This window comes from Humulus lupulus, chromosome 1 (genome assembly GCF_963169125.1).
Source record: "Humulus lupulus chromosome 1, drHumLupu1.1, whole genome shotgun sequence".
Classification (NCBI taxonomy): Eukaryota; Viridiplantae; Streptophyta; class Magnoliopsida; order Rosales; family Cannabaceae; genus Humulus; species Humulus lupulus.
The window spans coordinates 22402019-22546197 of NC_084793.1; the positions used below are offsets into that span (position 1 = coordinate 22402019).

The 144179-nt window shown below is 39.6% G+C and overlaps 3 protein-coding genes and 1 long non-coding RNA gene across 4 annotated transcripts; 2 read left to right on the top strand and 2 right to left on the bottom strand.

Annotated features, from left to right (window-relative positions):
- The first annotated feature begins 47379 nt into the window (after positions 1-47379).
- LOC133797152 (uncharacterized mitochondrial protein AtMg00810-like) lies at positions 47380-48249 on the top strand. Its single transcript, XM_062235007.1, has 2 exons — positions 47380-47533; positions 47627-48249. The coding sequence occupies exons 1-2, from the start codon at positions 47380-47382 to the stop codon at positions 48247-48249; spliced, it is 777 nt and encodes a 258-aa protein (XP_062090991.1).
- Positions 48250-51636: 3387 nt separating this feature from the next.
- Positions 51637-52563, top strand: LOC133817607 (basic form of pathogenesis-related protein 1-like). Its single transcript, XM_062250210.1, has one exon. It carries the CDS (start codon positions 51789-51791, stop codon positions 52305-52307), a length of 519 nt encoding a protein of 172 aa, XP_062106194.1. The 5' UTR covers positions 51637-51788; the 3' UTR covers positions 52308-52563.
- A 16935-nt stretch (positions 52564-69498) lies between these two features.
- Positions 69499-100080, bottom strand: LOC133797320 (uncharacterized). The gene is made up of 4 exons (XM_062235230.1): positions 99989-100080; positions 71235-71247; positions 69875-71180; positions 69499-69812 (listed from the first exon to the last, which is right to left on the bottom strand). Exons 1-4 carry the CDS (start codon positions 100078-100080, stop codon positions 69499-69501), a joined length of 1725 nt encoding a protein of 574 aa, XP_062091214.1.
- Positions 100081-139232: 39152 nt separating this feature from the next.
- On the bottom strand, positions 139233-141553 carry LOC133789011 (uncharacterized). Its single transcript, XR_009873436.1, has 3 exons — positions 141397-141553; positions 139695-139760; positions 139233-139622 (listed from the first exon to the last, which is right to left on the bottom strand). It is a non-coding gene; the product is annotated as an uncharacterized LOC133789011 (long non-coding RNA).
- Positions 141554-144179: the final 2626 nt, after the last annotated feature.

The window sequence follows — 144179 nt, forward strand, 5'->3', positions numbered from 1 at the left end:
TAAAAATTTATTCTTTTTGTGCTCGAGTTTTGTTTAAGCTCGTGCTTAGTCATAATATGTTCATTTTTCCAGCCAACTACCGTCGTCCCACTCCCACCAAGGAGATGAAAGAGCACAACGAGGCTTTGCTCCAACTTCCTTACGGTAGGAGGTCCCTCTCCTATCTCCTTCACGAAGACAAACTTCGAGCCTGTGGCCTCCTGGAGAAGGATCAGTCCATGTTCGACTGGTCCAACAAAAAATATACCAAGTGGGAGTTTGTGCCTCTCCCGACTAGCAGCCTTCCTTCGAGGCAAAATGCTAAGCCTCCATCCCCAGTTCAACGTCGCAGGAACCTACAATCAGGGGAACGAGGCCAATGATGAAGCCTCGAGCTCGAGCTCGAGTGACAGAGGTACGGTCATCCTTAGCTTGGATTTGTGGTCTCCCTCACTAATTAAGCATAAGCCTGATAGATTAGTGTTGTGTATGGATGATAAGGACCATTTTTATGTATGGTCTTGGGTAGATGAGAGGGTTCATAGGTTCGATAGTTGGCTCGGGAAGTATGACACTATGTATAGTTTGAACGAGGTATGGAACGGAATAGCCATTCAATATGGGAAAAATGACTATAGAGACCTTTCGAGGTTGACTTCCACTTATAGGGAAGGTACTCCCCCCGCCTCCTCTGAAGATGGGGGAATTACGTGGTCACCGAGAACGAGCTCGGGGGAGAGTTCCAGTTAGGTTTCTCTCCACTTGTCTTTTTATTCTTTATCTGTCTACATCATGCTAACTTTTTTGTCTTGGAATAACTCATAATGTGGTGTAACTGTGCAGGTGATATGGATTTCGACCTCGACATTGTGCTTGCTAGTGGTGAGGGAGCCCAGAGGATTAAGCGCCCGAGGGGCTCGCGGAAGTCTGACCGACCTGCCAAGGTCCTTAAGATGACTGAGAAGACTGCTCCTCCACCAGCTCCAGCTGTTACGAGCCCAGCTATGGATCCAACTCCTCAGGTCGAAGCGTCCACTACGGTCGAGCTCCAACCTCCTCCGATCATGGTTCATTCAACTCTCGGCCCACCTCCAAAAAAACCCTCAGCTTCCACTACACGAATGTTGTCGATTTTTACTCACGTTGATGAGTATGTAATCGACAATGCTGTCGGACCCCATGGGGCTACACTTGGGTTGGACATTCTCTCTCGAGTGGGCCAGAGCTTTGGTGGCTTTGACGCCCCTCATTGGTAGTTTTTGAACAATGCTCGAGACTACAACACACTTTATGAGAAGAGTATCGAGCTCACTGCTACGGTAACTTCCCTCATCTCGTTATTAGTTGTACTTATACTTAGTTCATGTTCTAATTTGATTTCTTTGTGTGTCAGACTCTTGCTGACTCTGCTCAGCTTAATTATAAGTTGAATAATGAGGTCCATTCGAGGATGTCTTATGCTCAGGAGTCGAAGGATCTCCAACTCAAGCTTAGTGACGAGCTCAAGGCCACAAAGGAAAAGATGGATGTTGAAGCTGAACAACTAAAGGCCAAGACAGTCGAGCTCGAGAAGGTGAATGCCTGGCTCGCAAAGCTTGAGAAGATTAATGCCAAGCTTGAGAAGGAGAAGGAGACCACTTTCAAGGTTATGGAGGGTGAAAAGGCTCGTCTCCTTGCAGAGTTTAAGGAGAAGAAGGATCGGGCGGTCAACCTAGCCATATATAGGATCTGGGCTAGTAATGCTGATCTCAATGCCAACTTCTTAGGCTCTTTCAAGGTAGAACTTGTAGCTAAGTGGCAAGCTCAGCTCGACGAGGAGGATGCTGCTCGAGAGGAGGCCGAGAGAACCAAGGAGGATGCTGAGAAGGCTGAGGAGGATGCTCCTCCCTCCTAAGTCTCTACCTAGGGCTGCGTCCCTTTAAATCTTTTGTACTAGTTTTTATACTCTGTTTTTTATGCCCCTGGGGCCAAGACAATTTATAGCTTGTTTAAGAGCTATTTTTTCATTTGTTTATGATATTCGCGTTTGACTTTACTTTAATATTTTTGCTTTTTATTTCTTAGGTCAAAATATTTCAAGCAATTCATATTAAGTGTCCTTATGTCTGTTTATTCATACAAACATGTGGTGGATTTTAAGCTCAAGCTTCAATGCATTCATGCATAGTATACTCGACGTATCCGTGTCTGATCTCGTTATTTGTCAAGGTCAAAAGTTACTTTTACCATGCACCCGAAGGTACTTTTATGGCATGTAACGTAGGTGGTTTAGTTATACCTTGCTTTTTTAGTCACTTTTTCTCGTCCTTGGTAACTCCCCAAGGTTATGAGGTCGAAACTATCTTTTTACAGGATATTCCAGCCTCGATCTCGACTTAGCTTGAAGTAGGTTATGTTCCAACTTACTGTCGATTAGTTTTAGCTAGTTCATTCCAAACCTATTCAGGTTGTGTTTGGTTTGTAATCCATACACTTATATTCTTGATCTAGCTTTATCTAGATTGCGTATTTGGTTATATCCAACTTATCTTGGTTCGCGCATTTGGTTACATCCAAAACATATTAGCTCGCATATTTGGTTATATCCAAACACTTTTATTTTTTAATAATTTGGTTATGTTAAAACTATCTTAGCTTGCGTATTTGATTATATCCAAACACTTTTATGCTTTTAATAATTTGGTTATGTCCAAACCATCTTAGCTCGGGTATTTGGTTATATCCAACTTATCTTGGTTCGCGCATTTGGTTACATCCAAAACATCTTAGCTCGCGTATTTGGTTATATCCAAACACTTTTAATTTTTAATAATTTTGTTATGTCTGTACTATCTTAGCTCACGTATTTGGTTATATCCAAACACTTTTATGCTTTTAATAATTTGGTTATGTCCAAACCATCTTAGCTCACGTATTTGGTTATATCCAAACACTTTTATGCCGTTCGTATATGCTATTTTATTTTTTCAAGTCAACGGTATATATATACCACTAATGCCGCCTTAATATCCTATGAGTTTGACCATAAGTTATTAAATCAAGAGAGTTTGCAAAAAATGCAACATAATCAAACGAAAATGAGGTTTATTCAAAATTGAACAATTTATTAACAAAAACATAGGAAAGATAAACAAACATGGTTACAAGTGTCACTGTTCCATTACTATTGATAGTAAGGTCGCAAATGTTCGCTATTCCATGCTTGTGGTACCAAATTCCCATTCAATCTTGCCAACTTGTAGACGCCAGGTCGGATAACTGATTCGATCTGATAAGGTCCTTCCCAATTAGGCCCAAGCACGCCAGCAGCTGGATCCCGTGTTTCCAAGAACACACGCCTAAGAACCAAATCTCCCACCCCAAATTTTCTATCTCGAACCATTTTATTGAAATATCGAGTAGCTCGTTGTTGGTATGCATCATTTTTTAGCTGTGCCTCATCCCTTCTTTTTTCAATCAGGTCCAGACTTACTTCGAGCTGGGATTGGTTCGAGGCTTGATCATAAGCGTGGGTTCGAATGGTGGGTATTTCGACTTCAATTGGCAGCATAGTCTCGCATCCATATGCCAGCGAGAAAGGGGTATGTCCTGTTGAAGTACGGGCTGTGGTTTGATATGCCCACAAAACTTGGGGCAATTCTTTGGGCCACTTCCCTTTAGCTTCTTCCAACTTCTTCTTCAGAGAACTCTTCAGGGTTTTTCTTACCACCTCGACCTAGCCATTCGCTTGGGGATGGGCCATGGAGGAGAAACTTTTTATTATCCCATTTTTCTCGCAAAAGTTGGTAAACAAGTCGCTATCGAATTGAGTACCATTATCAGACACTATCTTCCTTGGCATTCCATTTCGGCAAATGATATTTTTTACCATGAAGTCCGAGACTTTTTTCAAGATAATTGTTGCTAGAGGCTCAGCCTCGGTCCACTTTGTAAAGTAATCTACTGCGACTATTGCGTATTTGACTCTGCCTTTGCCAGTTGGCAACGAGCCTATGAGGTCGATTCCCCAGACCGCGAATGGCCATGGGGAGGTCATCATAGTTAGCTCAGAAGGTGGAGCTCGAGGGATTGTGGCAAATCGTTAACACTTGTCGCATTTCTTGACGTAATCAAACGAATCTGCTTTGATGGTAGGCCAGAAGTATCCTTGGCGTATGATTTTCTTGGATATGTTATGCCCCCCAGTGTGGTCTCCACAGAATCCTTCATGAATTTCTTTAATGATCTTCTTAGCCTCGAGTGGAGTCACACTTCGGAGTAATGGCATAGAGTATCCTCTTCTATATAGTCTTCCATCCGCAACGATTTACCTGGGGATATGATACATCAATTTTCGAGCCTTGGCCCGTTCTCCAGGGAGAATGCCAGTTTCAAGGTCCCTAATTATCAGGGTCATCCAGGTTGGCTCAGAGTTTATCATGCATACATCTTCCTGTTCAGGCTTGGTTATACTGGGTTTCGATAGATGTTCGATTGGCACAACATTCAGTTCGTCGACCTCGGTGGACGTGGCTAGTCTGGCTAAGGCATCTGCATTTGAATTTTGCTCTCAGGGAGCCTGTTCTATCGTGTAAAATTCGAAATGCTCGAGTGCTGCCTTTGCTTTTTATAAATATGCAGCCATTCTCGTCTCGCAAGCATGGTATTCCCCTAAGATTTGGTTGACCACCAATTGGGAGTCACTGTAGCAATGTATTGCCTTAGCCTTGAGTTCATTGGCTATTCGAAGTCCTGCTAGTAGAGCTTCGTATTCAGCCTTGTTATTTGACACTTCGAAGTCAAATCTCAAAGCGGAGTAAAATCGACTTCCTACTGGGGTGATCAGTATTATTCCTTCCCCCGACCCATTTTCATTGGAAGACCCATCAACATAAAGTTTCCACAGCTCGCGGACTGGGGTTATAACTTCATAGTTAGTCACTCTAGTGCATTCCACTATGAAGTCTACTAGGGCCTGTCCTCTTATGGTTGTCCTCGGATGGTAGGTGATCTCGAATTGTCTGAGTTTAATGGCCCATTTTAGTAATCGACTTGAGGCTTCTGGCTTGGATAAGACTTGTCTTAGTGGTTGATCGGTCAGCACATGGATGGGGTGCACCTGGAAATAGGGTCGAAGCTTTCGAGATAAGTGAATTAGGCTGAGAGCCAACTTCTCCATTAAGGGGTATCTCGATTCTTCCCCCAGTAACCTTTTGCTGACATAGTATACCAGCTTTTGCACCTTTTGTTCTTCTCGGATGAGCACAACGCTAATGGCGTGCTGGGTTGTAGCAAGATATAGGTACAAAACTTCCCCCGTGATAGGTTTCGACAAGATGGGAGGTTTTGCGAGGTGCTTCTTGAGCTCCTGAAAAGCTAGCTCGCATTCTTCTCTCCACTTGAATTTTTTGCCTCCCCTCAAAAGGTTGAAAAATGGAAGACAGCGGTCTGTAGATTTCGAGATAAACCTACTTTGTGCTGCCATCCGCCCAGTCAAAATTTGGACATCATTATTCTTTCGAGGTGAGGGCATATCAATTAAAGCCTGGATCTTGTCTGGATTAGCTTCTATTCCCCGGGCGTTTACAATGAAGCCTAGGAACTTTCCTGACGATACTCCAAAAGAGCACTTCTGGGGGTTGAGCTTCATGTCATACCTTTGTAACACGGAAAAGCACTCTTCAAGGTCATCCACATGGTTACTGTTATGTTTATATTTAACTAACATATCATCAACATAAACTTCCATGTTATTACCTATTTGTTCGGAGAACATCATGTTTACGAGCCGTTGGTAAGTGGCTTCAGCATTCTTTAGTCCGAACGGCATGACATTGTAACAATACAGTCCTTTGTCTGTCACAAAACTCGTATGCTCTTGGTCTGGGGCATGAATGGCAATCTGGTTACATCCAGAATAAGCATCGATGAATGACATAAGTCCATGCCCGGCTGTGGCATATACGAGCTGGTCGATTCGAGGTAGGGGAAGCAGTCCTTAGGACAGGCCTTATTGAGGTCTGAATAATCAATATAGGTCTGCCATGTCCCATTAGGTTTCGGGACTAGCACCGGGTTGGCGACCCAATCGGGGTAGAAGGCATCTCGTATGAATCTGTTTGCCTTCAACCTATCGACCTCTTCCTTTAGGGCCATCTTCCTGTCGTCATACATGAGTCTTCGCTTTTGCTGCTTCGGGGGAAAGCTTTTGTCAATATTTAGAGCGTGGCTTACCACATTCGGATTTATATCATATCCTAATGTGACCATGCAAAAACATCCTGGTTCTTTTTCAAAAAGCAAATTAATTGCTATTTCGTTTCTTCTGGAAGGTTTTTCCCTACCTTCACTGTCTTCGAGGGGTCTACTTCTTTGAGATCTTCTAATGGCTCGAGGTCAGCTCTTTCCTTTATTCTTGGATAAATTTCTTCGTCTATCTCGAAGACTATTCCGTCCTTATTCTGAATAATGACAAGTGTTTGTGCTCTTGTCTGTTTCTTTCCTCTAATGGAAATGCTATAGCATTCCCTCCCTGCGAGCTGGTCTCCTTTCAGTGTCTCGATGCCACTAGAAGTCAGGAACGTGATGGCCAAGTGCCTTACAGACGAAACCGCCCCTAGCCCTACTAGGGCGGATCTCCCGAGTAGTATGTTGTAGGCCGATGGTAGATCCACTACAACGAATTCCATCATCTTGGTTGTCGAGATCGGGTAGTCTCCCAAGGTTACAGGGAGTTCGATGGATCCCATACAGGCAATCCCTTCTCTTGAAAAGCCATATAATGTCGTTGCACATGCCTTTAGGTCACGAAGCGTGAGTCCCATCTTTTCTAAGGTGGCCTTATAGATGATATTCACTGAGCTCCCGTTATCAACCAGGACTCGGTGAACCCTCTTATTCGGGAGCTGAAGGGTGATGACCAGCGGGTCATTGTGAGGAAACTGCACATGAGATGTGTCGTCCTCAGTAAAAGTTATAGGTTGAGATTCAATCCTCTGGTGTTTCGGAGCCCTGGGTTTGGGTTCGTAAGGGGACCCATCACCAATTTTCAGCTCATTCACGTATCGTTTTTGGGCGCTCCTGCCCAATCCTGCAATATAAGGTCCCCCCGAGATGGTTACAACATCTTCTCCATCAATTGGAGGGGTTCGCTCGTCCTCCCTTACACGGGAGTTATTGTTTTGGGCAGGCAGTGCTGCTGCTGCCCTCTAGCTGGTAGAAGCCTGATAGGGGTTTTGGTTCCATACATATTGACTAAAATATCCTCTCGAGATCAGGCCTTCAATCTCATCTTTTAGTTGTATGTCCGATATCTCTTTGGAATCTGTAGTATTTGCTGGAGTCTCTCTTTTTCGTTTTGGTTCCTCATGGGGTCTGGACGCCTGATAAGGACCTGGTTGTCATTAGCCAGGTAGATATTCTCCAGAGACTCATTTAGCTCAGTGTACACTTTGTACACGGAGGAATATCGTTCCCCTTTCTTCTTCTTCCCCCCTTCCACCTCTGGATTATTCCCTTCATTCTTCTTTCTTTTAGAAGGGTTATCCATAGGGGGTTTCGAGGTCGTAGGATCCGCCAAGGTCGAAGCAGAGTTTATGTTTGTTGTTGTAGTTACGGGCTGAGAGACCATATTCAACGCTGACCTCGCCTCTTCTACATTAACAAACCTCTGAGCTCGTCGATTGAACTCGGTTAAGGACACAGCCATCAGATGACCGTTGTAAGGTAACTTTTCAATGTTTCATTCGGCTACTGTCGAACATTGGTCAAGGCAGATGCCTCGGGCCTTATTCCAATCATGGCTCTGAATTACTTCTTGAAATCTCTAGATAATTGATCCCAAGAAGCAATTGAATGCCTCTTATATTTTTCAAACCAGTTTTTTGCTGGTCCTGTGAGCGAGGCTAGAAACAGCATGCATCTGAGCTCGTAGCCCACGTTACTTGCTCTCATAATTGTATTGAACGTACTCAAGTGACTGTATGGATCGAAATTCCCATCAAATGGTGAGACATGAGGAATTCGGAATCCCTGAGGAAACGGGGTGTTAGAAATATGGGGGGCGAAGGGCTCGAGTTCCTAGTCGAACTCTTCGTTCCGATCCTGACCTCGTTCATTTTGTAGGAGCCTGGACGCTCTTTCCAGTTGTTCGATCCTTTCTTGGACTGGATCCATGGGGGGTCTGACTTGAAATTGGTTATCGTTGATCACAATTCCATCTTCACGTCTCCGCATAGGATTCTTGCGTCCATTGAGGTGATCCCTCAGGTCTGGGTTCGAAGGGTTATCATTACCCCGATTTTGGTTCAGGTACTCTTGCAAATCTGGGTGATCCCTTCAATTCCCAGTATTTCTACGTCCCTGGTCATACATACTGACCGATCTAGTCTCTCCTAAGCCTTCACTGATATGGCTCATCGCGCGGTTGTTTCGAGATGGGTTCCTTTCTGGCTATCTCGTCTCAATAGTGTGAGACTGAGACATTTGGCTTCTTGTGGGTTGGGTACCTCTATGCTCTCTAGTAGTCTCCCCATTCCCATGTTTTTGCCCAGCTTGCCTTTCCCTATCACCCTAAGTCAGTTGCGTGTTTCTCTGAGTTGGTGAGGGATACCTTATCGGCGACGGTGGGTGCCTTATGGGTGATGGTGGCTGCCATCCATTACAGGGCCTAGAAGGTCTCGAGTTTGCCTGTGCTGGTTCATGAGCATTCTGTGTGTTACCAGGATTTTGGGTCCGAGCCTCCGTGGGGGCTCGGTTATTCCCAATCTCGGTCGATACCTCAGAAGTTGAGTTGGCAGGAGCTCTAGCCAGGGTACTTCTCCGGGGCCTTGAGGGAGCAGGCTGTTCTACAGACGGCGGAGGTTTCTCCGTTCTTCGCGTGGCAGCGTTTTCGCGAGGTCACCCACGAGGCCTGCGTGGTGGAACATGAACATCTCGTGGAGGTGGAGCTTGGGCCTCAGGCGGAGGCGGGGGCTGAGCCGCCTGCGCCTCGATAGCCAATCTGGCCAGCTCCTCGTTACGTTTCCTGGCCTCCGCCAACTGCTTTCGTAGCTGACGGTTTTCAAGCTCCACAATAGGGACATATCATTCAGGGTTGCAGTACATGTCCTCGTCGTCCCTGGGGGCCGGTGGTGCCGGTGGTCCTCGAGAGTTAGAGGAACCACTTCTCTCATCAGGGTCCGAATTCATCATAGGCTGCGTTCTAGGGCACCGGGGGTAATTAGCTTCCTCTAAGATTTCCTCCTCATGAACATTGGGATCATTCACGTCCATAGTGTATTCAGGGAGGCTTCTTTGACTGAATAGACTCACGTACGTACTGCTTAATGCTCTCAATGAAAGCACCAAACTGTGGACACCGTTTTTCGTCAACTTAAATCGTAGAGCATTAAACAACGTAAACTATGAAGCGAATGAATAATGAAAAAAGACAAGATGGTTTTTACGTGGTTCAGCAGTTAATTCTGCCTAGTCTACGAGTCTATGTTATTAAGACTTAGAGATTTCTGTATATCAATTTAAATAATGACATTAACTGTAATATCTCCTATATACACGGAAACGTCCCATAAGAATCGGGAACGGATAACAGACTAAATGATATCCCTTAAATATTGGGATTTTACAACAATAAATATGTTCATACGTAACGGGCTATCCCAGGTGACCCATCGGGTCTTCGAGATCAGCAATCGGCCTTGTGGCTGTCAAGACTTATGGTACTGTTATGAGCTTGCCATCCTACTTCAGGACATGCTTGGAGTGAATAGACATTGTCAAAGCTATCACACTCGAGCTTGCACTTCCCAAGCTCAAACTGTTTAATCCAAAGACAATCGATAACTGATGTATCCTAACGTCGTGCTATTTTGAACTCAGAAAGTATCCCGAGGTTACACATCTTCGAGGTCATTGTTTTACTTCAGATATTTTACAGCTGGACCATACAATGTTTTCATACATTTCGAGCTCACACTTGACGAGCCCAGTCTTCGGGGTCATATCCTCTTGTCTCGAAATCTGGGTGTAACAAATATTTTTTGATATTTTTTTTTTTGTTTCTGTGGAGTCTCCCAGAGCTGCTGCCAACCCCGAGCCGCTGCCGACCTCGAGCTACTACCGACCCACTGTAAAATATATTTTTTATTTGCTATTTTTATGTTATTTTTATAATATATATTTTTAGTATTTATTAAAAAATAAAGAAACTGATTTGAGTATGTATTTTTTTTAATTATAATGCTTTATATGTATATTAAAAAAATAGATTAGATTATTATATTATATTGTATATTTGTATTATACTTTATTTTTTTTATATTAAAGATTATTTGTTTACAGATATTTACTAAATAAATTGTTTTGATGTTACTGATATAAAAAGATTTTATATATGTTATTAATCTTGCTTTATGTTGTGCATGCTCTGGGAATATTCTGTATATTGCCCTAGAAATATTATGTATATTTTTGTGCGTAGTTTGCAGGATTTATAAAATTTTGGGATAGTTTAAAATATAGCCGTTATGCTGCCCAAATTTTGTTAGTCTTAGGAAAATTAACATTAATTACAAAAAATATAGCTGTTAACATTAATTTTTATTTTAATGCTTTATATGTATTTATTTCTCTTAATAACAACAATTTTTAAGTTATTTTTAGAATATATGTTTTTTGTATTTATTAATGTAAAATCCTTTTTTGGCTACACTTTAATTTAGACAAAATATTTAAAAATGTTTAAAGAAAATTAATAACATATCTCCATATTGATTTTCGGATTAATTAGTAATATTTTCGGCTGATTTTGTAATGTGAAATATCTTTAAGTGTGAATATATTTTTTGCCTTATTTATCACAAATAATCAATTTTTGGTAAAAATATATTGTGAAACTTGAGATTATTTTCAGGGATTATGTGGGATTATGTCTATTCTGGAATTAAGTTGGTGTCGAAAATGAACATGGTCAAAAGAAATGACCATGTTCGTTCTGTCAGATGAGACTGACTACGTTGCTGACTCATCAGTTTCCTTTTCTGTCGACAAAGAATGCATATGGCTGGCTGATTTCCTAAATCAAAGGAATTCGCAAATTGATTTCAAAGAAACCAGAAAATAATGGCCTTGGACGATTTCCCTGCCTATAAATATTTTTCCAAGGCCTTTGGAATTTTCATCTCTTCCATTTTGAATATTTATAAACATTATGTTATTTTGAAGAGTGTCTTTATTTGTAGAGATTAAGTTTGTTCACCTTAATCTTTGTGAGAGTGCGAAGTGTACTTGTGGATATCTATCTAGTCCATTATAAACAGATAATGTCTATTGTGAACGTGTTCATAAAGATCTTCGGGAGAGGATTCTATCTAAGTCTCACTTTGGGAGGAAGTGTGCACTTGCTATTCTTTGAAGGGAGTTCAAGAGAATCAACGTTTCATCAAATCTGATTCGTAGAGAAAAGTACAACAAGATTGCGACAATAGTTTAAGAGGGAGTCTTACATTGTTTAAGTCAATGCTTTTGTACACATTGTTTCTTTACTAATTGGTTTATTCTCTGGGCGTGACCCCAAGGATTATGTTATTCGAAAGGGTTTCTAAACCTTGTAAAAATTCGGTGTGTTCTTTATTTTTTGCACTGTCTATTTGTTGTGTTCAGTTCTGTTGTGACAAGTTCGGATTCTGTCCGACAGAATTGCTATCTGTGTAAACAGTTATTTACCATTCCGCATTTTAATTAATTCACATGATTTAATTAATTTGGTAATTACTAAGAACGGAATTTCAATTAATTTTTTTGTAAAATTAAAAAAACATATTTGAATATGTATTCTTTTTTATTTTAATGTTTTATATGTATTTGTTTATTTTTTCTTGTTAATATTAATTATATTGTATTTTGTGATATATGTATTTTAGTTAAAGTATGAACTTAAAAAATATCACATTAATAATGTATGTTTATATTTTTAAATTGTTTTATATTAAATGTGATATGTTTGTAAATATGTATTTAATAATTTTTTTGTATTAATAAAAAAATCAGTTTTGGTATATGTTTTGTTATGGTTAAATATTTGTATATATGTAAATTGATGTATTTGTTAATGTATATATTTGTTTTGTATGATCTAGGAATATTCTGGTTATATATGTGTTTAATTTGTATGTTTTAAATTTTTTGGGATAGTTTGAAATATAGTCGTTATGCTGTCAAAATCCTGTTAGGGTTAGTAAAATTAATAAAAATTTGATAATTAATTAAATAAAAGTTTAAGTATAATTAAAAAATACATCTAAAAATTAATTTTTAACTATAATTTAAATAAAATAAAATTACCAATCATAATAATTAACAATTAATTTTAACATTAGTATTAGATGTTTTGTAATTGAAAAAAGTTAAAAATATAAATGATTTAATAAAATATAATTAAGTAAAATATAAATATCATAAAATTATTATTAATTGAGTAAATAATCAAATAAAAATTGAAGAATTTAATACAAAATTACAAAATGAAATTAATGTATAATTAAATTAATTTTAAAATAAAAGTAATAAATAAGTAAATGATTTAAAAAATTGAAATAATTAATAATTAGTTTCATTTTCTTTGGTAAATATAAATAATTATTTTTGCCAGAGATATGATATTATTATCACTTAGTGATAATTAGGGAGACAAACAATCATGAATATTTTGACTATCATTTCCTTTATTTTAAGACAATTATTAATATTTTTTGAATTATTTCTCTTGAAGATGGTGAGCGACAGAAGCTGGATGAGTGCGAGGAATCGTTGGTCTCTAGAGTATAGAAATGGTGTTAAGAAGTTCTTCGAGATTGCTAAAAATCAGGTGAATGATCGAGGTTTGGTTCGTTGTCCGTGCAAGAAATGTGGGAATGTTAAGTTCCAGCCTATAAATGTAATTTCGATGCATTTATTCAACAATGGCATCATACAGTCCTACAAAAGTGTGGCATTACCATGGAGAGGCGCTGCCACCGCCACCAGATGTGGTACGAGATCAGGATAGAGATGAGATAGCAGATATCCTGAAGGATGTTTACACTGAAGATGACGCTCCCGCTGGAAACTATAATGATCCTCCCCAAGATGATGTTCAACATTGCGACAATTTATTTAAGGAGATGTCAAGTGAACTGTACCTGGGTTGCAGAAAGTATTCCGCGTTGAACTTCTTGGTGAAGCTGATACATCCGAAAGTTATTAACAACTGCAGCAATCATTACTTTGATGGTTTGCTGGAATTGTTAGTCGACGCTATGCCTGACGGAACAATTTTACCTAAGTCTAACTATGAGGCGAATGCAAAGTTGCGGAGTATTGGATTGGGATATGAGTCCATCAATGCTTGCAAGCATGACTATGCACTATTTTGGAAGGAGAATGCGAATTTGGAATTCTGTCCGGTTTGTGGTGAGTGTCACTGGCAAGATAATCGTGGGAACAGGAAGAAAGTGGCTCATAAGTGTCCATAATGATGTTGTAGTTAGTGATGATGAGGACAGTGATATGTAATTTAAACAAATATATATATAACTTTTTATTTAATTCAATGAAAACTTTATTTATTATGATTAATTAATGATAGTATCAGATATAGGTACACATGCACCTAGTGGATGCCTTGGGGATAATCAATGTATTCATGTACTGGTTCTCATTTTTCAAGATATTTGATGAAATATCTTGAAAAAATGAGAACTTACTATTTCCACGGGATCTACTAGGCCATAATAGGGTAGGTTGGGAAAGATAATAAGTAATAAAATGCTAATTTTATATATATATATATAAAGTAATATACATGCACCAAGTGGATGCCTTAGGGATAGACAATGTATTCATGTACTGCTCCTCATTTTTTTCAAGATGTTTGAGATACATTTAGAAAAATGAGGAGAAGTACATGATTGCTTACTATCTCCAAGGGATCCACTAGGTCGGAATAGGGTAGGTTGGGAAAGACCATAAGAAATAAAATGTTAATTTTATAACAAAAAACAATAGACATGCACCTAGTGGATGTCTTGGGGATAGCCAATGTATTCATGTACTGCTCTCCATTTTTTCAAGATGTTTGAGAAACATTTTGAAAAAATGTGGAGAACTACATGACTGCTTACTATCTCCAAGGGATCCACTAGGTCGGAATAGGGTAGGTTTGGAAAGACCATAAGTAATAAAATGTTAATTTTATAACAAAAAACAATAGACATACATAATTTGAATTAGTTAATTAATTAATATTTTAATGTAGAATGACCGAACCAAGTAATGACACTGGTGGTGGCTCCAAGAGGGGCATGGGAGCTTATTACGGTGCCAATATCGAGAAGGATCTGGCCACCAAAAAAGTTAGCCATCAGAAAGTAGAGTTTGATGCACAAACTGGAAAAGCTATTCAAACGTACGACAAGTGGTTCAACAATTCCATGGCTCGTTATATGCGTGACACCGTACCCCCAACTACACTAGCTTGGGAACCAGTAACGTCAGCTGATATCCAAGTTATTCGGCATAGGTTATCTGTAAGCATTTTTGAAATCTTCAATAACTCACTATTAAAGATTTTTTTCGATCTTCATAATATTTTAACAAATTCCAAATTTAATTGTGCTTTTATGACAAATTCATTTATCCACAAGACAATCCAATAATCAACGATGCCATGGTAAGACAAATGCAAAAGCATTTGACTAATTGGCGCCACACGATGAAGAAACACTGGGTGGAGGTTGGAGGAGAGGTGGACAACGAGAGCGAAGTCAAAACCTTTTGGGTCGATTACTTCTTCTGATTTGGAAATTCTATGCGATTTTTGGGCTTCTGATTCTCAGCAGGTATGCCTTAGTTTTTACATTAATGTTTAATTATAAAATTACAATCTAGATTAATGAGTATTATTTTCTGTTTGAAGCGTATATCGAAGAGAAATAAAGAAGCTCGACCAAAAAAGACCATACCAGGAGGACACGATTCCAAATCCATCGTTGCCCATGTTTATAATCACGTAAATTATAATAACCTATATATTTACATTTACGAAAATATCATAAAGGTAAAAATGTTTAAATAGTTTGTTTTTTTAGATGGACCCGTCTACTGGCCAGCTTCCAAGCATGATCGACACATTCGAGCACCTCCACAAGAAGAAGGATAAATGGAGTAGCAATGAAGTGACGAAAAAACATGTAAGTTGCCTAACCTTAACTAATTTATGATCATTTAATTTAAAGAAAGTTTAGTAAATAATTAATAAATATTAATTATTAATTGGTTGGTGTCAATTAGTAATTATTTATTAATTATTAATTACATTTTTGTTGAAGCCATTTTTCGTCAACTTAAATCGTAGAGCTATTAAACAATATAAACTATGAAGCGAATGACTGATGAAGAGAAATAAGAAGACTTTTACGTGGTTCAGCAGTTAATTCTGCCTAGTCTACGAGTCTATGTTATTAAGACTTAGAGTTTTCTTGAAATTCTTCATAGATGAATTACCCAGATCTTTCTCTCCAGAAATTAGAAATCGATCCTTTACAAGTGATCATTCCTCCTCTATTTATAGGGAGGTTACAGAGTTCATTCCCAAATATTTCGGGAAGATATTCTGTACATCAATTCAAATAATGACATTAAATGCAATATCTCCTATATACATGGAAACGTCCCATAAAAATCAGAAACAGATAACAAACTAAATGGTATCCCATAAATATTGGGATTACACAACAATAAATATGTTCACACGTAATGGGCTATCCCAGGTGACTCATCAGGTCTTCATGATCAGCAATTGGCATTGTGACTATCAAGACTTATGGAACTGTTAAGAACTTGTCACCCAACTTCAGGCCATGCTCGGGATAGGTAGGTACTGTCGAAGCTGTCGCACCCGAGCTTGCACTTCCTAAGTTCGGACTGTCTTATCTGAAGACAATCGACAAAAGATATATCCCATTGTCGTGCCATTTCGAACTCAGAAAATATCCCGAGTTTACACATCTTTGAGGTCGTTGTTTTACTTAAAGTTTTTACGACTGGACCATATGATGTTTTCATACATTTCGAGCTCACACCTGACGAGCCCAGTTTTCAGGGTCATAACCTCCTGTCTCAAAATCTGGGTGTAACAATTTTTAACAAATAAATCTTTATAATCTATGTGCCAATATTTTTATGATTAATGATTGTGGACTAAGATAAAAATAAAAAGAAGGAAACTAATGTTGTCCCTGTATCAGGGAGCTTGTGGGCTAAGTTAGTTTGTTCATGAAAATCCATATCTAAATCACAAACATGCAAATATAGTTGATGTATATGTTTAGAGACGTAAATTCCCTATTAATGGAATTAATTGCTCTTACTGTATATGTCAACAATATCATCATGATTGTGATTTAGATATAGATTTTCATGAACAAATTAACTTTAGCTCACTTGCTCCCTGATATAGGAACAAAATTAATTACATTCTTTTTCAATCACTGGTCTGCAGTCATTAATGATAGAATGTTGACAGATAGATAATAAAGTTATATTTTATATGTAGTTATATTAAGAATTTCTAAGTTAGGTTTTCAAATAATGTTATATTGGAATTCGAGATATGTGCTTTTTATTGTGCAGACTGAGATGACTGAGCGTCGAGCATCGCAGAGTACGACCCCTGTATCATCTGTTGCTTCTTGTGTCGGTGATAATGTCAACGGTCAGTTCCTACCTGATATGGATATTGTCACGGATGTCCTTGGGCCCTTCTCACGTTATAAGAAAGGGTTTGGGGGGTTGCCTAGGTTGAGGGCAAGTGGTGCAAAGAGGGCAGCATCTTCATCAACTTCTCAAATGTCCAGGCAATTGCCACCTGAAGTGGACACCATTTTGCAGCAAACTCAAGACATTATGCCGGAAAATCAGAACCTAAAGAAGTATACGACTAAACTTGAGAGTCGTCAACGGTGTCAAGATGTACTGGTCAGTGCTTTGTTGAAGTAGGTTGGTGTACTGGCTCCTGGTTTTATTGTCGACTTACCAGAACATGATCCGGACGAGGGCGATGATGCTTGCGGGGGCGGGGATGATGAGGAGGGCAATACACATTTGTAGAAATTTTTATTTATTTATTTAAAGTTTAATTGATTAGAGATTTAATTTACTAAACTACTTTTATATTTTCATGTTTGGTGGAGACAATAAACATTAATAGTTATGAATTTTTTTTATTTATTTATAAAATCTTAACTTTTATTTTATTTCTAATTAAATAATATTACTAAAAATTAAATAATTATTAATATATTAAAATCAAAATTTATTAAGTAATATTAATATATTGAAAATAAAATTAGTAATATTATCAAAAAAATTTATTTAAAAAATACTTTTACCGACGCAAAATTACGTTGGTAAAAGTCTCAACCTTTACCGGTGCAAAAATGAGTCACTACAGATATCTACATTTGCCTGCGCAAAAACGCGCCACTAAAAGCAACATCTTTTGCCGATGCAATATTGCGCCACTAAAAGAAACATCATTGCCGGCACAATTTTGCGCCGCTAAAAGTGTTATCCACAATCCCGCAACAAATTTTTTCGTCGACACATCCTTCTTTTTCCCGGCGCATTTTTTTGTCACCAAAAGATACAATTATCGGCGCAGTGCGTTTTGCATTGACAAAAGTTTCATTATCGACGAATGTAAGTTGTCATTTTATTCCGGCGCAAGAGCGCATCGGTAAAGACCAGATGGCTTTTTCCGGCGCAAAATTGCACTGGAAAAAGTCACGTTTTATGTAGTGAATTATGTCAAGAAATCCAATTCATCAAATCTAAATGAAGTAAACAGTCCCTATGCATAAAAAAACTTAATAATAGGAAACAAAAAACCCTTAAAACTTGACTTTATAGAATTAAGTTACTCAAGTTCTATTTATTCCTAAGCTCAAATAATCTACAATAATGTGATAAGCCAATTGAATCAAATTTATTTGGAAAAAACATAAATACCTATAAAATCCGTCGTCATATATATATATATTTTAAATGACAGTGTCAAAATTGGAAAATGTCACACGACTTTTCTTTTTAAAATAAAAGGAGAACTCAAGTCAAAATCTCTAATATATTTTTAATTTTTCTACATTTTTATTCTATTTTCTTTAATTTATGGTTATTAAATAATTAAAAAAAAATCTAAAATCATCAATAACGACAATACCTCATCCATAATTTTTAAAAAATATTTATTAATAATTAATTTTCTAATAATTATTATAACAAATCAATCATATATAAATTCACATTTATCTTGAAGATTTTCCAATTCATGATGATCTTTTTATTATTTCATATTTCAAATTCAAAATTTAAAATATCTTAATTTATTTAGAAATAACTAATTTTTTTAATAATTGTTGACCCTCAATTTGGTCAACTAACTTGGAGTCAAATGCTTGATGTGAATGGATGTGTTGAAATAGATTTAACAGCAAAAACAGTAAAGGACACAACAGATTATAGTGTTTCGGCCCCACGAAAATGGTAATGACCTACGTCCACTTAAGCTATTATTGATATGAGTTCTCAAAGGAGTGATCAAAGAACTAGGGTTCTCTGAGTTTCACAGGCCTGAGAGAGATGAACAATACAATCGCAAGATAATAGCTCTAATTCTCTTGTAAAGCGTAAACTTAAATTAGCCAAAAAGTCCCTCCCTTGAGCTATTTCTCTCTATTTATAGGCTCAAGGAGGATTACATGAATCAGTTACATATATTTTTTCCTAAATAATTGGATCATCATGGATCATGGGAGATAATCTCGGATATGATTACAGTTGTACAAAATTATCTCTAAATATATGGAGTATACGACCAGGCTGGTCGTATATAAGCTTCAAATGTTTTGTCAGGGGAACCTCACTGGTCGATGGTCGAACAGGCCTTCTGCCAGGTGTCAGCCATGTGTTAAAGACGTTTGCCACATCACCCGTGCCTGTTTTTTTGGATAAAATTTGCCCCCCAAGTTTATTGATTACGACCAACAATAAATAAACTTTAAGGAAAACGACTCTTCGATTACCCCACCAAATCTGTCAGAGAAGTTCGTGCATTCTCGGAAAAAGTGACCTACCCCTATCTAATCATGGTTTTTCGGTTCCCAAGCAATCCATTGGTGGCTATCACTTTTCCCCATGCTTCGAAAAGAGGAAATTGATGATTACTTCTTTTTTCATGGCACAGACAAAATATATAGCCTCCCCAGAGCTTCCTTTTTTTTTTACGCAAGCTATTTCTCTATCAAGAAACCCTAAATCAGAATCTTCATTTTCTCTGAAGATCACCTTTTGACGTTCCAAGAACCAGCCGCCGTTCGCTCGCCTACGCTCGGAATTTCTTCCAACCTTCATAATCTTTGCTTCGATAAGCTTCAGAACTTTTCCACTCTTTATTTTTCTTGTGCATGTCGCTGCAAGTTAGCTTTTAGGTTCTGATATTGCTTGTGTTCTTGAGTAGAAATGCATGAAAATAGGGGATTTATCGAGTGATGCTAGATAGGACGATGTTTCTTTGCCATTTAGGAGTTACGAATCAGTTTGATAGTCGAGATCTTAAATTTACTTCGATTTTTATGCTAGCTGAAAAATTGAGTTTTTCCCGCCCTTACAGGAGTTGAAAAAGTTTTTTAGAAAAACTTTTTACTTTCACTTTTTGATCTATTTTTCAAACTGTTTGTGTGAAAAAATTAGTTTTTTGTTAGAAAGCTATTATATAAAAGTTTGGCTTTTATACACGACCAGCGTTATCCTAACCATCTTTCTATATTCTCCATCCTTACCTCCCCATTTTTCTGTCCGCAGATTTTAATGCCAGATTTGTGGGGAGGTGAGCGGCCTATCGAAGAAGATCTTCTTGTGCAACTGCTTGAAGGTGAAGAACAGCTTGCTCAGCGCGTTCACGAGATTCCATTCTCAAGACTCTCTTCTTCCAGGCCTCAACCATTACTATCCAAAATGGCCCGTTCCAAGTCCGCTGGCCAAAAGAAACAAAATCCTGACCATACTTCAAATTCTCCAGCTCAGCCTGATTCACAGGCTGGGGTTCCCTCGACCAGCGGTCGAGAAAACATTGTCCCAGACTCTCGCATTCAGGTTAGAGCTCACCCTCGACATTCAACCCTTCCTGATGTCGAGTGGTACCTCTCTCCATTAAGCCAAGTAACCCCCAGGATGCTTGCCAATTATCTCAGGAAGTATCCCTTCACTGGCGTAAATCTTAAGATCCCTACTTCGGACCAGAGGGCTAACTTTCCTGAAGGCGTTTACAGCGCCTGGTCGAGGTATCATATAGAGGCGGGGGCTACCCTTCCTCTTCATCCATTCTATCAGGGAGTGGCGAACTACTTCGGTGTCGCCCCTTTCCAAATTACTCCCAACAGATATAGAATGTTTGCTACACTCTATATCCTTTACAAACTTAAAAAATGGCCAAAGCCTACTCCTCATGAGGTCAATTACCTTTTTGACCTTAAGTCCAACCCCCAACAGTCCGGGACGGGGTTTTTTCATTTTTTTCCACCAGGAGACGAACCGCACATTCCTGAGTGACACCACCCATATCTCCAACATGGGGAAATACAGTCAGCAGTATTTCCTCATGCCTGATATGACTGCAAATAACCTGGCCTTCGCTCGAGGAGGTAAATGCCCTTTTCCTACTGGTCGCTGTTTTTACTTAGCGAGTCTCCTTGTACTTCTCTAAAATATCTTGTGCTTTTCAGGACCATGGTTACGCCCAGACCCAACACCAGACATGGTGTTGAGGTCCAACACTCTGGCCAGAGTGACTGATGCTGAGAAGAGTGTCAAGTCTCTGGTCACCGAAGAGAACTTGAGGCTATCTGGCCTCCTGACCCCTCATCAGGATATGAGGTAACCCGCGGCAGTTAGTGCCACTGCCGAGGGGACTCCCGAGCAGCAACCTCCAGTGTCTCCTCCTCGATGGAGATCGACTGGGGTTACGATCAGGGAACCCACTGGCACTCCCTCTGCAGAAAGGCCTTCTGCCTCTCAAGGGAAGGGAAAACAAAAGGCAGTCGAGACTGTTGTAGACTTAGACGAGTCTTAAGACGTAAACGGTATTGTTATTTCACTCTTAGATAACTTGCCAATTTCCTGTCATTTATTTGACGGGGACGACAATTTTACATATACTCCAAATCTAGGGCCAGACTTCTTCGTGCCAGAGAGTGAGTGTATGACTAGTAGAGTCAATAGTGTAGCGACAAGTAGTAATAACTCGGGTATTGGTCTTTGTAATTTTCTTTATCTTTTTTCTAATGTGCCATAACTTGTCATCTATTTTTAGCTTACTGGTTGCATTTTTGTCTTTTTATGCAGAAATGGCCTCCGCAAACGTTTTCGACTTGTATAACACTCAGGAGGAGGAGGAGGTTCCGCTAGTCCGAAGGAGGAAATCGGCCAGAAAACACGACGGGGAATCCAGCCAAGTACCCCCGGCCAAGAAGAGTCGAGCAGCCGATCCTCCTAAAGATGGGCCCTCTGGCCAACCGTCTGCCCAACCTTCCGCTCCTGCTGAGAAGGAGATCCCTCCTGCTGCCACGAATCCTTCTCCCGTGGCTCCAAACGAACAGACCCAGCAAGCCGAACTTCCTGGGGCCAAACTCTCGAGTTGCTCCTTGCGATCAGCTAAGGATCACCTCGCCCACATCCTTAAGCATGACCATTGCAGGGAGGCAATTGCTGAGGCTGAAAACATGGGGGTCGACCAGATCCTTAACAGGGCTCTTAATGAAGTGGCCAGTGTAAGAACTCCTTTCCCTCTTTTGTGATTATAGTCTTGATTTTTCCTTCTTTTCAGTTTGCCTGACCCTTATTCTTTGTTTGCAGGCCATGCTGACAATGACCGCTGCTCGTGCCCGCGCTGGTGCTAGCATCGAGCAGTCTCGGACGAATCTTATTGAGGAGCTTCAAGCCGCGGAGGCTAGGCACGCTGGGGAGCTGGAGGTGATCTCCCAGCAGAAGGATTCCTTGGTTGCGGAGCTGGTTGAAAAGCAAGCTTCTCTAGAAAATACCAGTTTGCATAGGGATGACTACCAGGATGCTAGCCGAACCCAATGGCGTGAAGTCAAAAAACTTCAGGAGGAGCATCTTGCTAAGGACATGACCATTGTTGTCCTTAAGAGCCAGGTGGAATAGTTCAAGCTTACAAATTCCAAGGACCTGGAAAGGTATAAGAACGTGACACTTTGGTGTTTCTATGATTTTTGGAAACACAACCAAAGTGCCAATTTCAACTACCTTCCAGAGGATGCCAGGAAAGCTGAGATAGCCCGTTGCACTGCTCGGTTGGCTGCTGAAGAGAGAGCCAGGATTCTTGCTTCCCCAGACGTTTTGTCAGCCGCCAGAGTGGAGGGAGGAGAAGCTGCAGGAGGCGTGGTTGATCAGAATGCTCCACAAGATCCTCCTGCTCCTCAAGCTCCATAAAATTTTTCTTTTATATTTCTTTAATCAAACGACCTACAGGTCGTGATGTAAAGACTATGATTATTTTTTCTTTAATTGTGTTGCACGGGCAGCTTATTTTACTTTTACTTTGAGACAATTACATCCAAGCAGTACTGCTTGCTGTGTAAAAGGATTCCCTTTGATATTATAATATTTCTGCTTTAGTATAACATCTGTTCGCATGACCGAACTTGGCATTGTAGCATGCTTTCACTTATTTTGTTCATGTGTTTACATACCTCTTGGTAAGCTTTGCTATCGATGTACCTTATATGCCCCCCAAGTGACTAAGGAGTTTAGGTCCTTGGTCACTTGCCTTGACCACGACCTGTACGAACATTGCTGCTCGATATAAAATGTAAAACTTATAATACAGCAAAACAACACACGTAATAAACAAATACTTGTAAAAATTTACAAAATTTGGCAAGAATGACTGGCTGCGCACAGTCCCTTATAATTCTCGTATTAAAATGGACTAAACATATCTTTACGAGTGATCTTTAATAGATCTTACACTTATAAGCGATTAGTCATACAACATGACAAACCCTTTTTCAAAACTTGTAAAAAGTAAAAATTAATACAAGCCAGTCCTTTAAGAAGGACTGTTTACTGATAATAGTTGCGCAGGTGTTCTCTGTTCCAATAGCGCGGAACGAGATCTCCATTTAAGCGTGCAAGTTTGTATGTGCCTGGGTGAAGGACTTCTTCAATCTGGTAAGGTCCTTCCCAGTTTGGTCCGAGTACTCCAGCAGCCGGGTCGCGGGTGTTTAAGAAAACTCTTCGAAGTACTAAGTCTCCGACGTTAAACTTTCTTTCTTTTACTTTAAAGTTAAAATACCGGGTGACTTTTTCCTGGTACGTAGCTACTCGGGGTTGGGCTTTCTCTCGCTTCTCCTTAACTGAGTCTAGAGACTCCATCAATAATTGGCTATTTTGGTCTTGGTCGTATGTGATTCTTCGATGCGAGGGCGGATCTAACTCAACTAGCAGCATAGCTTCATACCTGTTTGCTAAGGAAAATGGGGTATGACCTGTTGTTGTTTTATGAGAAGTTCTATACGACCAGAGTACTTCAGGCAGTTGTTCTGGCCATGCTCCTTTAGCTTCCTCGAGCCTTTTCTTCAGGGTATCCTTTAGTGTCTTATTTACCACTTCGACTTGCCCATTTGCTTGCGGATGCGCAACTGAAGAAAAGCTCTTGATGATTCCACGCCTCTCGCAGAAGTCTGTGAATAGGTCGCTGTCGAACTGGGTGCCGTTGTCTGAGACAATCTTCCGAGGCAATCCATATCGGCAAACAATGTTCTTGATGACAAAGTCAAGCACTTTCTTTGTTGTTATGGTAGCGAGTGGTTCAGCTTCGGCCCATTTGGTGAAGTAGTCGACTGCTACAACTGCGTATTTTACTCCACATTTTCCTGTTGGCAAGGACCTGATTAAATCTATACCCCATACTGCGAAGGGCCACGGACTTTGCATCTGCTTTAACTCATTAGGATTTGCGCGTGGGATCTTGGAAAACCTCTGACACTTATCAGACTTTCGCACAAACTCCATCGAGTCTTCGTTCATAGTCGGCCAGAAATAACCCTACCTCAGAATCTTTTTCGATAAGCTCTGCCACCCAGCGTTTTCTCCACAGAAGCCTTCGTGTACCTCCTTCATCAGCTTTTTAGCCTTTTCTGGTGTAATACATCTGAGCAGTGGCATCGAGTATCCTCTTCGGTACACAACACCATCGACAAGTATGTACCTAGCAGCCTGTCTTTAAAGAGTCTTGGCTTTGTTTCTATCTACGTGTAGTACACCACTCGTGAGATACTCCAAGTACGGTGCCATCCATGTATCTTCTAACCGTACCTCCATACTTGCTTCATTTACTCGTATGCTCGGCTCACGTAGCCGCTCCACTGGCACTATATTTAAAGTGTCAGCATCTTTCGCACTTGCGAGTTTGGCTAAGGCATCTGCGTTTGAATTCTGATCTCGGGGTATATGCTGGAGGGTATATTTTTCAAATTATGCCAACAAATCTTTGGTTTTGTTCAGATAGGCCACCATTTTCAGACCTCGTGCTTGATACTCCCCCAAGACTTGATTCACTACCAGCTGTGAATCACTGTAAATATCCAGCACCTTTATGCTCATGTCTTTGGCCAACCTTAACCCAGCGAGTAGGGCTTCATACTCGGCTTCATTGTTTGAAGTGGTGAAATCGAACCTAATAGCGCAGTGAAATCAATGCCCTTCTGGAGTTATCAATATCACTCCTGCTCTGTCCGTGAATAACTTCCACGAAGGAGCTTCAACTTGGGGCTTAGGCGCACTAGGTTTTTTGCACTGCTCGTTGTCTGGGAGTTCAGTAAATTCAGCGATGAAGTCAGCCAAGACTTGTCCTTTCACTGCTGCTCGCGGTGAATATGTTATATCGAACTGCCCGAGTTCGACTGCCCATTTCAACAAATGTCCAGTAGCCTCTGGTTTTTGTAGAACTTGCCGAAGGGGCTGGTCAGTTAAGACTGTGATGGGATGGGCTTGGAAGTAAGGACGTAACTTCCTTGAGGCCACAATTAAGCAATAGGCTAATCTTTCGATGGGAGGATATCTCAATTCGGCCCCGATTAACCTCTTGCTCACATAATAAACTGCCTTTTGTAGGCCTTCTTCTTCTCTTACTAGCACTGCACTAGCAACATATTCGGTGATCGCCAGGTAAATGAACAAAGTTTCTTCATCTATAGGTTTTGATAAGATAGGAGGTTGTGCCATGTGGGCTTTTAAGGCTTGGAAAGTCTGTTCGCAGTCTCCAGTCCATTCAAACTTCTTGTTGCCTCTAAGTAGATTAAAGAATGGGACGCATTTATCCGTCGATTTTGAAATGAATCTACTGAGTGCGGCAATCGTTCCAGTCAAACTTTGCACATCTTTGATTCTCACCGGCGATTTCATATCGATCAGGGATTTGATCTTTTCGAGGTTTGCTTTGATTCCTCTCGAATTGACAATGAACCCCAAAAATTTCCCTGATCCTACTCCGAAGGAACACTTTAGAGGATTTAGCTTCATTTGATACTTATTCAAAACATTGAAACACTCCTATAAATCCTTCACATGTCATTCTGCCTTTTTTGACTTTACCAACATTTCTTCCACTTATACCTCCATGTTTACTCCGATCAACTCCTTAAACATGTGGTTGACTAATCGCTGGTAAGTCGCACCAGCGTTTTTCAGTCCGAAGGGCATTACTTTATAATAGTATAACCCTGTATCGGTCCGAAAGCTAGTGTGATCCTTGTCAGGGGGATGCATACTGATCTGATTGTACCCTGAGTATGCATCCATGAAAGAGAGGATCTCATGTCCTGCAGTTGCATCGACCAGCTGGTCGATCCTTGGGAGTGGGAAGCAATCCTTTGGGCAGGCTTTATTAAGGTCTGTGAAATCCACACAGGTTCGCCATTTGTCGTTAGGCTTAGGAACCAGTACTAGATTAGAGACCCACGATGGATAAAACGCCACCCTGATGAACCCATTCTCCTTCAGTTTTTCAACTTCTTCTTTTAAGGCTTTCGATCTGTCTTTATCGAGCAGCCTTCTTTTCTGTTGCACGGGTGGAAAGCTTTTGTCAACGTCCAGGACATGGCTGATGACTGCAGGATCTATCCCAGCCATGTCTTTATGTGACCAGGCAAAAAATTCCTGGTTCTTCCTTAAAAATTCCACCAGTGCGTGCTTCGTTGTCGCTTCCAAATTTTTACCGACCTTTACTACTCTGGTCGGAAATTCTTCATTAAGCTGGACCTCCTCAAGGTCCTCAACAGGTCCAACATCTTCCTCAAAATCCCCAAAGCGAGGATCTAAGTCTCTATCCTCACTTTGGGCAACACCCTATTTGGTGACTTCATCACCTGATTGGACTTGTGTATCAATAGCCATCTGCAACCTCTCTGGGGGAGTGCTCCTCGACGTTCCCTTCTTGGGCTTAGTAACTGAGGCATTATAACACTCCCTGCTTCCCTCTAATTTCCCAACACGCGTCGTACCCCTGCGTCTGTTGGGAATTTCAGGGCCAGGTGCCATATTGAGGTGACGGCCCGAAGGTCAACTAGTATGGGCCTTCCGATTACAGCATTGTACGCCGAAGGACAATCGACTACTATGAAAGTAGCGAGTAATGTCCTTGTTGCGGGCGTTGTACATGCTATTACCGAAAGTCTGATTGACCCTGTTGGAGCAAGTCCCTCACCAAAGAAGTCGTTAATTGTTTGGTTGCAGGGCTCCAAGTCCTTGACGGACAACTTCATTCATTCCAGCGAAGATTTATACATGATGTTAATTGAACTTCCTGTATCGACCATCACTCTCTTTACCATCATATTAGCAATTTGAACATCCACGACCAGCGGATAATTCTTGGGTAGTCTTAGCCCCATGCTTTCTGAGGCTACTCCACAAAGGCGTACGACGCCTAACTCCTGCAGTTAGGGCCATCATCTTGCCCTCATCTCCCATTGTTTTAGCTCCAGCAGCTGCTCGCATAAAACGCTGGATGTAATCTTTCAGTGGTTCTCCTTCTTGCTGGAGTATCTCAACCAGCTGGTTTGCCTCAATTGGGTGCACACGACCCGCATAGAATTGTCTGTAAAACTCCTTTACGAACATCTCCCAAGATACAATACTTGCAGGAGGGAATTTGAAAAACCACTCCTGTGCAGCATCAAAAAGTGTTGCAGGGAAGATCCTGCACCGAGCGTCTTCAAACACTTTTTGAATGTCCATCTGTATCTCAAACTTGTTGACATGAGATACCAAATCACCATACCCATCAAAGTTTGGAAGTGTGGGCATTTTAAACTTGATGGGAGTCTCTGCCATAGCTATCCTCTGAACGAAAGGAGTGCCTCTTCTCCTGTCGTACTCGATATGAGACGTTCTTCCCCCGACCAGCTGTTGTACTGCTTGGTTCAGGGCATCTATTTGGGCTTGCACGGCGTCAGGAATCGCCGGTGCCTCTGCAGCTGGGGGAATGTACTCATTGTGCCGTTCCCGGTGGTCGTTGAGTACATCCCTTAAGTCTTCGTCTCTTCGCCGTTGCTCGCTTGCTCCGAGCTGGTTAAAGACGTTGTTTTGTCTGGGCTGCCCCCCAGCGTTATGTCTCTCTTGTTGGTCTTCCCTAGGGGGTGGGCTACTGCCTCAACCTCTCTCTTCATTTCTCCGACCGGAATTACCTCTGCCTAAGTCGACCTCATTGTAACCATGGCCATCTCTGTACCTAGATTGGCTATGGTGGGACCGACTGTCCCCTCGATTGCCTCCTCTGGCTGGAACTTCCCTAGCGTTAGGGGGAGGTCTGCGCTGGTCGGTAGGTCCCCGTGCATTATTATGCCGTGGGGGGGGGGGGGGGGCTGATCGCAGAGCTTATCTCTGAGTTCCTTCTGTTTCCAGAAGGACGTTGTCCCCTGCTCGGTGGGTTCGGCTCTTCACCCTCATGGCATCTAGGACTACGGGATTGCTGCCCGGCCCTATTCTGCCTTGGCTGTGGGGGATTGCCACGACCAGCCTGGGATGGAGGCTGCATCTCAGGATCCCTTGGTGAGACATCATCCTGAGGCATTGGTGGATGCTCGGGCCTTTGAGGGCTCGTCGGCTAAATCGGAGGGCTAGGATTGAGACCCCTTTGGGGTGGCCCATTTGAGGGTTGATCAGGCTGTGAGGCAGGTGCAGCCTGATTCCTAGCCAACTGCAGGGCTGCTTCAAGGGCTGCCATGGCCTCCCTCTGACGACAATCCATATTCGCCTGTCTTTCACTTAGCTCCTGGCGCTGTCGCTCTATCTCTTGCTGCTGCCGCGCCATAATCTCCGCAGCACTTTCATGACTGGCCCTCAAATTGGCCAGTTCATCTTGCAATACGCCCAGTGTATTTCTCAGCGTTTCGGAGTCCAGTTCCTCCTCATCAAATTCCAAGCGTGGCTCATTTTCATCCATGTTTGGAGGAGGAGGGGGCTGAGATGGTGCAGCGCCAGTCACCTGCCCAGTCTTCTTTGTTGTTTTCGCCATTAATGCTTCAACAATCTCGTATCAAGCTCTCAATGAAAGCACCAGAATGTTGACCCTCGATTTGGTCAACTGACACGGAGTCAAATGCTTGATGTGAATGGATGTGTTGAAATAGATTTAATAGCAAAAACAGTAAAGGACACAACAGATTATAGTGGTTCGGCCCCACGAAAATGGTAATGACCTACGTCCACTTAAGCTATTATTGATATGAGTTCTCAAAGGAGTGATCAAAGAACTAGGGTTCTCTGAGTTTCACAGGCCTTAGAGAGATGAACAATACAATCGCAAGATAATAACTCTAATTCTCTTGTAAAGCATAAACTTAAATTAGCTAAAAAGTCCCTCCCTTGAGCTATTTCTCTCTATTTATAGGCTCAAGGAGGATTACATGAATCAGTTACAGATATTCTTTCCTAAATAATCGGATCATCATGGATCATGGGAGATAATCTCGAATATGATTACAGTTGTACAAAATTATCTCTAAATATATGGAGTATACGACCAGGCTGGTCGTATATAAGCTTCAAATGTTTCGTCATGGGAATCTCACTGGTCGATGGTCGAACAGGCCTTCTGTCAGGTGTCAGTCACGTGTTAAAAACGTCTGCCACGTCACCCGTGCCTGTTCTTTGGATAACATTAATCATATATTATTGACATTTATTTCAAAATTTTCCATCTATATTTATCTTTTTATTGTTATGATATTTCAAATTTAAAATAAAAATAAAAATATTGTTATTTATATTTAAATAAAATATTTAGGAATAACTAATCTTTAATAATTACAATAATAAATTAATCATATATAAATTGACATTTATCTTCAAGATTTATTGTTTTGATATTTCAAATTCCAAACCAAAATATCTTAACAATTAAAAATATCAACATGTATACACTTAATATTAATTTGATTAAGAACATTGTTGACGTCGTTTTTCGTCAACTTAAAACGTAGAGCAATTAAACAATAGGAACTATGGTGCAGATGAATAATACAATAAAACAACAAGAATTTTACATGGTTCAGCAGTTAACTCTGCCTAGTCCACGAGTCAATTTTATTAAGACTTTGGAAATTTCAAGAAATCCTTCAGGGATGTATTCTCTAGAAATTCTCTCAAGATATCAAAAATTCGTCCATTACAAATGTTCATGACCTCTCTATTTATAGAGGGATCTCAGAGTTCGTTCCCACATATTTCGGGAAGATACTCCTATTTATTAATGGAAATAATGATATTAAATTCTGTAACTCCTATATACAAGGAAACGTCCCCTGAAGACCAGGGGGCATATAACAGACTAGTTAATATCCCTTTAATGTTGGGAAGTTACAACAATAAACATCTTTTAAATGCGTGGACTGCGTCTCATCAGATGACCCACTAAGTTGTTCGAGGTCGGCAATCAGCATCATGCCGGTCCAGGTCTATAGATAAGTTATGAGCTAGGTACCTTTCCCCAAGACCAGCTTGGAGCGGGTAAATACCACCGAAGCTGTCACACTCCGAGATTATACTCATGCCAAGCTCAAACTACTTGATCCGCATACACCCGACATCGGGCACATCCGCAGACACCTGACATCGGGCATATCTCGAGCTCCATAAGAACTTTGAGGTTAAAAATGTCTTCGAGGTTGCCATCTTGATTCTAGGGTTCAACATCTGGGTCATGCACGTGCATTTCAAATATTTTGAGCTCGAAATTGACGAGTCCAGCTTTCGAGGTCACAATCTCGAGTCTCGAAATCTGGGTGTAACATTTTGCCCCCTCAAAAGTATTAGTTCGAATCCTATGAGAAGGAAACTTTTGAGCTACTTCCTCCGGGAACCGTTCTGTCACACACTCGAGTATGGACATGCGTCAGCTGGATATTGCTTACTCAAGGTACTTGAGTACCTTGAAACTCTGCCCATGATCGTTCGCCTGCCAACTTTATGGTACCATCATGTCATTTATCCCTGGCCGTCGGATCTGATACAGAATCTGGCCAATGGCTCAGATTAATTTAACTTTTACAATCCCTGAGGGTCTATAAGTATATCCACTCTCGTCTTCTCCATTTTTCTTCACGTTCAACTTCTCAGAGAGAAAAAACCAGACGTTTTGTTCTTGCATGTTCTCCAAGCAGAGAAGACAAAGCACAGTCGAACTTTTTGACTCAGTGAGGTCGTACTTGCAATCGTTCGTTTGCTCATCCATTTATTTGTTTCCTTCGATTGCATTGTGTAAGTTTTCAGTTTATGGTTTTTTTACGTTATACATGTACATTTGTTTTTCTATGCTTTTGCCTCTGTTACATCGTGAGTGCTAGGATTTATACTAGTTTAGTGCACTAGGATTAGGGTGCTTCAACTGATAGTCATTAGAATCAAACCTAGTTTTTGCAAAAGAAGGTCCAAAAATGGTTCCTTTTCTGGGTTTTCAAATTTTAGAAACCATATCTTGCACTCCAAGATATTGGGTACAAATTCAAGGTTATTTTAAGGAATGCACGATTCCCAAAAATATCACCTTTTAGACAACCGCCACCTTTTTTCCCTAATATTTCAGGACTTTTCATAACTGATCCACCTTCCTTCCTTTTGGTGGATTACATGCTCCGAGACTGGTCTCACATTTTGGATCGAGCTTGCCTTGCAGTCTCGATCATTCGAGGCTTAATCTGGGAATATGAACTGAGACGTGAGAAAGAGGACACTCGAGACCACTTCTGACGTCAGATAGACGAAGTCGAAGAAGGGAAGAGGACAAGACTAAGGGTCTCCCCTCATCCAGATCTGGACATCGAGCCTAGATCGATCCCTCTCGATCCTACGCTCAAAGTGACAATCACTTTCAAACCCGGTGAGCTTCAGTTTTCACTGATGGGGGAACCTTCTACCTCGCAGCTAAGGAAAGAATTTTTTGAGGCCCAGTATTACTGGAGCTCGGTCACGTCACTAGGCCAGATAACCAATATTTTGGCCTTTCATAGAATAGGACTATCAGGTTTGCTAAGGTGTCGAACCCCAACCTCGCACGAGCAGAGCTGCCACACTCCAGGAGATGGAAATGCTGACAGCAAGCTGAGATATGCAGCTTGGAGCCAGGAGCATATGAAAGCAGGGGCGATACTGCCCTTGTAGTCTTTTTCAAGGACTTCACAGACTTCGTTGGGTTGGCCCCCTTCCAGCTCAACACCAATTCTTACAGGGTCCTGTCTGCCCTGAGGTCGCTGTACCACGAGCTGAAATGGAAGGGACCTTTGCCAGAAGAGATTTTATATCTCTTTTGCTTGAAGAGCAATCCCTCCCAAGCTCGGGGAGGAGACAGATTCTACTACCTTTCGAGCTATCCAAAGGATAAGAACATGTTCGAGGATCTTCCCAATCATCCTCCTGATTTCAAGAAGGCCTTCTTCTGGACAGATGGCCTAGCCCCGTCTCGATTTTATTCGTTCAGACAGATTCGTAAGTATCTCAACCTCCTTCTTTTTTGTGTTCAAACTTTGTTCTTAGGCCCGTACTTAGTTGAAATGCGTTTGATTTTCCAGCAAACTACCATTTCCCTACCCCTACCAAGGAGATGAAGGAGCACAGAGAGGCTCTGCTCCAACTTCCTTATGGCAGGAGATCCCTTTCCTATCTCCTGCATGAAGACAAGCTCCGGGCGTGTGGGCTCTTAGAGAAAGATCAGTCTACATCAGATTGATCTAATAAAAAATATGAACGGTGGGAGCTCGTGCCTCTGCCAACCAGCAATCTCCCCCCAAGGAGAGATGCGAGGCCTCCGTCTCCAGCTCGCCATAGGAGTCTACAATCGGGGAATGAGGCCAACGACGAGGCCTCAAACTCGGGCTCGGATGAACAAGGTACAGTCATCCTTAGCTCGAATATGTTGTCCCCCTCACTACTAAAGTATAAACCTGATTGATTAATATTGTGTGAGGACGATAAAAACCATTTTTATGTATGGTCTTGGGTAGATGAGCGGGTACATAGGTTCGATAGCTGGCTCGGGAAATATGACACCATGTAAATCGCCTAAACGGGCACAAAGATCCACTGCGAATACGCGAGCCTGGAATTGTCATTAATGATAGCCAATTTCAGGCAAGAGCCCCAGTTCAGGATAGAATTGATCAACTAGAAAGGGCGTTTAGACTTTTGAAGTCGAGACGAGGATTCTGATGAGGAGCTCGAACCATTTTCTCCCCATATTTCCAATACTCCATTTCCTCAAGGGTTTCAGATTCCTCATGTCCCACCTTTTGAAGGGAAATCCGACCCGTACAGTCATTTAAGTACATTTAACATCATAATGAGAGCAAGCAATGTGGGTTATGAGCTCAGATGCATGTTATTTCCAGCATCGCTTACAGGACCAGCAAAAAATTGGTTCGAAAAATATAAGAGACATTCAATCACTTCTTGGGATAAGCTATCAAAAGATTTCAAGAAGCAGTTTAGAGCCATGATCGGGGTAAGACCCGAGGCATCGACCTTGACCAACGTACGACAACAGCCAAGTGAAACGATGAAGAGCTACCTTACAAGGTTTAATCTAGATGTCGCCCGAGCTCGAGCTATAGACGACAGCGGTCATATAATGGTCGTCCAAGCTGGGGTAGTGCCGGGAAGTCCCCTTTGGGATGATATGCAGAGAAAGCCTGTGAGGACCTTAACCGAGTTTAATCGACGAGCTCAGAGGTTTGTCAATGTAGAAGAGGCGAGGTCAACGCTGAATATGACCTCCCAGCCCATAACTACAATGATAAACATAAACTCTGCCTCGACCTCGACAGACCCATTAGCCTCGAAACCCCCTGCAGAAAACCCTTCCAAAAGGAAGAAGAATGAAGGAAGTAACCCCGAGGCGGAAGGGGGAAAGAAGAAGAAAGGGGAAAGGTATTTCTCCGTGTACAAAGTGTACACCAAGCTCAACGAGTCTCGGGAGAATATATACCTGGCTAATGAAAACCAGGTCCCTTTCAGGAGTCCAGACCCCATGAGAAATTAGAAGTCCAAGAGAGACTCCAGCAAGTACTGTCGATTTCACATAGATACTGGGCACACTACTGATGAATGCAGGTAGTTGAAGGACGAGATCGAAGGACTGATCTCGAGAGGATACTTCAGACAGTATTTCAAGAACCATAATAATAATCAGGCTTCTACTAGCCAGAGGGAAGCTACGCTGCCGCCTGCTCAAAACATTAATTCCCGAGCTAGAGAAGAAGATAGGCCCCCTCCGATTGATGGAGAAGATGTGATAACCATCTCGGGCGGACCTTATCTCGCAGGATCGGGCAAGAATGCCCAAAAGCGATACGTGAACGAGCTAAAAACTGGGGACGAGTCTCCTTACGAACCCGAACCTAGAGCTCCAAAATACCAAAAGATTGAGTCTCAGCCAATAACTTTTACTGAGGACGATGCGTCCCATGTTCAGTTTCCTCATAATGACCCACTGGTCATCACTCTCCAGCTCACGAATAAGAGAGTTCACCGAGTTCTCATTGATAATGGGAGTTCAGTGAATATTCTCTATAAAGCCACCTTAGAAAAAATGGGACTCGCGCTTTGAGACCTAAAAGCTTGTGCAACGACATTGTATAGTTTTTCAGGAGAGGGGATTGCCTGTGTCGGGTCCATTGAACTCCCTGTAACCTTGGGAGACTATCCAGTCTCAACAACCAAGATGATAGAGTTTGTAGTAGTGGACCTGCCATCAGCCTACAACGTGCTGCTCGGGAGACCTGCCCTAGTAGGGCTGGGTCAGTCTCGTCTGTAAGGCATTTGGCCATCAAGTTCCCGACTTCTAGTGGCATCGGGACGTTGAAGGGAGACCAGTTAGTCAGGAGGGAATGCTATAGCATTTCCATAAGGGGAAAGAAGCAGGCGAGCGCACAAGCGTTCGTCGTTGTTCAGACTAAGGACGGGACAATCTTGGAGATAGATGAAGAAACCGATCCAAGAGTGGAGGAAAAAGCTGATCTCAAACCATTGGAAGAACTCGAAGAAATCATGCTCGAAGAATCAGACCCCCCGAAAACGCTAAAGGTCGGGAAAAACCTCCACGAAGAAACCAAATAGCAATTAATTTGCTTTTTGAAGAAGAACCAGGATGTCTTCACATGGTCACATTCGGACATGATAGGAATAAGTCCAAATGTAGTAAGCAACACACTAAATATTGATAAAAGCTTCTCGCCGAAGCAACAAAAGCGAAGACAACTTGATGATGATAGGAAAAAGGCCCTTAAAGAGGAAGTCGACAGATTAAAAGCAAACCTATTCATCAGGGATGCTTTTTACCCCGATTGGGTAGCCAATTCGGTCATGGTCCCGAAGCCTAATGGGACGTGGTGAACCTGCATTGATTACTCGGACCTCAATAAGGCCTGTCCTAAGGACTGTTTTCCTTTACCGCGGATTGACCAGCTCGTGGATGCCACGACAGGGCATGGACTAATGTCATTCATGGATGCCTATTCCGGGTATAACCAGATTGCCATGCATGCCCCTGACCAGGAGCATACGAGCTTCATAACAGATAAAGGGTTATACTGTTATAATGTCATGCCATTCAGACTTAAAAATGTTGGAGCCACTTACCAGCGGCTTGTGAACATGATGTTCTCCGAGAAAATAGGGAACAACATGGAAGTTTATGTTGACGATATGTTAGTCAAATCAAAACTTAACAATAACCATGTTGATGACCTCGAAGACATTTTTAACCTCGAAGTTCTTTCTGAGCTTGGGATATGCCTGATGTCAGGTGTCTGCGAATATGCCCGATGTCAGGTGTCTGCGGATCAAGTAGTCCGAGCTTGGCATGAGTATAAGCTTGGAGTGTGACAGCCTCGGTGGTATTTACCCGCTCCAAGCTGGTCTTGGGGAAAGGTACCTAGCTCATGACTTATCTATAGACCTGGACCGACATGATGCTGATTGCCAACCTCGAACAACTTAGTGGGTCATCTGATGAGACGCAGTCCACACATTTAAAAGATGTTTATTGTTGTAACTCTTCAACATTAAAGAGATATTAACTAGTCTGTTATATGCCCCTGGTCTTCAGGGGACGTTTTCTTGTATATAGGAGTTACATAATTTAATATCATTATTTCCATTAATAAATAAGAGTATCTTCCCGAAATATGTGGGAATGAACTCTGAGAACCCTCTATAAATAGAGAGGTCATGAACATTTGTAATGGACAGATTTTTGATATCTTTAGAGAATTTTTGGAGAATTCATCCCTGAAGGATTTCCTAAAATTTCCAAAGTCTTAATAAATTTGACTCGTGGACTAGGCAGAGTTAACTGCTGAACCACGTAAAATTCTTGCTGTTTTACTGTATTATTCATCTGCGCTATAGTACCTATTATTTAATTACTCTACGTTTTAAGTTGACGAAAAACGGCGTCAACAAATTAAATAAATAATAAATTATTTTAATTTGTTTATTAAATATTATTATCTAATATTAACTAGTATTAAATTATTTGAATATAGAAATTGAAAATTTTATTTAATAAAAGTTTTTACAATTAATAATGATTAATTAAAAATTACTACATGTCTTATAATAATTTATTTTTTAATTAATTAAATAATAAAAGTTTGATTCAACATTATTTAATTAAATAATTTAATTTAATTTTTTATTAAATAACATTATCTAATTGAATAATTTAATTTAATTTAGTAAAAGTGTTAAAAATTAATAATGATTAATTAAATAAATAATAAAATATTTTAAGAAATTATTTTCATTTGTTTATTAAATATTATTATCTAATATTAACTACTATTAAATTATTTGAATATAGAAATTGAAAATTTTATTTAATAAAAGTTTTTACAATTAATAATGATTAATTAAAAATAACTAAATATCTTATAATAATAATTTATTTTTTAATTTTTTAATTAATTAAATAACAAAATTCAACATCATTTAATTAAATAATTTAATTAAATTTTTTATTAAATAACATTATCTAATTGAATAATTTAATTTAATTTAATAAGAGTGTTAAAAATTAATAATGATTAATTAAATAAATAATAAATTATTTTAAGAAGTTATTTTAGTTTGTTTATTAAATATTATTATCTAATATTAACTAGTATTAAATTATTTGAATATAGAAATTGAAATTTTTATTCAATAAAAGTTTTTACAATCAATAATGATTAATTAAAAATGACTACATATCATATAATAATTTATTTTTTTTGTCCCGGTATGCTTGTGATTGATGGTTGTTGACTACAACCATCAATTACAGGGATATAGGCACAGAAATTATAAGTTTAAAATATTAATAATAAAATAATGAATGCTTTTTTTTTTAATTTGAATAACATTATCTAATAAAACATCATAAAATAACATAAGATATTAATATATTGCATAAGATTTCAAAAATGATAACAATTTTTTTTTTGTTATCCATTCCTATCCACATTACTAAAACTCAGAGACTCTTTTAACACTTTAGATGACAATTGACAAGACTTGGACAACAATGAGAAATCGTGCTTGTCAAGAATATTGGAATGGTCTACAATCGTGCTTGTCAAGGATTCTGATGGAAGAATTAGGTGTCTGTGTGTCAAATGCATAAATAATAGGCTTGAAATTTTACCTGTTGTCGAAGCACATGTATTTGATAGGGGATTTTATCAAGGTTATGAGAGGTGGATTTATCATGTGGAAGCGGAACTAGATGTTGTTGATGAGGTAGTTGATGATGATGAAGTTGACGAGATGATTCCCATAGTGGAGGACTTCCTCTTACCGACAACTGAGCAAGTAGACAATAATTACAGCGCAAGTCAGTATTACGACGAGTTATTTGAGGAGATTGAAGCTGAGTTTTATCCTGGATGTGATTGGATTTCTTCCCTTAACTTCTTAGCTAAGCTATTACATTTGAAAGTTAGAGGGAAGATTCCTAACCACATATTCGATGAATTATTGAAGTTGTTAAAGCTTTCCTTTCCGAAGGAAAATAAAATTCCATCAACGTACTACGAGGCTAAAAAGAGATTGAAGAAATTAGGGTTGGGATACGAGTCGATTCATGTGTGCCAATATAATTGCTGTTTATTTTACAAAGAGCATGCAAACAAAGAGGAATGTCCAGTTTGCGGAACTAATCGATGGGTTACTTTTGAAAAAACTAAAGGAAAAAAGGTGCCGCATAAGGTGATGCGTTACTTTCCATTGACACCCCGGTTGAAAAGACTATACAGCTCAAGGCTTACAGCAAAGGACGTGCTATGGCACCACACTGGGAAATCGAAAGATGATGGAGTGATGTGACACCCGGTGAATGGGACGGCGTGGAAGAACTTTGACGTCAATCATCCTGCTTTTGCAAGTGATCCTAGGAATGTTCGTTTAGGCTTAGCTGCTGATGGATTTAATCCATTTGGCAACATGAACCTAGCATACAACATGTGGCCTGTGGTGTTGGCGTAATCTTCCACCTTGGTTATGTATGAAAGACAATAATTTGATGCTTTATTCCTGGTCCAAAATCACCTGGTAAGGACATAGATGTATTTCTAAGACCATTGGTGGATGAGTTGAAGGAGTTGTGGGCTAACAGAGTTGTTACGAGAGATAGTACGACCAACACTATGTTCAAGCTGCGCGTAGCCCTTTTATGGACAGTCAATGATTTTCCAGCTCGAAGTAGTTTATCTGGATATAGTGGTCAGGGATACAAATCTTATCCCAGATGTAATGAAGACACATCTTCCATTCGAGTGATCGGTAAGACATCTTATGTTGGTCACAGAAGATTCTTGCCCAGTACACATCGAATGAGAAGGGACACTGATTTCGACGACCAAATTGAGAGAAGACGTCCTCCGAAACGATTTACTTGCGAGGAAATATTAGAACAAGTGAACAACCTTCCACCCCAAGTTCCTGGAAAACACTTGCAGTTTGGAGGTGTGAAACGTAGAAGAGTTGTGGAAGATAGAAATTGGAGGAAAAAAAGCATCTTCTACGAGCTTGATTATTGGTGTACAAACATTTTAAAACATAACATTGATGTCATGCATGTCAAAAAAAAATGTGTGTGATAGTCTCCTCGGCACAATCTTGGAAAATGACAAGTCTAAGGACACCACTAATGCAAGATATGATTTGAAGAAGATGGGAGTAAGGGAATCATTGTGGATTTATGAAGATGAGAATGGAAAGTTGATGAAGTCGCATGCTTCTTACGTGTTAACTCCTACTCAGAGACAACAATTTTGTCAATTTATTAAAGAAGTGAAATTTCCAGATGGCTTTTGTTCAAATTTGAAGAAAAAAGTAATCGAGAATGAAACAAATATCATTGGGTTGAAATCCCACGACTGTCATGTTATAATGCAACGATTACTGTTAGTGGGTGTTCACAAGTTTCTCCCAAAAGATATATCGACCACCATTTCTGAACTGTGTAATTTTTTCAGGCAAGTATGTTCGAGGACTATAAATGTTACAGATATGGAGGAAGCACAAAAAGACCTTGTTCTGATATTGTGAAAGATGGAGTTGATTTTTCCTCCAGCTTTTTCTGATATAATGATTCACTTGGTCTTACATTTGCCCGAAGAAGCGATTTTGGGTAGACCGGTATTTATGAGGTGGATGTATCCTTTTGAAAGGTACATGAAAAAATTGAAGAACTATGTGGGAAATAAAGCTCTTCCTGAAGGGTCGATAGCTGAAGGCTATGTTGTTGATGAGACTTTGACATTTTGTTCAATGTATTTCAAAGGGGTTGAAACAAAATTTAACCGTCTTGATCGCAATGAAGATGAGGTGTATGTCCCACGACACCTTACTGTGTTTCAATCTCAATGTCGTCCCTTGACAAAGGGAACTCTCAAGCCTCTCGACCTTGCGACTCGTGAAATGGTTGAATGGTTCATACTTGACAATTCTCCCAAAATTCAGGATTACTTAGAGTAAGTTTATTCCCTTTAAAGTGAAATTTATGTTCATTCCAAATTGTTTTATCTAATATAGTCAAAGCATTCAAATTTACAGTGAACACCTAGTAGAGATCAAATTGAAATACCCAGAAGGTGATCGTAATTTTTTACACAAGAAAAATTTTCGCCACTGGTTTCATAAGAAGGTAAAATTGAGATTATTTTTAAACCTTTATTGTTGTAATGCTATTTTTATCATTCTAATATAGGTTTATTAATTTATTTAGATATATGACTTGCACGAACTTGGATCTTTAGAGAATGGTGATGAGTTGCTAGCTTTAGCATCTGGGTCAGATCACTTGGCAACCTACTACGAAGGTTGTATAGTTAACGGTGCTCGATTTATCACTTACGACCAAGATCAAAAGCGCACCACACAGAATAGTGGAGTGTCTGTTGCGGGAACTGAAGGTTTTAACTATTATGGCACGCTTCAAGAAGTACTGGTGTTATCTTTCACTGGTGCATATTCAGTTGCATTGTTTAGGTGCAAATGGTTTAACACTGATCCAAGCAAGAAGAAAACAATCACTGAAAATAATATCACCAGTAGAAACGTCAGTAGCGAATGGTACAAAGATGAGCCTTATATACTTGCTAGCCAAGCTAAGAAAGTATTCTATCTCGATGATCTACTTAGAGGCCGACACTGGAAAATTGTTGAGGATGTCAATCATCGTCAAATTTGGGACATCGAGGACGATGAAGCTGATGCAGATGTTGATGTTGTACATGACAGAAGCTCATCAAATTTTGTGTTGACCGTGGATCTCGGTCAGTTGGTTATGGAATCTCATGAACCTGCAACATATATTGGCACTATACAAAATTCACCTGCTGATCAATTGGATGATAATTTCATAAATGACAACTTAGGCAAAGAAGAATTCGATGAAGAAGATGAATTGCTAGTTGATATTTGTGAAGATGATGTTAATCATGTGTCTTCGATTGATGTTAATTTAATTAATGATGAAGGTGATAGTGATTATTCTACATAGTTTTTATATTTTTGTAATAAAGACAATTGTTTAAAATATAATATATGGGACTTGTAATCATTTTGTTCATTTCCATTTATGATATTTGATACTAACTAATAATTTAATACTAACTAATAATTTTGTTCCTAAGTACAATGTCAGCAGATATAGCCACCTCTAACGGCGGAGATGGTGGAGGTCTAGACCTGCCAGATCCTAGTAGAGTGCCCTCTTCCTGCGAGTTAGGTTAATAATAATTTTCAAAATTTTCTCATAGCTTGAAAGTCAAGCTCAACGAATGTTTAATATATATTAATATTTCAAATTTTGGTTATTGTTGAAAATGTGGATAGCTGAAGTGCCGAGAAGAAAGGGTCGTGGCCTGGCTAATAACATACCACTTGAAATTCGAAGGTGGAATGCCGGGAACCACTAGATCTTTAGCTTGATCCTAGGATGGACAAAGTGGTTGGCTTGGAGGGCCAAGATTTTGTCCACGAGATAGGCCTCCAAGTCACCTTGTTGTTGCCAGGACATTACTTGGATTTTGCTGATGTACCTCAACAATTTAAGGAACAAGTCGTACAAAAGATGAATGTCTAAATTTAGAGCAAGTCTTGTGGTATAATTTTTTTATTAAAATCATTTACAAACTAAACTAACGTGTTATTTTTTAATGTAGCATTTTTATAATGTTGATGGTCATCCAGAACCCGAGAGAGTTATGAAAACTATCTACACAGAGATGCGCAGAAGATATTTTGAGAGAAAGAACATCAGACATACTCACTTCAAAAAATATTACTCTAAGCCGGAAGATTTGGAGAGTGTTCTCATTGCCCCACCTGACCATTGCACCAAGGAGAGTTGGAAAGATATTGTTCAGTTGTTTTTGAGCCCAAAATTGATTGTGCGATCCAACCAAAACAAGAAAAACAGAAAAGAAATGAAGTATACATCGACGCAAGGAACAAAATCGATGGAAGCTAAGCGTCACCAATTTGTAAGTAAAAATATTAATTTAATTTAACAAAATTTTACATTCTAACTTCCTATCTCTACATTTGTATAGGGGAACCCTGATGAACATGTTATTGATACTTGGAAAGATAGCCATTTGAGAAAATCAACAAAAGTTTTTGTCAACGACACAGCTCGAGAAACTTTTGTAAGTTTAAAATCTTGTGTTATTATTTTCATTAAACTATGTTACTGTTGTGTTTCTAACACTTTTTATGAACAGGAAAAATTGACGGAAGAGCTTGAGAGGGCATGACTTCAAAGCCAGTCTCAAGGACCGACGAAGGGATCTGAAACTGGATCTGCTGCTGATTCCTCGTCGATCGATCAGTACGAGATTATGAGTAAAGTACTTGGGGAGTGGTATGACTTTCAAAGAGGAGTAGGTTACAGCAAGGGCAAAGGGAAAAAATCAGCTTCCAGCTCCATAAGTCAAAGTCATTCACAGGCCCAACCTGCTCATACACCACATGAAGACATGGCTACTATGGCGGAAATGATGAAGTCAATGCGTGAAGAGATCCGAATGTTGAAATCTCAACAAGGTCCATCTGGTAATCCTTAGGATACCAATACAGAAACTGAGTCGCGGTTTGAAAGCCTTCTACAACGATATTTACCATCACAACCTAAAGGTGGTATATCTTCTCAAAGTCCACCTCCTTGGTCGATGCCACAACAACAACAACATTTTTATCCACCTCAACAAAATTATCCAAACATGTATGGACACTCCTCCCAGTCCCCTCCTTTTTATTACCACGGCATCCCTGCAGGATCTCAGACGTCACATCCAAGGCGTCGTGACTTCGGGGATTCATTGCAGCAGCAGTATCCACAGCAGATGTATGGTCAATTTGTGAGTATGGTCAGTTTGAGAGTTTATTGCATCACTCTCCCTCGACGCGACCACATACTCGACAATTTGGATCATCTTTGTAGCAGCACTCTCCACAAGCACCACAGTTTGCTTCACCACCATTGCCGCGCCCTAATACTGGTGATCAAGATATTGACCTTAATGAATATTTTACACCTAGTTGGCCTGATCAAAATAATAATAATTAGATTACGTTTTTTTAATTATATTAAGAAAATTGAAATTTTATTATGTTTATTTTATAATTAGTTCATATGTAATTAAAATGAGACAATTGATATTTTTATTATGTTAATTTTATGATTAATTATAATGCTATTTTTGTTTGATGAATATTAATTGTGTTATTAATTTTAATTTATGTTAAATAATATTATTTTTAAATAAGTATTATATGTATATTTATTATGAAATAAAATAAAATCAATTATTATATTTTAATATTAGTATTTTATTACCGGCAGATTAATAGAGGCGGAACCCGCTGGTATTAAATGAGTCAAACGAGGTTGATAGTGTTATTTTATACTGGCGGACTCCCGCCTCTATTAATCCGCCAGTATTAGTCTAATATCGGCGGGTGTGTTAGTCGGTCGGTAATTCTGGTAATTACCGACCGATTATTACAGGCGGACTGCCGCCAGTAATACTACATTTTTTTGTAGTGATATATCTATTCTGTACAGTTTTATTATTTATCAATAGAAAGAATTCTTCAATTCATTTTTACTTAGAAATTAGCTTTGTTAACATGGTATTAGAGAATCCCACCGACCCTACTATACTTCCTTCTTCAACCTCACCTCACTCATCTCCAATGGTGTCTTCGTCTACCACAGCTGCCTCTTCGTCCACTTCCAAAACTCCGATTGCCTTCAAACACTCTTTATCTTTTAAATTGAATGAAAATAACTTTCTTCCATAGAAGCATCAAGTTCTTGCAACTATTAGAGGTTATCGTTTGGAGAAATACCTAGATCTGTAATCAGCACCTCCAAAATACACCGATGTTGAAGATCTGCGCCAAAATCGTTTGTCCACATAATATCTTGACTGGCTCCAACAAGATCAGATTCTTCTCTCATGGATACTGTCCTCCATGGATGCAAGCATTCTCACTCGGATGGTCAACAATGATACCTCTGCTCAGAATTGGCAAGCTCTACAAGAGTACTACACTGCCCAGGCTTCAGCCAAGATAAGTCAATTCAAAACATAACTTCCTAACACCAAGAAAAATTCTCTTCCTATAAACACCTATCTTCTTTGTATCAAGAATCTTGTTGATTTACTAAACTCAATTGGTCATAAACTCTCCACTTTCTGATCACATTGAAGCCATTTTTAACGGTATCAGTCGAGACTATGATTCTTTCATTACCTCTGTTACTTCTAGGACTTAGCCCTATGTTGTTGCTAAGATTGAAGCTCCTCTGATGGCTCATGAGGTGAGGCTTGACAAATCTGCAAAAGAGCTGGACATTGCTACACCTGAAACTAATCTTGTTGGTTCGAGCTGCACTTTTGGCAATCCACGTGGTAGTTTCCCCAATTTTAGAGATGACTACAATCACTCCAATTCTCCCAACTTTCATGGTGCTTCTGCAACTACTGAACATGACAATCGAGGTGACTTTCAGAGCCCTAATCCTCCAAGCAGAGCCCCCTCAAGTCATGGATGCTGGACTACTCCAAATTGGCAATCTCGACCCCTGTGCCAACTATGCCAGAAGCCTGGTCACACCGTCCTACAGTGCTTCTATCGATTTGAAAAATCCATCTATGGACCACCACCACCTCAGATGCAAGCCAATATTGCCACTCCTGACTTGGTTGCTGATCCAACTTGGTATCCCGATTCTGGTGCAACCAACCATCTTACCCCTGACCAACAAAATCTCATGAGCAGCTCAAAATTAATTGGTTTAGATCGAATTGTGGTTGGTAATGGATTAGGTTTGAATATTAAGCATATTGGTCATTTGTTTTTTCATTCTCCTTTTGCTAATAAACCTCTTGTTCTGAATAGTCCTTTACATGTGCCTTCCATTACCAAAAATCTTTTGAGTGTTTCTCAATTTGCTTGTGATAATAATGTTCTTTTTGAATTCACTGCTGATGACTGTTTTGTGAAGGATCGGGACACCAAGAAGATTTTTCTCATTGGAAAATTTAAACAGGGCCTGTATGTTTTTTATTCCAATCAGCTTGGTCTTTTTCGCTCCTCACAATTTATTATCCAAGTTGCTACCTCAACAGCTTCACCTCAATCCCCAGCCGTCTCATCTACTTCAAAGCCTTCTTTTCCTTCAGCTTTTATTACTACTACTACTACTGTACCTTCTTTGTTTCACATATGACATAGCAGATTGGGTCACCCATCTGCCCACATTGTAAAAGCCATCATGAACTCTTGTACAAAAGTTTCATGTAATAAAACTTCATTTGATTTCTATTCTACTTGTTGTTTGGGTAAAGCTCACAAAATTCCTTTCCCCACCTCTATGACCGTATATAAGGTTTATGGGGTCCTGCTCCTCAAACTTCTTCCTGTGGCTATACATACTATAGTAGCTTTGTGGATGCTAATAGCCGATACTCTTGGCTTTATCTTTTGCGCACCAAGTCTGAAGCCCTTCCCACATTCAAAATCTTCAAAACTCAAGTTGAACTTCAATTTGGTTTACCCATAAAAGCTTTCCAATCTGATGAAGGCAGTGAATTTAAGGCGTTCAACCAATTTCTTCAAAAAACTGGTATCTTTCATCAGTTTTCGTGTCCTCATACTCATAAGCAAAATGACGTTGTTGAAAGAAAACATCGCCATATTGTGGAGATTGGTCTTACTCTCTTAGTTGTTGCCTCTATGCCAATAAAATACTAGGATGAGGCCTTTCGTACAACAACCTACCTCATTAACAGAATGCCAACACCCAAGCTTAACTATGTCTCACTCTTTTAAGTGTTGTTTTCTAAAGTTCCAGATTATTCCTCTTTCAAATTTTTTGGATGTGCTTACTATCCCAATCTTCGCCCTTATAATCACCACAAACTTGAGTTTTGATCCACAAAGTGTACATTTCTAGGCTATAGTCTTATTCATAAAGGCTACAAGTGCCTAAGTCCTGAGGGTAGAATTTATCTCTATAGAGATGTAGTGTTTAATGAACACTCTTTTCCTTTTATGGTTGTAACACATTCACCCTCATCTACATCAAATGATACAAGTCTTTTGCCAAGTGCTTTGCCCTTATTCATGTCCCTCGGTCATCTCCTCCCCCACCTCTCCAACTCAGTCACCTTCCTCTTCTTCATCACATACATCACCTCTTTATCCTTCTGCCTCTTTTCCATCTCCTGCTCTTTATCTTTCACACCCTTCTTCTTCATCATATGCACCTCATTATGACCAATATTCTTCTATATTCACTTCTGCTCCTTTGTCACCCATTATTGAATCTAACTAGAATTTTGTTGAGGCTACTGTGGTTTCTGCAGGTACAGGTACCAATATTGGAGCTCAAAATTATGCTCAACCTTCTTCTATGGTTGTTTCTTCGGCTCCACCAAATTCCCATCTAATGCAAACTTTCTCTAAAAGTGGTATTCACAAGCCCAAAGTTTATATGGCAGCTTTAGTTCCTTCCACAGCCGCTGAAGCTCTTAAGATAGATCATTGGGCAACAACAATGCATGATGAACTTGCAGCACTTTCACGAAACAAAACTTGGAGTCTTGTGTCTCGACCTGAAGGAAACTCTCCCATTGATTGCAAATGGGTGTTCAAGATCAAAGAAAATTCGGATGGAACAGTTTAGAAATATAAGGCGCGTTTAGTGGCAAAAGGATTCCATCAACAACCGGGCTTCGACTTCACAGAGACATTTAGTCCTGTTGTCAAACCAATTAAAATAAGGGTTGTTCTAACATTGGCTCTATCACAAGGGTGGCCCGTTCATTAGCTTGATGTTAACAACGCCTTTCTTAATGGCGACTTACGAGAAGAGGTTTACATGGTGTAATATCCTATTTTTGTTGACCAAACTCAGCCTTATCATGTGTGTCACCTTCACAAAGCTTTGTATGGCCTACAGCAGACTCCTCGGGCCTGGTTTGACAAACTTGTAGCAACCCTTTTGTCTCTTAGCTTCACTCCTTCAAGGGCAGATCAATCTCTCTTTTATAGTGTACATGGTGGCCACTAGGGATGCACATGGGGACGGGGTGGTGCGAGGAATGCAATCCCCGCCCCCGTCCCCGCCTCCTATTTTTTTCCCCGTCCCCGCATATTCCCCGGCGGGGAACGGGGCGGGGAATCTCCGTCGGTAATGGACACCATAACGGGGACCCGTTTATTTAAAAAATTGCTAAAAAAATAATTATATAGATATTCAAAATTAATATTTGCAAACACCAAATTAAAACAATATAAAACTAAATTCATTCCATAATTGATAGTCATTTAGATACAATATATTAATAGTGTGAAAATTGAAAAGTCCAATAGGTCATATATGTCATTAAATTTTTCGAAAATAAATTGATATGATGTAAATGGAAAACTAGTCTGTATGTGTATTCATATATATTAATCTATATATATATATATATAAAATTAACCAAATGGATATGGGCATATCTTGAGAAGAGGAAAAGTCTAATTTACATACTTAGTAATTAACTATTATAATTTATATGTATTAATATATATAATCGGGGATATATCGGGGTGGATAGTACTTTCCCCGACCCCGCCCCGCCTCCGACTCGGGTACGTAAATCCAACCCCTTCCCCGCTAAGCCGGGGAATCCCCGCTCCTATAGGGGTGGATCCCCGCGGGTCCCCATCCCCGTGGTGTTTATGTGCAACCCTAGTGGCCACACTATAATGGTGTTAATCTACGTTGATGATATCTTGATTACTGGCAGCTCTACTACTCAAACTTTGACCTTAATTGTCAAGCTCAATCAATTGTTTGACTTGAAGGATCTTGGAGCCTTAAGCTACTTCCTTGGCATTGAAGTGAAGCAAACATCCCAAGGTATTCTCCTTTCTTAAACAAAGTACCTTACTGATCTTCTTACTAGTGCAAAGATGTAATTTTCCAAGCCTAATTCAACACCAATGACTGAAGGTCTTCGCCTTTGTACTTATGGATATGATCCTGTTGAAGATCCCCAATTTTATAGGTCTATTGTGGGCGATTTGCAGTACCTGACCCTAACTCATCCTGACATTTCATTTAGTGTTTACAAGGTCTGCCAATTCATGCATGCTCCTTTTCAATTACATTGGTGTGTTATCAAATGCATTCTTCGTTACTTGTCAAGCTCTATTAACTATGGTCTTCATCTTCGTCGGTCCTCTTCTCTTGATCTTGTAGAATTCTGCCATGGTGATTGGGTCGCTAATCCTGATGATTGCCATTCTACAAATGGGTTCTGCATCTGTTTTGGTCTGAACCTGGTTGCTTGGCAAGCTAAGAAGCAACAGACAGCTTCTAGGTCCTCCAATGAAGTTGAGTACCGAAGCTTAGCAACTGTCACTGCTGAACTTACTTGGCTCACATCTCTCCTTGCTGAACTTCATCACAATCCTTCCTTTGTTCTAGTTATTTGGTGTGACAATCTCAGCACTGTGATGTTAGCTGCCAATCCCGCTCTTCATGCTCGCACGAAGCACATTGAACTTGATCTGTATTTTGTTAAGGTCCAAAATCACACCATCCAAGTTCAACATGTTTCTTCCTATGACTAGTTGGTTGAAAATTTCACCAAGGTTGTATCAAACTCATAGAAAGAATTCTTCAGTTCATTTTTACTTAGAAATTATTAACACAGCAAACAACACCTTTTCCTTTTCCTTGAACCACACCCAAGAACCTCTTTGACACCCCCACTAATAGAACTCTCAATGTTCTTCTTTCTCAGTTAATGAAAAATCTAGTCACACTTAATTGCAAACTTGTGAGGTAAACCAATAATAGACTTAATTATCAGATAATGCAAGTCATTAAACTTATTAACTCAATCAACTAAACTTCCAAATTTTGAAAGGTTTCTTGAGTGAATCTTCCAGCTGTTTGGTTGAAAGTATATTTTTAGAAAGTCAGTTTTAGAGAATTAACTTGATCAAAACTGTGTACAAGTACAACTGAGGTGAAATATGAGTCTTATATAGGCAGCACATGAAAAAGTAATGAAACGGTAAAAACGGTAAATAACAAACCTTTACAAGATAACTAATATAAGTAATTACTGCAGTATTAATATTATAAGAATATTATTATTATTTTTTTTAAAAAAACATCATCATTTCATCAATATGATCACATTAATCTAAATACGGAGGGTTGAAAAATATGTATATAAAACTTATATAATTAAGTTATTTATAGTCATCACATCACACCGCAGATTGTGTGGTCAATTTGCTTTTCAAAGGAATCGTCCGTTAATGCCGCGACAATGAACATGGTTAACTTTGAGTTTTCAACGTACGTTGTAAAAGATTTAAAATGGTCGTAGAAAAAAAAATACTATAATCAAGAAAAAGTTACACCACGTTTTGCGTCTGAAAATGAGGGAGGAGTTTATCTGCATGTATTTTTTAGTTTTACTTTCATTTATAAGAGTTGGAATAATTACATAATAAAGTATGCTTAATTTCGTTAAAAAATTATATTTTTTTAGGGATTGATAAGTTTTTTTTTTCAATTTTAAGATCTTTAGGAACTTTATATATTTGTACGTTTTGTCTGTTTTTCGTATTTTGTAGTGTTGTTTTTTAGTTGTTTAGGTTTATGTATAATTATTTTAATGTTGTATTTTAACTATTTAAGTTTATGTATAGTTGTTCTATTGTTGTGTTGATGTCTAATTGATATTTTTTTATGAGGTTAATTGATGTTTAGTTTGTTTTCAAATATATTTTGATTTAAAAAAAATATACTTTTTATTAAGAAATTGGTTGACTTTTTGTTGTTGTTTAATTGTTGTTTATTAGTTGTTGTTTTACACCAATTTTTGTTAATAAAAAACTTTAAAAATCATATTTTTAAAAATTTAAGGTAATATTTTAAAAAGAAAAACCGGAGACCGTAAAAAAAAAAAAGTGTATTTACGAAAAAAGTATATAAAGTTTCTATTTTTTGTCTCCTTTTTTTACTATTCAATATCATATGTTTGAGAAGAAGTACTAGCTAGTTCAAAAATTTACTAATATAATTATCAGGAAACATACATATAATGTTTATTTGAATATATAATAATTATTTGAGAGAGAATGAGAGCGACGGCTATTATCACATGTATCCTTACTGTTGGGAAGCATGGCTTGATAGTATGATGTTGTACATCAATGAAACTCTCTCTCTCTCTCTCTCTAATTTGTCAATATCCATATATTTGATTTTTTAATTTGAGATGTGTCGATGAAGATATGTGTTGTAACAATATACATAGCTATAGAGAGGATATATTAATATGAATATTATATATATCGGAATTTTTTTGGTAGGAGCATGGATTTTACATCCGCGGTAGGGTGTTTCTGTTTTTAGTAATTGAAAAAATTATAACTTAATTTTTTTTATATGACGGTGTATACTGTAATTATATCAGACATTGCACAAATTTTCAAGAAATTTCGAATAATTTACGGTACCGAAAAAGACTTTAAAATAATTTGTTTCACTCGTGTCTAAAACAAGCTTAAAAACAATATGTTTTCGTGTTTTAGGTACATAAATGGATTACAATCTAAATTTTTTTATATAACGATGTACAATTATTTAGAATCCCCACAATTGTTTTTGGAAATTCTATATAACTTACAGTGCTGAAAAAAAAAAACACATGTTGTTTTGAAGCTTGTATTATATGAGCGTGAAATAAGTTATTTTGAAACTTGTTTTCGATACCGTAAACTATTAAGAATTTTTAAAAAACTGGTAGAATGTCCTAAATAACTGAAATGTACACCGTCATAATGCCAAAAACAGAGATCCATCTACCAGTGAGAGCAAAATGCATACCCCATTATAGTCGTCCCACATTTATATTAATATGGATATTGTATATGTATAAATATATATATAAATGATTAGCTGGTTGTATATTTAGGAAAAAAATTTAGTCCCTCATAGGACTACGACATTCATTGTGGGACCCAATTTTTGGCCAAGTGTCAAAATATGAGTATTATTGAAATCTTCTAAGTATATGCTTTTGACTTGATATTACCGATTATGTTAACCGATTGGAAAAATATGGTTGATGCGACTTTAAAAAATAAGGGCAAAAATATAATTTAATGTCTAAAAATATGTATAGTTGATGACTTTACAGTAAATTTTATATGAAGTTAGAACATATATATGATACTAGTAACGTAAATAATGTGTTGAGTAACACGAAATAAGCAGCACATAACTAAAACTGATATAATATGATTGTGTATATCACGTGTGTATTAAGTTTCTTTTGGACATATTTGATTTTGTTTTATTTCTTTAATATATTATATACATTATTTGAGAATATATTATATGGTAGAATGAGTTATTAGTGTTTTTTTTAAAAAAAAAAAAAAATCTAACATTAATTATTTTTGCTAAGATTAATTATATTTTTTTTAAAAGATTATAGATTGTTTAACATTAATTATTTTTGTCAATATATTTGAAAATATGTTAATTAGATGTTTATTTAACAATTTTTTTTTTATAAATGGTAGAATGTTTGGCAATCAGTTTTAATGGCAAAAGGGAGAAGATGAAGAAAGATAGATTTTTTTTTTGTCTATTATATAACATGATTTTGTAAAAAGATTCTTATCAAACTACTCAAAATGCATGCATTTTATATAATCCAAGGACACAATCTTAAGAAGGACTAAATTCTTAGAAGTCCCCATTAGTGGAAGATCCAAAGTTAACTTTTTTTTTTTTTTGACTTTGGTGGATAGAAGATTCGAATTTATTACAAAGTTTAATTTATTCGGTGGGTTTATTGATTTGTATAAGACATTTTGAAAGTATTCTTAGCAAGAAGAAAAAGAAAATTATTACATTTAGATGATCGTTTTCAGATTTCATATACTATAAAAAGGAGAAAAACAAATCTATTATTTATGATTTTATATGATCAACCTGATTTTTATTTAATAATAAAGAAAAAACCCTACCCTTTGGATCCACTATAAATAAGCGCAATGATATGGGTCACTTTTGTACCAAGAAAAAAATAAGCCTCTAAACTGCTCATCAATAATCTCTTAGTAAAGTCCCTAAAAAAATGTCTCTGGATAATAAGGCTTTACTAATGGTTTTCTTGGTGGTGGTGATGATGATCACTACTACCACTGCTGCCAAACCATTTCCGGCTAAGAAGTACGCTCATAATTACTCCCACAATGACTTCGTCGATACCCACAACGCCATCCGAGCAGAGGTGGGCGTTGGCCCGATGACCTGGAACAAGACCCTAGTGGATTACGCGCAAAACTACGCCAACTCAAGGTTAAAAAACAACTGCGAGTTCGAGCACTCCGGAGGGCCTTACGGCGAGAACTTGGCCGAAGGTTATGGAGAAATGACCGGCGAGCAGGCTGTGAAGTATTGGGCAGACGAGAAGTCCCATTATGACTACGCCTCCAACTCGTGCGTGGGTGAGGAGTGCGGCCACTACACTCAGCTGGTGTGGCGCAACTCCATTCACCTTGGCTGCGCCAGGACCATGTGCCCCAATGGTTGGATGTTCGTCATTTGCAGCTATGGTCCCCCGGGGAATTATGTGGGGGAGCGACCCTATTAATCACTAAATATATATACTTATATTTACTATATATCAAACGGATATGATCGAGCTATATATATATAATTGTATGGTCTAATTGTGTGGAAATTATAAAGCCTAATAATTTCCGGGCTAAATATATATTATCATCTTTTTAAAATTATGTATTTTCGTGATCAAATTTTAAATCGTTATATATCTTTTACTGTAATTGGTGAAAATATAATCTTGTAAAATATTTGTTTCTTATTAGTTTGTTGCAAAGTAATTTGTTCGATACACTAATCAATATCCCATGAAACCTCCAAATGTAAATCCATAAAAATAGTATTTTTCTAAAATGTATAAAAATTATGCTAGATTCTAAGTTTTGGGCTTGCCCTATTCAGAACCAATCTTGCATATTAAAAGTAGTATATATGAAGGGTATCAAAAATACTATTTTCTAATTTTGTTTTTTTTAAAGAAGAAATCCTTTTGGAGTTATAAATATATAGCTAACAATAAAAAGAAAAAGAGTTGCTTTGCCAAGCACACTTATGTCTTTTTATAGTAATTATAATAATGATCAAATGGAATTGGGAAGGTTGTGGAGCTGAGACATGAAACTTTATATAAGTTTGCAATTCGATAGTTGATAACATGTGGAGCAGATTAAGAATTTCATGATATACAATCTAATAAAAGAAGTATATCTTTGTTAGAGATAAAAGAGAGGTAGTGATATTGTTGATGAGGATTACGTATACGACGAGCTACATGCAAACAAAACAATGTTAGTTTTTTCACGTGTAGCAGAATAAAAAATAAAATTAGTGGTCTTCTTCTTTGTTTGTCTTTTCTTATTATTTTCATTAACTTTTGCTTGATTATTCTAGGGTAGTTGCTTTCGGTATTAGTTCCATGCATGTGATCAATCTAAACTAAGACAAATACAAATCACGGGTCGGCCGTTATTTTACGTATATACATATATATAATATATGGCATAAAATATATATATTTATATGTCAACCATTTTAAATTTATATACATCGCGATGACTAGGTCTAAATTTTGGTTGGCTATTTTCTTCTGTTGTGTGTTATTGGACCTTTTGTGGCATGCGCTTCATTACTTAATTAAAAAGAAAAAACTTCATCGTTAAATACATCTTAATGAAAAGGTAAAGAACAAGAACGAGAGTAGGTATAGTACTGTCGTTGGAAAGCAAAAACGTCTTTAATTACTCAATTAATTCTCTCTAAAATTAATCATCAGATTCTCAATTTTGTCTTCTATCTCATGCTCTCGTAATTTTTAGTCATGTACTCATACACACAAAATAGAAACAACATTATAATACGTACATAAATTGGATGAAGTTCTTTTTAAAAAAAAACATCAATTTGAATTTTTACAAATGTATTTATCAAATGATTTAATTAATTTATTATTAATAGGGGAAGAGAGAAAACAAAAGATGACAAATTAGTATTTCAGAAACTTATAAAACTTATGTCATTTGTTAAGACTGGTTATACTTGATGTACATATTTGTATATTCTGTTTTTGTACAGCTAGCAGTTAGTTATTTATGTTAGTGTTAGCTGCAATTCTGTTAGTTAGTTAGATCTATTTCTCTTCTGATGTAATCACTATATATACCTCTGTATATTCATTCATTCATTCAATAAGAGAGTATATACATTTTTCACAGTCATTGTCAAAACCTTTACATGGTATCAGTGCCCTTACGATTCTGTTTCTCGTTTGATTCTTGATCTTGATCTTCTTTTCTGTTACTCCATGGCTTCTGCTGTTCCTTCTTCCATGTCTTCCACTTCCTTTGCACCTGTTGTTTTTTCTCACAATCTCTCTGTCAAACTCGACAATCACAATTTTCTTCTTTGGAGACCTCAAGTTCTTGCTGCTATCAGAGGCCATATGCTTGAAGATTACATTGATTCTGATTTCACTCCTCCACTGAAATTTCTCACCGATGCTGATCGTGTTGCTGGTAACATCAATTTGGCTTATACTCAATGGAAGCAGCAAGACAATCTCCTGTTTTCTTGGCTACTATCCTCAATGTCCGAAACCATTCTTACTAGAGTTGTTGGATCGGACACCTCGGCTCAGGTTTGGTGTGTTCTTGACACCTACTTCACTACTCAAACTAATGCCAAGATCGATCAATTTCATACTCAATTGAGGAATCTCAAGAAAGGCTCCCTATCTTTGAACGATTATTTGCTCAAGATCAAATTTCTTGTCGATCAACTCAGCTCCGTTGGTCACACTACGACTGCGAAAGACCATATCACTGCGATTTTCAATGGTCTTCCTCCAGAATACGACGTTTTCGTCATCTCCATCAACTCTCGACAATCGTCTTACACTGTTGCTGAAATAGAGTCTCTTCTTCTCTCTCAAGAAAGTCGTTTGGAGAAACACAATCGGGATCTGGATTCCACTCCTCAAGTCAATGCGGCGTATAGACGAGGTGGCTCGGCCTCTTTTTCAAACCCTGGTTATGGTCGTTTTTCTCCATCCTCTCAATCTCAAGGTTCGATACCTTCTTCTGGCCGTGGTACTTTCTGGAATCCGTATGCTGGTGGCCGTGGTCGTTTTCCCAATCCCGGTAGATCATACAGTGAGAATTCCCCAAATTCTTCTACTCCTCCCGTATCACGCCCGATCTGTCAGCTGTGTTCTCGTCCAGGACACTACGCATCCAGATGCTATCAGCGATTCAATATGGATTTTCCTGGTTTTGGAGCTCAACCAGTCGACAAGTCATCTTCCTCCATGAATGCTTTGGTAGCTTCTTCAGAAATGGTTAACGACGCTTCGTGGTACCCTGACTCTGGCGCAACGAACCACTGTACCAATAATGATCAGAATCTCTTGAGCAAGAGTCCTTATTCTGGATCTGACCAATTGCATGTTGGTGATGGCTCGGGTCTATCTATATCCAACATTGGTAAGTCTGTTATACAGTCTCTATCTCCTTCCAAACCTTTGTTTCTAAATCAATTGCTGCATGTTCCAACCATTAAGAAAAACCTTATCAGTGTTTCCCAGCTAACAAAAGATAATAATGTCTATTGTGAATTCCATTCTGATTTTTGTCTTGTGAAAGACCAGGTCACCAATCAAACTCTGATGCGAGGGACCCTTAACAATGGTCTCTATGCATTTCCTTCGTCTGAAGTTCATCTTGTTCATCCTAGCTCAGTGCCTTCATCTTCCATGTCTACCAATTCGAATAAGTCATCCTTCTCATCGTTGTCTCATTGTTATTCTGCTGATGTTTCTACTTCTAAATTTCCATGTAATTCTGAATTTTTGTTATGGCATAACAGATTGGGTCACCCATCTGCTAAGATTGTAAAATCTATTCTCTCTTCATGTAATCTTCCCCACATTAATAAAACTCAATTTGATTTTTGCTCATCATGCTGTCAAGGCAAAATACATAAGTTTCCATTTCCCATATCCACATCTGAGTATACTACTCCCCTTGAGCTCATTCACTCTGACCTATGGGGGCCAGCTCCCATTTTATCCTCTAATGGCTATAGATATTACATACATTTTATAGATTCCTTCTCTAGATATACATGGGTCTATCTGCTGAAAAACAAATCTGATGCCATACAAACATTTAGAAATTTTAAGACTCAGATTGAAAATGAAATTGGGCATAAGATAAAATCAATTCAAACCGACTGGGGAGGTGAGTATCAAGCCTTTACTCAATACCTCATTGAAAATGGCATTAGCCATCGTGTCTCTTGTCCCAAAACCTCTGAACAAAATGGCCTTGCTGAGCGCAAACACAGGCACATTATTGAGATGTCCTTAACTCTTCTTGCTAATGCTTCCTTACCCTTAAAGTTTTGGGATGAAGCTGTTCGAACCTCTGTCTATTTAATAAATAGACTTCCATCTCCTGTTATTGCAAATTCATCACCTCTTTTTCGTTTATTCCACAAACAGCCAGATTACTCCAAACTAAAAACATTTGGGTGTGAGTGTTTTCCTAATATTAGACCATACAACTCTCATAAGCTACAATTTCGATCTGAGTCTTGCATCTTTCTTGGATATAGCTATAATCACAAAGGCTATAAATGTCTATCCAAAACTGGTAGAATCTATATATCACGTGATGTAATTTTTAATGAGCATAATTTTCCATATTCATCACCTGTTTTACCAGTAAAATCTCAAAGTCAAATGTCCTCTCCTTCCACGACTTCCATTCCCTTGTTGTCAAAACTTCGTACTACTGTTCCTATTTTTTCAACACCTCAAACTTCAGCTTCTCTTCATGCTCCACCTCATTCATTGTCACCTTCTCATTCCCCTAGTCGGTCCTCACCATCTTCTGTTCCTTTCCAGCCTCATAATCCATCTATTCCACCTCTTCTTCCTACCTCTTCCGCTGTCTCATCCCCATTACAACAGACTCAGCCTTCAACTAGTCCATCCCCACCCGAGACTGTACAAGCAGCTGATCCTATGTTACCAATTCCACGATCTAACCAGAACCAACATCAAATGGTAACTCGTTCTAAAGCAGGGGTCTTCAAACCGAAGGTATTTATTACCTCTAGAGAGCCTTTGACACTTACTGATGCATTGACTACTCCACATTGGAAGTCTGCAATGGATGCTGAAATACATGCTTTAGAACGTAATGACACTTGGACTCTAGTGGAGCTGCCACCAAATCGAAGAGCCATTGGTTGTAAATGGGTATTCAAGGTGAAAGAGAATCCTGATGGCTCGGTTCAAAAGCATAAGGCTAGATTGGTGGCTAAGGGTTTCAATCAACAATATGGTTTCGATTTTACTGAGACTTTCAGTCCAGTCATTAAACCAACAACTATTCGGGTCATTTTCTCTTTAGCTCTCTCTTCTGGCTGGCCTATAAAACAATTGGATATCAATAATGCTTTTTTAAATGGCCAGCTCCAAGATGAAGTGTTTATGACCCAACCTCCTGGTTTTGAAACCCAACATACTCCTCCATTGGTTTGCAAGTTGAACAAGGCCCTCTATGGCCTCAAACAAGCCCCTAGAGCATGGTTTGAAAGGCTTCGGGCAACATTGTTTTCTCTGCATTTTCACAACTCTCAAGCTGATCAATCCTTATTTTTGCGGTTTGACAATGGGTCACCTATTTTTGTTCTAGTGTATGTTGATGATATCTTGGTGACAGGTAGATCGGCTACTCAAGTGCATAAATTGATCACTCATCTGAATTCTGTGTTTGCTCTCAAGAACATGGGTGATGTTCATTATTTTCTTGGCATTCAAGTGGCCAAAACATCTCAAGGATATCACTTATCTCAGTCAAAATATATCACAGATTTATTATGCCGATCGAAAATGCAATTTGCTAATGGTCTTCCCACTCCTATGGTTGGTGGTGAGAAACTCTCTGCTTCGGGTAGTGATCCTGTTCAGGATCCAAAGCTCTACCGCAGCTTAGTTGGGGCTCTTCAGTATACAACTATCACTCGTCCAGAAATCTCCTTTGCTGTTAGCAAAGTTTCACAGTTCATGCACAATCCACTTGAGTCACATTGGAAGACTGTGAAGCGCCTGCTCAGATACCTCAAACAAACTCTGGATTTTGGTCTTCATTTTCAAGCTAGCCCCTCTGTTGATCTAGTTGGCTTCTGTGATGCCGACTGGGCATCGGATCCCGATGATCGTCGATCAACCTCTGGCATGTGTGTTTATCTTGGTCCCAATCTGATATCCTGGTCTTCAAAGAAGCAGCCAACTGTTTCTAGGTCCAGTACTGAGGCAGAGTACCGAAGCTTAGCTACTCTTACTGCAGAAATCACCTGGCTTCAAGCTCTTCTTTTCGAGTTGAAGATTGCCTCACAGCATCCTCCTGTGCTTTGGTGTGATAACCTTAGTACTGTTCTTCTCTCTGCTAATCCCATTCAACATGCACGGACCAAGCATATTGAGCTTGACCTCTATTTTGTCAGGGAGAAAGTTCAGAGAAATCAAATAATTGTTCGACATGTTCCTGCTCTGGATCAAACTGCTGACATTCTTACCAAAGCTCTCTCTCATTCTCGGTTCTTTTTCTTGCGGTCCAAACTAAGAGTTGTCTCTCTATCCACTCTTAGTTTGAGCGGGGGTGTTAAGACTGGTTATACTTGATGTACATATTTGTATATTCTGTTTTTGTACAGCTAGCAGTTAGTTATTTATGTTAGTGTTAGCTGCAATTCTGTTAGTTAGTTAGATCTATTTCTCTTCTGATGTAATCACTATATATACCTCTGTATATTCATTCATTCATTCAATAAGAGAGTATATACATTTTTCACAGTCATTGTCAAAACCTTTACATCATTTACTTGCTAGATGGGCATTATTGATATTTTAATATTTCTCTCACTTTTACTTAAATTATAATATGTTCAATATAACTATATATATACTATATAAGTGCAAATAATGTACAAATCTACATTTACTTAATTTTATTTATAAAATTTATTAAATATATTTATTAAGATTTTAAGATTGTCATATAAAATTTAAATAAATAAAAAATAATATATATATATAAGAATGACATAAACATATTAAAAGAAAAATTAAACCAAAACAAGCATTGTTTATGATTTTTTAAAAAAAAAATATATGATAACATTTTAGATCATAAACTACACTATTTAATGTACAAAATATTCATGATATTATTCAAATAACATATTTATGATTGGAGAAGAAACTTGTTTATTCTTGATAGAAGATAAATGTTATTCTAATTAATTTATTATGTAGTTACATAATCATACTATTTGTACATATGACACCATATTTATAATATTTTTTGTTATTTAATATGAATATATATTTAGCTAAGTTACATTAAATAATAAAAAACATGTTTTTTTTTATAAATAAAAATAATAAAATATTATTAATATTATTATTATAATGATATTTTATAATATTTGAATTTATATTAATATAATTATTAAATATATAGTCTTGTATTAAATATTATTCTAATAATGATATTCTATAATATTTAAATTTATATTAATATAATTAATAAATATTTATTTTTAATAAATTTTAAATATATATTTTGTTAAATATTTATAATATTCAATTAAAGTTATCAAAAAAAAATATTAAAACTAATAATTTCGGTTATCTACACAAAAATATAAAACAGTCTTTTGTTTTCAATATATCATAATTTTCCATTAAAATATATCTTATGTCATCATCTAATATAGAGATAGCGGTGCTAGATCGTTTCTCGTATGCTGAGAAAAACAAAACGCTTATCATGGTGATACCGTCCGTATTTGTACATCAAATATTTTTTGGTGGTTAAATATTGTTTCTTTTAAATAACAATTCTTAAAGATTCCGATTAAGCCACCAAGAAACAAAAGCGTTTTTAAGATGTTGGTGTGTTTTTTTTCTCTGGAAAAATATATGTGAATGTGGACAAATATAAAGTTAGCATGCAGTATTGATGGTATTTTTAGAAACCATAATAAGATTATAGTATTTTTCTAATAAGTAGATTGTCTCTTATTTGGACACACCGTTCTACATTTTGGGTCAGCCCATTGGACCTCAAACACTCGCCCAATATTGTTTAGAGTACGTCAAAAATGAAAATTTATCAGACATTTTAGACATGACTTACCTGTAGAACGTATTATGTTATACTATTATTAGGTTGCTGTGAGGGGGAAAAAGTTTGTGCTTCTAAAAGAGGTATTTTTGTGTGTTTTGTAGATTGAAGATGTCAATGAGTTTGGGAGAAAGCAGTGGAGGAGGAGAAGGTATGTAATTTCTAATTCCTCTTGTTCTGTATTTCCTTTAATCAAATGTATGTTTAATTTATTCAACCTATTTGATATTATTGAGTCATCATGTTTATGCTCATTTTTTGATTTAAAAAGCATCTAATCCAATCCAAACTATTTTTCTTAAACCAATCTAATCCAATTAAAAGTTGGTTCAGTATATAAGTTTTTACGATTCTTGATTATGGTATTTTAGCTAGGTATTTGGGATTACTTGCTTGTTAATGGGCTTTTGTTTTTTTGGGTTTCTGAAGCTAATAGGAAATAAATTGACTGAGATTGGATGTTCTCTTAGTAATTAGATTGATGGGTTTATGAAAATCATTGTAATTAGAGGAAATTACATTTTATATGGGATTTTTAATAGTGTGCAAAAATATGGCTTTTTTTTCAAAAAAAAAAAGTTAATCTATGGCTTTTTTTAAGATTTTTCACTTTTATGGGTTTATTTTCTCATATTTTTGTATAAAAGTTGGTTTATGTTATAGTTTTCCTCTTAATCAAGTTTTATTAATTTGGAAGGGTATGTTTTGTATTTTGATTATTACTTTTTTAGCTTATTTATTTTTTATATAACTAATTTTATATTAATTTTTCCTTTGGTTGTTTTGCAATTTTTTTTTAATATAAATTGTGTTTATTATTTTTTATTTATTATAAACACTTTTTTCGTTTTTATTTAGATTTTACGTTTATTTTTTCAAATTCCGGGTAAGGTAACCAATTACTTAATTGATCTTTGATAATTATGTAAAAAAAAATCTTAGAGCAAGGTTAAAGTTACCTTGAGAGGAGTAACATTCTACCATAAGAGGAGTAACCAATTAGCATAAGATGAGTGATGGGTTACTCATATTAAATATGAAAAGAAACATCAAATTTGAATAAAAAAAAGAGGAAGAACACTTTATTAAAAAAGGAAGAAGAAGTAACTATGATTTTAGTAACATAGGTAACCAATTACCATAAAGAACCCAGAAATTTACACGAACATCAGAACGTGAAGGTAACCAGTTACCTCCAGAAATATACACACAAATAATGTGAATGTAACCAGTTACCCCCAGAAATATACACACAAATAATGGAAAAAGAACCAATTACCACAAATCTGAAAATAGAAAGAAAAAAAAAAGCAGATCCACCCCTTTCCCTTCTCTCCTATCTTCTTCATATAAATTTTTTTTCTAGATTTGAAAGTTCTCATCAGGGTAACTGGTTACTCAATCGTGTTTTCATAGTTTTATTAGTTTTCTTTCCAAATTTTGGTGTTCCTATAAGGGTTAGAGTAAAAATAAAATGCTGAAAAAATTGATTTGAATTTTTTTTTTTTTTTACATATAGTGGAAAAAGACTATAAAAAAACTTACAATAATAAAATATGATAAATACAAATTAGTAAAATAATTATGTAATGTTAAAATATGTGTGAAAAAAAAAGGGAAAAAAAAAGAACATGGAATGAGAAAATAATAAGTACAAAAAATGAAGAAAAAAGAAGGAACAAAAAACATAGGAAAGAAAACTAAAAAAATATGAAAAAAAAAACAAAAGAAATGATGAAGGAAAAAAAATAGATGAATGAATAAAAATGAAAAGAAGAAGACAAAAAATTATGGAAAGAAAAAAAAATATGAATGAAAAAATTGGTAGTAAAAATAAATAAAAAAATCGGAAAAAAAGAAAAGATGGAAGAAGAAAAAAAGAAAGAAAAAAAAGTTCATGTGTGTGAAAAAAGAAAAAAATAGAAGGAGAAAATAATAAATACAAAAATGAAGAAAAAATAGAAGGAAAAAAAGAAAGAAAACTGAAAAAATATGAACATAAAAATAAAATAATATAAATGAAAGAAAAAAATAAATGAAGAAGAATAAGAAATGAAAAAATGGAAAGAAAAAAAAGATTAAGGAAAAAATTGGTAGAAAAAAAAAAAAGAAAAAGGAAAAAATGGAAGAAAAAAATAAGGAAAAAAAGAAAGAAAAAATAAATAAAAAAATAAAAAAAAAATAAAATTATCTTCAAAATCAAATAAAACATAACTATGATAAAAAAAATAACATTTCCATATTTTAGTTAGCTACTAATTGTATTTCTTATATTTTAATTTTTTTCTTTAATAAACTTTCCCATATAAATTAAGAAAAGTATAATTTCTATATTTGTGCACATTGATGATATAAAAACCATATTTTTTAAAAAATTCTCTTATAATTATTATTTATATATGAGGGCTTTATGGTAGGAATTATGTCTTGTACCCACTAATAAGAATTTGTTCTATTTTTGACACATGGACAAGTTGTAACCCTAATTTTTTATATGATGATGATGATGTATATTGTATATTCATAGAATTTCTACTGATATTAATTTCATATTTGTCTCATATTGATGAAGTAGTTTTTAGGGGACAATTCTCGAAATAAAATAGTGAGAACCAAGGTGTGTCGGGATGGCTAGGATTGGACCTTCACATCTTGTGGTTGGACTATAACACTTGTGTGGATGTCCTTTGTGTCTGAAAGACTCTGCCAAGACACCCAAACTCACAAACTATTGCATATGGCTCCCCCATACACTACAATACACATCGACCTTGTCCATTGTTGTCTTATTATATGAGAAAAAAGTCTCACATGGAAAATATATAGGAACAACAATATCTTTATAAAGAAAATGGTTACTCCACTTAACACTAATTTTTTTTTAAGATGGAACCCAATCCCAATCCTAGTGGTCTTTCCCCCATCAAATTGTAATATGTCCCAATTAGTCATCCCTCCTATGACACTACAAAAAACAGGGGCTATACCGAGAACAAACATCGTCGGTAGAAGCCCGTATGTTTCTGTAGAAACTGTGCCGAGAACATGTCCTCGGTAGAAAGCTCTCGATACATTCTTGTCAGTAGAGGTAAACTTCTACCGAGAACATTAAATATGTTCTCGGTATAGCTGGTACCGAGGAAAAACGTTCTCAGTAGAGAGTTAACAATATCGTCGGTGGAACCTGTCCAATTTTGTCATATAGTGGGGCTATACCACTGAGATTTTTTATGCAATATTTATTTATTTAATTTAATTTAAATATAAAAAAATAGATTAAAATGAAAGCACTTATATTAAACATACAAATAAAAACAAAAGAGTATGTTTGCTCAATCAAAATAAAGAGTTGTCCTAAACATGGAAATGTAGTCCATAATAATAAAACTCATACATAAGTCCTACTGACTCGGTGCTCCAGCATCGAGATCATCAGGTGGTGGTGGGGCACATTGAGATCCCAGGGTGATACAATGAGTCCGGATGTGTTCCTCTAATTGTCGAACACATTCTCTCATCTCTAGTTTGTGGAGGATCAATAGTAAATGAAGTTTTGTCCCTTATGTTAAGGATCCTTTCTGGTGGCCACGTCGTTTTTCGAAGAAAGTTTGTACCAAAGACAAGTCGTTATCTTCAGGCGCGCTCAAAATTGGTGTGAAACTCTTAGTATCAGTTGTGTCTGCTGTGTATTGCGATATCCTATGATACTATATATAATGTAATTATGTATTGTAAATAAACAATTAAAAATTTGAAAAATATTTTAAAAAACTTAACGTACCCAAATTTTTTTGGCTGTTTCTGTCACCCACCCTGTGCCTGATTTATGGTGAGTATCCATCCAACTATCAGGGATTGGCTCAAGTTGCCCAGTCTCTAAATTGCATTGTCACATACATATTTGTTTTTAAGAAAAATAATTAAACGTAAATAAGAAAAACAACTTAAAAAGAATTAATTAACTAACTTTTTTGTAGCGCTGTGCTTGGATTGACTGAGAACCTCCGTCGCTGAGCTCTTTTAGTTTCTTCCTATTTTCCTTGTTGACCCGAGAACATTCCTTCAAAAGTTTTTGTTAGTAATATCTTTAATTAAGAGAGTTAAGCTTAGCTAGAAATTAATACCATAATGTTTGGGTGTCGGAAAAATTCAATGACTTTTTGCCACTACGTATCTGTGCAACCACCATAACGATTTTCCGGCCCATTAATTGTTAAATATTCCTGAATATCGTACTTCCAATCTGAATACTTTTGAGCACAAGATGTATCAATGCCTCTCAAGATCCCAGGCATATGCCCTTGTCCATATCTGGTACGCCTGATATCAAACAAATCATCCTAAATTACAAACATTTATTAGTAACTATGATATATAATTAAATAGAATTAATATAAATATAGATATTACTTACCTCCAGATGTGCAAGTATTCTTTGTTTCGAGGCATACGATATTTTGGACCATTGAGGATAGTCTGGATCTGTGTACCGTCGAACAAGTAATCTCATCTCTCTTGAGAAATGTAACATCCCCGATTTTTAAGACTCGATAATGCAGAAATATAAACATTTTCATGTAACAAAATATCTCAAAAACCTGAGTAATTTTTTTTTCAAGTCGTATGGCCATACTTAATATTTAATACAAGCATAGTTTATGAAGAGTAAAGTGAGCCTAGTTTATGAAAATAAAACAACATTTCAAAAAACAAAACAACTTCCCAAAAGGTTGGTCCACATGTACATTCACAAGGTAGACTCCAACGCTCACTGCTCTGCATTGCCCTTGTTCTTACCTACAACAGGAAACAACTAGGTAAGCAAAAATACTTAGTAAGTTCAACTTTAAAACAAAAGCATGCAGAGAAGACAGGTGGTCACTGACCAAGTTACTGTCCACAGATAACAATAGCTCACAAAAATTAGGGTTCTGGATCCATCCGAACCCCAATCAATCAATTTCAAGAACGCAAAAGCGTCATGACAAACTTGTGTCTATGCCTGATAACCAATGACAAATTATGTCATATAAACAGATAAATCCCTGCATTCAGAAAATCCTAGAGCAAGCAGATATAATATATCACAATATAATTTGAGACCAACACTCGACAATTCCAACAATTCGGGCGTATCACGCCCCCCAACAATTTTTGCTAATCAGTAGGGGAGAACCGAGTCTCAACACTAAGATCTAGCCAATAAATATCCCCATCAAGGGTAACTATAGAGTTACGTAGGGCATCACTACTTATCCAAGAGTAAATCCCTCACACGGGTAACCATCAAGTTACCTAGGGCATCATTACTTATCCAAGAGTAAATCCATCAGAAGGGTAACCATCAAGTTAAGGTATCACTACTTATCCAAGAGTAAATCCCTCACAAGGGTAACCATTAAGTTACCTAGGGCATTGCTACTATTCAAGAGTGTAATCGAAGTTACGCGGGTTTACAGAGACTTCTATGTTAATCAGTGGTGCTAGTGAGCAGTTGCCCCTAGGGTGTTCAGCCTCACTTCGACTTGGCAACCCCTACTATCTCTAGGCACTCTCACTGAATGGCCAATATTCACGGCTACTATCCGGGAATAACTTATCAAAGCACTTGCTCGGGTTTTAATCGTTCATCGATTAAGTAAGCATGAGGTTCCCTAGGTCCCATTCATTTTGGCGCCCCTAGGTTTAAACCAGCAATCCTCACCTCTTAGCCACTTGTCGCAGTAATAAACTAGACATAATAAAATCAAGCAGTGTGACGGGGATTAGCCGTCTAGAATATGACGGATATCTACCGGTCATATTTTCTGAATCAACACCCACTAGGCTAATGTCTCTACGCAAACTTTCTACGACATCGTATATATGTGCTTGTGTCTCTATACTAACATACAATACAATAATCGTTTCATGTTGTATCCACACAACAGGAGTTGACTTACTTGGAGTCCTTAGCTCTCAGCAGGATTTCACCCTCCAATGTATAGTCCGTTATGCTTTGCCAGTACTGTAATTATCCATACAATATACTCGGATTAATTATGGCACTTCATAATTCATTATTATTATTTTGGGCAGTTTGGTTATTTTAAAATTCACTTGTAAGGATTAATCCTTATTTGGTTTTAAACCCATCCAAGAAAGTCGTACTAAAAAATTTGAGACTAAACCCTAAGTCTCGGGGAGACCTATCCTATGGTCTCAATACTTAGGCTCGGGTATCGTAATAGTATTTTCCCACAATCTGCTAAAAATCTTATTCTTTAAAAGTTTTGCTCTTAACCCGTACTTTCAACAAGTGGTTATATATATAAAAGATTTTAGCCGGTATTATATCCAGAAAATACTAATTAAATTCCTTAATTATTTTCCAAGAAAATAATCTCTTAATTTTCCTTTTATTTTTCTTAAGGTTTTAATCTCTAAAAACCGTTTTAAGAAAATAGCATAATTTTAACTTAATTTGGAAAACTGCTAATAATTTCTTATCTTGACTAGTTAATTTTCCGAAGTCAATTAATCAAGTTTACTTACTAGAAAAATAATTTACTTAATATACGGTTTTTGAACCCTCTTTTTAATTTATCAACTTATAAATAAATTAAATCTTTTACTTTTAGAAAGAATAAAAATTCTTTAATAACATAATTCTCACTTAAACTCAAAGTGGTATTTTAGGTCAAAATATTTTTTAGACTTACCAAGTTTTTATCTTGCAATATGCACAAATGTACTTTTATCTTAAGTTCCCAAAATCCCATTTTTACACTAAGTGTGAAAACCCCATTTTTCAATTTTTTAACTACATACTTTGTTAGGTTATAACTTGAAATTTACTTATCCAATTGCTACCAAAATTTCTCAATTCCATATTTGGTATGTCATTTAGGTCTTTGTGAAATATCAGGGCAAAAGAGCATTTTTGATTGGTGAAAATATTTTCCAAACATTGAGGTAAAAATGACCTTATTTTCAAGTTCTTATTTTTTCCAAACTTTGGCACTTAATAACTCTCAAACCGTTCAATATTTTGTTACCAAATTTTACAATGGAATACTAGGTTATGCGAAGAATATGTCCACTAAATATTAGGAAAAACTGGGTTCATTTGACCTATATAGTGGCTGTCCAAACTTGGTCTCGAATTTAAGAATACGAAAAAAAAACAGTTTTTTTACCTAAACTTTGAAATAGCATGACTCACTCATGTCTAAACGATTTTGAGTGTTTCAAAAGCTAAATTTTATGTACTCCATCTCAAAAACATCACAGTACAATTTAATTTTACAAAATAAATATACAGTGGATGCTTGCCCCCTTGGAAGTCACAGCTCAAAACTTGTATTTTTGTTTTAGGGTTTTCAACAAAACCCTTGGGGATTTTGGTCCCTATTTTCAAAAATCAACACACAAGCGTCATAAAAATTATAAAGCAACTACCATAGCCTTATTACATTACCAATAAGAAACTTTAAGCATTAAATATACAAAATAATGCTTAAAAGTTAAAACCATACAATAACAACCATAAAAAAGTAAACTTTTTACCTCTTGTTATTCTTGCTTTAGGTTTTGATGTTTCTACTAGCTTTGAATCTTCAAAACTCTTTCAAAAACTTAACCAACTCCCCAAACAACATAGATAGTTAGCTATTGAAAGATCTATGGTTAAAAACTTTACAAAAGTCAAGTTTTTGAAACTTTACCTTAGGGGAACTCTTCCTAGACCAAAGCTTAAGCTTCCAAGCTTTCTTAGTGCTATTGATGGTTCAAAATGGAGAGAAAAAACTTGAGCGAGAATTTTTTAACAAGATGCGAGTGATTTGTGAGAGGGGGGGGGGGGGGGGGGTTCGGTTTTGGGGGGTTGGAAGAGTTTAGACTACTCTTAAAATATCTACAAGGGGGGTTTTCAACCCCTTAACAATCCCCAGGGGAGGTGAATCAGAGTGAGAGGAAGCCCTCGTAGTCAGAGTGTCCCCTTGATTGTTCAGTGGAGCTACTTGTTACCTTTCATAAAAGGTAACTTATTACCCTACTGTTGTTTAAAAGCGTAGCTTTAAACGATTGAAGTTTGAAAGCCTCTTCGAGTCTTTCATCATGAAGTATTTCAAACTCAAGATTTGGTTACTAAAAAGAAACACTTGAGTGTTTTTACTATGACCACTTAATGTCATTAACCCTAATTTAAATGGGGATTAAAACTTGAAATTCCATTTTTTATGATTACCAACTTAATTATTCAAATTAAATAATTAATTGTTGAACTGTTACAGAAATGTTTAAACAGTTTGTGACCAGAAGATAAAAACGAACATAAAGTAAAGAACACACGAATTTTTACGTGGTATCAGCAATCTTTGCAGATTGCTACTAGTCCACGAGGCCATGCCCAGAGAATGAAATTTATTAGAAGAATATCTAAACAATTACAAAACCAAATTGACTTATACAAATAAAGACTCCCTCTTGAATTTGTCGCAACTGTTGTAATCTAAACTCCTAATCAAATTTCTGAAGTGCTAAGATCTTGAACTCCCTTCAAATCATAACACTTGCACTTTTCCTCCCGAAAAGTGACTCACGAACAAGACTTCTCCCGAAGCTTGATGACCAATGTCCAAGTGTGTTAAACCTGCACAATTAACACAAAGAAAACAATACAGAAGTACACTGTAATAAACCACTAAGAATTTGCTGGACTCAAGTTCTTCACATAATAAAAAGTCTCTCTAAAACTTGAAAAATATTTGGAAAATAATACACCAAGCGAGATAATCAAAACCAACGACCTAACGATGATTATATACTTTTTAGAATCCCTTTAGGTCGTGGAAAACAAATCAGAAACCATCAGCCAATAAATGAAAAATCTTCCCAAATAAGAAAGTTAGAATCTGTTCAAACAGACTGGCAATCCGTTCAAACAGATTCATTGAACATGGACAGTTTTTTAACCCAGTTTCCTTAAATAAATAAGAAAACATAATTTCTGCAAGCTGTACACGATTTTTGGACAAAATAAATCAGATCAAAAAATAAAATAAATACCAATAATTTCCATTTCAAGAAAAGATATTCTTTTATAGGAAATTGTATATTTATTTTATTAACAAATATATAATAATCTGATTAAAAAAAGACATATTGCAACAAAACAGGAAACTACCCATTTCGAAAAATCTCCTTTAATTAATTTTGTCAATATTGTCAAATATGCCGATAAAGGATTTTACAATCTCCCCCTTTGGAAATTTGATAGACAAAATTAATTCAAAAAACCTGCAACACAAGAGTTAGTGACAAGTAAAGAAAAAGAACTCCCCCTGCAAAGATGCGCTAACATAGAACAAACTTTTAAAGAAACTAGACTGAAACTCCCCCTCAAAATAAGAAGGTCAAGAGTTAAACAAAACAACAAACAAACAGGTTTTTGGAAGTTATCTACTCTCCCCCTTTGTGCCTTTCATAGAAGCCAAAGAACCATAAAGCAAAATAACAAAAGAGAGTATCAATGTTCAATAAATAAAACTAAACGACTGGATCTTTGGATAGAGATTGAACAGCCTCTAACACAGAACGTTGCAGTCCTTCAATTGACATCACTCGAGCAACCAAAGAATCAACAGAGGCTCGAACAACAGCTATTTCTGTTGCAACAAGTCTGGAATCTGTGGCAACAGAGGACGCATGAGGAATGTCATCCGAGGAAAACTTTAGAGATTGGGGCTTGACTTTCTTGGTTGATGGAACATCAGTGGCTTCAGAAGGAGGAGCAGAGGCCTTGTAGGAAGCAGCAGTAGTGGGAGCCACCAAATCTTCTTGATCACGTTGAAGATTTTTTTCTGCATACTCAACACTTTATAAATAACTTGAGGAAAAGGAAGATTCAAGTTTTTCCTATTACCTTTATGAAAACCAATGATTTGATCATGAATAACGAAAGCCAAATTTATACCAAGACCGGTCCCCACCTTGTACAAAAATGAAGCCATATCAAAAGAGATAGTGGCGGTGTGAGAGGTGGGCTTCCAATTAGTGGTGGCAAACTTATGGAGGACAGCATAAGTGCAGGTGAGATTAGAGACCGAGATGACTGTATTAGATGGCCATACCATTTTTTCCCCTACCAATTCAGTGATAATCGTATCCTTGTCAAGAGAGGCAACATCATCATCATCCTCGACATCAAGGGGAAGATGCAAAGCAAGGGCAATGTCTTGAGGAGAAAAATAGAACCAATGGCCCCTAACATACACTTTATTATACAGAGAAGATTTAGGTTCTATAATTTCATTAGTAAGATCGGCATAGAATTCCTTGACTATTCTATCCACAAAACCAGTAAATTTAACCAAAGAACCTGTCCATTTTCGATCTTGTAGCATTGTTAGAACACCATAAGGCCGATGATCACTCAAGACATAATTTCTCTCAATGATAAATTTCCTTTGAGCATAGAGAACCATATCACAAGCATTATCATTATAACAAAAAGTTGAAGAATAAGGTTTGAAATGTACACCTGAACATTTTGGAGAAGGTGTAGGATCAGAAATTGGTCTCTTTCCTTTAGCCTTGGATGACAAAGGAGTTGCAATTGGTTCTGAGTCAGATTCGGCTTCTTGTTCAGAGGGGACAATGTCTTCTTTTTCTGGCTCATCAGACTCAGCCTCTGATTCTGCATTGTCAGGAACCATTTCATCAGACAATGTGGTATCACGGGTTGCTTCAGATTCTGACTTTTCTTCCTCAGGGTCAGATTCGAAGGAAGGCAGAGAAGGGGGATGAGCCTTCAATATTTTCTTGGCAGCAGTCAAGGGGGAAGAAGACGTGTCAACTCCTAATTTCCTTTTGGGAGCCCCAGAAGTTTTCTTGGACTGGCTCGGCTTCAAGGGCAGTTTGAGTAACCCAGCAACAACAGCAGCTTTGTAAGAGGATGAAACAGATTTTGATTTTGCCCTAGCCGTCAGAGATGAATCAATCGGAAGAGGAGATGGGTCCTTGGCTCGAGAGGGCACCACCACTTCAGATGGTGGTGCAACATCGACAATGTCAGCTGAGATATCTGGAAACACCATGGGGTGTTCAAGAGAGAGAGAGAACACCTTCTTGCATGCCTTGGATTTGCAAGATTTCCCAACAGATGTGGCAACTGCTGGAACAGATGGAGGCGTCGTTGACACAGATGGAGGAGGCAAAGGAGTTGGCACCTTTCAGGATTGAGAAGCAGGGATCTTCTTAGAGGAAGCACCACGAGTTCTCACCATTTTTTCTTCTCTGAAAAACAGAAAGCATTTACAAAAAATGAGAAGAAAAAAATTAGAAGAAGAAGAAGTGACTTAGTGAGATCGTGGGTGAGAAGAAATAGGGTAATGGCAAGATTTTTAAATACCACACTTACCCAATTTGGACACCCACGGCAATAAAAGGTTTCCTTTTTTAAATTTTTTTTTTTTTTTGTAATTAAACAATAAAAGGAAACAACCTTTAATACACACAATCTTCATACAACTTACCTTTTTTAAAAAAATAATTATTTTATAAAAATATAATAATTATAAAATCCCAATCCAAAAAAGGTAACCAGAAAAAATTAACCCCACACGATCTGCCTATTGACCTTTTCCCTTTTTTTTTTAAAAAAAAATTCTAAAGAAGGTACAAAACAATAAAGATACAAATTATGGTATTCCAAATTAAGAAAAATGACAAAATAAATTCCTTGGAGACAAAGAATATATTAAATCACACAAATTAAATGCATAATTTCACATAATTACCACAATGATTTGGTCCACCATGAATTTCCTTGACAAGATTTTTATTATTATATATTTTTTTAGTTTCATTTTATATATATGCACAAAAATCAAACTCAACCAAAAAATTCTGCTTTGATCAATGTGAGTCATCCTGATAAGAATAAAATCAAGCAAATGAAAATAAGTGTTAGTGTATACCATGGATAAGAATACTTGTGAAAATAAAAAATTAGAAAGAATATTCGAGAGAAATAAAGCACAATTCAGTCACAAGAACATATTCTTAAGTGAATCAATCAACATGAAAGAGTCTTACACACATTTTTTATTATAAACTATGTACAATTTTTCTTGCATAGTTTCAAGCATAAGTGTGTGACAATGTATGCAAGGGAACATTGCCCAATGACAAATAAGTCTTTTTCGAAATTGTAAATAATTGTAACCCATGAAGACGCTGTTACACTACACCAGTGGTAGCTCTTTTCCATGGTAGCGTATCCTCTTTATAACTCCGAATTACAAAGTTTCAACTTACTCAAAAGACGGCTTTCATACACTGATGTAGGTAGCTCTATTCTTGCACAGGAGCTTGAAACAATGCTACACAAAAGGAAGCTCAAACATTAAACATTGATTAATTTACTCGAATATGCCTAGGAGGAATTGATTAAATTTCTCTCAAGAATATACAACCAAAGGTTCATAAACATAAGTCATATTATCCAGCTTGACACACAACACAATTTTCAAATTGATTGACAATTTTCTTAACCTTAAATAACACACATTTGATCAAGCGGATAACACCATAACAAGACAATTTAAAGAGAACAAACCCCCAACGATTTTCAGAGGAAATCAAAGCGAACCGAATCAAGAGCTTTAGTGAAAATATCAGCAATTTGTTTATGTGTTTCAATATATTCCAAGACAAGAGCTTTATTTTCAACTAATTCTCTTATGAAATGATGACGAATATCAATATGTTTGGTACGGGAATGTTGCACATGATTTTTTGAAATATTAATTGCACTTGTATTATCACAAAAAATAGTTAAAGTGTCAAGATCAAACCCATAATCCATCATCATTTGCTTCATCCACAAAAGTTGTGCACAACAACTTCCTGCTGCAATGTATTCGGCCTCAGCTGTTGAGAAAGAAATAGAATTCTGTTTCTTGCTGTGCCAAGAGACTAGATTATTTCCCAAGAAAAAACATCCTCCACTAGTGCTTTAACTATCATCAGTGTTACCTGCCCAATCAGCATCACTAAAGCACACTAGATTAGGGTTAGTTTCTTTTGAATACCATATACCATAATCAGCAGTCCCATGAACATATCGAATGATTCTTTTGACAGCTGTAACATGAGACTCCATGGGATTTCCTTGGTACCTGGCACACACACCAACACTATAACTTAAATCAGGTCGACTAGCAGTGAGATAAAGAAGACTACCAATCATGCTCCTATACAGTGTAGGATCAACTTTGACACCATTTTCATCTTTGGATAGCTTCACAGTCGTTCCCATTGGAGTTTTGGAAATCTTTGAACTTTCTAGGCCAAACTTTTTCACCAAGTTCTTAGCATATTTGCTTTGAGAAATAAATGTGCCTTCATCTAACTGCTTGACTTGCAAACCTAAGAAATAGGTCAATTCTCTCACCATGCTCATTTCAAATTCCTCTTTCATTTGTTTCACAAATACCCGCACCTCATTGTCAGAAGTAGAACCAAACACAATATCATCAACATAAATCTGAGCAATAATTATGTTAGATTTAATATTTTTTATAAACAAAGTTTTATCTACTCCACCCCTTTTGTATCCATGAGAAACAAGAAATTGCGAGAGTCTCTCATACCAAGCCCGAGGGGCTTGCATCAAACCATATAGAGCTTTCTCCAATTTGTAAACATGATCAGGTGCATGGGGATCTTCAAACCCTTTGGGTTGTTCAACATATACCTCTTCATTCAGGACCCCATTGGGAAATGCGGATTTGACATCCATTTGGAACAACCTGAAACCAATCAAGCAAGCAATAGACAATAATAATCTAATTGATTCAAGTCTTGCAACAGGTGCAAATGTTTCATCAAAGTCTATTCCTTCCACTTGTGTGTACCCTTGTGCCACTAATCTTGCTTTATTTCGCACAATTGTACCAAATCCATCAGATTTATTCTTGAAAATCCAATAATATTGGTATGCAACGGTCTTGGCACAAGGATCCACACTTTGTTTCTGAAAAATTGTTCCAATTCCTCTGCATAGCTTTAATCCAATTTTCATCAGTTAAAGCTTCTTTCACATTTTTAGGCTCAATTAGAGATAAGAAACAAACAAATTGAACAACATCACTAAACCTTCTTCGTGTTACCATACTGTCTTTTGGATTTCCAAGTATTAAATCTGCTGGATGATTTAACTTAACTTTGGTTGATGGCTCCTTTTGGACTTCATCCAAAATAATATCTGGAAATTTCTTTTCTGTCTGTCCAGAATCTGTTTCATCGGATTCGCGATCTTTTGGAACAGATGGACCAGACGTTGCAACAGTAGTATCACTGACACAAGCTTCTTCGTGTTTTTCAGTAGGTTCATCAATAAACCTTTCAATTTCTTCCTCAGTAGAAAACTCAGAAAAATCCCTGCAATCATCAATAACAACGTTAGCCGACTCCATTACAGTTTGGGTTCTCATGTTATACACACGATAAGCCCTACTGTCAGTGGAGTATCCAATAAAAACACCTTCATCACTTTTAGCATCAAATTTACCAAGATTTTCTCTATCTCTCAAAATGTAACAAACACATCCAAAAACATGAAAGTAAGCCACACTTGGTTTCTTACCCTTCCAAATTTCATAAGATGTTTTAGATGTACCTGGACAAAGAAAAACACGATTTATGATATAGCAAGCAGTGTTAATTGCTTCTGCCCAAAACCGTTTGGTCAATTTTTTGCTGTTTAGCATCACTTTAGCCATTTCTTGAAGAGTGCGGTTTTTCCTGTAGAGTCCAAGAACTTTACTTAGCAAATTGTTTAGTAGTATTATAGTATGTTTAGTATTATCTTTGTAACTGTGGATTTTTGGTTCAGACCGGGAATTATTTGGACACTCATAGTAGTACTTGTAGATTTTCTAAGTTTAACCTATAGTTTAAGAATATTAATTTTAACCTAAGGTTGATTAATATGAATGATATTAAGGATTATATTTATTGTACTATAAGGTTTAGATATCAACCAATAGGATTTTAAGCACATGTTATGAATGGTGATTAAGGATTAAGTATTTTTTAGGATTAAATTTAATAAGGAGTAAAGTTTGAATGTTATAGGGCCAGTCAGCAGCTTTGAATACGTTGAGGGCTTAGTCAAGGTTGTTTACTCCATTCAAACTTAGCTAAAAATGTGTAATTTCATGTTTAAATATTCAGCGTATGCCGATATATCGCAGCTATAGGGGGCAATATGTCGCAGCACGTAGATACGGAAAACACGAAACGATGCACGGTCGCCTCGGGCATACTGGCCCAGGCGATATATCGCCTACAGGGGGCGATATATCGCCTCCTCCAGCATATGTTCAAACATTTTTGAATTCTTTTCCCTTCAGCCATTCAAACTCCTTCATAAGTCCAGCATCTTTTGAACGAGTCTTCAGCCTCTGCTGAACGATTATTCAAATTATTTTCACCTAAAAAGCCATTATTTTTATTCAAGTAAAATCAAGATACTTTCATTCCCAAACTCTATAAATAGGACCTAGTACCCACCCATTATTCACCTTTTGCTCTAAGTTCAGAAGCTGCAAGTGCTAGGAGAGTGTGAGAGTTAAACACTTGGGTGGGAAAGTCATAAGCTTAATCATCTTTAGCTTATCAAACACTTTGGGAAGTAAGGTTCTTTAGTATTTCTGTTGTGGTTAGATTGGTCTTGCAAGTCTTTGAGGTAAACCCAAAACTCTATTTCATTTGTTTCATGTTATTTTCTTTCTCAAAGCCTTCTACTCAGTCCCCTAACCTCATTCTTATTTTGGTTAGGGAATCCAAGTTCTTAAGCACATAAGTTGTGGTAAGCATATTTCTCAATGGTTTAGTCTTCCTATTCATTTTCATTTCTTCTTCTTCATAAGACTCACTCTTTCTCATATGGTTTTAGGAGTATTCCAAAAGTCCTAACTCAGTCCATCATATCCCGGTAACTTTGGTAAGGAAAATATGATAGAATCTATATGTTTATTGCTTATGTTATCTTATGTGTTATGTTATGAAATATGATACGTTATGAATATGTTATGAATGTGTATGTTTGTAGGATTGGGCTTATGCCCTATTTGACTAACAAGACCCCAAAAAGATTATGGGCATATGCCTAATTAGCTAGTAGGACCCCACTAATCTCATGGGCATAAGCTTGTTTAGTCTATGGGACCCCAAGTAATAATGGCCATTATAATAAGTGTATGTATTAAGTGTTATGATATGTCTTTACGTTTATTATGAAATTTATGTTTATGACTATGTGTTAGATTTTCCTTGCTGGGCATTAGGCTCATTCCTTTCTGTTTTATGTGTAGGAAAATAGCTTTAGAGGCGGTAAGATTTGTGACGCTTAGAGGATGTGTATCGATGGTGAATGGAGTCAAGGGGTCGAGCGTTATTCGATTCGAGGATGTAGTCTTGTTTTACTTTTTATGGTTTTACATGTATTTTTCGCATTTTCTATGTAACTCTTTTCACTTTAAGTTATTTTTGTTTTAAAGACAATGGGTACCCATATCCTACTTATTTTTATGAAAGTAACATTTGTTTCTACAAGTTTATAATAAATTATGGTATTTTCGCAAATGTATGTTTTAGTAAGAATTTGTATGTATAGTTTGATAATGGTCAAAGAGTCTAGATTAGTGGGTCATTACAGTTGGTATCAGAGAAACGGTTCCTTTGCATGAAGTTCTCCTCGATACACACGCTCGAAGCTCCGAATCTGACCGCCAAGTAAGTATTTAAGTTACAAGTTACTTTTCCTATGTGTATAGCTAACAACTTTAGTGTTTATGTTTCAGTTAAGAATGAACGGAGCTTTAACCTACCAAGATATCCGAGCCATTAAGGCCTTAAAAAGAATAAGGGAGCCAAGAAACACCGTAGGAGCCCTAGAAAGGATCACTCGAAGGTTGCTTTTGTTTCACCAAGAGATAGGTGGCCTTCAAGAGGCTAAGCAAATAATGCTAAGATCAACAGAACAATATGTACTAGTGATTAGGCTATTTAAAGATTTCCATCCTGTAATAGCAGCTTTAGAAGAAATATGGGAAGTGATGCATGAGGAGCATGAATTACCATTAGCGATGAGATACTATTTCCTCTTAGTTAGGTTCACCGCAAAATTTGAGTTTCAATTCACAAATGAGAAAAAACATAGGATTCTCACCAACCTTCCTAACGGATGTTTCGATGCAAATGACAATGATGATTATGAACAAATAGATGATGATATGCTAGATGACGGATCGGATGTAGAAGATCCCAATTTTTAGATTAGTAGTTTTTTTATTTGTTTTATTTACTTTTTATGTTATGATTGTAATAAGTGAAAAATCTTTTCCAAATGAATAACATGCTATTTGAATATCATGTGTGAGTTTGATTTTATTTTTGCAATCATAATAAATACTAAATAAAATGAATAATGACTGAGTTCGGTGAGGGTGGATATAAATCAATGAACCTGGTTTCCTTATTGAGAGTTAGGGGGCCATAGTAGTGGGAACGGGAACGATTTTACTGATCCCACCCCTCCCTTAATATGGTTAACTTTGGAACAAAGATAAGTTTCGAGCCTGAGAATTAAGTCATATAGGATGATTAGAAACACACTTAGAAAATAAAGATGACTTATTTTTCTAAGTATAGAAACCTACTCTAACTAATAAAGACTTATATTTTTTTTCTTCATAAGAAGTCATAATAAATAGGTCCGAGATATGTTTGTTTTAGAATAAGTTTTGCCTTAGAGCCTATTAGGAAAAGTTCTAACATGTTTCTTTCAACTGTTAGAACTCTGCTACGATGTCTCTCTGAAGATTTTCACGCACCAATGGAAACGCCTCCAACGATGTTCCAGCGACCAATGCGGTCCCTACAGTTCGCCGAAGGGGAGTGCGTGCTACTGCTCGCCGCAACGCGCCGGCACAGCCAGCTGACAGCACTGCAGAGATTGCTAGACTGCGACAGCAAGTCGAGGAACTTCTGCAGCAACAACGCCAACAGGCTCAATCTCAGCCTCAGCCTCCGCCACAGCCACAACAGCATCCACAGCAAATGGCCCCAGCACCCCAGCAAGTTGGTCCGTATGGGGGATGGCCTATGACGAATTACGCGCCGTATTCAGTACAGCACATGGAGCCAGTGTACGAGAGGTTCCGCAAGCAGCACGCTCCGAACTTTGAAGGGACTATGGACCCCTTTGAAGCAGAAGAATGGCTAAGGAATGTGGAGCCGATCCTAGCCCACATGAATCTCAGTAATGCGGATCGCATATCCTGCGTCTCGTCCTTGCTCAAGAAGGATGCCAGGATATGGTGGGACTTAGCCCAGCAATCCCATGATGCTGCCACCATGACATGGACCCGATTTGTGGAGTTGTTCCATAAAAAGTACTACAATTCAGCGGTACTTGCTACGAGAGTTGAGGAGTTCACCAATCTGAAGCAAGGGAATTTAATAGTGGTGGAATATGCTCGTCAGTTTGACCGCTTAGCCAAGTTCGCAGCAGAGTTAGTTCCAACCGATTATCTGAGGGTGAACAAATTCGTGAGAGGACTCTGATCGAAGATCGAGATGGGGGTTAAACTAGCGAACCCGGGAAACACTTCATATGCCGACGTTCTTGAGACGGCAATCGAAGTAGAAAGGTTGCAGGCCAACGTAAGCAAAGAAGAAGCCAGTAAGCCTGAACCCAGACAGCAGAGCCAACCTCAGGCCAGTCGGAACAACAATCAGTCTAGCAATAGCGGCAACAATCAGTCCAACAACAACAGTAACGGACAGAAGAGAAGGCATCCTGACAACAAGCAAACTGACAATAATAAGAGGGCACGACCAAATAATGGGGGAAATAGGTCGGGCTACGTGGAATACCCGCCATGTGCCAAATGTCAGAAGAAGCACCCTGGAGAATGCCGCGCCAACACCAAGGAGTGTTTCAATTGTGGTCAAGAGGGGCATCGTAAGAAAGAGTGTCCTCAGCAAAAGCCAGAAGGAAAGAAGGACGAAAAGATGGTTCCTGCTCAGGTTTTTGCTTTAACCCAAGGAGAGGCGGATGCTAGCAACAAGGTGGTCACAGGTCAGGTTTCCATCCTCAATAATTTATGTCATGTATTATTTGATTCGGGAGCCACTCATTCGTATATTTCGTTAGGAATGATAGATAAACTAGACAAACCTAGTGAAAGATTTAGAACTAGGTTTGTAACCGAGTTGCCTTCGGGCAAAGTAGTTCTATCATCACGAATTGTACGAGGCGTACCAATCAAGATTGAGGACAAGGAACTAGAAGGAGACTTGATAGAACTGCTAATCAAAGACTTTGACGTCATACTAGGCATGGATTGGCTAGCACGGCATGGCGCAACGATCGACTGCAGACGCAAGAAGGTGATGTTCGAGACTCCTGACGGCCAGAAGCTGTGCTTCATGGGACAAGCTTCAGGACTACGCACCCCGTTAGTGTCATCTCTCAAAGCTCAGAGAATGATGGAAAAAGGATGCCAAGCGTTCTTAGCCAGCATCACGAATGTGGAGAAGGAGACATCACTTAAAGTTGGAGATGTTCGGGTTATACAAGAATTTCCAGAAGTGCAGTAGAGCACGAGGAACACTTAAGGTTGATTTTGACGCGATTGAAGGAGCATAAACTCTACGCCAAGTTCAAGAAATGCGAATTTTGGCTTTCGCAAGTGGCGTTCCTCGGGCACATCATATCAAAAGACGGAGTTGTAGTAGATCCATCGAAGGTAGAGGCCGTGAAGGATTGGCCTAGGCCAAAGAACGCGTCAGAAGTAAGAAGCTTCTTAGGGCTAGCAGGTTATTATAGAAAGTTTGTAGAGGGCTTTTCTAAGATAGCCACTCCACTTACCAACCTGACCCGGAAGCAACAAAAGTTTTACTGGAATGATAAGTGTGAGGAAAGCTTCCAGTTGCTTAAGGATAAGGTTTGCTCAACACCAGTACTTAGTGTCCCAACACCCAACGACAAGTTCATTGTCTACTGTGATGCATCAAAGCTAGGATTGGGATGCGTACTGATGCAAAACAACAAGGTGATAGCCTATGCCTCACGTCAGTTGAAGGAGTATGAGCAACGCTATCCAACTCACGATATGGAGTTGGCAGCGGTGGTCTTTGCGTTAAAAATCTGGCGCCATTATCTTTACGGAGAACGGTGCGAGATTTATACGGACCACAATAGTTTAAAATACTTCTTTACGCAGAAGGAGCTCAACATGAGGCAGCGCAGGTTGTTAGATTTAGTCAAGGATTACGACTACGAAATCCTATACCACCCAGGGAAAGCGAATGTAGTTGCCGATGCACTTAGCTGGAAAAGTTATGGGAACTTAGCAGCCTTATCTGGAATAGAAAAGCCACTACAGCAGGAGCTTATCAGTGCTAGAATAGAAATGGTTGTAGGCAAGCTGGCTAACTTGTCTATCCAATCAGATTTGTTAGAAGATATACGTATTGGTCAGGGACATGACGGCACACTAGCAACACACATGGATGCAGTCAGAGAAAGCAAGACTACAGATTTCTCAATATACAGTCAAGGTTTATTGAGATATAAGGATCGGTTATACGTGCCAGACGATCAAAGTATTAAGAAGGTGATCCTAAAAGAAGCGCACAATACCCCGTACTCAGTTCATCCAGGGTCTACCAAGATGACTCATGACATCAAGGCAGTCTATTGGTGGCCAGGGATGAAGAAGGAGATAGCAGAGTATGTATCTAAGTGTCTCGTATGCCAGCAAGTGAAAGCGGAGCATCAGCGGCCTGCAGGATTATTGCAACCGCTTAGCATACCGGAATGGAAGTGGGACGATATAGGCATGGACTTCGTGACGGGTCTGCCAAAGACGAATAAGCAGCATGATTCCGCTTGGATAGTAATAGATAGACTAACCAAGTCGGCTCATTTCCTACCTGTTAAGATTTCATATACGGTAGACCAATATGCAGACATCTACATCCAAGAGATTGTACGATTGCATGGAATCCCCAAGACGATAGTGTCAGATAGAGGATCAGTGTTTACGTCAAGATTTTGGAGAAGCTTACAGCAAGCCATGGGTACTAAGTTAAGTCTTAGTACAGCTTTCCATCCTCAGACAGATGGGCAGTCTGAGCGTACGATTCAGACCTTAGAGGATATGCTACGAGCGTGTATACTTGATTTCGGAGGATCGTGGAACAAGTACTTACCGCTGATCGAATTCTCATACAACAACAGCTACCAGTCGACGATCGGGATGGCACCTTATGAGTTGCTATATGGAAGAAGGTGCCGATCACCGTTGCACTGGGACAAGGTAGGAGAAAGGCAGCTTCTAGGGCCTGAAGCTGTTAGACAAGCTCAAGAAGCAGTAGCGCTTATTAAACAGCGTATGCTTGCTGCTCAAAGCCGACAGAAAAGCTATGCGGATACCAAGCGACGCGATGTGGAGTTCCAAGTTGGAGATCAAGTCTTCCTGAAGATATCTCCTATGAAAGGTGTCAAGCGGTTCGGGAAGAAAGGCAAACTTAGTCCCCGATTTATAGGTCCTTTTGAGATATTGGACAAAGTGGAACCAGTAGCTTATAGACTAGTCCTACCGCCAGCACTAGCCAATAGTCACAACGTCTTCCACATCTCGATGTTACGCAAGTATGTGTCAGACCCATCTCACGTCCTCAAGTACGATACCATAGCGCTCCAGAAAGACTTAAGTTATGAGGAACGACCGATTAGCATCCTAGATAAAGGGATGAAGCAGTTGCGGTTCAAGAGCTTTCCTATAGTCAAAGTCTTATGGAGTAATAGTTCTGAACGCGAGTCAACGTGGGAGTTAGAGGAGGACATGTAGAACCGATATCCGGAGTTATTTGGTAAGTAAATTTCGAGGACGAAATTCTTTTTAGTAAGGGAGAATTGTAGAGTCCAAGAACTTTACTTAGCTAATTGTTTAGTAGTATTATAGTATGTTTAGTATTATCTTTGTAACTGTGGATTTTTGGTTCAGACCGGGAATTATTTGGACACTCATAGTAGTACTTGTAGATTTTCTAAGTTTAACCTATAGTTTAAGAATATTAATTTTAACCTAAGGTTGATTAATATGACTGATATTAAGGATTATATTTATTGTACTATAAGGTTTAGATATCAACCAATAGGATTTTAAGCACATGTTATGAATGGTGATTAAGGATTAAGTATTTTTGAGGATTAAATTTAATAAGGAGTAAAGTTTGAATGTTATAGGGTCAGTCAGCAGCTTTGAATACGTTGAGGGCTTAGTCAAGGCTGTTTACTCCATTCAAACTTAGCTAAAAATGTGTAATTTCGTGTTTAAATATTCAGCGTGTGCCGATATATCGCAGCTATAGGGGGCGATATGTCGCAGCACGTAGATACGGAAAACACGAAACGATGCACGGTCGCCTCGGGCATACTGGCCCAGGCGATATATCGCCTACAGGGGGCGATATATCGCCTCCTCCAGCATATGTTCAAACGTTTTTGAATTCTTTTCCCTTCATCCATTCAAACTCCTTCATAAGTCCAGCATCTTTTGAATGAGTCTTCAGCCTCTGCTGAACGATTATTCAGCCTCTGCTGAACGAAGCCATAAGCTTAATCATCTTTAGCTTATCAAACACTTTGGGAAGTAAGGTTCTTTAGTATTTCGGTTGTGGTTAGATTGGTCTTGCAGGTCTTTGAGGTAAACCCGAAACTCTATTTCATTTGTTTCATGTTATTTTCTTTCTCAAAGCCTTCTACTCAGTCCCCTAACCTCATTCTTATTTTGGTTAGGGAATCCAAGTTCTTAAGCACATAAATTGTGGTAAGCATATTTCTCAATGGTTTAGTCTTCCTATTCATTTTCATTTCTTCTTCTTCATAAGACTCACTCTTTCTCATATGGTTTTAGGAGTATTCCAAAAGTCCCAACTCAGTCCATCATATCCCGGTAACTTTGGTAAGGAAAATAGGATAGAATCTATATGTTTATTGCTTATGTTATCTTATGTGTTATGTTATGAAATATGATACGTTATGAATATGTTATGAATGTGTATGTTTGTAGGATTGGGCTTATGCCCTATTTGATTAACAAGACCCAAAAAAGATTATGGGCATATGCCTACTTAGCTAGTAGGACCCCACTAATCTCATGGGCATAAGCTTGTTTAGTCTATGGGACCCAAAGTAATAATGGCCATTATAATAAGTGTATGTATTAAGTGTTATGATATGTCTTTACGTTTATTATGAAATTTATGTTTATGACTATGTGTTAGATTTTCCTTGCTGGGCATTAGGCTCATTCCTTTCTGTTTTATGTGTAGGAAAATAGCTTTAGAGGCGGTAAGATTCGTGACGCTTAGAGGATGTGTATCGATGGTGAATGGAGTCAAGGGGCCGAGCGTTATTCGATTCGAGGATGTAGTCTTGTTTTACTTTTTATGGTTTTACATGTATTTTCCGCATTTTCTATGTAACTCTTCTCACTTTAAGTTATTTTTGTTTTAAAGACTATGGGTACCCATATCCTACTTATTTTTATGAAAGTAACATTTGTTTCTACAAGTTTATAATAAATTATGGTATTTTCGCAAATGTATGTTTTAGTAAGAATTTGTATGTATAGTTTGATAACGGTCCAAGAGTCTAGATTAGTGGGTCATTACATTTCCTTTCTACAACTCCATTCTGTTGAGGAGTTTTGGGAGCTGAAAACTCATGAGAGATACTTGCAGACTTACAAAAATCATCATAGACAGAATTCTCAAATTCTTTACCATGATCACTTCTTATATGAACAATTTTTCCAATGTTGCAATCTTTTTCAACTTTTAATTTCAAGCAAAGAGTTTTAAAGGCATCAAAAGTGTCAAAGTTTTCTTTCAAGAAATCCACCCAAGTATATCTAGAAAAATCATCCACACAAACAAAAATATACCTTTTCCCATTTAAACTCTCAATTTGAATTGGACCCATAAGATCCATGTGAAGCAATTCTAAAACTTTCGAAGTGTTCATGTCAGAAACACTTTTATGTGTAATTTTTAATTGCTTACCAAGTTGACAACTCTTGCACTTACCATCAATTTCTTTACCTAGCTTAGGTAAACCACGAACACTCCCTGCATGAGACAATTTTTTCAAGGTTTTGAAATTTATGTGACCAAGTTTAGCATGCCACATATCAGTGTTATTACTCACAACAGATTGACACATAATAGATGGCAGAAGAGTAGCAATTGTCATTAGATCTATAACCTTCAAGAACATTCTCACCAATCTTGTTTAAAACAAAAAAATTCTCTTTATCAAAGTTAACAGTATAACCTTGATCACAAATTTGACTTATGCTAAGCAAGTTAGCTTTAAGTCCTTCCAAAAGTAACACTCTTTTGATTTTAGGTAACCCTTCAAACTTAAGAGTACCCATTCCAAGAACATTACCTTCAATTCCATTGCCAAAAGTAACAGACCCACAATGCATAGGTTTTAAGTCTGTAAGAATAGACTTGTCACCTGTCATATGTCTTGAACAACCACTGTCAAAATACCAAAAATATGAAGAAGCATATCTATCATATTCACTAGTAAAACCAGCAAAACAATTATTCTTTTTGATCCATATTTTCTTTGATTGAACATTTTCCTTTTTTACTCTTCTGAAATTATCAAAATAATTGAATTTTTCAAAATATTCATTTTTGGCAAAATTCATAAGAGTAAAACACTTAGGACGAATATGACCCTTCCTACCACAAAAATGACAGATTGGAATGAATTTTTCAAACTTACAATTGGATTTACCTGCTGACTGTGTCCTTTCTGTTGGAACAATCTGAGTACCAGATACAACAGATTTCAGTGAGGATGACACAGGAACATCAGACGATAGCATCCCAGCCGAGAAAAAGACAGTTTTCTTTGATTTTTGAGAACTTGAAGCACCAAGTCCCACATGACTTCTTTGACCTGAATTCTGTATATTCTCAAAAACAGTTGAACCGAGGTTAAGCATTCTAACATTTTTCTTAAGAGTATCCAAATCTTTAGACAACTTATTAATTTCAACATTTTTTGAAATTATTTCTTTTTCAAAATTTTCATTTAAATCAGTAAGTAGTTTAATTTCAAAGGATAAATCTTTATTTTTTCTTACCAATGACCGATTTTCAGAACACACTTTTACCCATGATCCATACATCTTTTTGTAAGATTCACTCAAGGACTCACCATTCAATTCAGATTCATCACTATCAGAATTTTCTTCATCTTTTGAAACATTATTCAAGCAAACAATTTTTTCATTTTCAGATTTAGAAACAGGTAAAATAGAAGTGAGAGCGACATTACCTTCCTCATCTTCACTACTTTCAGAGTCATTATCACTGCAAGTAGCAATCATACCTTTTTTGTTCTTTTTCAAAGTGTTTGCACACTCAGACTGGATGTGACCAAATCCCTCACATTCCCTGCACTGAATACCCTTTTTATTAGTTTGAAAAGGTTTAAGAGAAGAAGGATTACCTTTTGACATCTTGCCATTGAATTTCTTGTTTCCTATCTTATTCATATGTTTTCGAAAATTCTTTGCAAGCATTGCCATTTCATTATCACCATCTTCATCATCTGAGACTTCCTTTTCAGTGCTCTTGAAAGCTATGGTTTTCTCCTTTTCTTTGGAAGTACTTGGCTTGTCTTTTTGACGAATCTTTTGATTTAACTCAAAGGTACGAAGTGACCCCATCAATTCTTCTACCTTCATAGTACTGAAGTTTTTTGCCTCTTCCATAGCAGTGAGCTTAACATTGAACCTATCAGGAAGAACTCGAACGATTTTTCTAACAAGAACAGAATCATCAAGTTTCTCACCAAGTGCAAAATACTCATTAGAAATATCAGATAATCTCTCATAAAATTCAGATAGTGTTTCAGAATCAGACATTCTAAGGTCATCAAACCTAGTTTGTAACATAATAAATCTAGACCTTTTAACATCTACAGTTCCTTCGAACTGAGTTTGAAGAATTGTCCAAGCATCTTTAGCCGAGACACATGTAGGAACAAGTTTTATAAAACTTTCTCCAACACCATTAAATATGGCGTGAAGAGCTTTATTATTATAGCTTGATAATTTTTCTTCTTCTATATCCCAACTAAGTTCAGATTTTACAATTGTGCTTCCATCTTCACCTTTTTCAGTAGGAGGTGATTATCCAGACAAAATTGCTCTCCATGCTTTCTCATCTTGAGCTTTTATGAAAGCTCTCATCCTAACTTTCCAATATGGATAGTTTGAGTCATTTAGCAATGGAGGTCGAGACACCGAACTACCTTCTGCAAAGAAAGACATTTCACACAAAACAAATCAAACGGAAAATAACCACAAGATCTCACTAAGAGTTTAGTGAACCTGACTCTGATACCAATTGAAATTCCGTTTTTTATGATTACCAACTTAATTATTTAAATTAAATAATTAATTGTCGAACTGTTACAGAAATGTTTAAACAGACACAAAGACTGTTTGAACAGAAACCAGATATGTTTAAACACTTTGTGACCAGAAGATAAAAACGAACATAAAGTAAAGAACACACGAATTTTTACGTGGTCTCAGCAATCTTTGCAGATTGCTACTAGTCCACGAGGCCACGCCCAAAGAATGAAATTTATTAGAAGAATATCTAAACGATTACAAAACCAAATTGACTTATACAAATAAAGACTCCCTCTTGAATTTGTCGCAACTGTTGTAATCTAAACTCCTAATCAACTTTCTGAAGTGATAAGATCTTGAACTCCCTTCAAATCATAACACTTGCACTTTTCCTCCCGAAAATTGACTCACGAACAAGAATTCTCCCGAAGCTTGATGACCAATGTCCAAGTGTGTTCAACCTGCACAATTAACACAAAGAAAACAATACAGAAGTACACTGTAATAAACCACTAAGAACTTGCTAGACTCAAGTTCTTCACATAATAAAAAGTCTCTCTAAAACTTGAAAAATATTTGGAAAATAATACACCAAGAGAGATAATCAAAACCAACGACCTAAGGATGATCATATACCTTTTAGAATCCCTGTAGGTCGTGGAAAACAAATCAGAAACCATCAGCCAATAAATGAAAAATCTTCCCAAATAGGAAAGTTAGAATCTGTTCAAACAGACTGGCAATCCATTCAAACAGATTCATTGAACTTGGACAGTTTTTTAACCCAGTTTCCTTAAATAAATAAGGAAACATAATTTCTGCAAGTTGTACACGATTTCTGGACAAAATAAATTCGATCAAAAAATAAACAAAATAAATTAGATCAAAAAATAAAATAAATACGAATAATTTCCATTTCAAGAAAAGATATTATTTTATAGGAAATTATATATTTATTTTATTAACAAATATATAATAATCTGATTAAAAAAAGACATATTGCAACAAAACAGGAAACTACCCATTTCGAAAAATCTCCTTTAATTAATTTTATCAATATTGTCAAATATGGCAATAAAGGATTTTACAAAACTAAAACAATTTGGTCCACCCAATTTATTTCCTTCACATGGCTGAGCACTATTTATTTTATTTTATGTTATTATTATTATTTTTTTTATAATGGTTAATAAATATTTCCTAAGAAGAAAAATCCAAAATGACTTTCTATAACCTTTTTCACTCATATAAAGTTTTTTTTTAAAAAAAATAAAACTTAACACATAATAATTAAATTCAATGTCTCTCCCATTTAATTTAATTAGTCACACAATAAAATTTAACCTAAGGCCCATTCATGGAATAAAATTCCCCAATTCGGTAAAATTAAGCATTTTAACACAAAATGCACTAAAATTTCCATTTTCTCTTCTGTTTTTTATTTTTGACCAAAATTTAATTTTTATGAATGTATTTTTATGCCCAAAATATATTTGCCATAGTTTTCATTTTATTTTTCGATATTTTTACTCGATTAGGGTTTTTGTGTCGGTCTAACACCGAAAGTCTTGTCTTGACTTTTAATCACAAAATTCATAATTTGGCTAGCAATAACTCATGGAAATAAATTCCAAAAAAATATAATATTATTTAAAATAATATTCTTAACTCGAGGAAAAAATATCCCGACCCGAGTCATTTAAATGTACCTGAAACGCAGGGCATTACAATACCTACAATTTATAAAGATTTCGTCCTCGAAACTTAAAACAAATGAGGACACAACTCCCCCATCTTGTCTTATGTTTTCCAGGTTGCCTCTTCAATGCCATGGTTACCCCTCTGCACCTTTACCAACAGCACAGTCTTGTTCCTCAACACTTTTTCCTTTTGGTCTAGCATCATCACCGGCTTCTCCTCATAGACGATTTGAGGATCAATGCTCAGCTGCTCATGGCTGAGTACATGCGAGGGATCGCACATGTATTTTCTCAACAAGGATACATGAAACACGTCACACACCTTAGACAGGGCGGGCAGAAGAGCTAAACGATAAGCTACTTCCCTGATCCTCTCTATGATTTCGAAAGGTCCAACAAACCTTGGGCTAAGCTTTCCTTTCTTCCCGAACCGCATAGCCCCTCATAGAGGAGCTACCTTCAGCAACATATTATCACCAACCTCAAACACCAGGGGTCTCCTGCGTCGGTTGGCATATTTGCGTTGTCGATCTATCGAAGTTTGCAAGCGTTGGCTTATCTACTGGATGTCCTTGGTAACCTGATCAACCTCATCAGATCCGAGAAACTTTCTTTCACCGGCCTCGTGCCAATGAATCAGTGATCGACATTTCCTTCCGTACAAAGCCTCATACAAAGCCATTTTGATGGAATCATGATAGCTGATGTTGTAAGCAAACTCTATCAATGGAAGCTTCTCATTCCATGACCCTTGAAATTTGAGCACCCATGCTCTTAGCATATCTTCCAGGGTTTGAATTGTTCGTTTGTTTTGACCGTCTGTTTGCGGGTGGAAAGAAGTGCTGAACTTCAGTTTAGTACCCAGGCTTGTTTGAATTCCATCCCAGAATGCCGAGGTGAAACATCCGTCGCAATCTGATACGATGGAGTTGGGTACACCATTCAGTCTCATTAGTTATGCAATGTAAATATCTGCTAACTTATGTGTAATGCCCCAAATTTTCCTAATAAGGTTTAGGACCTTGATTAGGAGGTCGGGAGGGCCATAATTGATTTATTATGTGATTAAATGATAATATGCATGTTTAGGTGTATTAAATATGCATGTGAACCCATTTCTGCACGCGGGCCCGGCCCAAGGTACCTTGATATGGAGAAGGCCCAAGGGGAAGGGTACGAGCCAGGAACTCTTGACTGGGCCCATGGGTGGTGTCCAGGGTTTCCCTCCGGGTCCATACTCGGCAAGGATCGTCTGGGAGGCGAGCAAATCATTCCAACCGCTGCGTCCTGCGGATCCTCATCCCGGACCACTGACGCGGCCCGGGCCGATGGTAAACGAAGCGAGACGAAGGTAAATGGACCCGGATCGTCTCACCCCTGGTTGCAGGGTTCAGGCGTCCAGGACGCTGACGCCACCTCACTCCACGTGGGCGTTGTCCCCCACTTTTCACCTGCAGAAAAGGTCATCTCGGGATTGCACGGCAATGTGTCAGGACTGCACAGCCAAGTACTCTGACTGGTCTTGTCTCCTGAATCTGCCTCGTGACTCGAAGCGATCAGGCCAAAAGCGCCGTTTTGTCGGGCGAGATACAGCTCCGAGGTCAGCCTGTTGGGCCTTAACTAGTTCTGGATTTACGAACTTTGTACCTTTTTGTATTGGGCCTCCACTAGAAAGGCCCCTTGTACCCATTTCTCTGATGGGCCCAGATCGGATTCGGCCCAGACCCGGTATTCCCCTCAGCTTATAAATATACGCTGTAAAACAATGTAAAGGGGCTTCGGAGGAAAAAAAAGGGAGAAACTCTGTTCAGATATTGATAGAAAACTCCATTGTAAAAGCTTCTTCTAGCTCTAATATATAGACTCGTGGACTAAGGCCAGTTAATACCCCAACCACGTAAAAACCCCGTGTCGATATTCTACTTTCATTATTGTAAATGTGGAATTTTTTCCTTGTGAATTCTATTCACGAGTGAAGCTCTATACTACGAGACATCCTGAAAGGGCATCACACGATGGTGAGGGAGTTGGGGTAAGAGAGTCACCCTCACTAGGCGAGGGACTTCGGCCACTTGCCAATCCAAACTTCACCCTCACTATGCGAGGGTCCCCAGCTGGTCATCCGCGTGCGCCCCATTCCAGCAGGCATCAAGCCTCGTCTACACTCAGGAGAAGAAGGTCAGCCTCGCTACACGAGGCACCCTCGTTATGCGAGGGTGAGGTTTCGTGGTGGCATCCATGCCCCTAGCCTCGCGATGCTGCACCTGGGGGAAGGAAAGGCAGCCTCGCTATGCGAGGGTGCTGCCTTGTTACGACGCCCGTGTCCTGAGCGATGCCTACGCCTGAGGGAAAAGGACCAGACTCGCTACGCGAGGTACCCTCGCTATGCGAGGGTGTGGCCTTGCCACGGCGTCCATACTGCGAGTCTCGTGTCCATGTGACCCGCATAAGCCGGCCCTGACCCCTGGCGCCTTGACTTCTCAGGACATGCATAGGTTGAAGCCTCCTTGGCATAGGCACGAGATCACTTGGGGGAACCTTGTTGATATGTCTAACGAACATGGAGCATTGAACGGGAATTGATGAGGACAACCGAGTACGGAACACGTGCGCTGACACGGGGTGTACGATTATGGAAAGAACAGAGGCACGACCCTATGATCTGCGTTTGAGGAGTAGTGGCAGTACGGACCTGTACGAAGCGTAGTGGTACCACTTGGACACCCCCGACCATACGCCAGAGCCGACAGTACTTTGTCCTGGGCCATGACTCTAACACCATCAGGGTAGACACCACTACGCCCTGGGCCACTACACTATCAGAATACCTGTGTACGTCCCTGCGGTCTGGGACTTGTTTGTATCCTGGGCCAATAGAGCCCCCCCCCCCCCCCCTATAAATAGGCTCCAACCCCTCAGGCTAAGGGGTTGGAAAACTGAATGTAAAAAGGAGACTTAAGAAATATATGTTTCTGGTATTCATGGTTGCCTAAGTTTTCTCCTGTTCTTTAGAGTTCTTTCTATCTGATTCATAGCTTCCTATAGTATAGAGATCGAAGTTTTCTAACCATCAATCGTTGATGAGTTCTTACCGTCAACAATTATTATTACCAACAAATATTATTCATTAATAGAGTTGCCAAAAATCTCGGTTAACAGTTTGGTGCTTTCATTGAGAGCTGAAGGAAGCTAGCGCCAACGTCAGGCCTTTATTACGATGGTGAACACACGACACACCACCTTCGACCCTACTAATCCAGAGCAGGGCAACAGGGACCCGCCGCCCTCTCAGAATATTCCTCAGGACCCGCCCGAGGACATGCCTCCTCAGACGTCTCACCAAAATGAGTCGCAAGACTACGAGGGTGGGACAGAGTACGAAGTAGAAAACGAAGAAGATTACTACGAGGAGGAGTATCACGACGAAGCCGTGGTTCCCGAGATCCCTCGCGACGATTGGCAGGACTCGGAGGTGATTAGACTAAGGCAGCAAATCCTGGATCAGGAAGCCAGGATAGGTTAGCAGGCGGAGGCGCACCGCCAGGTGCAAGAGTCTCTACGAGCCCTACAGGCGCTAATGGCCGCGCAGGGCCCAGCAGCCAACCCCACAGCTGCCCCACCTCCAGAAATGCAACAACCTGCTCCCCAGAGCAAGCCGGGGGCCCTGGGGGTGCTAGCCCAGTCCGTCCCCCAGAGCCTTTTCCCGACCCGGCTCCGAGAGTCCCGAACAAGGAGCGACGGAAGACCTGGGAGAAAACCACCCCCGTCGAGAAAGTCGGGGCACATTCGTGGCTGTTGCCTAGGAAAGAGAAGGTGCGCCCCGTCCCAGGACGGGGCCACCCAATCGATCCGCAGGGAGCGCGGCCACGGAACGAGCAGCCCCGGCACGCCCCATGGCCAAACGGGCGGGTAAGGTCTTTGCACCCAAGTGCCTCGGTCAACAAGAACCGTCAGGAACGGTCTCGCTGCGAGGATCGTCACGCTCTCAGTTCAGGGGACGACACTTCCCGGATAGATTTACGCAATGGACTGAATGCCCGGAAGGATCGGGCCCGCAAGGAAAAAATCCTCCCACGAGGCGGCGACCTCAGGAACGACATTAACGACAGGAGAAACGAGAGAATACCCCTGGAGGATAGCACGGCCAAGCTGCTCATGGAACAGATGGCTGCATTAAAAAAGGTCACTGATCGCCTAGTCCGCAAGCAGGAAGGCGCGGAAACTGACTCCAATGAAGAGGATAAAGAGCCGTGCGTGAGGCACATCCTGGACGCCGTACTGCCTAAGAGGTTCAAGATGCCGAGCCTCACTGCCTATACTGGAAATACAGATCCTAGGGATCACCTGTCCCGGTACAACTGACTCATGACTGTGGCTCACGTCAGCGATGACGGCAAATGCCTCTGCTTCTTCATCACGTTGGGCAGTCTCGCCGAAGAGTGGTGGAAAAGGCTTAAACCAGGGTCCATCCAATCATGGTTCGGGCTGCAGTCAACATTTCGGAAGCAGTTCGTGGCCGCCATGAGGATGGACATGCAAATCAGTGCCCTCGCCAACATTAAGCAACTACCCGCGGAGACATTGAGAGCCTACATCCAGCGCTTTACTGAAGAAGCCTCCAAGACAAGGTCGATGACGGACAGCGCCTGGTGGCACTGCAGTCCGGGATCCGGGCCGGGTCACCACTTTGGGATGACATGCAGCGCAGTAAAGCCGCCACTTTGGAAGAATTCATCCGGAGGGCCCAAGGATTCATTAACTTGGAGGAGGCTCAGATCCAGGCCTTCGGATGGCCCCCAGCTCCTCACCCCATCCCTCAGACGGTTCCGAGAGGCGCGGGACAGTTCCCTGCGCAGTCCTACGCCACGCCCCCCATAGTCTCGGGGTCAGCCGTCACGCCCGGCATCAGTTAAACTCCTACGGTATACGGCCCTGCCGCCTCGGGGTATGCCCCGGCCCAATCAACCCACTTCTCCGGTTATGGCGTCGTGCCGGCAGGGCACAGTATGGCCCCCGTCGTAGCCCAGCAATCGCAGACGGGAGTAACTGAGGCAAGCGTGAATCCCTCCCGGGGGAAGCGATCGGGCAAAGGCCAGAACCGGCCTGAGCTGGCCAAAAAGGGGAAGAGGGGCTACGAGCCCCAATATTCGGAATACACCAACTTGGTGGACACCCGGGAAATTATCTATCTGGCGACAGAGAGAGCGGTCCACTACCGGAAGCCTAGCCCCATGTTTAAGGGGGGAAGGAATCTGAGAGACACCAGCAAACGGTGCGCTTATCACAAAGACGTGGGCCACACCACCGACGAGTGTCGGGAGCTCAAAGATGAGATTGAAAACCTCATCAAGCTGGGGCACCTCCACCAGTGGGTAAGAATGCCCGTGGGTGTCCCGGGCATGTCAGCAAGCCCCGGGAAATCCACGGCGCCGGTGACGACTCGTGCATACCCACCCTAGGGAGGGTATGCACAGGGACCTCCAGCACAGGCCCCTCAGGGGACCATCGCTGCGCAGGCTCCCGGCCCCGGAATGCCCTATTCTTCTGGGGCAGCACCCCCTCGAGTAGACGGACATGTGGCAACCATCTCGGGAGGACCTCACCTAGGAGGACCTTCGAGGAATGACCAAAAGCGCTACATGAGCGAGTTGGACCACGACCAGGAAGTTTGTGCCCTTGTCCAGGCCCCGGCACAGCGCCCTAAACTGATGAACCTCCCCATCACCTTCACGGAGGAAAATGCCCGCAACGTCCATTTTCCGCACCATGACCCGCTGGTCATAGATGCCCAAATCGCCAAAAAATTGGTGTCCCGCGTGTTAGTGGATGACGGGAGCTCTGTCAACTTGTTGTTCAAACCCACCTTCTCCGCCATTGGCCTGACAGAAGAAGATCTGGCGTCCTGCCCGACCCAAATTTACAGCTTTAACGGAGACGCGCTTCTCCCCATGGGAAAAATCCAGCTGCCGGTGACGCTGGGGGGTGAATTGCAGCACTCGTTCAAATTCTGCACCTTTGTTGTGGTGGATTGCCCCACCGCTTACAACGTTATCTTTGGCCGGCCCGCACTGGTCGAGTTCGGGGCCATCACCTCCATCCGCAATCTTTGCATGAAGTTCCCATGCGACGGCGGAGGGGTAGGGACTGTCCGGGGAGACCAAAAGAGCGCCCGAAAATGTTACCATGTCTCTGCCCCGTCCCATGTACATGGTCCGGGAGGGGCCCGTCGAGCCGGCCCTCCTTCCTGCCGAGCAAGTGGTCCCGGAAGAGGATGATCTGAACCCTCAAATAGGAGATGATCGCGTCCTAGAGACAATGGACGAGATAGAAGAGGTATGCATCAGCGAAACTGACCCGACCAAGACCATCCAAGTAGGAAAGAGCCTGCCAGCAGACGTTCGGGCCGCCATTCTCGCTCAAGTACAGAAAAACTAGGACCTCCTGGCCTGGTCCTACTCCGACATGACCGGGATCGACCGCAATATCATCTGCCATGCATTAAGTATCGACCCGAACGCGACTTCGGTCCGCCAGAAGCGCAGGCCTTTGGGGATGGAGAGGGCCGAGGCCCTCAGGCTGGAGGTGGAGAAGTTATCTTCCATCAACTTCATACGCGAAGCTGTATATCCCGTGTGGCTGGCCAATTCGATCTTGGTGCCGAAGCCTAACGGGACCTGGAGGACTTGCATTGACTTCACGGACCTCAATAAAGCGTGTTCAAAGGACTGTTTCCCGCTCCCCCGAATCGACCAAATGGTGGATGCCACGTCTGGCTACGAGATCTTGAGTTTCATGGATGCTTACTCCGGCTACAACCAGATCTCCATGCACGTGGCGGATCAGGAGCATACCAGTTTCCAAACCGACAAGGGCATCTACTACTACATAGTCATGCCTTTCGGACTCAAGAATGCCAGAGCAACATACCAAAGGCTCGTCAATCGAATGTTCCGGGCCTAGCTAGGGCGAAACATGGAGGTGTACATCGACGATATGCTGGTCAAATCCAAGACGTCCTGGGAACATTCGGACGACTTGGCGGAGGCTTTCGCAGTTATCCGGAAATACGGGATGAAGCTGAACCCTAAGAAGTGCACCTTCAGTGTGGCTTCCGGGAAGTTCCTGGGCTTCATTGTGAGTTTCTGAGGAATAGAAGCAAACCCAAACAAAATCAAGGCACTAATCGACATGCCCTCTCCCCGGAAGCACAAGGACATGCAAAGCCTGACGGGGCGGGTGGCCGCCCTGAGCCGTTTCGTTTCTAAAGCCACGGACAAGTGCATCCCTTTTTTCAACTTCCTTCGGGGGGGGGCAGCATTTCAAGTGGTCGCCCGAATGCGAAGAGGCTTTCCGGAAGCTGAAAGAACATCTGGCCAAAGCCCCAATCCTCGCGAAACTCGTAGAAGGAGAACCACTGTATCTATACCTGGCCGTGACCGAGCACGCGATTAGCGCCGCGCTAGTGCGAGAAGAAGAAAAGACGCAACTCCCGGTATACTATGTGAGCAAGCGGCTACTGGACACCGAGTCTCGGTACCCGTTGATCGAAAAGCTAACTTTCTGCTTATTGATTGCGTCCCGGAAGCTTCGACCTTACTTCCAGGCTCATGCCATAAAGGTCTTAACCAACCATCCCCTGCGGCAGGTGTTGCAGAAACCTGAATTGTCAGGAAGACTCTTGAAGTGGGCAATGGAGCTGAGCCAGTTCGATATATCTTACGTGCCCCGAGTGTCCATCAAGGGACATGCCCTGGCCGATTTCATCGTTGAGTGTTCCGGCATTTCCCCAGAAGAACGTGTCCCTGAGAACCCCGTGGTGCCCGTATGGAAATTCTTCGTGGACGGAGCCTCGAACGAGAATGAGGTCGGGGCCGGGATCATCCTGGTGTCACCACAGGGGCACCAGCTATAAAATGCCCTCCATTTCCGATTCAAAGCGTCGAACAACGATGCGGAGAACGAGACTGTCCTCGCCGGGTTACGCCTAGCCCGGGAGGTAGGGGTAGCTTGCCTGGAAATTTACAGCGATTCCCAGCTGGTCGTCAGGAAAATTTCAGGGGAGTATCAGACCAAGGGAGAGAGAATGGCGGCATACGTGACTCAAGCGAGGGAAATGCTCCAAGCATTCACAGCGCATTCCATCCGCCAAATCCCGCGAGAGCAAAATGTCTTTACGGATACATTAGCGAAGCTGGCGACCGACGCAGAGGTCGAGCTAGCCGGATTGGTTCCCGTCAACCATCTCCCCGTCCCGAGCATCACGGCACCCGCCGTCCACAACATCGACCACTCCGCTTCCTGGATGGAACTGCTGATCCGATTCCTATCCACAGGGGAAGTTCTAAACGACCGGGCCGCGGCCAGGAAGCTCCTATACCAGGCCCACCGGTACGTCATGATGGACGAGAAACTCTACCGCCGGGGACTGTCAATGCCTTATCTCAGGTGCGTGTCCGGAACTGAGCTGAGTGCCATCATGCATGAGGTCCATGAGGGCTTTTGCGGAGATCACACGACCGGGCCCAGTCTGTCCAAGAAGATCCTGCGCCAAGGATACTTCTGGCCCACCATGAAGAAAGACTGTATAGACTACGTCCGCAAGTGTGAACAGTGCCAGAGGTATGCGAAGATCCCTAGGGCCCCCCCGACAGAGATAACCTTGATGAACAGTGCCTGGCCCTTCGCAGTGTGGGGGGTCAATCTTGTGGGATCTCTCCCGACCGGGAAGGGAGGGGTGAAGTATGCCATTGTGGCTGTGGACTATTACACGAAATGGGTTGAGGCAGAGCCCATGAACACGATCACTTCCAAAAAGGCCTTGAATTTCGTCATCAACAGTATAGTATGTCGATATGGCCTCCCCTACAAAATCGTGTCCGACAACGGGAAGCAGTTTGACAGCCTCCACTTCACGGATTTTTGCGGAAGACACGGTATAGTGAAGAGTTTCTCAGCGGTTGCCAGACCTCAGGCGAACGGGCAGGCAGAAGCCGTGAACAAAATCCTGAAAGGGACATTGAAGAAAAAGCTCCAAGCCTGCAAGAGAAAATGGCCCGAGGAACTCCCCCGCGTACTGTGGGCCTACCGGATGACCGAGAGGACGTCAATCGGGCACACCCCCTACTCGATGGTTTATGGATGCGAAGCCGTCATCCCAATTGAAATGGCCATCCCGTCCCATCGACGCGACACATATGATCCCACTCAGAACCACACCTTACTCCAGGAATCGCTGGATCTCATCGAAGAGATCCGGGAAGAGTCGCAAGTGCAGTTGAAAATGTACCAGGGCAAGATCGCGCGGCATTTCAACTCCAGAGTCAAGAGCCGTAAGTTTGGAACCGGGGATCTAATCCTGCGGAGTGTCTTCCCTGCCACTCAGGATCCAGGAGTAGGGGTTCTGGGCCCTAATTGGGAAGGGCCATATGAGGTCCAGCACGAGGACTGCCCCGGAACGTACCGCTTGAAGCGGCTCGATGGTTCGGAAGTTCTGCGAGCCTGGAACGCGGAGCATCTCCGTAAATACTACCAGTAGTCCTAGAACTAGTCCCAGTTTAATGTTTTCGTTGTAAGCAATGTACGCCTCAGGGCGAATTCCCTTTTGAACAATGAAAATGATGTGTGCAAAACGTCATAAAGGGCTATTGTCACCATGGAAATGTACGCCTCTGAGCGAATTCCTTTTGGATTTCTTTCTCAAGTGACCCCAGACCCGTCTCCGCTCACTTGTGGGGGGGTATCATCCCAGGTACAAATGAACGAAATACCCGGCGGACCGAACCCAAGGCCGGTCCCGCCCCGGACGAAACGACGTCCGGGGATATTATAAAGAGGATCGCGCCCAAGGCCGGTCTCGCCCGGACGAACGATGTCCAGGGGTATATAATAAAAGGGACCAAACCCAAGGCTGGTCCCGCCCCGGACGAAACAACATCCAGGGATATTATAAAGAGGACCGCACCCAAGGCCGGTCCCACCCGGATGAAACGACGTCCGGGGATATTAAAAAAGGGACCAAGCCCAAGGCCGGTCCCGCCCCGGACGAAACGACATCCAGGGATATTATAAAGAGGACCGCGCCCAAGGCCGGTCTCGCCCGGACGAAATGACGTCTGGGGATATTAAAAAAGGGACCAAGCCCTCGGTCCTGCCCCGGACGAAACGACGTCCGGGGATATTATAAAGAGGACCGCGCCTAAGGCCGGTCCCGCCCGGACGAACGATGTCCGGGGGTATATAAGAAAGGACCGAGCCCAAGGCCGGTCCCGCCCCGGACGAAACAACGCTCGAGAATATTATAAAGAGGACCGTGCCCAAGGCCGATCCCACCCTAACGAACGTTGTCCGGGGGTATATAATAAAAGGGACCAAGCCCAAGGCCGGTCCCGCCCCGGACGAAACGACGTCCGGGGATATTATAAAGAGGACCGCGCCCAAGGCCGGTCCCGCCCGGACGAACGATGTCGGGGGGTATATAATAAAAGGGACCAAGCCCAAGGCCGATCCCGCCCCGGACGAAACGACGTCCGGGGATATTATAAAGAGGACCGCGCCCAAGGCCGGTCTCGCCCGGACGAACGATGTCAAGGGGTATATAATAAAAGGGACCAAGCCCAAGGCCGGTCCCGCCCCGGACGAAACGACGTCCGGGGATATTATAAAGAGGACTGTGCCCAAGACCGGTCCCGCCCGGACGAACGATGTCCGAGGGTATATAATAAAAGGGATCAAGCCTAAGGCCGGTCCCGCCCCGGACGACACGATGCCCGGGGATATTATAAAGAGAACCGCGCCCAAGGCCGGTCCCGCCCGGACAAAACGACGCCCGGGGATATTATAAAGAGGACCGCGCCCAAGGTCGATCCCGCCCGGATGAAACGACGTCCGGGGATATTAAAAAAAAAAGGGACCAAGCCCAAGGCCGGTCCCGCCCCGGACGAAACGACGTCCGGGGATATTAAAAAATAGGACCGAGCCCAAGGCCTGTCCCGCCCGGACGAAACGACGTCCGGGGGTATAAAATAAGGGACCAAGCCCAAGGCCGGTCCCGCCCCGGACGAAACGACGTCCGGGGATATTAAAAAAGAGGACCGAGCCCAAGGCCGGTCCCGCCCAGACGAACGATGTCCGAGGGTATAAAATAAAAGGGACCAAGCCCAAGGCCGGTCCCGCCACGGACGAAACGACGTCCGGGGATATTATAAAGAGGACCGCGCCCAAGGCCGGTCCCGCCCGGACGAACGATGTCCAGGGGTATAATAAAAGGGACCACGCCCAAGGCCGGTCCCACCCCAGACAAATGACGTCCGGGGTTATTATAAAGGGGCCACGCCTAAGGTTGGTCCCCCCTGGACAAACGATGTCCGGGGGTACAAAATGAAGAGGACAGAGCCAAAGGCCAGTCCCCGCCCCGGACGAGCGACGTCCGGGGCTATAAAAAGGGGCCACGCCTAAGCTTAGTCCCGCTTGGACGTTGTCCGGGGATATAAAGATATCCGGTTTGCCCCAGGGTAAGGCCGGGGCATAAAACTGAAAAGGAGGACGAAACGCCCAGTTGAGCCAAGCCCCGAGAGCCCTGGACCGAGCGCCAAGGCTAGAGACTTGGAAAATGAAGTCGTTGGGTCTAGTCCCGGCCGTTGGAACCAGAACTAAACCCCTGTAATCAGTTAGTCGCAGCAACAAATCGAAATTTCTACTGAACAATGGAAGGAAGCTTTCTTAAAAACCAAAGAAAGTAGCAAGGTTTTAAATTTAATTACAAGCCAAAAACATTAACAAAAGTATAAGGCCGGGACTCGAGCCTACAGCGCATCCGCCCGGAGGTCCGCATCCTCCCTTTCCTTGGCCTCATACTCGGCACGCTTTGATTCAGGATCAGGGAAGACAAGGAGGTTCATGTTCTTATCCTTGCACCAGGCCATATAGATGGCCTCATCAAAGTTGACATCCAGTAAGTTATCGGCCTCCTCCTTCTCCTGACGGGTCGTCTCATGCGCCGCCTTCTCCTGAAGCAGGGAGTCGCCCAGTTCGCAGACTCGGGCTTTCAGGGCCAGGATCTCCTCCTTGACCAGGGCGGACTGTGTCGCGGCCGTCTCCAAGAGCGTCGCCCTTTCGTCGGCAACTTTTGTCTTCCGGGACAACTCCTCTTCCAACCCAACCTTGGCGCGGCCAATCTCCTCGCGCTCCGCCTTCAGACCGGCCACTTCTTCCTGGAGGTGGGCCGTTTCCCGGCTAAGGGTCTCCTTGACGGCCTCCCTCTGGTTCACGGCCGCCTCCAGCTCCAGCTTGGCCGTCTCCATATTTATGGCAAGCTCGGCCACCAGATCGGCACTCCTCTGGGACAGTAAATCAACCTGGAGCAAAGAAAAGTGAGAAAATAAAACCACCACCAATAAATGACGGAAGGAATATGAGTGAGGTGAAATTACCGCGGTGGCCTGGTGGCGGAGAGCCTGAGAGATGAACAGCACATCCGGGTTGGCTATCATGGCGTACCTCTTCAGCTGAAGGTTAGACATAGTGCTCCCAACCTGATCCAGCAGATCAGCAGCCATGGGGGCGATGTCTTGGCCCAGCTTGGGGCGGAAGCCCGCCTCGGCAGCTAGCCGGTCCACGATCGGCTGGGGAACGCTGAACTCAGCAGGACGGTCCAAGAACTCGACCTGATGATGGATTGTCAGGGCCTTATAAGCGTCGTCCCTCCAGCACCAGCTGTTTTCCCAGGTCCGGTTGATCAGCCAGGACTGCTCGTCCTGCAGGGCGGACTCCCCCTCCTCGAGAAGAGTTGGGCGGAGGGGAAGGACAGGCGGAGCAGGGATTTCCTTCGCGGTTATCCGACTCTCCCCGTGCGACTCCTCAGTTGTTTCCGCCCGCGTCGTCCGGGGCCTCTTCCCGAGGTTGCCTTCCCCGGCATCGACTTCCGGGCCCCTCTTCCCTAAGCTCCGGCTGACGGCTTCGCCCGCTTCCAAATCAATCACGGGGGGCTGGACAAAAGAGACGTCTGCGGCAGGCTCCACGGCCTGGAAGGGAACCACGACCAGAGCTTCACCTGGACAGGGCACTGTCCCGGGTGCTTCACTGGTGGGGAGGGCTACGTGCCCGTCACATGATTTGCCCTCCTGGCCGCCTTCTTGGCCGCCCTTTCCTTGATGAGTCTCCTCATCTTGCTGGCCGGGTTAGACATGTCTGAATCCTCTGGAAAAGTACAGGAAAAAGGAGTTAGGATGGTAAGCCAAACGGCGGAAAATACACAGCAGTAAAAAACAGCCCGGGACGAACCCTCATCTAAGCCCTCGGCGAAACTCAATTCCCTTAAAGCGAATGAATGTATCCGATCTCCTACGTCGTCCAGGGTCAGAAACCCCCCGTACTGGAGGAACCCGGATAGGTACATTAGGACCTCTGATCTTACAAGGACGGGAGATGAAGGCCTCATCTCCCCGTCAGCCCCAAACGCGGGGCCCGGCGGCTCTAGCCTATCCCTAGCTGAGTCCTCGACCTGGGGAGCATAAGTTAAGATTAATGGGGAGTTACCTCGCCCTGATACACTAGCCCCGGGTGTCCCGGCATTTGGTAGGGCGTCTTCGAAAATCTCCTCCAGCTCTTCCAAGGTGGCCGCTTCCGCCGGAAGCTGGTTCTTCTTACGCTGGGCTGCGTCGGCCCGCGCCGCTCTCACCACCTTGGCGATGTGGTCGAGGGCCAACTGTTCCCAGATGTCAGCGTCCTTCTCGCAGGGGATGCCCCGAAGGCTCGGGATAACAATGGTCTGGGTGGCCGCGAGTAACCCAACTAGCCGGAGGTTGTCATCCCTGACGTAGCCCCCAACGTCCAGCTCCTCCGCAGTCAGCTTGGCGTAGAATCTCCTCCTTTCCAGGAGGAACTTGGTAAGGGGGGTTTGAATGAAGGGCCCTGCGACCCGGAAGACACAATAAGAGACGGGAGCAAAAGATGAATAAAAGAGAGGGGTCCGGAGGAATACTTACCCACTCGCTGGAAGTCCAGCAGCAATGTGGGGTACTTGTCAATAAGGAACCCGGATGTCATGAACCAGTAATGCCTGACATCCGGGGGGTGCCTCCAGGTGCTGGTAGGAGCGGGGTAGCCGCTCCACGGCTGCAGCCTATAAAAGCCATCCAGGCTCTTGTTTTTGACGTTGACCTGCGGCACCAACTTGTAGAAGTACAAGACTTCCGCAGGGGTAGGCTCCGCGATCTCCTTCGCGACACAGAACACCTTCCACCCAGCAAGAAGGCGGTACGCTTGCGGGAACAGTTGGAATGGTGCGATCCCCACATACGTCAGGAACCGCACAAAATAGTCATGAAGCGGGAGCATAGCTCCCGCGCTGATGTGACCGGCGCTCCAGGCCCCGAATCCTTCCACGGACGTATGCGCCCGTTCCTCAAGCCTGGCCATGCGATTGTGGAAGAGGCCCGGAGTTGATTCGATGCCCAGTCACGTCTCCAGGAGCAGTATCATCCGGTAGTTCCGAAACGAGTTGGCTGTTACGTCCATTTCCCACCTGTTGCCTGTGGGCGTCTTGGATCTGGGAACGACTACAGGGGCCCTATTGACCTCTTCTTCAGGGTGGAGTGTAACGCCCGTGGCCATGACTGAAGATCTCGGAACAAAGAAAGAAAGACCAAGCAGTCAGTACCTAAACCCAAAAGAGTCGGTCAAGGTACAGGGAGTCTCCTAAGGACTGCTTGGAGTCCCGTCGGATCAGGCCCGGGACCCCGAAAAGCCCCGGGACCCTGATCGGGAGAGGAGGCTACTAAGGCCCGCTCGTTGTCTGGGAAGCATCCGAATACGGAGCAACCCGAACTAGGCAGCCTTCCAAGCAATTTCTAAAGCCCAGAGCCTAAGCGCACGCTCCTAGAGAACATAAGTTCACAAAATTGGCCAGAAGGTTAAAAAAGACTTACTGTGTGGCATCGACCGTTGAGGATGATGGTTGTCCCACTGTAAGAAGGGCAGAACCTCGTTCTTGAAGTGGCGCAGCCGGTGCAGTAGTTCGTCGACGGGACAAACCCGAGAAGCGACGTCAGGTAGAAGAACAAAAGGTGGGGTTCTGGGAAACAGACGGCGGCGCAGAACCAGCAGACGGCGGTGTATGTCGTCAGCGAGGTCGGGCATGCAAAGCTTAAATAGCTCTCGCGTTTTCTTAAGCTGGTTCGAAGAGGGGAAAGTGCCAGACGTTATTCTCTTGGGGTATTTATACTAGCCCCAAATTCTGGCCCACGATCCAACGGATAGATGTCTCTTCATCAGACGGTCAGTAGTCGCGCAGGGACATTTATGAGTCCTTTTCGGGCTGGATCCTCACCGTTTCAGATCCGATGGCCCAGGAGTGGCAGAGGCCGAAGGTCGCCCCATCCTACGGTCCACCTCATTCCAGGGATATTAATGATAGCCCCCCCGTGCGGATGGGACGCCTCGAGAGTTGCACTGACACCCTAGTCTAGGCCTAGCGACCCTTGGGAGGCCTAGGCGACCCTTCAAGATCCCTGCGTCAATCACCTGGCAACACGTGTGTCCTTGTCACGAAGCGGGATGAGGGTAAACATCCCCGGATCGTGGTAAACAATCCGGGCTAAGCATCCAAACAATGCCACAGCTCTCTGCCCGGACCCACGACTTCGGGCAATAACTGGGGAAATGACCTAGCGAGCACCGAGGGGGCAGTGCAATCCTCCTCCCGGCGAGCCCGGGCGAAGGCTTGGGGGGTAAATGTTATCCCCATTTCTTGCATGGGCTCAAGACCTTCGTCTTGGCCCATTTTTGGGGGCCGGTTATGCACGCGGGCCCGGCCCAAGGTACCTTGATATGGAGAAGGCCCAAGGGGAAGGGTACGAGCCAGGAACTCTTGACTGGGCCCATGGGTGGTGTCCAGGGTGTCCCTCCGGGTCCATACTCGACAAGGATCGTCCGGGAGGCGAGCAGATCATTCCAACCCCTGCGTCCTGCGGATCCCCATCCCGGACCACCGACGCGGTCTGGGCCGATGGTAAATGAAGCGGGATGAAGGTAAATGGACCCGGATCGTCTCACCCCTGGTTGCAGGGTTCAGGCGTCCAGGACGCTGACGCCGCCTCACTCCACGTGGGCGTTGTCCCCCACTTTTCACTTGCAGAAAAGGTCATCTCGGGATTGCACGCCAATGTGTCAGGACTGCGCAGCCAAGTACTCTGACTGGTCTTGTCTCCTGAATCTGCCTCGTGACTCAAAGCGATCAGGCCAAAAGCGCCGTTTTGTCGGGTGAGATACAGCTCCGAGGTCAGCCTGTTGGGCCTTAACTAGTTCTGGATTTACGAACTTTGTACCTTTTTGTATTGGGCCTCCACTAGAAAGGCCCCTTGTACCCATTTCTCTGATGGGCCCGGATCGGATCCGGCCTAGACCCAGTATTCCCCTCAGCTTATAAATATAAGCTGTAGAACAATGTAAAGGGGCTTTGGAGGAAAAAAAGGGAGAAACTCTGTTCAGATATTGATAGAAAACTCCATTGTAAAAGCTTCTTCTAGCTCTAATATATAGACTCGTGGACTAAGGCCAGTTAATGCCCCAACCACGTAAAAACCCCGTGTCGATCTTCTACTTTCATTATTATTACCAGCAAATATTATTCATTAATAGATTTGCCGAAAGTCTTGGTTAACAGAGGTAATTCAGGTTTTAAGCTTTTAAAGTTTTTATGCTTGAATTGGATTTTGTGTTTTGATGAGTTTTTGAATGATTTGAAGCTTGGGTTATGTTGGTTTTCGATCATGGGAATGTTTGGGAACTTTGATTTTTGAGTTTGGAGATGTTTGGATAGGATTTTGGAAGGTTTTAAAATGGACAAATCGAGGGAAAATGGATGGTTCGAGGTTGGGCCGCGACCCTGTTCTTGGGCGCTGCGGCCCAGGCTCGAAGAAGCAGGTGGAGAGTTTTCAAAGGGCTGGGGGCCGCGGTGCTTGGTGCCATTTTTTGCCAAATTGATATTTTGTTCAGGGGAACTCAAACCTTAGGCCTTGGGATCATTCCTACTACCCGGTTTAATGGGAATTGACGTCTCTGAGGCTAGGTCTTGGTTTCGGGATAGGTTTTAGAACTTGAACTTATTGGATCACCGTTTATGGTTGTGACTAGGTTATCACTAGAGGCTTGGAGTAAGGATCATGCTTGTGGCTCATTTATTGGTAACCTGTGCTTGGACCAAAGGTAAGACATTTGCACCCTTTATATATGACATGCATGTTTATTACTGAGGCATGTCGAGTGTTTAAATGTGATGCATGTGATGCACGAGAAACATGTGGTTAGGGCATGCCATAAATAAATGTGAGATTGATCAGAGCTCGAGTCTCTATGTTTGTGCATGATCCTAATTATGCTAGCAATTGTTAAGTAAGCATGCCGAGTGCCCTATATTCGGATATTGGACATATGATATATGCCTGGTAGCATTGCTTACTTGTGTGTAGCACTGACTAACTAGTCAGAATCGGCAATGGTGTCAAATCCGTCTGTGAAGCTGTGACTTACTAGTCAAGTTCACAACGGTTTGAACACTGGTCGCGTGTTACTGACCTAAAAGTCAAAAATGACATAAGTGTCATGAACGCAGAGCCGATAAAAGATTAGATCTAATTGAAATCTGCATTGGATGACTCAATATGAGCATTAATGTCGGACCAACCCTAAGTTCGATGAAAACTAAAAGCGCTTATCTAGTCTATGACTAGTTACTCAGAGCCAGGGCCAAAGGCCTAGGTGACTGTTTTGTCACATGGCTAGGGTAGCGGTACCCACGGTTGTGACTCTATGGTTACTCGGTCGGTTTATGTTGGTGATTATTTCATCAAATACCTATCTTGTTTAAGCTAGTGAAAGGATCACTTATTCACTCTGTATGTTTATGTTGGTGACTATTTCATCAAATACGTATCTTATTTAAGCTAGTGAAAGGATCACTTATTTGTAATGGGAACGGAACCCACCTTAGTGACTTTTACAATTGTCATTCTTCTATTCAGGGCTATAAGACCAGCATGGTTACCAGAACCACCAGTGTTAAATCACTTATCTGATTAGGATTGACTTGATAGTCATCCATTCAGGAGGGCAGGATTCCTTATCCTAGATACCCATCACTGCGTGAACTTATTTGCATGCGTGATTAAGGTTGTTATTGATAGGCATGCACTTTATGATTTTTTAACATGATATTATTGATCATGAGCATATTGAGTTTTCTTGCTAGGCTTCAGCTGACGGGTGCTATGTTGTGCAGGTAAAGGCAAAAGAAAGCTAGACCGTCCTTGAGTTGGAGAGCTTAGGTGACGATGTGTACATAAGCAGCTGCTCGACCACCACGGCCGAGGGTTGAAAGACGAACTAGGGTTAAACCCTATTTTTCTGCTTAGATCGGCTGATTGTAAATACTTTCTTATAATAAACCTTTAAATTATATTTTTGGGATCCCAATGTATACAGTAAACGTTCTAATCAAACGTTATATCTTAACCAAAATTTTTAAATAGCTAATCATACTTAGTTACACATTTATGGCCAAATGACTCGATTAGCGAGTTTAGCACTGTTTATAATGCGCACCGTAATAGTCCCTGGAGTTTAGGGCGTTACAATTTGGTATCAAAGCCATCCCTGAGGAACTAGTCTCAGTCTCAGTCTCTGACTGTCTCAGGATAAACACTTGAGCTGGAGTCGAGTTGTCCATCCCTTTTTTCTCATCTTTTCTTAGCCTTGGGCAATCCTTCTTGAAATGTCCAACCATATCACATAAGAAACATGCCTTTGCTCGGCATTCTCCCAGATGACGCCTCTTACACCGAGTGCATTCTATATCAGTCTTCCACTCCTTTTCCTTGCTTGATCCAATAAGTGGAGGTACCACTACCTAAGCTCCGTGCTCTCTAACACTCTTCTTCTTATTTCTTATGCTCTCAACAGCAAGAGCCTTCTCTACCACCTGAGCATAGGTAGAGATTTCATGCACTGGGGCAATTCTAATGCCCTGGGCTATCTCAGAATTCAATCCTTGAACAAACCTCTCCTTCCGAGCTACATCTGTGGGTACCATGATGTTTCTTTGCTTGTTGAATCTAGAGAAGCATAGATTTGTTATGCAGATCACATGGTTATGTTGTGATGGGAATGTAATATTGTATTGGTGATTTAAGAGATGGGTAGGGTTATAATAAAAAGGACTCATCAGTGATCTTGATAAAGATGGTTATGACTGGATTTGGTATGATCCGGGATATGGATTGGTTAAGTAAGTATGGGGCAATGCTAAATGGCAAGGAAAGAATAATAGCTCCTGGGCTTGAGAGCGGAAAGCCTTGTGCCAGTTTGCATTATGCATAGATTTGGTATGCTGATGACATATGTACTGAGAACTAGAGTTTTATTGCAAGGAGATGCATGGAACTCTTAGCTAGTGTGGTGGATACCACTTAGATTGTGCCAGAGGGATTAGGACAGACTGGGGTAGTCTATGAGTATCTAAATGTACTTTCAGGGGATTATTCGGGGTTGTGTTTGCATAAAAAGGATGGAATGGTGATTGGATTGGTGCCAGGAATGGATCCAGGTCTAGGGCACTGTTTTGAATGGCTCATAAGAGTTGTAAGAATTGGAGGTTCAGCTAGTGAGTGAGATGGTATTCTCTAAGGTGGATCTTGGATCTGGTTAGTACCACCTAGAGATAAGGGAAGAGAATATGCAGAAGTCTACTGTTATACCAAATAAGGGCACTGGGAGTGCTGAGTTATGATTTGAGGGTAATTAATGTTGAGTTGTCTTGTTGAGTCAGATGGACAGAGCATTCAAAGGTTTATTTGAATGGGATTTGTGATCGTCTTGGACGATGGTATTGTGATGTATTTCTTGTGGAGATTTGCCAAGGTCAAGGAACGTCTTGGTAGGCAAGAGTTTCCTTGGATGGCCAGGATATTACATGTACCTTGGAAAAGGTTCTGAGTCCTCTTACAGATCAGAACCAGTTAGTAGGTGGCTATGACACCTCAGTGACAGGGAGAAGTGATTGCTTATGCAACATGTTGGTTAAAAGATCTGACCAGAACTAGAGTAGAGTTTCTGGTGGGCCAGGTGGTCAGTTTTGTGCTTGAGATTACTATCTCAGAGAGGATTATAAGGAAAAAAATTAAGTGAACCACAGATGGGAAAGATTGAGTGGAAAGTCTTAGCTGGATTAGCTAAGAGTTGTGTAGTGTCATATATGAATTTATTGAGGTATAAGGATCAGATTTGGAATCTGATGGACATTGGGATTAAATGGGAGATTCTGGATGAATCTCATGTTACTCTCTTTTTTTCTTCATTCAGGCATCATGTCGGTGTACCAAAATTTGAAAGCTTAGTATTGATGGTCTGGGATGGAGAAGGACATAATGGAATGCGTGGTAAAGTTCTTAACCTGTTAGTAGGTTAAATCAGAGCATCAGAAATTGGTAAGGCCATTGTAGCCTTTAAGTATTTTATAATGGAAATAAGAAAGCATCGCGATGGGTTTCGCGGTGGGGCTGCCCAAGATAGTGGGCTAGCGTGATTTTGATTGGGTCATTATGGACCAGCATGCCAAGTAAGTTCATTTCTATCAGTAAGAGTACGTAACATAGCTGATCAGTACTCAGATCTCTTTGTGAGATAAATAGTGCGCCTTCATGGAATTCAGGGTCTATCTTAGTAGATGAAGACTCTATTGTTACTTCCAGATCATGGGAGGGTTAAGGAAGGCGATGAGTATATAGATAGAATTCAGTACAGTTCATTATTCTCAGATTGATGGTAAATCGGAGAGAGAAAGAGAGTTATCCAGTATTGGAGAGGTACCTTATGAGATGAGGCATGTTTGAGAATGCTTATCACCTGTCCATTGGAATGAGATGGGTGAGATGTTATATCTGGATCCTGAGGTAGTTCAGGGGACCATTGAGATTATTAGAGGTTAGAGTTTGGATGCTCACTTCTTAGAGTAAATGGAAATTTTTTACTGAATTGAAAAGTAGGAACATGGAATTCTAAGTAGAAGATTGTATCTTCCTTAAAGTATTATCATGGAAAGGGGTGAGGACATAAGGGCAAGTTGAGCCCTAGATTATTTTGACAGTTTGAGTCCTAGATAGGACTAGTCAGGTTGAGTTTGGATCGACCTTATCTTTGGCATTGTCAGTTGTATACAGTGTATTATGTATTCCCATGCTAAGGGCATGGGTTAAAAGGAACTCATGAGTTGAGTTATGAGAACATGGGGATTTGAGGCGAAGTTATCCTGTAAGGAATAGCTAGTCAAGATATGAAACAGAAAGAATAAGGTTCCGAGGAACATAGTTATACCTTGGGTTACGGTATGTTGCAGAAACAGTGAGGTCAAGGGAACAACCTGGGAAACTGGGATCAGTTGTGCGGAATTTATATTCTGGGTTGTTCAAATAAATTTCAAGGACGAAATTTCTGTAAGGAGGGGATAGTTGTGATGCCCCAAATTTTCCTAATAAGGTTTAGGACCATGATTAGGAGGCCGGGTGTAGCGACCCAAATTTGCTAATGAGGCTTGGGGCCTTGATTAGCGTGCCTGAAGGGAAATAATTGTTATATTGTATTAATATATGTGATTTTAATGAATATGCGATTAGAAGTGCATGTTCAGGTGATTAAATGTGCATGTGGGCCCCATTTGGTTGTTAGGGGCATATTTGTAATTTTAGCCCGTTGAGGGCATAAATGTGATATATGTGATATTTGTGATATAATGGTGATATATTTGTGATGCACGTTCCGAGACGGTCCTAGGGAACTGTTTTGCTAAAAGTCATAACGGGGTCAAATACCCGGCTTGGGAGGAGCTTAAGGGTATTTTGGGAATATTATAAGGTGTTTGAGAATTACTGAGTAGTGGTTAGTAATTCAGTAATGGTTTAGTTGTGTCGGGATTTAATGAGGATTTTTAGGTATACTCGAGGATTTAGTGGGATATGTAAAAGACTAAATCACCCTTGGTGGCATAAGAGGGCTTAGTGTAACTTAAGGGGCAATTGGGTCTTTTTGGCAGCTGGTTATGATGAGATAAGGACTGGGAAACTTTAGAACATTATAGGAAGGCAAAGGAAAGAAAAAGAATAGAACTTCTCGTCTCTCTCTCTCTCTCTCCCATGCGGTTTCCTCTTCCCTCTCCTTGATGATTGAAAGCTTGTTGAGTCTTGAGGATTTTGGACTAGGAAGTTGAAGGATTTTGACTGCTGTGACTAGGGGAGTTAGCTCAAGGGTGTGTTAAGCTCAGAGGTAAGGAATTCATCTCTATTTTCTTTAAGTTTCCTAGCTTGACTTAGAGAGTTTGAAAATGGAAGTTGGAAGCTGGATTTATGGTTGGTTAGTGTGAGAATTCAGCTAGGTAATCAGGGGGCTTAGCTTGGAGTTGGAATTGGAGGAAGCTCAAGGTCGAATTCTTAATTGAGGTAAGAATTCCATGCATCTCTGAGGTTAAGCTCTGTTATGGTTTAAGGTTTATAAAGTTTTAAACCAATTTGTGAATCATGGGTTTGAATGTTTGTCTAGGCTTGTTGTTGATGTTTCTGAGTTCTTAGATGGTCTATATGGGGTTTTGGATTGAATTTGTGACTTAGGTATGCTTTGGTATTGATTTGGGAATGTTTTGGCTTGGGGAAAATGTTGGGAAAAACCCAGATTTCTGGGTTTGCGTATGGGCGCCACGGCCCTGTTCTTCGGTGTCACGGCGCTAGGATGCATCAGGGGAAAGGCACCATTCTGGGCGCCGCGACCCTTATAGGTTAGTGCCGGGGCGCTAGGCCATTTCTCACTACAACAAAATAGGGGTTTTATGACTTTATTTGGGAGACATTGAAAGTCTACAATGTCTCCCAATTGGGAAGACGTTGTAGGCAGGGTCATTGTAGGTATAGGTCTCACGTCTCCCATTAGGAGACGTTGGAAGTCTCTCAACCAACTTTTTAGACTTCCAACGTCTCCCAGTGGGAGACATTGAAAGTCTCCCAGATTAAAAAAAAAATTAAATAAATTTATAATTAATATTATTTAAATTTGATTTATTAATTAATTAAATTGAAATGATTTTAATATTAATTTAATAATTAATTAAATTGAAACCAATTTAATATTAATTTAAATTAAAATTGACATAATAAATAAAATAAAAATATGCAAGAAACACAAAATTTGTTAGACATATACAAGAAATACAATATTTGTTAGACATATTCAAAATTAACAAATATTGCATTGTGTATGAAGAAAGATGTAAAAAATAAAAAAAATAAAAAAACCAAATACAATATTTGTTAGACATATTAAAAATGAACAAATATTGCATTTATGTATGAAGAAAGAGGTAAAAAATAAAATAACCTATCAACGATGTCGGTTACTTTGGATTATTGGTAACATATATGTCGCTCATTCTTGTCGCAACTCATCAATTTGTGCCTTTGTATATGCCGTACTTGTTAGCTGCAAAAGATATAAAGTAAAATATATTAATTAATTATTTGATTACATTTATATATATGGTTTAAAAAATAATTTGTAAATTTTAATTAATAATACCGTTCTCAAGTAATGTCCGAGACTCGCATGTTCAATCAAATCCTTCAACATCCTCATTATGTAGTATCCACATGCCACATTGTCCGGTTGGTGTGGACACTAATTATTTAAAAGTATCAGTAATTCATTATTAAATTGAAACTTGTTAAAAAATGCATACATATTATTCTACTTAATAATTGTAAAAGTTCAAAATTTTAAGTTGTAATTACTTACCTGAGGTTGCTTAATGCGTAGAGTATCAGGGATCTCGACGTCAGGAAGATTCATAGAGAAAAAAAGATTGAAAGCGCTGACGATCACTGATACAATCTCCTCACGGTTATTCAGATATGAATTCACCAGATCACAACAATAAACATGATATGCATACGGTGCCAAAAATAAGCAACATCCAATGTTCACTACATAAGAAAAACCAAAAAAATTATAACTCAAATGTTAAACAAAGAAAGTATTGATATGGGTCAGAAAAATGACAACTTTTTAAAATTACCCATGGTTCCAAGGGACAAGCATAACTTGTTCTTTTGATTTTATGTCATTGCATCGTCTGAACAGATTTTGAACACGATCGTCGAATGAACTCCCTTGAGTGGCTACAATATTAGGATTGACAAATAAAAACTTATTTTGGCGACCTTGTTGTTCCACATATCTGTAAATGAACCTAATACAAAAATATGAAAATTGTTATATGATTGAATAAATCAAATTAGAAAATTAAATGAACGAACTTTGTGAGATGATGATATATACCTCACATAGCTAACGACCACTGCTTGTCCAATCTTCTCCTTTCGACCTAGACAAATATTACGAGATTCATTTCCAAAAGAAGGCCACTTCAAATCAACTCTTTTCCAAGCTAGGGTGTCAGCTGGATGTCTTAATTTACCATCCTTTATTCTTTCATTAGCATGCCACGACAAACTTTTAGCATGTTCGGCATTTCTAAACAATCGGATGAACCGAGGAATTGGCGGAAGGTACCACAAAACTTTGGCAGGTACTCCTTCCTTGACATCGTCACCATTTCTTTTCTTTTGCCATCGTGACTCACCACAAGTAGGACACGATTTTGCGTCTGCAAAGCTATTTCGATATAATATGCAATCGTTTGGACATGCATGAATTTTTTCGTACTGCATGCCTAATGAGCATAACGTCTTCTTTGCCTCATAAAATGAAATTGGAATTTCATTATCTTCGGGCAATAACTCCTTAAAAAAACTAAATAAATCAGTAATGCTTTTATCACTCCAGCCATGTTTAGCTTTTAGATTGTACAACCTAAGAAGCGCGGATAATTTCGTAAATCTTGTACAAGCAGGGTAAATTGGTTTCTCAGCATCATTAAGGAGTGTCTCAAACTTATTTGGGTCTACTCCTGATCCAAAATGTGCGTCGTCAATCATTTCATCTAATGGATCCCAGTTCTCCTCAAATATATTTCTCCTCACTCCTTTTTGTCTACTTGGCAGAGTTGGAGCAATAGGAGCTATCTCCCCATGGTAATACCAAATTGTGTAATTCTTGTCGATCCCATTGAAATATAAGTGTTCTTTAATCTTTTTAACATTTCCACACTAAAGACATGGAAAATAAGTAAAATTTGGGTCTTTCACATTTTCCGAACAAAACCTTAAGAACAAATCGACCACGTTCCTATATTCCGTAGATAACCTATTCGCTGACATCCACTGTTTATCCATATATTCTCCTATGTCTATCAAAAAGAAAAGAAATGTCACTAAATAAGCACTTGATAAAGTTGGATGTCTATATAAAACTAATCGTTTATTATCCTAAATAAAATCGGGCAGCATTTCCCGTATAATAGTGACCTAACCATCTGCATGTGAATAGCAAAACAAACAATTCAAACAACATACAATAAGTTTCTTCCTTATAGGATGTCTATATAAAACTAATTGTTTATTATCCTAGATAAAATCGGGCAGCATTTCCCCTATAATAGTGACCTAACCATCTGCATGTTTATAGAAAAACAAACAATTCAAACAACATACAATAAGCTTCTTCCTTAATTATAGGATGTCTATATAAAACCAATTGTTTATTATCCTAGATAAAATCGGGCAGCATTTCCCCCATAATAGTGACCTAACCATCTGCATGTTTATAGAAAAACAAACAATTCAAACAACATACAATAAGTTTCTTCCTTATAGCTCCGCAGCACACAACCAAATTTCTCAGAACCTACTTCACTAAAACACACAAGTTCTCAACCTTTCGTTATCACCGCAGCACACAATTTTAATCTCAGAACCTACTTCACTATGGATGAATATTTAAGATATTCAAACTCCTCTAACATTTGTTTAATAATATTAAAAGTAGAAGTAATAGAATATATATTTACCTCTTGCAATTAATAATCCAAAAGCTGGCAAAATTACTTCACGGAGTAATCGAATTCGCTATTAAATCCACAAATCAATATAATTAAATTAATAAATAATAAATAAAATATCACTAAATATCTAGCAATATATAACTTATTATTGTAATTTTAGAAACTTAATTACCTCAAATGTGTGATTGATATTGAAATTTTGATGCAAAACACTCTTTAAAATCTCACCACCAAAATCACAACCTACGAAATTAAATTAATTAATATGTTAAACATTACTAAACAAATATCACTAAATATCTAATAATAGTAAATGATTGGTAAACAAATAAAAAAACCTCCAATGCGCCACTAATTATAACCTAAACAAAAAATCAATAAAAAATTTCATAACCTAAAAACTTAATAATCAACAAAAACATAAAAATTTTCATATATTTATATTTTAAAAATTATTTAATAAATTTATTTTAACATAACTATATATATAACAAAATAGTTACAATTTTAAAAAAAAAAGTTTAAATATATATACAAAAATATATCTAAATTTTGAAATAAAAAATGATAAAAATTTAAAAAAATCATGAACATATATACTCTAATGAAATATATACAATGTGATAGGTTAAATTAAAAAAAAAAACTAAAAAATCATAAATCTATAAAAAAAACTTCCATGAAAAAACTAAAAAATCCTACAATGTATATAAAAAAATGCATAAAAATGCAAAACTAACACAAAATCATGTATATTACTCATCCTAATGCTAAACCTATGATTTTTTTTTTCAAAATAATTAACTAAAAATCAAGAAAATTAAAAAAAAAACTTACCTTAAAACCCTAAAAACGTAGCTTGCTCTTGGTTTGCTCTCTCTGGTTTGCTCTCTGGTTCGCATGTGTGAGGAAGAAAGGAGGAAATAACAAGTAAATATATGAGGGAGACGTGATGTACTCCTAGCCACTTCTTCAGCCTATTTCCAACGTCTTCCACCATTTTTAATGTCTTCCAATTGTAGGCATTAATAAAAAATTTCAATGTCTTACACCATTAGACATTTAAAACCCATGATAAGTTTTAATGTCTTACATTAGTGTAAGACATTGTAGGGAGTCATTGTATATCAAATTTATTGTAGTGTCTGGGCAGGGGAAATTTTCAGTTTTTAGGCTTTTGCCCAGGGGGCTCGAGGGACGTTTCTGCTACCTTGTGTGGGGAACCAGGAGGTCCCGAGAGCTCGGGATTGGTTCTGAGAGGTGATTAAAATTGGTTAGTAATGGTAGTGTTATGTATGTGTTGTGACTAGGTTTCCAGCGAGGCTCGGGTTAGAGGACCGTGCTTGTGGTTTCGGTGCAAAAGAAGCTCGGGACTCAGGTAAGAAAACCGCTGTACCCATAGAGCAGGGTGAGGCCCCATAGTTGTGTTACGGGGCATGGCCCTATATGATTATGTGTAGAGCATAGGCCATTGATTATGTTAATGCATGTTTAAGTGTTTGATTAATTATGCCATGTATACAAATATGTGAACGATCGGGAAGAGTTAGGAACGGTGAAGGTCGAGAGCTGCAGGGGCTGAGAACGGCGAAGGCTGAGAGCGGCAAGGGGCCTGGAGCAGCGTTTAGCAAGCGGAGTGTGAGTTTCCAGGGTAAGACCCTAAAGGATACCTGAGATATCCTAACGGTGTGGACCGCGAACCCAGGACCTGGTAAAGCACCTGGGACGGCATAGCCGTATGTGTATAGCCTATTGATGGCCTGTTTATATGCTGAGTGATTTATATTGATATGTTATCTATTTGTGTGGGGTTTTCTTGCTGGGCTTCGGCTCACGGGTGCTCTATGGTGCAGGTAAGGGCAAGGGGAAAGTCATCCAACCATGAGTATGGAGAGTGTGAGGTGACGCGTACATGTCTGGTCTGCCTGGCCGCCACGGGCAGGGATATTTTTGGGAGTAAATTTGTACTAAATCTTGTTTTTTCGTTTAGCCGACTTTAAACACATTTTGAGTTGTAAATATTTATAAACAGTATTTTCTTTTTGGGATTCCTAATGTAAAACACTTATAATTTTCAATGAATGATTACATTTTTCAAATTATGTGATTTTAACACAGTTTAGTTACACTTTTGAGCTAAGTGCTTGGTTAGCAAGTTGAATGCACATTTTAAACTCACTTAGTAACGACTCTAAGGTGGTAGGGCATTACACCGGGAGGGCCATAATTGATTTATTATGTGATTAAATGATAATATGCATGTTTAGGTGTATTAAATATGCATGTGAACCCATTGATGATTAATTGGGTGATTTTCATATTTTGGCCATTTTGGGCATATTTGGCATAGATATGTGTGTGGTGTTTTATTATTATATGGTTATGTTAGGGTTACTCAGCATGAGACGATCCTAGGAGGTAAGCTAGTGGATTAGTCACAACGAGATTTTTTCTTGACTTAGAGTGAGTCAAGGGGTATTTAGAGCATTACCGGGTTATTGAGAAAAAATATTTGGTGATAAATTGGGAGTTAGTAAGATCAGGGGGAAATTGTGGAGGTTTTGACTATTTTGTCCCCGGGACCGTTTTCGGGACCCCGAGCGTTAGGATTTGTTGAGGCTACTTAAGCTTGAAGTAACCTTTTAAGAAATAAAAAGAACGCTCAGGAAGTTCTCTCTCCCTCTAAGGTCCACTTTTGTCTCCTGATCCCATTTTCAAATTAAACTTGAGTTTTAGGACTCGGATTCAAGCGAGGATCGAGGCATAGCGATCCTAGGGAAGATTAGAAGCTTATTAGCCTGCGGATTTAGTTGGGAACAACTCAATTGGAGGTAATTCAAGTTTTAAGTTTTAAGTTTTTAAGCATGAACTGGATTTTGTGTTTTGATGAGTTTTTGAATGATTTGAAGCTTGGGTTTTGTTGGTTTTGGATCATGGGGATGTTTGGGAACATTGATTTTTGAGTTTAGAGATGTTTGGATAGGTTTTTGGAAGGTTTTAAAATGGATAAATCGGGGAAAAATGGCAGGTTCGAGGTTAGGCCGCGGCCCTATTCTTAGGCGCCACGACCTAGGCTCGAAGAAGCAGGTGGAGAGTTTTCAAAAGGTTGGGGGTCGCGACGCTTGGATAGGGGGCCACGGCGCTTAGTGCCATTTTTTTGCCAAATTGATGTTTTGTTCATGGGAACTCAAACCTTAGGCCTCGGGATCATTCCTACTACCCGTTTTAGTGGGAATTGACGTCTCCAGGTCTTATTCCCTTAAGTGTTCACCTCGTGAACCTAGACAGCTGGTCAAATTTTCGAACATAGTCCTCCACGCTCGACATTCCCTACCTCAGATTAGTGAACTGATTAACTTTGTGCTCGATCACTGCCTTACTGAAGTAGGCAACATTATTCCCTTTCTTGGTTGCATCCCACCAGATGCGAGCATATTTTCTCAGCATATAGGCCGCGCAAACTACCTTCTCTCTCTCGGTGGTTCCAATGAAGTTGAAGATCCTCTCCAAGATATTGATCCATTCCTCAGCAACTGATGGGTCAGTGGTTCCCTCGAACAAAGGTGGATTCTAGTTGCCGAACCTTTCTGATATAGGCTTCGCTCAGGCAGCTTTTGGTGCTTCTACTAGCGGTACAGGTTGTTCAACGACAACCAGCGGACCAAGGTTCTATTCTTCATTATTTTCAGGTGGTATTTCATTGTTCTGAACATTATTGTGTGGCATGGGGAGTCATCCCAAAAAGGTGTTAAACCTTTTAGCTTGGAGGGCTTCAGAGTCCTCTGGTTTCTTTTGCCCTCTTTCAATTTGGGCTCCTTGCGTCTCCACTAGCCTTTGCAGATTATTCATCTGCTCGGCTATCTCGTGAACTCTAGCAGCTTGGTTTGGAGCTCTAGCGGCATGCGCGTTCTGAGCTCTAGCAGTAGGTGTGACCTGGCCCTGGCCAGCAGCACCCATTCCTCTTTGAGCTCTTGTCCTTGCCATTTGTTTGATTTTAAAAAAAAAATCTCCTAAGCGCATAGGGACGAGAAGTTAATACCAATGCAGATTACCTTTTCCCTTTCGGTAGCCGCCACAAAGTCAAAGATCCTCTATCTGAGTTGCCAGATTTGGTTCCGACTGTACTCTTTTTCCTCGGCCTCGACCCCTTCCTCTGCTTTGGCCACAACCTGCGCCTTGGTCAACGACCACTCTCTCGGCTGGGTCTGGTTGATTAACAGCTCGACCTCCTCTGGCTCGAGTGTTGGACACCATTGCAAGTATTTATACCACACATAGTAGGGAAGAATACTAACCTAGAAATAAATTAGCATACTAGTTTTTCTCATAAGCAAGAAAGAAGAACCATAATGATTCGACTCAAAATAGGTAGTCATAATATTCAGGGATATAACCTAGCAATACAAAAATGATCATGAAAGATCATGCCATAGGATTTTAGTTAGCAGGACAATAAATCCAAAAAGAGCACCCTAACTACATGTCGGGTTTCTAAATCTGTCTACTACAACTACACCAAAGTCCTAAAACCTAGTAAGTTTGTAAGGTCTTTGCAAAAAGTATCAACAAGACTCTCACAGCATAACCTAATCTAGGCTATTCATCAGGATATCCAGCTTTATGTCGGTATCCTCGTCCGGCTTCTTGGGATCCTCCTTTGCCTCGAGGTATGCTACCAACCACCTAGATAGGCCAATCCATGGCCCAAACACTAGCTTGATCTGCATACGGAAGTCACCCCACGTGTCGCGATCCACCCGCCAATGTCTATGATGAAACCATATCTATGTTGAGCCTCTCAAATAAGTGCTAGCATATCACACTCTCCGTCCCTTGGGTATGTTGACTCTATCAAGGAATTATGTCATGTAATGAGCCCATTGCTGAATGACACACTGATGTTGTTGATCGTACTCGAAGTGTCATGGATTCTCATCGTTAAAGATTCTATAGTAATTGATCCTAAGCATAGGGATCATGGGTAGGTTTCCTATCATAAGGTCACCTATCGTAGGTATATCGACCATAACCTACAATTTATAGAATTGAGGTAAATAAAAGAAAGCAAAGGAAACATATATGAAAAGACAGCACTTACAGTGAGTGTCGGTCTATCTTTGCGAAATGTACATGTGGGTTTCCTACAGAACCAGCTTAACTCGAGCTCTGATACCCACTGTAACGTCTCAGAGTTTTAAGACTTTATAAAGTAGAAATATAAATTTTCATGTAACAAAATGTCTCAAAAACCCGTATAAAAAAAACTTTTTAAAAGTCGTATGGCCATACTTAATATTTAATACAAACATAGTTTATGAAGAGTAAAGTGAGCCTAGTTTATGAAAATAAAACAACATTTCCAAAAACAAAACAGCTTCCCAAAAGGTCGTTCCACATGTACATTCACAAGGTAGCTCCAGCATTCACTGCTCTGCCTTGCCCTTGTTCTTACCTAAAACAAGAAACAACTAGGTAAGCGAAAAGGCTTAGTAAGTTCAACTTTGAAACAAAAGCATGTAGAGAAGATAGGTGGTCACTTACCAAGTTACTGTCCACAGATAAATATAGCTCACAAAAATTAGGGTTCTGAATCCATCCAGACCCCAAGCAATCAATTTCAGGAACGCAAAATCGTCATGGAAAACTTATGGCTATGCCTGATAACCAATGACAAACTATTTCAAATAAACAGATAAATCCATGAACTCGGAAAATCCCAGAGCAAGCAGATATAATATATCACAATATAATTCGAGGCCAACGCTCGACAATTCCAACAATTCGGGCGTATCACGCCCTCCAACAATTTTGCTAATCAGTAGGGGAGAACCGAGTCTCAACACTAAGATCTAACCAATAAATATCTCTATCAAGGGTAACTATCGAGTTACCTAGGGCATCGCTACTTATCCAAGAGTAAATCCTTCACAAGGGTAACCATCAAGTTACCTAGGGCATCACTATTTATCCAAGAGTAAATCCCTCACAAGGGTAACCATCAAGTTACCTAGGTCATTGCTACTATTCAAGAGTGTAATCGTAGTTACACGGGTTTATAGAGAGTTCTATGTTAATAAGTGGTGCTGGTGAGCAGTTGCCCCTAGGGTGTTCAGCCTCACTTCGACTTGGCATCCCCTAGTATCTCTAGGCACTCTCACTGAAGGGCCAATATTCACGGCTACTATCCGGGAATAACTTAGCAGAGCACTTGCTCGGGTACTAACCGTTCACTGATGAAGTAAGCATGAGGGCCCCTAGGTCCCATTCATTTTGGCGCCCCTAGGTTTAGACCAGCAATCATCACCTCTTGGCCACTCGTTGCAGTAATGAACCAGACATAATAAAATCAAGCAGTGTGACGGGGATCAGCCATCTAGAATATGATGGATATCTACCGATCATATTTCCTGAATCAGGACCCACTAGACTAACGTCTCTATACAAACTTTCTACGACATCGTATATATGTCCATGTGTCTCTATACTAACATACAATACAATAGTCGTTTCATGTTGTAGCCACACAATAGAAGTTGACTTACTTGGAGTCCTTAACTCTCAACAGGATTTCACCCTCCAACGTATAGTCTAGTTATGCTTAGCCAATACTATAATTATCCATACAGTATACTCGAATTAATTATGGCACTTCATAATTCATTATTATTATTTTGGGCAGTTTGGTCATTTTAAAAATCACTTGTAAGGATTAATCCTTATTTGGTTTTAAACCCATCCGAGAAATTCGTACTAAAAAATTTGAGACTAAACCCTAAGTCTCGGGGAGACCTATCCTATGGTCTCGATACTTAGGCTCGGGTATTGCAATAATATTTTCCCACAATCCGCTAAAAATCTTATTCTTTAAAAGTTCTGCCATTAACCCGTACTTTCAACAAGCAGTTAAATATATAAAATATTTTAGCCGGTATTATATCTAGAAAATACTAATTAAATTCGTTAATTATTTTTCAAGAAAATAATCTCTTAATTTTCCTTTTATTTTTCTTAAGGTTTTAATCTCTAAAAACTGTTTTAAGAAAATAGCTTAATTTTAATTTAATTAGGAAAACCGCTAATAATTTCTTATATTGACTAGTTAATTTTCCGAAGTCAATTAATCAAGTTTACTTACTAGAAAAATAATTTACTTAATTATTTTATCAAAATATACGGTTTTTAAACCCTCTTTTAATTTATCAACTTATAAATAAATTAAATCTTTTATTTTTAGAAAGAATAAAAATTCTTTAATAAAATAATTCTCACTTAAACTCAAAGTGGTATTTTAGGTCAAAATGTTTTTAAGACTTACCAAGTTTTTATCTTGCAATATGCACAAATGTACTTTTATCTTAAGTTCCCACAATCCCATTTTTACACTAAGTCTGAAAACCTCATTTTTTACATTTTTTAACTACATCCTTTGTTAGGTTATAACTTGAAATTTACTTACCCAATTCCTACCAAAATTTCTCAATTCTATATTTGGTATTCCATTTAGGTCTTTGTGAAATCTTAGGTCAAAAGGAGAATTTTCTATTGAGGTAAAAGTGACCTTATTTTCAAGTCCTTATTTTTTCCAAATTTTGGCACTTAATTACTCTCAAACCGTTCATTATTTTGTTACCAAATTTTACAGTGGAATACTAGGTTATTCCAAGAATATGTCTACCAAAATTTAGAAAAAAATAGGTTTATTTGACCTATACAGTGGCTGTCCAAACTTGGTCCCGAATTTAAGAATACGAAAAAAATAGTTTTTTTACCTAAACTTTGAAATAGCATAACTCACTCTTTTCTAAACGTTTTTGAGTGTTTCAAAAGCTCAATTTTATGTAATCCATCTCAACAATATAACAGTACAATTTAATTTTACAAAATAGATATACAGTGGATGCTTGACCCCTTGAAAGTCACAGCTCAAAACTTGTATTTTTGTTTTAGGGTTTTCAACAAAACCCTTAGGGATTTCGGTCCATATTTTCAAAAATCAACACACAACCATCATAAAAATTATAAAGCAACTACCATAGCCTTATTATATTACCAATAAGAAACTTTAAGCATTAAATATACAAAATAATGCTTAAAAATAAAAACCATACAATAACAACCATAAAAAAGTAAACTTTTTACCTCTTGTTGTTCTTGCTTTAGGTTTTGATGTTTCTACTAGCTTTGAACCCTTCAAAACTCTTTCAAAACTTTAACCAACTCCCCCAACAACATAGATAGTTTGCTATTGAAAGATCTATGGTTAAAAACTTTGCAAAAGTTCCAAACTTTCTTGGTGTTCTTGATGGTTGAAAATGGAGAGAAAACTTGAGAGAGAATTTTTTAACAAAATGAGAGTGATTTGTGAGAGGGGGGGGGGGGGGGGTAAGTTTTGGGGGGTTGGAAGAGTTTAGACTACTCTAAAATATCTAAAACACTTAAGTGTTTTTACTATGACCATTTGATGCCATTAACCCTAATTTAAATGGGGATTAAAACTAAAACAATTTGGTCCACCCAATTTATTTCCTTCACATGGCTGGCCACTATTTATTTTATTTATGTTATTATTTTTTTATAATGGTTAATAAATATTTCCTGAGAAGAAAAATCCAAAATGACTTTCTATAACCTTTTTCACTCATATAACGTTTTAAAAAAAAAACTTAACACATAATAATTAAATTAAATTTCTATCATATTTAATTTAATTAATCACACAATAAATTTAACCTAATGTCCATTCATGGAATAAAATTCCCTAATTCGGTAAAATTAAGCATTTTAACACAAAATGCCCTAAAATTTCCATTTCCTCTTCCGTTTATTATTTTTTACCAAACTTTAATTTTTATGAATGTATTTTATGCCCAAAATATATTTTCCATAGTTTTTTTATTTTATTTTTCGATATTTTTACCCGATTAGGGTTTTGGTGTCTGTCTAAGACCGAAAGTCTTATCTTAACTTTTAATCACAAAATTCATAATTTGACTAGCAATAACTCATGGAAATAAATTCTAAACAAATATAATATTATTAAAAATAATATTCTTAACTTGAGGAAAAAATATCCAGACCTGAGTCGTTTAAAGGTACCCGAAATGCAGGGTGTTACAAGAAATTTGAGCTATAATTTCTGATCTCTACAAATGAAACAATACATAAATAACAAATCACACTATAGGTATATAGTAATCCCAAACTATCCGAACTGGACAATTCAGATAGAGGAAAATTTAAGAGTCATTAATGACTCACCGTCTCTGAATGTGTCTAAGGCTTTTAGTGAAAATAGAAATAATTAAAAAATTATCACTATGTAATAATAACACACTATCCTATCTTTGGTTATAATTTCTTATTACCAAGGCAGACAAATAGATAAATTTTTTGTCTTATAATATCTTATGCTATTTTCAATGAATTATAATGTTTTATGATGTCTAATTGTAATATGTTTAATAATTATCTTTATTTGTTTATATTTAATTATTTAAATTTATTAATAATTAATATTTGGTTAAATATTAAATTTAGTAATTTTTTATTAGAATAAAAATTATTTTAAAAGTATTAGGCTTACTTTTTTTCTTCTAAATTATACTACTTGATTATTTTCAATTAATTATATAATAAATTTTAATTAGTTTTATATTTAATATTTAACATGAAAATGTGCACTGATATTTATAAAAATTATTTTCATCATAAATAATTAAAAATTATTAAATTTACTTATTAACTCACTAATGAAATCAATCAAATGTTTGATTTATTGAAAAATTATTTTATTAAACATTTTTGTTGATATCCTAAATTCATAAAAAAAAAATCGACAGCATAATGACTATATTTTCATCTATCCCAAAATAAAATCCTGCAAACAACATCCAGACAAAACAACAGAACACTGCAAACACATTTTTATAACTAAAAGTCAAATTACATACAAAAAATATTCTATTAAAACATATTAAATCTAATTGCAAAAATATACTATTCAAGTATATTAAATCTAATTATATTGCAAATATATACTATTAAAGTATAAGACTAACTAAAAGTAATTCACTTAAAGGTAATCTAAAATACAATATATAAGTTTATAATCAAGTAAATTTAATTTTGTACATAATATTTATCAAACAAACAAAGAATCCATTTTAATACCAAAAATAAAATACGAATTAACCATCTAACAATTTTCTAATTCCTAATCTCATTTTTACTTATAAACATTTTTAAAATCTAATAATAAAAACATTCATCCTAATATAGCAACATATTTTTATTAAAACTAATATTAATTCATTTATATAAAAAAAAATCATTCAAAATTTGAGAAAAAAAAAACAAATCAAACAAAACAGAAAAATTAAAAACAAATTACCTTTGAATCTTGAAAGAGCAAGGAAACTTCAAATCCTTCACTAGAGCTCAAGAAAAATCGCACCAATACCTTCAAAAAAAAAAATCTACAAAATACAAAAATAGATTACCATTTTATAAAGATATATATATATATATGAAGAAATGAATTTTACCTTAAGAAATAGAGGAAACCCCTTAACTTGGGAGAGTTTTGGACCTAATAATGAGATTTTTGAGATGGAAATGGAGCATTTTCGGTAGAGAGAGGCGGAGCAGAGGAGAAAGAATCGTCTCTGTAAAAAATGAGGGAAAGAGGAAGAAGAAGGGGGGTCGCGTGCTTCTGAGATATTTATTGACTCCATACCGAGAACATGTTCTCGGTATATGCATTTTTAGATACGCGGGACCTTTTTGCATGTTGGGAAAAGGGTAAGTGGCTATACCAAGAACATGTTCTCGGTACAAACACTATTTTTTGTAGTGTGAGCGATGAGTGTCACGTTGCCAGCCAATTGACTGTGGTGCAATGATGAGGGATTGACTCTAAGGATTATTGAGTGGATGTTGCATGCATACATGTTTTGTAAGTATGCTACACACCACCTAACTTGCTAATCCACTAATTAAATGGATTCGCTCCCTCACATCAGTAAAGGGCAAAATCTCCCATTAATTTGTCTCCTGTGATTGGTCCTTTTATATTAGGTTTATAAGCTAGCCTAGTAGCCAGAATCGCACAATGCTAATGCTACATTAGGGTTCCCCACCAATCTAACAGTTCAAGAGCTTGCCTTTGCACCTAAGAAATGAAATTCTTTCCTTCTCCAACAACACACAACATTATACTTTGCTCATTACATAAATTAGTTCTTAAGATTAATCTAGCCATATCTATTCAAGTACTCCCTGGGAATCTCTTTTTCATCTCCCAACGAGACTATAATTAAAGAGAAAATCACATAATACACTGTACAAAGCAAAATAATTTGAAATATATAGTTACCTAGTTTTATATCGTTTTTGATACCAAATTTACCATATTCATCCCTTATTATTTTAAAGCAATTTTTAAAAAAAATTATATTAAAATAATCACCAAAGCTTTTCTCCTTCCCTTTTTCTCTCTCTCTCTTTTTTTTTTGTTATACTTGATTTTCTTTCTCTCTCATCTTTTCATCTTCCTTTTTTTTTTCATGTTTTATACTCTTCATCAGAAAACCTAATTGAGTTTCTTCTATTTTTCAAAATCATTTTCCATTGATTATTGAAACAATGGTGTTACACCCAGATTTCGAGACTTTAGATTGTGACCTCGAAAGCTGGACTCGTCAAGTGTGAGCTCGAGATATATAAAACACATGTTCGTGGTCCAGATGTCAAAACCTCGGAGCAAGACAGGAACCTCGAAGACATGTAGCCTCGAGATTCTTTCTGAGCTTGAAATAACATAGAATCGGGATACATCCATTATCGAGTGTCTTCGGATCGAGTAGCCCGAGCTTAAAGAGTGCAAGCTCGAAATATGACAGCCCCGACGGTGTTTATCTGTCCCGAGCAGGTCTTGGAGTAAGACGGTCAGTTCGTAACCTGTCTGTAAACCTTGACTGATGCGATGTTGATTGCTGATCTTGGAGATTTGATGAATCATCTGATGTAACACGTTTTGTACATTTAAAGATATTTATTGTTGTAGCGTCCCGACATTAAAGGGATATTAACAAGTCTGTTATCCATTTTCCTGGTCTGCAGGGGACGTTTCCTTATATATAGGAGTTACAACATTTAATATCATTATCTCAATTAATAAGCAGGAGTATCTTCCCGAAATATGTGGGAATAAACTCTGAAAACTCTCTATAAATAGAGAGGTCATGAACACTTAAAAGGGGACGGATCTTTTGTTATCGAGAGAGAAAACTCCAAGTTCTAATAAAATAAACTCGTGGACTAGGCAAATTTAACTGTTGAACCACGTAAAACCCTTGTTGTTCCACCATACTATTCATTTGCACCATAGTTCTTATTGTTTAATTGCTCCACATTTTAAGTTGACGAAAAACAGCGTCAACAGTTTGCTGCTTTCATTGAGAGCCTTAAGTAGTACAATCCCTTATTAGCTATGGGCGCAAATGATCCAAATATTCCTGAGGAAAACTATCCACAGCGCCCTGGGAAACACCCAATGACGAATCCAGAACGAGAAGAGAAAAGTAAATCCTCCGATTCTCGAGGACCTCTGGCACCACCGGCCCCTAGGGATGACGAGGACATGTACTATAATCCTAAGCGATATGTTCCCATTGTCGAACTCGAAAATCGTCAGCTAAGAAAACAGTTGGCTGAGGCCAATAAGCGTAATGAAGAATTAGCTAGATTGGCTGCGGAGGCACATGCGGCTCAGCTTCAACCTCCGTTTGAGGCCCAGGTCCCTCCTCCATGGGACGTCCATGTTCCTCCCCTTAGACCTCGCGGGAGATCTCACAAAAATGTCACCACAAGAAGAACAGAGCAACCTCTGCCACCGGCAGAACAACCTGCCCCTTCGAGGCCCCGAAGAAACATCCGAACTAGAGCTCCGGTTAACTCAACTGTTGAGTTACCAGCTGAAACTGGGAATAACCGAGCACCTACAGAGGCTCGGACTCAGAATCCTGGTAACACACAGAATGTTACCGAGCCGACACAGGCGAACTCGGGACCATCCAGACCCCGAAATGGGTGGCAGCCACCATCACCCATATGGTTCCCTCCATCGCCAATAAGATATCCCTCATCGCCTCGGAGAAACACACAACCGACTTAGGGTGATAGGGAAAGCGAGCTGGACGGAAGTAGGGGAATGGAGAAACTACTAGAGAACAGAGAGGCACCCAACCTACGAGAAGCCAAATGTCTCGGTCACGCACTGTAGAGACGAGGCAGCCTGAAAGGAATCCATCTCGAAATAATTATGCAACGAGCCTCGCCAACGACGACTCAGGAGACACCAAATCAGTTAGTATGTATGATCAAGGACGTAGAAATACTGGGAACCAAAGGAACCACCCTGACCTACGGGAACACCTGAATCAAAATTGGGGTAGTGGTAATCCCTCAAACCCAGGCCTGAGAGATTGCCTAAATGGAGGCAAGGATCCCATGCCAAGGCGTGAGCCTGGAATTGTGATCAACGATAACCAATTTCAGGCGAGACCCCCTGTGGATCCAGTTCAGGAAAGAATTGATTAACTGGAAATAGCATTTAGGCTCTTACAGAATGAGCGAGGCTGGAATCGGGACGAAGATTCTGATGAGGAGCTTGAACCATTCGCTCCCCACATTTCCAACACTCTGTTTCCTCAGGGGTTTCGGATTCCTCATGTCCCACCTTTTGAAGGGAAATCCGACCCATACAATCACTTAATTACATTCAACACTATTATGAGGGCAAGTAATGTGGGTTATGAGCTCAGATGCATGTTGTTCCTAGCATCACTTACAGGACCAGCAAAAACCTGGTTTGAAAAATATAAGAGGCATTCAATCACTTCTTGGGATCAGCTGTCAAGGAATTTCAAGAAGCAATTTAGAGCCATGATCGGGATAAGGCCCAAGGCATTGACCCTGACCAACGTCCGGCAACAACCAAATGAAACGCTGAAAAGCTATCTTACAAGATTTAATCTGGAAGTCGCCCGAGCTCGTGATGTAGATGACATCGGTCATTAAATGGTCGTCCAAGCTGGGGTAATGCTTGGAAGTCCCCTCTGGGAAGATATGCAGAGGTAGCCTATGAGGTCCATAACCGAGTTAATAGACGAGCTCAGAGGTTTGTTAATGTAGAAGAGGCGAGGTCGACACTCAATATGACCTCTCAACCCATAACTACAACGACAAACGTAAACTCTGCCTCAACCTCGGAAGACCCATCAGCCTCGAAACCCCCTGCAGAAAACCCTTTCAAAAGAAAGAAGAATGAAGGAAATACCCCCGAGGCGGAAGGGGGAAAGAAGAAGAAAGGGGAAAGGTATTTCTCCATGTACAAGGTGTACACCGAGCTGAACGAGTCTCCGAAGAATATTTACCTGGCTAATGAAAACCAGGACCCTTTCAGGCGTCCAGACCCCATGAGAAACCAAAAGTCCAAGAGAGACTCCAGTAAATACTGTTAATTTCACAAAGATACTGGGCACACTACTGATGAGTGCAGGCAACTGAAGGACGAGATCGAAGGTCTGATCTCAAGAGGATACTTTAGGCAGTATGTCAGGAACTAGAACAACAATCAGGCTTCTACCAGCCAGAGGACAACTGCACTGCCGCCTGCCCAAAAAACAATTCCCGGGCTAGGGAAGAAGAGAGACCCCCTCCGATTGATGGAGAAGATGTGGTAACCATCTCGGGCAGGCCTCACCTCGCAGGATCGGGCAAGAATGCCTAAAAGCGATATGTGAACGAGCTGAAAACTGGGGACGGGTCCCTTTATGAACCCGAACCCAGAGCTCCAAAGTACCAAAAGGTTGAATCTCAGCCTATAATCTTTACTGAGGATGATGCATCCCATGTTCAGTTTCCTCACAATGACCCACTGGTCATCACTCTTCAGCTCGCGAACAAGAGGGTTCACTGAGTTCTTATTGATAATGGGAGCTCAATGAATATTCTCTATAAGGCCACCTTAGAAAGATGGGACTCAAGCTTCGTGACCTAAAATCTTGTGCAATGACGCTGTACGGTTTTTCAAGAGAAGGGATTGCCTGTGTGGGGTCCATTGAACTCCCTGTGACCTTAGGAGACTACCCAGTCTCAACAACCAAGATGATGGAGTTTGTAGTAGTGGACCTTCCATCAGCCTACAACGTGCTGCTCGGGAGACCCGCCTTAGTAGGGTTGGGGGAAATCTCGTCTGTTAGGCACTTGGCCATCAAGTTCCCGACTTCTAGTGGCATCGGGACATTGAAGGGAGACAAATTAGCCGTAAGGGAATGCTATAGCATTTTTATAAGAGGAAAGAAGCAGACGAGCACACAAGTGCTTGTCGTTATTCAAAACAAAGACAAGACACTCTTTGAGATAGATGAAGAAATCGATCCAAGAATAGAGAAAAGAGCTAATCTCGAACCATTGGAAGAACTCGAAGAAATCAAGCTCGGAGAAGCAGACCCCCCGAAAACAGTAAAGGTCGGGAAAAACCTCCTCAAAGAAACCAAATAGCAATTAATTTTTTTTTGAAGAAGAACCAAGATGTCTTCGCATGGTCACATTTGGACATGATAGGGATAAGTCCAAATGTGGTGAGTCACGCGTTGAACATCGACAAAAGCTTCCCACCGAAGCAGCGAAAGCGAAGACTACTGGATGACGATAGGAAGAAGGCCCTTAAAGAGGAAGTCGACAGATTAAAGGCAAACTGATTCATCAGGGATGTTTTTTACCCCGATTAGGTAGCCAACCCGGTACTACTTCCGAAGCCTAACGGGACATGGTGGACCTGTATTGACTACTCGGACCTCAACAAGGCTTGTCGTAAGGATTGCTTTCCTTTACCTCGGATTTACCAGCTCGTGGATGCCACTACAAGGCATGGACTCATGTCATTCATGGATGCCTATTCTGGATATAACTAGATTGCCATGCATGCCCCTGACCAAGAGCATACGAGTTTCATAACAGACAAAAGGTTGTATTGTTATAACGTCATGCCATTCGGGCTCAAAAATGCTGGAGCCACTTACCAGTGACTCGTGAACATGATGTTCTCCGAACAAATAGGTAATAACATGGAAGTTTATGTTGATGATATGTTAGTTAAATCTCAACTTAACAATAACCATGTGGATGACCTCGAAGAATGCTTCGTCGTGTTACGGAGATATAACATGAAACTCAACCCTCATAAGTGCTCTTTCGGAGTATCTTCAGGAAAATTCCTGGGATTCATTGTAAATGCTTGGGGAATAGAAGCTAATCCAGATAAAATCCAGGATCTGATTGATATGCCCTCACCTCGGAAGCATAAGGATGTCCAAAGTTTGACTGGCAGGATGGCGGCGCTAAGTAGGTTTATCTTGAAATCTACAGACCGGTGTCTTCCATTTTTCAACCTTTTGAGGGGAGGCAAGAAATTCAATTGGATGGAGGAATGCGAGTTGGCTTTTCAAGAGCTCAAGAAACACCTCGCAGAACCCCCCATATTGTCAACACCCATTACGGGAGAAGTCCTGTACCTGTACCTTGCTACGACCGAGCATGCCATAAGCGCGGTACTCGTGCAAGAAGAAGAAAAGTTGCAAAGACCCGTATATTATGTCAGTAAAAGGTTACTAAGGGTAGAATCGAGATATCCCTTAATGGAGAAGTTAGCTCTCAGCCTAATTCACTCATCTTGAAAGCTTCGACCCTATTTTCAGGCGCACCCCATCCATGTACTTACCGATCAACCACTAAGACAATTCCTGTCCAAGCCAGAAGCCTCAGGTCGACTGCGCAAATGGGTCGTTGAACTCAGACAATTCGAGATCACTTATCATCCAAGGACGACCATAAGAGGACATGCCTTGGCAGACTTCATAGTAGAGTGCACTGGCGTGGCCAATGACAAAGTTATAACCCCGGCCCGCGAGCTGTGGAAACTTTATGTTGATGGGTATTCTAATGAAAATGGATCGGGAGCAGGAGTAATTTTGATCACCCCAATAGGAAGCCAATTTCATTATGCCTTGAGATTTGACTTCGACGCGTCGAATAACGAAGCCGAATAAGAGGCTCTACTGGTAGGACTCCGTATTCCCAAGGAACTCAAAGCCAAAGCAATACATTGCTACAGTGACTCCCAGTTGGTGGCTAATCAGATTTTAGGAGAATACCAGGCTCGTGGTACGAGAATGGCAGCATATTTAGAAAAGACAAAATCAGCACTGGGGCATTTCGAGTTCTATGTGATAGAACAAGTCCCCCGAGAGCAGAACTCGAATGCGAACGCCTTAGCCAGGCATGTGACCACCACTAAGACTGACGAGCTGAATGTCATTCCAATCGAACATCTCGCGACGCCCAGCATTCACGAGCCTGAGCAGGAGGATGTTTGCATGTTCAACTCCGAGCCAACATGGATGACTCTGATAGTTGAATACCTTGAGACCGGCATTCTCCCAGAAGAACGGACCAAGGCCCGAAAACTAATGTATCAGATCCCAAGGTATACCATTATTGATGGAAAGCTATATATAAGAGGATATTCCATGCCGCTACTCCGATGTGTGTCCCCACCCGAAGCTAAGAAAATCTTAGAGGAAATTCACGAAGGGTTCTGTGGAGACCATACTGGGGGACATAGCCTATCCAAGAAGACCATACGACAGGGGTACTTCTGGCCTAACATCAAAACATATTCGTTCGATTACGTCAAGAGGTGTGATAAGTGCTAGCGGTTCGCCACAATTCCTCGAGCTCCACCCTCCGAGCTTACTATGATGACCTCACCGTGGCCATTTTCGGTCTGGGGAATCGACCTCATAGGCTCACTGCCGACTGGCAAGGGCGGAGTAAAATACGCAGTAGTCGCTGTAGATTACTTCACGAAGTGGACTGAAGCCGAACCTTTGGCAACAATAACCTCGAAGAAAGTCCTTGACTTCGTAGTGAAAAACATCATATGCCGATATGGGATGCCAAGGAAGATTGTGTCCGATAATGGTACTCAATTTGACAGTGATCTATTTACCAACTTTTGCGAAAAAAAATGGGATAATAAAGAGCTTTTCATTGGTGACCAATCCCCAGGCGAATGGCTAGGTCGAAGCTGTAAATAAGATCCTAAAGAGTTCGCTAAAGAAAAAGTTGGAATAAGTTAAAGGAAGATGGCCTAAAGAATTGCCCGAAGCTCTATGGGCATATAGAACCACGACCCGTACATCAACAGGACATACCCCATTTTCTCTGGTGTATGGTTGCGAGGCTATGTTGCCAATCGAGGTCGAAATTCCCACAATTCGAACCATCGCTTATGACCAAACCTCGAACCACTCTCAGCTCGAAGAAACTCTAGACCTGATCAAAGAAAGAGGGAATGAAGCTCAATTAAAAAATGATGCATACCAACAGCGAGCTACCCGATACTTCAACAAAAGAGTTCGAATTAGAAAATTTGACATAGGAGATTTGGATCCCGCAGCTGGTGTACTCGGGCCAAATTAGGAAGGACCTTATCAGATAGAATCAGTCATTCGACCCGGCGTATATAAGTTGGCAAGATTGAATGGAAGTTTGGTCCCACGAGCATGGAATGGCGAACACCTATGACCTTACTATCAATAGTATTGGAAGGATGTCGCCTATAACCATGCTTGTTTGTCTGTACTATTTTTCTATTATTCGAATAAAGTTTGATTTTGTTTTAATATGCTTTATTTTTTCAATCTCTCTTAATTGAATAACCTATGATCACAATCATAGGATATTGAGGGGGCATTAGTGGTACAAATACTATCGGCTTGAAAAAATAAAATAGCATATACGAAAAATATACAAGTGTTTGGATATAACCAAATGTGCGAGCTAAGATAGTTTGGATATAACCAAACTATCAAAAATATACAAGTGTTTGGATATAACCAAATGCGCGAGCTAAGATAGTTTGGGTATAACCAAACTATCAAAAACATACAAGTATTTGGACGTAACCAAATTATCAAAAGTTAAAAATATTTGGATATAACCAAATATGCAAACCAGATGAATAATATATGTGTACGGATTACAAACCAAGCACGACCTTAATAGGTTTGGAACAAACCAGCTAAAACTAATCCACGGTAAGTTGGAGCATAAACCCACTTCACATTAAGTCGAGATCAAGGCTGGAGTATCTTGCAAAACGATAGTTTCGATCTCATAACCTCGGGGAGCTACCCGAGGACGAGAAAAAGTAACTAAAAAAAGTAAGATATAACTAAACCATTTGCATTACACACCATATAAGTACTTTCGGGTGCATGGTAAAAGTAATCGGCGACCTTGATAAAATAACGAGATCGGAAACAGATATTTCGAGCAAACTGTGCCTGAATGCATTGGACCTCGAGCTTAAATCCAAACTATGTTTGTATGAATAAACAGGAATATATGACACTTTACTATAAAATGCGCAAAATATTTCAACCCAAGAAATGTAAAGCAAATGTATTAAAATAAAGTCAAAAATGATATCTCAAAAGGCAGCTCTTTCACGAGCTATAAAATTATCTTGGCCTCGGGGGCATAAGAAACAAAAATCAATCATAAAAAACTGTTAAAATAAATTCAGAGGGACACAGCCCCGAGGCAAGATTTAAGAAGAAGGAGCGGTCTCCTTGGCCTTCTCAGCATCTTCCTTGGCCTTCTCAGCATCGGCATCACCCCTGGCTCCCTCGGCCTCATCCCGAGCAGTCTCCTCCTCATCAAGTCGAGCTTTCCATTTAGCCACGAACTTTGCTTCAAAAGGGCCTAAGAACCTGGTGTCGAGGTCAACATTGTTGGCCCAGATTCTGTACAAGGCCATGTCGACTGCCCGGTCCTTCTTCTCCTTAAACTCTTCAAGAAGGCGAGCCTTTTCACCCTCCATGATCTCGAAAGTGACGACCTTCTCTTCTTCAAGCTTGGCATTGATCTCCTTGACCCGAGCATTCTCCTTCTCAAGCTCCGTGAGTCGAGCATTCAGCTTTTCAAGCTCGGATGTCTTGGCCTTTAGCTCCTTAGCTTCTGCCTCCACCTTTGCTTTTGTTGCCTTGAGCTCGTCACTCAATTTTAGCTGAAGATCCTTCACCTCCTGAGCAAGAGACATGCTCGAATGGACCTCGTTGTTCAACTTATAATCAAGCTGAGCAGAGACAGCAAGAGTCTGGCATACAAAGAAATCAAATTAGCATATGGACCAAGTGTAAATACAGCTAATAGCGAGAGAAGAAAGGTTACCGCAGCATGGAGTTCAATGCTCTTTTCGTAAAGAGTGTTGCAATCCTGGGCATTGTTCAAAAACTGCCAGTGAGGAGCGTCGAAGCTGCCAAAACTCTAACCCACCCGAGACAGAACGTCCGAGCCTAGCATAGCCCAGTGGGGTCCAGCTGCGTTGTCGATCACATACTCATCAACATGAGTAGAAATTGAGAGAAGCAGTGTCTTCGAGGACGAGGGTTTCTTCGGAGGTGGGCAACCTATGGGATTGACCTGGGGTGCAGGAGGAACACGAGGCAAGGTCGAGGAGGAAGTCTTGGCCTGAGCAGGTGGACTCAAAGCTATGCTTGGAGCAACCAGAGCCGGGGGAGGTGGCTTTTTCTCGGTCCTCTTAAGGACCTTAGCAGGCCGGTCTATTTTTCGCGACCCCCTTGGGCGCTTACTTCTCTTGGCTCTGCCACTGACCAGAATGTTGTCAAGGTCGGAGTCCATCTCGCCTGCACATTTACACCACATTATGAGTTATCCCAAAACAAAATTAATTAACATGATGCAGACAAACAAGGGATAAAAGGACGAGTGGAGAGAAACCTACCTGGAACTCTCCCCCGAGCTTGTGCTCGACGACCATGAAATTCCCCCATCTTCAGAAGAGGCGGAAGGAGTATCTTCCCTATAGGTGGATGTCAACCTCGAAAGGTCCCTATAGTCGTTAGTCCCATATTGGACGGCTATTCCATCCCATACCTCGTTCAGGCTATACATGGTGTCGTATCTCCCGAGCCAGCTATCGAACCTATGTACCCTCTCATCTACCCAAGGCCATACATAGAAATGGCTCATATCATCCTCGCACAATATGAACCTATCGGGTTTATGTTTTAGTAATGAGGGAGACCACAAATCCGAGCTAAGGATGATTGTACCTTGTTCATCCGAGCCCGAGCTCAAGGCCTCATCGTTGGCCTCATTCCCTGATTGCGGACTCCTGTGACATTGGGCTAGAGATGGAGGCCTCTCATTTCTCCTTGGGGGAAGGTTGCCGGTTGGAAGAGGCACGAGCTCCCACTGGCCATACTTCTTATTGGACCAGTCAGATGTAGACTGATCCTCCCCCAAGAGACCGCACGCTCGAAGCTTTTCTTTGTGCAGGAGATACGAGAGGGATCTCCTGCCACAAGGAAGTTGAAGCAAAGTCTCCCTGTGCTCCCTCATCTCCTTGGTGGGAGTAGGGCAATGGTAATTAGCTCGAAGATCAAACACATTTCAGCTAAGCACGAGCCTAAACAAAGGTCGAGCACAAAAAAGAGGGAAGTTGAGATACTTACGAAACTATCTGAATGAGTAGAATCTAGATGGGGCTAGGCCATCTGTCCAGAAGAAGGCCTTCTTGAAATCAGGAGGATGGTTGGGAAGATCCTCAAACATCTTCTTCTCCTTGGGATAGCTCAAGAGATAATAGAAGCCATCTCCTCCCCGAGCTCGGGAGGGATTGCTTTTCCAGCAAAATAGATATAAGATATTTTTAGGTGAAGGTCCTTTCCACTTCAGCTCGTGGTAAAGCGACCTCAGGGCAGACAGAACCCTGTAAGAGTTAGTGTTGAGCTGGAAGGGAGCCAGTCCAACGAAGTTCGTGAAGTCTTTGATAAAAGACTTCAAGGGCAGTACTTCCCCTGCCTTCATATGTTCATGGCTCCAAGCTGCGTATCTCAGCTTGCTGTCAGGATTTCCATCTCCCGGGGCGCGAAAACTCCGTTCATGGGAGGTCGGAGCTCGACACCTCAGCAAGCCCGATAGTCCTATGTCGTGAAAGGTCAGAATATCAGTTATTTGACCTAGCAATGTAACCGAGCTCCAGTAATGCTCGACATCGAAGAATTCTCTCCTCGGTTGCGAGGTAGAAGGTTCTCCCATCAGCGAGAATTGAAGATCACCCGGCTTGAAGGCCATTGTTACTTTGAGCGTAGGGTTGAGAGGAATTGGTCTAGGTTCGATGTCCGGATCTGGATAAAGGGCGACCCTTAGTCTTTTCCTTTTCCCTTCTTCGACCTCGTATATCTGACGTCAGAAGTGGTCTCGAGTGTCATCTTGCTCACGCCTCAGTTTGTGCTCTCGAATTAAACACTGGTTCTGAGTAAAAGGAGACTCCGGGCTCGGAGATACTGGTGAGTAAGGAATCGCGAGCTTTGACCCCCACCACTTTCCCGAATTCTACAGCATCTAACAAGAAAGCAAAAGGGTGAGGGCCAAGTGAGCAAGAAATAATGAGATAAATAGTACCTAAGCTTGAATGATTGAAGCTACAAGGCAAGCTCAATCCAAAGGATGAGGCCAATCTCAGAGCGTGTATTCCACCGAAAAGAAAGAAGGTGGACATGTTATGGGAAATCCCGAAATATCAGGGAAAAAAGGAGGCGGTTATTAAAAAGGTGATATTTTTGGGAATCATGCATTCTTTAAAAGAAAGAAAAAACCCTGATTTTATACTCGATATCTTGGTGTGCAAGATATGTTCTCTGAAATTTGAAAACTCAAAAAAGGAACCATATTTGAGCCTTTTTGCACAGAAACTGGGTTTGAGTCTAATATCTATCAGGCGAAGCATTTTAGTGCATTAAACTAATATATGGACCAAAAAGAATTCTAGTGCCCACGGTGCAACAGAAGCATTAGCATACATGGAAAAAATAATGCAAAGAAGCCATGAACAGAAAACTTACACAATGTGATTGACAGAAATAGAGAAATGGATGATTGTATAAGCAGTTGTAAGTGCGATCTCACAGAGTCAAAAATTCCAACGTGGATTTGTCTTCTCGGCTTGGAGAACATGCAAGATGTGGGCAAGAAGGTTTCTGGTTTTTTCTTTCCTTTTTTTTTCTCTAATGAACGTGAAAATAAAAGAGGAAGAAGACGACTAGAGGCCTATTTATAAGCCCGTGGGAATACAAAGGGTCGGATTAATCTGAGCCATTGGCCAGATTCTGTATCAGATCAAATGGCTAGGAACCCGTGAGGTGATAATACCCAAAAGAATGGCAGGCAGATAGACGTGGGCAGGTTTTCAAGGTACTCAAGTAGTGAGAAATACCCAGCTGACATGTGTCCATACTCAAGTATGTTGATGGAACGGTTCCCGAAGGAAGTAGTTCAAAAGTTTCCTTCTCGTAGGACTCGAACTAATACTTTTGAGGAGGCAAAATGTTACACCCAGATTTTGAGACCTAAGATTGTGACCTCAAAAGCTAGACTTGTCAAGTGTGAGCTCGAGGTATATAAAACACATGTTCGTGGTCCAGATGTCAAAACCTCGGAGCAAGATGGCAACCTCGAAGACATGTAGCCTCGGGATTCTTTCTGAGCTCGATAACATAGCATCGGGATACATCCGTTATCGAGTGTCTTCGGATCGAGTAGCCCGAGCTTAAAGAGTGCAAGATCGAAATATGACAGCCCCGACTGTGTTTATCTATCCCGAGCAGGTCTTGGAGTAAGACGGTTAGTTCGTAACCTGTCTGTAAACATTGACTGATGCGATATTGATTGCTGATCTCAGAGATTTGATGAATCATCTGATGTAACATGTTTTGTACATTTAAAGATATTTATTGTTGTAACGTCCCGACATTAAAGGGATATTAATAAGTCTGTTATCCGTTTTCCTGGTCTTCAGGGGATGTTTCCTTGTATATAGGAGTTACAACATTTAATATCATTATTTCAATTAATAAGCAGGAGTATCTTCCTAAAATATGTGCGAATGAACTCTGAAAACTCTCTATAAATAGAGAGGTCATGAACACTTAAAAGGGGACGGATCTTTTGCTATCGAGAGAGAAAACTCCAAGTTCTAATAAAATAGACTCGTGGACTAGGCAGATTTAACTGCTGAACCATGTAAAACCCTTGTTGTTCCACCATACTATTCATTTGCACCATAGTTCTTATTGTTTAATTGCTCGACATTTTAAGTTGACGAAAAAACGGCGTCAACAAATGGCTGTCACTCGTTCGAGGTCTACATCTCCTGCTTGGAAGGGTAGTGTGTTTTCTGGCTCAGGTGACTCGAAGGAAGCCGAGAATCAAGAGTCTACCGAGTCAAAGGGGGAAGCATTATAGAGTAAATCTTCTCCGTTGTCTAAAGGCAAAGTTGTTTTGAAGGATTCATTGGATTCTTCCCTTCCTAATGTGAACGATGGTGAGTTGGCACTACAAGAAAATGGGGTCTTTACCTACCAATTGTAAGTGTAGGTAAAACTAGCCTAATGGTGGGTAATATGGTTTACCTACCAATATTGAATTGGTAGAGATTGGTAGGTAAAGGTTAGTGGGGAAAGAGTCTTTACCTACACTTATTAACACTGGTAGGTAAAAGAATCAGTGGACCCCACTAAGTTATAAATCAATTGATGAGTCATCAGATGACGTGTTTGATGACATGGCATCCTACGTGTATGCTGACATGGTTTTTGTAGTTTTACGTGTCTGATGACATGGCATCATATGTGGAATCCTACGTGGCATCATATGTGGCATCCTAAGTGGTGTCATTTTATTAGCCCACATAGCATTATTTTATTGGTCTGTTACACAATTTATATTTTGTTCAAATTTAATGGTTATGTGTAGGTAAAAGATAATAACAATTATTTATAAGTGTTCTATATTAGAAATAAACTAGAAAAAAACCATACAATAATAAAATGTTTAATGCTAAAGTTCTTCATAATGTTCAATACTAAAATAAGTCATAAAATTGTCATTTTAAGGTTACCCTTACCAAAATAAAAAAAAAGTTCATTCCTTAGTAAATTAATGTAAATAAACTAAGAATCATCTTGTGACTCCCGAACTGAAAAAGATGGCGACTCTCTTAAATTTGCAGCTGAAGCTTGGTCTGTTGGAGGTGGTGGAGGCGGTGCCATCAAATTGTTATGACGAAGTATATCCACAAAGGCGGGAAGTTGTATCATTAAGTTGTTCAACTAACTCTTCATAAGTTGGTTGATTACCCACAATATTTTCACGATGTGAAGTAGAAGTTGTGACACTAGGAGACCACCCCCACCCTTACAAGTATACCGAATCACGTCCAAGTACACGCTCCATAATCTCTTTATCAGACAGTTCTTCTAGAGGATGTTGACCCCTTAACTCCATCATTTTATCCTAATAATATATTTAATTAATTATTAGTAAGAAATATAATAAATATAATAAATAAAAATTTAAATTTCTTACATATAATAGCCCGAGCTCTATTCCAGTCCATCCTTTCTCAGCATCATAATGCTTTAGACGCCATGTCTCAATTTGATACAATAATTACAAGAGTCACCATCAATTTAATGTACATTTGCCAACTTATTTTTTTATATATAAAACAACAAGACATAGAAATTATCATCATTTTATTTAATATGTTGTATTAGTATATCATAGGGTTTAGTATATAATCAATTACTCAACAGTGACTCACAAAAGTTAACTAATTATTAAATCTAATATTTGATTATCGTTGTTCTAATTCTATAGCCGGGGATCCTTTAATTGTCTGAAACAACTAATTTATTTTATTGTATAAAATAGTCATAAAAATGCAATAACCAAATTATTTCATATTGTCTCAAACTAAGTCTAAGAATGCATAACTTGGCATAATATCACAAAAATCTCAAAAGTCATGAAAATCAAATTAAGAGCAAAAGCAAATATCATGGATAGAAATATAAGAAGCAAAATATCAACAGTATATAATACAATTAGAAGATTTAACAATAAAAAAATAAATATAAAAAGAAGAACACTTGAAAATGAAATGAGAAAGAAAAAATGAAAGTATTTTGACCAAAGAAAAGCAAAATAATATATATATACACACACACAATACATAAAACCAACACATAAGTTTGCAAATCAAGCATTCAAACGGAGCAAAATACTCAAAGCACAAGTCTACAATATCAATCATTCAATCCAAAGAGTTTCATTGATGTAAAAGAGAGCTCACCTCAGATGATGCACATTGGAACTATCATGGTGTAGTGGTGGGGTCAGTTGCTACTTCAAAGATGAGATAAGAAAGTGGACAGAGGTTTTAGATTAGTCTTCATCAAGCATTTAAATCCAAATCAAGAGCAAAAAGATTCAAAGTTGAGTCTTCAATATCAATCATTCAAAAAAAAAAAATCAAAGATGTAAAAAAAAGAGAGAGAGAGAGAGAGAGAGAAGGAGCCCACCTCAGATGATGAAGATTGAGAGAAGATGGACTGCAATGGCATGGTGTGGTCCCTAATGTGATCGGCTGCTAATTGAAAGAGGAGATGTTATGGTGGACAGAATTTTTAGGGGTTTTGAAAGAAAAAAAAAATCAGAGGCTTTCAGTTGACAAAATTAAAACCACCCAAAAATAATAGCTAGAACCGTGTGATCTATCTTTAAAAATATTAAACGAGACAACAAAGATTCATCCAAAAAAAAAAGAAAGATAGAGATAGAGTCATCAAGTCAAAATTATAAAACCAAACTCTATTACTTTCTACCTTTCCTCTAAATGTTTTATAGCAGAATTCATTGAAGATTTTTATCAGACATATGGCAGCCACTCAGATTTTTCTTTATATGTATAAATATACACAAGTGTGAGAAAGAGTGTATGACATACACAAAGATAGTGAGACAGAGAGAGCGATAATAAGTGTGAGAGAGATGGTGATAGAGGCAAGAGCTAAAGAGTTCACAAATACAAATTACTCGTAAACAAAAAAGTCAAAATCCCATACACACCAAACACGACAAACGCTATAAAAAATCAAACAAAAAAACAAGTATAAACAATTTTGAAATCAAAACAGATCCGTTCATACCCAATGACCTAAAAATCAACTTAAAACATTAAATTATAAACTCAGATTTCAGAAAGGAAAAAAAGAGAAAAAAATACCTCCATCCCAGACGCACCCACGGCACCGTCGAAGCCACTCCTCTGCTAAGCACCCAGATTGGTGCATCCACTCCTTCGCACCTGAGAGAGGAAGAACGAATGAGAGAATGAGAAAGAGAGGGAGTGTGAGTGTGAGTGCGAGTGCGAGTGCGAGTGCGAGTGATGTGAGAGAGAAGAGTATGCAGTACATAAATTTCAACGTGTTATTGTGAGTGGAAAGGAAAAAAATAAAAAAAAATAAAACTAAACCTAGAGTGTTGATTATTCGTTCGAGCCTTGTCCCCGTCCCCGTCGCTATCTCCGTCGAGACTCCTACGCCAGCCACCTGCAAGAGAATACTTGGAGAGAGATCTGAGAGGTTAGATGTGAGGGAGATAAAAAGACGAGAAGAGAGAGGGTGAGGCTAAGAGAAGAGAGTTGACGGAATGAGATAGGTTACTTTAGAGAGAATAAAAAAAAAGAAATCTGTATTTCAATTGCCTCCTATTATTTCAATTGCCGCCAGTTATTTCATTTGGCTCCAAAATTTTGCCACCTATATATATTCATATAATTTAGACTATTCAAGAATAATATAGTTAATAATATAATTAATTTTATAAATAGGTTAAAGAATAATAATAAATCTAGTTTTATTATTAAATAGAAAAATAAAACTAAACCTTAAATGATGAAGCCAAACAGGATATTGATCTTAAGTTTCAAAACCCGGCTGAGATTAACGTGCTGATGAAGATGAGGAAAGTATTGACGCAGAGAAGGTGAGAGTGGAGGCGAATAATGGTGTGAATAAAATATTACGTTAATTGTTAGGGTAGAAATTATCTTTAATTTTAATTTTTAAGTAATAGATTTAGGTTTTCAGTATTAAGTTTTTGTTTTAAAAAAATTAATTTTTGTTTGATATGATAATAACACATCATCATATAAACTGTAAAAATGTCAATAGAAAATTATAATAATATTGCCATGTCAGACAATGACATGACATATATAGTCCACATATGATATATTTTGATCATGTAGACAAACATATCACTATTATTTAATTGAAAAATTAAAAAATTAATGTAAAGAATATACAATTGCGTGGGAAAATTTGGCTCCAAATTTTAATTGTATTCCCTCCAATTTTTTTTTGTAGACAAAGCTATTTACCTACAAATTTATTGGTAGCTAGCATAAATAATTCAATAATAATTGTCAACACCATCACCTATAAATATTACTAATCCCAAAATATTGGTAGGTAAAGCATTCATTTACCTACCAATAAATATTGGTAGGTACAAAATATGTAGGAAAAATCAAATTATTTACTCCACATAAGCTTCCAAATAAGCATTTATAATAATAAAATAATATAATGAAAATAAAAAACGGGGGGAAAATTGAGCGGGAATGGTTAAAAAATTTCCCTCCATAATATACGTAGGTAAAGATCATTACCTACTGATATTATTGGTAGGTAAAGCTATGTTCCGAAATATAATATAATGGACTAGCATTTACCTACTAATATTATCTACCAATAAATATTGGTGGGCAAAATATTACTTTCCCTACCAATATATATCGGTAGGTAAAATATTGGTAGGTAAAGATCAGATTTCTTGTAGTGTGGTGGTTCATATGAGTTGAAGGAGGCCGACATACATATGAGTGCTGAGTTTATCGGGAACAGTTGAAGAGAAAATATGTTCCATTGTCAAAGAGCAAAGCTATAGTGCAAAGAAAGCAAAGAAACTAACAATTGGAGGCTCTAGTCGAGTAAAGTGCAAGTCTAACAAATTTTTTTTTGAAGAATGTTAATTTACTGTCTAAATTGAAGGTATTTTTTGTTGTTTCATTTAATTTGTTTTTTCATGTTATTTGTTTTGCATATGTTTGTTATGGTTATGTAAATAGATGTTATAATTTTTTTAATTGTTTTCCCAAATTTTCTTGTTATTTTAAGCAAAACAGCTCACCGTTGAAGAGACGAACTTGCTCCAATCTTGACCAGATCTGCCTAGGTCGGGCGAAGTTCATCGTCAACAACGCCGTTTTTGGCCTCCAATCTCCATGGAGCCTCTATCCAAGTCTCATCGTCTCCATCATGCCTCTGCCCAGATCTCACTGTTGCCATCGCCACTGAGCCTCTACCTAGTTCTCACCGTCTCCACCAAGCCATTGAGCCATTGCACATATCTCAGATGCTATCTCTTTTGCTTAGATGCCAGCTTTCAAGAATTTTTGTCGCCATGGGTGCATGCGCCATTGGTAGGGCTAGTGATGTGAGATGAGAGGGAGGATAGAGGGTATCTAGGAGAGAGGGAACGAGAGGTGAAGGGAATTCAGAATTTGATTTTATGTTTTTTTCTTAATTTAAAAAAAATTAAAAATTCATATTTAAAAATTCATTTTAATTAAATATTTTGTTATTTATATTTAATTTTAAATGTTTTTTAATTAAATTTTATATTTTAAAATTAATTTAAATGAATTTTTTAAGAATATTATAGGCAGGCCAATCATAATATGCCATGTGTATACCAAATAGTTCTGTTAGAACGAGTACTGATAGATACCAATAGAACTTGACATTTGGTACTTTTCCCACCAACAAAACTTGACATTGGATACCTTTCCCACCAAAATAAACGATTGAGTATTAAATCATCAGTTTTGTTAAATATTAGGTACTTTTGCTATCTTTCCCCCTTATATGTATTAGGTGGTTATAATAATAATAATAATAATAATAATAATAATGATGATGTTGATGATATTGATATTTTTTT

Bases quoted from the DNA above. Each gene is read 5' to 3' on its own strand.
- LOC133817607 (XM_062250210.1), top strand. From the start codon at position 51,789: ATGTCTCTGGATAATAAGGCTTTACTAATGGTTTTCTTGGTGGTGGTG.
- LOC133797152 (XM_062235007.1), top strand. From the start codon at position 47,380: ATGGTGTTAATCTACGTTGATGATATCTTGATTACTGGCAGCTCTACT. The intron at 47,534-47,626 runs GTATTCTCCTTT...CAATGACTGAAG, and splicing joins AGTGAAGCAAACATCCCAAG to GTCTTCGCCTTTGTACTTAT.
- LOC133797320 (XM_062235230.1), bottom strand. From the start codon at position 100,080: ATGAACCTCCTTGTCTTCCCTGATCCTGAATCAAAGCGTGCCGAGTAT. The intron at 69,813-69,874 runs GTAATAGGAAAA...TTGAGTATGCAG, and splicing joins AATCATTGGTTTTCATAAAG to AAAAAAATCTTCAACGTGAT.